This window comes from Piliocolobus tephrosceles, chromosome 5 (assembly GCF_002776525.5).
Source record: "Piliocolobus tephrosceles isolate RC106 chromosome 5, ASM277652v3, whole genome shotgun sequence".
Taxonomy (NCBI): Eukaryota; Metazoa; Chordata; class Mammalia; order Primates; family Cercopithecidae; genus Piliocolobus; species Piliocolobus tephrosceles.
This window is the reverse complement of record NC_045438.1, coordinates 86,789,490-86,933,668: the sequence shown is the minus strand read 5'-3', so window position 1 is coordinate 86,933,668 and position 144,179 is coordinate 86,789,490. Positions and strand designations below refer to the sequence as shown.

The window sequence follows — 144,179 nt, the reverse complement described above, 5'->3', positions numbered from 1 at the left end:
CAGCTGGGACTCTGACCAGCCCTTTACCAGGCTGTAACAGAGAGGGGATCCAAAGCGACAATGCTATTTCCAGCAGCTGCTGGAAGAGAGGGCTGCATATTACAGGGCCCAATGTGCAAGAAAGGGATGACGTGGAATAGAATGTTTCCAGGAGCACTGCTTCTTCCAAGATCACAGGTCCAGCAGCCTGGTGGGGGTTCTTCCTATAGTTCTTTGGCCCTAATCAAGCCCAGTTCTCCCAGTCCTAGCGGACTGCGCACCCACAAGGGTATAACTTGTATTTCTAGCACATTTAATCTAATCTATTTTAGCTAGATCATGAAATACCTGTAATACAACTCTTCTCGTGACATCTTGAAATATAACCCATGTTTTGTATATATAGGATGCCTGGTCCTGTGAGGTTTCTGATACAATAGAAGAATACATTCCTTTGTCTTCAGAGGCATTTCTCTGAATTTTTTTTTCCTTCTTGGCAGCCAAACCTTAAGCAAAAGATGGTAGCATACTCTTGACATTCAGTCATTACCCTGGGTACCTGTCTATGTGCCAGGCACTGTTTTAGGCACCAGGGACACTGACCAAAAAAAAAAAAAAGTTGCCCACTGGAGCTTACATGTTTAGCAGGGGAATCAGTAAATGAGTAAATGGTTTGGTGTGTCAGAAGGTGGTAAGGCTGTGGAGAAGAATTCAGCAGGAGGGGAATGGCAAGTGCAGCATGGGGGAGGGTGCACCTTGTTGTTTCAAAGAGATGTTCAAGGAAAGGCTCACACAGAAGGCAACATAGCACTGAGGGGCAACGGGGAGCCCTGGGTTTCTTGGGGTGACCAATAGGAGGCTGATTGTCCTTGATGCTCTCATGATAGACAATGGTGGCAAAACTACAACTCTTGATTTGTCAAGATTGCCTATGAGTTGCTGGCAGCCTTGCCAGTCCAACACATCTGTGAGCTGCTAATTATTAGGCTGTAATTCTGGGGCCTCCCTGGCTATGATGTCAGCCATGAATTATCTTCCATGATAACTTGCACTTGTGGAGTTGGCTAATCTTAAGGACTCAGGAGTTCCCCTGCTGAAGCACACAGACATTCCTAAACATCACAGTGGAACAAGGGATGCATTTCTCATAATCTTGTTACTCTTGGGATTAGTACTTTTCAAACTGGAGATTGCAGACTCCTGCATTTTGAATGTTTTTAATGAGATGTCATTCTCCCACCCTCCCCTCCTTGTTTAGTGCTGGTTCTTAGAAATCAGCATAAGAGAGTCTGGATCTACTGGAGGACTCCCTTGTCACAGAGTACCAGACATGACTTCAGGGCAGCATGTCTGTATTTGCAGTCACCGTCATGCCAGTCATAGCCATAAAACCTCAAAGCTTGCTCAAGTGTGGCTACAGAGCCAGTGGGAGGAACCAGTTGTCTTGCTGCACACAGAGCACCTGGGTTGCGCAATGAGGGCCATGCTTGACAGTGGATACCAAAAGGCTATCGTTTGTTACCCCTATGAGCAGTCATAAGCACCCAGGGAAGAATGTACACAATGCCAGTGCCAGCAACATTTAGATGAGGTCCCCATTATTAACGCAGAGCTCAATAATGCTCCAATGCTGACATTATTTATTTATTTATATATTTTTTGAGATAGAGTCTCGCTCTTGTTGCCCAGGCTGGAGTGAAGTGATGTGGTCTCGGCTCATTGCAGCCTCCGCCTGGTAAGGTCAAGACATTCTCTTGCCTCAGCCTCCCAAGTAGCTGGCATGTGCCTCCACACCTGACTAATTTTTGTATTTTTAGTAGAGACAGGGTTTTGCCATTTTGCCTGGGCTGGTCTCAAACTCCTGGCATCAAGTGATCTGCCTGCTTCAGCCTCCCAAAGTACTGAGATTACAAGTGTGAGCCACTGTGCCTGGCCTGCTGGCATTAAAGAGAACAAGACAAACTTATCAACTGCCATATTAAAATAGGCATTCAAGGACTACCTTCTTGACAGTTTTAAATTTGAACACTGATTATTCCAAGTTTCCAACCAACATCTTGGAGTTGCTAATACTATTTTGTATATCATGCTTACATGCTCAGGCATTTTCTGCACTGGTATTGTGGAAGCTGAGATGTACAAACATATAAAACAACATCTGAAGCCTCCTCACAGTTTGCAACCAAGTTCGAGCAAAACAATATCCATAACCTTAAACCAATACAACATAAAGTAAATGTAACAAGGATATTGATTTGAATTTTTATTTACTTCTTAGGGGTTTTGTATTGAATGAATAAATATGTTTTGGTTTTACTAACTTTTGAACTTTAGTAAATTAAGGTGTTTAACCTTTGTATGTTAATATGTATAATAAGTAATATAATAAAAATTGTTAATAAATATCCATTTTATTTATTTTGTTCCTTAGGAACAAATTTAGTGTTTGAAGATGAAATCACTGCATTACAACCTGAAGTAGATAAGTTAAAAACTCTAAATGTGAACAAAATTATTGCACTGGGACATTCGGGTTTTGAAACGGATAAACTCATCGCTCAGAAAGTGAGGGGTGTGGACGTCGTGGTGGGAGGACACTCCAACACATTTCTTTACACAGGTAATTGTTTCAAAAGGATTGCACGAGCCAAAATGTCCAGATAAGTAATTTGTCTCTTTTGCCTTTGTAACTGTTATTCTTTTTACTGCTATTTAATATGTAATGTATATTATATGATCTATAATATATATGTAATATACATTAAATGGGAACATGTGTAAATCTTACTCACAAACATTACTAAGACATTTATTCATTTCATGATAAGTCAATTCCATATATTTATGTATATAATAAATATATGACATAAAATATGTATAAAACATATATATTCCATACATATGTAAAACAAAAAGACTATTGAGCCCCAACCAAGTCATTTATGATAGATTCTTATCAAAAAGCAACATGTCATATAAAAAACTTTAAGCATAAACAAAATAATGTAAATAAGGGCCTTTATAACTCAAGGTGGATTTGATTTGTAAGTTGCACAGGTAGCAGAAGCTGGAACTCTGAGTGTGAGTCCTAACTCTGCTTGCAGACTAGGAATATAAGTATCCTGGAAGCCACGTGACCCTGGGTCCTCAGGAGAGCATGTACTCTTCCTACCCGCTACCTGACTACCCCCACCACTCTCTTTTTTTCTCTCTCAGATTGGTGTTAAGTACTTTTCATTAGAATAACTCTTTTGTGAGTTTTCCACTTTAAACTTATAATGTCCCAAAACTTTTGAACCTGGTTCCACCTTTCCCACTTCCCCCCACCTTGCACTGCATAGACCTTTGAAGTATGCCCAAGGGAAGGAAGAAGAGGCTGATAAACAGCTCTTCTGTCTATCAGCATTCGCAAGAAAGGCTTTGGTGTGGGAACAGCCCTCCCTTTGAAGAGGCTCCTGCTTCTACCATCCTTATGTGGGCTGTCAAAGGCCATGCTATTTTGATAAAAAGCAAACTCAAAATACCCCAAACAATAAGTAGGAAATACCCAAAAACATTAAAAGGAATTATCACTAAGAAAGTAATTTTTATTTTCTTTCTAGTACTTTGGAGTATTTTCCAATAATGAATGCATGTTACTTTTGCAATCAGAAAGCAAGACATAAATTATAAAAAGGAAAGAAAGACAGTATTGGGTGAAAAGTCCCCATTCCTGATCCACTTGAATGACTTTGGGCAGGTCACTTAGCCTCTCTGAATCTGCTAGCTTAGCTTCAAAATAGGGGATGATCATGCTCAAAGTTCCACGTTACTGTGAAAATTATATGAGATGTAAAAATATGTGAGAGCAGTTCATAAACTATAGATAGCTATATTCTGGTATGCAGTGTCGTGGAGGTTGCTTGCTCATAAAAATGTCAGTCAAAATCATAACTCACAAACTAAAGTTAGCCTTCACTTAAGAAAATACCAGTATGAATGTGTGCTAACTAAATTCCTTCACAGATATTTTACTTATTGGTAAACACAGGCTAAGGAATAATTTCAAACTGAGTTATACTGAGAGGTTGTGAAATCAATTTATGGGTTATGACCAGTAATAGGGCTTTTCTTTCTTTGACAGATAAGACTAAAATAAATTAGGCACTTACATTACTCATAACAATGGTAAATTTTGTTCCATGGGAAAAGATGTCCATAAGATGTCGAGAACAGCCCCAGGCACATAGCAGACAATCCATAAATGTGATGAGGATGACGCCTAGCACTGGACATTGTTAGCATGAATAACATTGCAATCAAACAGCTTCAACAACTCCATGAGGGTTAAATGAACTAATAGAGTGAAGACTAGGAAATAATTGCAGCAGGTCATTGGGAAGCACCAGGTAGGGGTGAAGACTCAGTGAAGTCCTTCTGACTCTACCACTAATGATGGGGTCCTTTCAATGCCTGATTACCCTCATCTGTGGAATGAAGGTGGTAACAAGAGAACCTATTATAAAGGCTCACCGTGACGTAATATGTGTAATGAATGTATAGGTAAATGGCCTTAGCACAGGGCCTAGTATGTTAGCTGTTCTTATTTTAGTTATGTGCTGGCTCACTGGATAAGACCTGTGAAAACCCAAACCTTAGCTTTTCTCTGAGGCAGTGTCAGCACCCTTGGACACACAGTGGGAGCTAGATATGTCTCCTCCTCCTTCTTCCTTTAGAATAATGGTATCAAAATGTTTAAACTCTGACCCATAGTAAGAAGAACATTGTAGACAGGGAGCCAAAACACACAAACATATATGTGTGTGTGCATTCACATACAAATGCACAAAAGTACACACACATACAAGTGAAAGAAAACTTTCACAAAGCACCTGGAATGCACCCCGACTTTTCTGCTTTACTGTTTTATTTATTTAATGCCAGTTATCACTCATTAAATTTATTTTCTTGTACTGTAGCTAATCCATGTTTCTAAAACCTCAGCTTTAAATGAGACATGACCAAAATAACGCATGAACACTCAAAGGAGTTTCACCCCTTCATTCAGATGTGAACATTCCTATGTTCCCCTTGACTTGTCTTTACTCCATCTTAATCAATGCTGTCTTACAGCAACAACTGATCATTCATGGCCTGTGGTGCATTGCCATCAATGAGTGTGCCCTGAGAGACCTGAAAAGATTGGGTGACCATGCCCAGATTCCCATTATTTCTGTAGCCTATCCTTTGTTCCCATAACAGTATAGTCATGCCTTAATATCTGTGGGGGATTGATTCTAGGACTCCCTGTGGATACCAAAATCCATGATGCTCAAGTCCCTTACATAAATGGTGTAGTATTTGCATATGACCTGTGCACATCTTCGCATATACTTTAAGTCATCTCTAGATTACTTATAATACTTGATACAATGTAAATGATATGCAAATAGTTGTTATACTGTATTGTTTAGGGAGTAATGATGAGAAAAAATATCTGTATATGTTCAGTACAGATAAAACCATCCTTTTTTAGAAAATATTTTTTGTTCATGGTTGGCTGAATCCAACGATGCAGAACCTACAGAGAGACAGCCAACCGTATGTGCCTTTGCTAAGTAGATAAATTTAGTTAATGATGAAGGACTGGATGAAAGAAAGATTTGAGGATAAAAATTAGAGTTTGCTTATCTGTAAATCTTGAAGTAAATAATTACAGTCTCTGAGAAAACTGAGATAACCAAGACTTAGTCATTTACTTCACCTTTCATGATTGCTTACCAAGATTAAACTTGTTCTGATGAAAATCTCCACTTTCATACTCATCGTTTTGATGAGTGAACATAACAATTAAAGGTGGCTAGGCACAGCAGCTCATGCCTATAATCCCAGAATTTTGGGAGGCTGAGGCAGAAGAATTGCTTGAACCCGGGAGTTCGAGACCAGCCTGGGCAAGATAGGGAGACCTCATATCTACAAAAAAAATTTTTAAAAACTAGCCAAGTGTGGGGGCATATGCCTGTAGTTCCACCTACTCAGGAGGTCGAGGTGGGAGAATTGCTTGAATCTGGGAGGTTGAGGATGCAATGAGCTATGATTGCTCCACTGAACTCCAGTCTGAATGACAGATTGAAACCCTGTTTCAACAACAGCAACAACAAAAACATTAAAGGCAATTCCAGGACACAATAGGGATGAGGCATGTTTGCCTGTTTAAATAAACTTTCCTGGCCTTAAGAAAACAACTCTGCTGAATAATTTTACGGAATTAGAATGACATTAAAATAATGAATCTGGTAAATATGATTAGTTAATAAAAATACAGTTAAAATAATACATCCCTTGGAATTTTAAATCTTACTGAGAATCATTTCTGCACACACCATATCCAATATACAAACACACATGGAAGAAAACCTTTCCAAAGCTCATGGATTGCACCCTCGTATTTTCTCTTCTGTTATTTGATTTTTTAAATGCTGGTTACAACCCATTACATTAATTTTATTGTATTGTATCTTGCTCATATTTTTTTAAAACTCAGCTTCAAATAAGGCATGACTAAAACAGTGTATGAACGGATCCCTTCCAAATGTTGAAAGTTATTCCAGTTTCTTTCCTTTCCAACTACCATGCATATGCAGGTAACCCTAGCACTGGCTGACCAGTCTAACATCAGAGTGAAGCCTCCCTCTAGGAGGCTTACAAAATGAGAAAGCTACAAAGATAAGAGCTAAAATGCAAATGCTTTCCCTAAAGAAGTTAAATCCTAGAGTCATGAACTGGTCCATGTTACTTCCTTTAGAGAAAAAGGTAGTAAAAAGTACCTGCAGCAGGTACACCAGGGCACTCCATTCTCTGTGCTGTCCTTGAAGGGACTCCAAAGATGCTGTTTCTCTCTTTGCCTCCCAATATTTTAACTGAGTTTTGGATTCTGCAAATCAATCTGGCTAGCTGTGGCCTTGGGTGAATATAAGCACCAGTTTCCATAGCCTCCAGGTAAAGGGATTCGAATTGTTAATTCTGTCATCCTTCCCATTCTAACATCCTGTTATATAGAAAGTCATCCATACATACAGCCTGAAAGCTTACTTTTCAGGATTTGGGGAAATAAAAACAATTTGGTAGAATACCTCATACTTTTGTTAGGCTACTGATATGAACTTTATTCCTCTAACTCCTTTGAGGCTCAGACCATCTATCCCCCTTATCACTCTCATCTAATCACCTCCAAGCAATGTCCCACATCACTGAGAATTTAGTACCCAGTTTCCTATCTGCTTCTCCACTCCAGCTCCTGCCTTCACCTGGCAGAGTGTCCATGTGGGTAGTTGATCCAATACCCAAAGTTCAGAGTCCCTTGATCTCCTCAACCCAGTGACTGACAGCTCCACTCCATTTCAGCAACTTCACTTCTGGGGCCACAGGCCGAGACTTGATTATCTCCACAATTTCTCCATGTCCAAAACTGAAATGGGATAGTTCCCTTGACCCCTTCATGGGACTCATGAAAGGGTTGTCTTGTTTACTCATCCTGCAGCTCTCAACTCCTCACGGGAGGGAGAGCACATAGGTGAGCGGGTGCAGAGGCTGGGACAAGTGCTTCTGGGTGCTGGCAGGAGTAGAACTCTGTGCAGCCCCGCGGCAGCATCTAAGTGAGTATCAGTGACCCCTGGAGCCCCAGAGGGCGTGTGTTACAGTGTGCCCTTTTAGCTTTGCTGTCCGTGGACAGTTTAAGTGTTTAACAGTTAAGTGTGACAGCCCTCTGTATCCTAAACTCTTGTTCAGCATCCAGGAAGAATCAGCTTGCAAGAACAAATTGAAGATGGTGAATGTGGAGAATTTTATTGATGATGAAAATGGCTCTCAGTGGGATGGGGAACTGGAAAGGGTATGGAGTGGGAAGGTGTCTCCTCCTGGCATTAGGCCATCTCTGGCTGAACTCTTCTCCGAGATCCTACCGTCAAGCCATCCCTCTGAAGTCAAGCTGCTTTTCACCAATGTCAAGCTGCTGCTTCTCTTATCTCCTTCTCTGCTGTTCCACTGCCAGTGGAGCCTAGGGTTTTTATGAGGACAGGATAGGGGGCAGGGCAGGCCAGGGTGATTTGGAAAAGGCAACATTCGGGCAGAAAAATGGGGATATAAAGTTCTCACTTTGGGCCATGGGTCCAGGCTTGAGGGTGGAGCCATTGCCAGGGACCCCACCCTTTTCTACCTCATATTTCCCTGTCTCCACTCTCCAACTCTCTTATCACAGGCCTCCTATCCATAAAGCTTTCTCACTCCCTTATTTTTTTAGAGCTCACCTTCAGCCTTATGAAACCTCAAGTCTTTTGAATTCGTCTTTCCCTCCCAGTCCAGCAGGCTTTGCTTCTCTCCTTGCTAGCCTGGAAGTGTCCATTATACCCTTGACTGTGTCATGGCTGACACTGGAAGGCAGGTGTCCAGTACTGTTAAATGGATGTTAACAAGTGCAACTTCTTTAAAAAGTAAGATTTCTTTATTTGATTGATCAGGTTTTTAAAAATTATCTAATTTCCATTGCTTCTGGATTTAGGCACATATATTGAATATAAAATTCAAAACTTTTCATATATCTAAAGAAATAATTTTAATGACCACAGAATTTTGCTCTTAAAACAAATGGAGCCTACAGTGTAATTATAACTAAGATGACAAGCACCTGCTGCGTTTTCTTTATGCTGCCGTCAGGCTGGTGCATAGTCTGATGGGATGGATGCATCCCTGCTGTAATAAGAATAAGTAAAGAGGGTGGAAGACTGTTGTTGGTGTTTACAATCATTATTCATCTCTCCATTAATTTTCATCCTTGCAGTTTAGATAATCTTGCCTTTTAGAACAAGAAAACAATGTTATTACTTACAACATTCACAAGACAGGGAAACACTCATCAACAAAGAACCATTTCCTTTGGGCATTTGATAAGAACTGCTGACATCTGTGTTTATTAAGTGATGGGGGAGAATCAGCGAAGGGGCAGAGGTGTGAGTGGTAGCTTCAAAGATAATTTCGTGACTGAGTGTGGTTGGGCATGTTGGCAATCCCAGTGTTTGCAATTCCAGTGCTTTGGGAGGCTGAGGCAGGAGCGTCACTTGAACCCAGGATTTTGAGGCTGCAGTGAGCTATGATTATGCCACTGCAGTCCAGCCTGGGTGACAGAGAGAGACCTTGTCTCAAAAAAAAAAAAAAAAAAAAAAAAAAAAAGGACTTTGCTTTCCTGGTCTTTTTGAATGTGGTAAGCACAAGGACTTACTTATACTGGTGGTCACCCTCTTGGGTCCTTTCAGTAAACTTCTGGCCATGGCCCAGCCTGAGCACCTGCTTCCTTTACAGAGCAAAGCCAGAACCTTCTGGTTTGTAATTTTTGCAGCCACATAACACTGATCCATTTTAGCTGTCTCAGGAAACTGCTTTCCAAGATGAAGTGAGACTATCCAAAATCAAAATCTAAAATGAATGACTACAGAACAAATGGCAGTCCAAGGTCATTTGGCAGGGTTGAATTATAAGAAAAGGTGATGGCCAGCTACTGTGAAGTCTTAAGCCTACTCATAGGTACGAATCTCTTACCAGGACTGAAGTTTGTGTTTCCTTAACTTTGCTGCTTGATGGTCTTCTGCAAAGGATCTCATTTCTCCAACTTTCACTGGGAAGTGGCATGGGGTTTTGGAAAGTGCTTTAAACTCTAAGAACTGGTTTCCTCTCAGGCTCAGCCACCACTAGGTGTCTGACTTTGGACAAGTTACTCAACCACTCTGAGCATCAGCTTTCTTTTTTTAAAATGGTGACAGTGATATGGCTGCCTTAGAGAGTTGTGGGGATTAAGTGAGATAATATATGAATAGAATATATAAATATGTCTATATTAGACATATTTGATCTGTTAAATATATTATATACATATATACATTATATACATGTGTGTATATATATATATACATATATACACATACATTAGAGAACTGACATATTTATCTTAGACCTACTATGTTCTAGGGCCCAGTTCTTCTCATGTATTATCTCTCTCTATATATAGTATTGAGAGAGAGAATGAGAGAGCTAGAGAAATAGAAACCAGTAGGATATATCCTATCTGAAGAAATCTAATAAAGGTATTTCACTGAACAAAATGGTTTCTCCTTAAAATGTATTCCGACACCAATTTCCCCCTCCTTGCTTCTCATACATATTAATTCACAGAAATTATATTAGTCATAAGGCAGTAGGACTATGAATAATTTTTTTCTTCTGCATTTGCCAAATATTCTGTAATGCTAGTTTTACTTTTATAACAAATTTTTAAAGTCCCTCTAAACCCTATAAAATTAGCCACTAGTCCTGAATTTGAACTGTAATACATATTTTTGTTAAATAAAAAAAAGATATCCTAAATTTGAGAATATAAGCTAAATTCACAAATGACTAAATGTATCTTCTTACTTTTAAAAGATAAGAAACCAGGAATTCAGTGGTTTAACCCAAGCAGCGTAGGTATTCTTCACTCATTTCTCTTGTCCTCAGTATATGTTTCCCCCAGGCCAAGAAACATTTACGTCTAGGAATTCATGATTGCTCATCTGTAAGACACTCTCCAAGTACTCTGTCATGATTTGGAACCAGAGCTTTGGCCATCCATTCCAGATGACCTCCAGGTTCTAAGCTTTATCTGAAGTACTCCACACTGCATTGCACACCAGCATGATGGGAAGGAATGACTCAAGGGAACTGTTCATTCAGACCACTCACTAACTACACACAGCCTTTCACACAGCAGCTGACAACCACTGTAGGAAGACCTCTGGCCAAATGCTTATATATCAGGACTATATCAATGTATGGTCACAGTTACCTCCTTTTTAACCTCAAGAAACAAAGTTGTTACTTCTGAAAAGAACACCATTAGTAAATGGAAGTACACGGGCATGCCAAAATGAAAATTAATCTCTCTCTCCACCCCATTCTTTTGGCCACTGCATTTTAACAGGCCATGGTGATAGAACCAGAAGGTAGCTGTGTTTCAATAATTTTTGTTTTCTTATTTTTAAACATTGTTGTATAGAAGCCTGTTTTATAATGTAAGAAGTGAATGGGAATCCTAGTATCTGGAATGATGCTGAGCCATGGAGATGGCCAGATTCCATGTGAAGAGAAGAGATTAGCAGAAAGCTAAGGATTTGCTCACTTTCCCCTACTCTGTATTCATGGAGCAGCCATTCCAAAAGATGACGCACCAGACCATGGGCCTGGCCCTGCTAGGCAGTGGAGATCCAAAACAATGGGCACTCACTGGAGCTCTGTGAAGATCTGTTGAATGAGTGACTAAATGTGTGGTGAACTCTTCCCTACCTGCAGGGTTCCCTGCTTTGCCCAGCCTGTCAGGCTTGGGTATGAGCAGATAGCCTGGATTGGATTTCATGAGGGCCCAATCTGGATACTACCGGAAAATGCATAATCTCTTTTAGACTTCCTGGGTCATCACTGAAAGGCCAGAGGAAAGAATTTGAGCAGTAAATCAAAGCATGTGCAGAGTGACATAGTCTAGGCATAGATAACAGTACCTGACCCCTCAAATTCCCTAAAGTTGACATGACAGCTTGTGCATCATGGTTTGGTACAGAGATGATTGAAGAGACAGTGGTTGCTCCTCTGGTTGCTGGACACCTCTTGAATGGGCTGTGATGACTAGAGAGCACGCTCTGTCCTGTTCACCTGAAGGTGCTGCTAGACTAGCAGAAGCAGAGACAGCAGCTGGGCCTGATTGGAGAGCTGGAGGTACTGGGTACAGGGGACTTCTAGGCCAGCAGTCTCTGTGCTGTGCTCTTAGGGGCTCTGGTGGCAGGAACCTAGTCCTGGGTTCCAGCTCTACCAGGGTGTAGCCTGAGGAACTCAGCTTTCCTGCTTTATTGGCTTGCCTTGCCACAAAAGGATTTCTTGTGTGTTAAAGATACTAATAGCTTAAAAACAAAAAACAAAAAACTACTAATTTAAACCACTAATCAAATCTTTTGTTTTACAAATTTAGAAGATAAAATTAGGCCCCAGGGACTAAATGTCTCTCCCATAGTCCAGAAACCAGACTGAAACTGAGCTAGTAGCAAAACCCATTCTCCTGTATCCCAACTCCCAGTTCAGGTTCCTCTTCACTAGCTGCCACCCAGCTGCATAGTTGAGGACATTGAATTGAGGGAACCTGGGGTAGAGGGCTGGCACTCAGGCACTGCTGGCTTCTACATGATTCCACCACAGGGAAAGCATCTTAATCACGTATGATCCATAGAAAAGTGATTGCTAAACTCCTTAAGTTGTCATTCAACAAACATCTATCTAGCACCTACCACATGCTAGACAAATCCTAGAGACACAGCTGCCTCTGCCCTCATAGAACTAAATGTCTTGAAAGAGATACTGACCCTGATCTGATTTTTAAAAAATACATAATTATGCAAATAAATCATATTATATATAATTACAAAGCATGGTATAAAAGGAAAAGTACAAGATGCTGTGAGAGCGTGTAAAAGGAGGACTTGGCCAAGTCTAGAGGATCATCAGTGAGTGTTTCCCTGATGGACTAACATTAGGGCCAAGATCAGAAAGATGTCCAGGAGTTAACTTGGCCAATAATCATTGTTAATCTTTATTAAGAATTTCCCTTGAGTCGAGTCAGGCTTCACTTGCTGCATTAACTTCCCTAATCCCCACAATCACTCTGTAAGGTAGGTGCTTTTACTTTTTTTCCACTTCACAGATGAATAAACAAGAAGTAAAAAGATGTAGCTAATTCACATGTAGCCCTCTGGCTTCAGAAGCTCTTTACTCCATAAGGTTCCTGGGCACATGGGTGTGGTCTAGGAATGGGAAGAGGCTAAGAATGCTGAAGGGCAGGCTGAATGTTCTAGATGAAGCTGGTGCGATAAGGGCCACATGATGTAGGTCTTATAGGTTAGGATATTCATGTTAAAACTGTTAATGTTTTTGAAATATCTAAAACCAGGAAGTGCACGATCATATTTATGTTTGGAGTGTGCACTTGCAAGTAATTTAAAAGAGTCAAGTCCCTTAGAAGCAATCACGTGAAATAACCTAATAACCAATCCTTTTTATCCAGTCCCCTTATGTGGTCCCAGTTCAGGAATTCTTAAACCAGTTCTTGTGTTAAAATCATAGCATGGACTGCCTTACAACATTCAATACTTCAGTCCATTGAAAACCACATCAGGCCAGGTGGGTGGCTCCAACACTTTTGGAGGCCAAGGAGAGAGGATTGCTTGAGCCCAGGAATTGGAGACCACTGAACTCTAGCCTGGGCAACAGAATGAGACCCTGTTGAAAGAAAGAAAAGGAAGAGAGAAAAAAGAGGAAGGAAGGAGGGAGAAAAGGAAAAGAGGGAGGGAGGGAAGGTGGAAGAAAGAAAAAAGAGAGAGAAAGAGAAAGAAAAGGCTGCTCCCTGGCACTTCTGTTTATTACCATGTGACACCAGGAGGGCAATTGTCCAGACCCACACTTAGGTTCACCACATTCCTTGGCTCCCAGGACAGAGTCCTTTGAGGTTCCTTGAAGCACCCGTACCATGCTGGGAAATGAAGCCTTTATAAACTCCAGATGTCAGTTCACAACTCCACAGCCCCTTTGGATTTGGTTCCTGGATGAATTCTTGGCTAGATGACTGGAACAGAGTTCTGGTGAACATCTTCCTTCCTGCCAAGATGACAAGTCAGGTTTCTAAAGACAGATGTGTAGCTCTTTGTGGAAAAAATATTCTGGGCACGAACATCTTCAGCTGAACAGCATGGAATGGCATAGAAAATGTGAAACCCTGGACTGGTTTCTGTGTCAGTGATTTCCTGGGATTGTGGAGTTGAAGGGGAGCAGAAAGAGCTCAGCTGTGGAGGAGACAGAGATTAGCCAAACCAGACCAGCTGCATGGTTAGCATCTTCCTTGTTCCTTGTTCCTGATTAAGCCCATTTAATATGCCAGTGACAAAAGGATCATGAAGGTCTTTCCAAATGAATGAATGTTTTCTGGAGCTGAGATTGCTGGCTCCTATTTGCAGAGTGCATGCTGAGGCATCTAACTGGATTACTGGATTTCTAACTTTTACATTCTTTCTAAGCTCAGATATTTCTACGGAAGGCAGAAAGATAAAGGCCAAAAAAAGATCAGGCTTTCCTAGTTCTGGGGTTTCCAGGAAACTGTCAGACTCCTGATACCTGCAACTAGTGCCTTCTCTCCCTGGGCGGGTTGTTCTCCGCCACCTTGTGGACATTTGGGGAACTGCACAGTCCCAAGCATCTATGATCAGAGGACTAACTGACAGAGGCTGCCATAACCACTTGGTCCCCTGAAGTAAAGACCAGGCACGAGGCTTGCCCAAAGGAGGACCAGCACAGAGCAGAATGAGGCTGAGTAGGATGTTAACCTTCCATGCTGGTCTTCCATGCATCACGTTATCTGCCACTGTCACAGACAACATCTGCATCCACTACAGATGGAGATGGAACAAAGGCTTTCACTGGATCTCAAGTTGGGTGCTTCTGTAAAAATAAAGTTCCAAGACCTTATTCTTTTTTTTCCCAGTGAAAGCAAGAAAACTGGACGTTAATATTGGCAACGACTATTTCCTGCTTGTGAAGCGTTAGTATTTGCAGTGCTTCTGCCCTGTGGTTAGTGAGCTGAAAGGGGGGGCGCTCTTGGCACAGGAGCATGGCAGGATTGGGTTCTTCATAACATGTTACCCAGCTTGTCTTATGTGAAAAGAGAAGCCCAGAAAGAGCTTGGAACACAAAGATGCAAATCCTGGGTTTGCATTTGATTTGGTAAGTGGCCTTTCACAACCAGCTTGCAGACTTTAGGAAAAAAAAAAAAAAATACATGGTAGGCCTGTGGGTAGTGGAGAAAATGTAAGCTCCAATACCTCACAGCCTGGGTTTTCAGTCTGCCTCCTCCGAACCCTCATCACGTACCAGCTGTGTGACCTTGGGTACTCTGTCTATGACAATCAATTTTCTTGTCTGCAGTGTACAGATAATAGAGGACCTGTCCCATGGGAAGCTTGGAGGACTAAATGAGATTAAGCCCAGGGCCTGACTCATGGCCGATTCTCATAACAGGTCCTTGTGTGTAATCAACATTTGCTGAAGTTCTCTGGACCCTCTGTGAATATCTAGTAGGAATGACTAGCCATGGGTATGAAGAGGGAGATGATAGAAACAGTAATGTGGTCATCTGAATCCGTCCCATAGTCTCTAATTTGAAACAGCTGAACTGTGCCATTGTCTCCCTGGAGGTAAGATGTAAGCCACAGAGTTCCTGAAGCATGTCTACAGTTAAGGAACTTAAATGTGCCAAGTGATTAAAGGTTGGGCTGCCTACTCCCTGTATGGTGACACTCTCCACCCTCCTGCATACTCTCCACTACTCCAGGCAGTGTGGGCCTTCTAGCCTCTGGGTGATGAGCAGCTCCCACGTCTCCCCTTTGAGACAGAGGCCTGCAGAACCTGACCAGTGTGACGGCTGGCTGTGGTCAGAAGTGTGCATGCTGGTTGGCCCTCAGGGTGAATGTGGCTCTTCTAAAAGACATCTGAAGGGATGCAAAATTTAGCAGCAAATCCCAGAAACAGCTCTTTGTCATCTCTGCATCTTCTACTAAAGATTTTAAGCTCTGAAGTATATGTCTGGGGTTTCTAGAGATTGCTATTTCCTTATAAGAGAAAAAAATGCACTCTTACTGTATATTTATTGAGCACCTACAATATGCCAGGCACCCAGCTAGGGAGTTTAGATATTTAATCCTCTCAACGGCCCTGTAAAATAGGGATTGTTTAAAATGGATTTCATTTAAAATGAATTTCTCCCACTTTATAGGCAAGGAAACTGAAGTACAGTATGGTAAAGTGGCTTGGCTAATCCACCTGGCTAGTGAGAATGGAGCCACAGTGAGCCTGGAGGATACTCTTAACAGTGTTTCATCTTTGTGTGCCCCACAGCACAGGCACAATGCCCAAGTCTTAGGAAGAGCTTGCTGAGTTGAGAATGGTAGGATTCATATACCAAAAGGGCATTCGGAAATGGGCAAATGCCCAGACAGGGCTCTGAAAGACTAGCTATGTAGAGCAACAGATGGCGAATCATCAGTTTAAAACTCTGTCATCCAGCCAGTGGCCTGCTGGCCTACAGCCAGCCATGTATGTACAAGGGCTGACTTGATCAGTTGTGGCTCTTTTATTTCAGGCAATCCACCTTCCAAAGAGGTGCCTGCTGGGAAGTACCCATTCATAGTCACTTCTGATGATGGGCGGAAGGTTCCTGTAGTCCAGGCCTATGCTTTTGGCAAATACCTAGGCTATCTGAAGATCGAGTTTGATGAAAGAGGAAACGTCATCTCTTCCCATGGAAATCCCATTCTTCTAAACAGCAGCATTCCTGAAGGTAAGTGAAGTTCAGGGGAATGTTCCACCAATCTAAAATTTAGATAGCGGATATTTTCGTCCTTCTCATTTTTTCCTTTAATGATTCAGGAAAAGACTATAATACTATTGAAGAATTTAGCTTCTTCCTTGAGTTTGCCCTCTTCATGGATAGATTTAAAACACACCCAAATGCCAAAAAGCTCCACTTGCTTTTTCAAGTCTTCTCAGCATCAGATTACATGCATCACTCCTTCCTCTGCCTTTTAAAATCTTGATCCTGACATGCAAAAGCCAGTCTCAGCTTGTGTTTACAGGAGAGATGATAACTTAAGTAAAGGGGTTCAAATTGGGCAGAGCAGAGCTCAAGTCCTGGCCCCCCAACTAGAGGCAGTGTGCCTTGGGCAAGTTGCCCAATCTCATGGGCGTCAGTTTCTTTATCAAATGAGGGAGTACCTTATTTTTATGTCTGCATCTCAGAGTAAAAGTACATTTTTCTATCATTGATTTTCGTATGTATCCAGAACACACTCCTGTGCTTGTTTCTCACCTTCCCTTTTCTGTTGACTATGATCACATCAGGAAGGTGAGGTGCATAGCACCCAGGGGAGCCTGTAGTCACAACACAAGCCTCTCAGTAGCCAGATGGGAAAGGGGCCCAGGACGACGCTGACAGCGATAGCCCAGCTGCACCTCAGCAGGCCCTTTATAACTGCCCCTGGGCCTTTCAGAGCTCCTACCACCACCAACACTATCCCAGGTGGGCCAACGGGTAGCTCATACAGATGTGGTGAGTTGGTAGATGTTCAGCATATTCTTAAGATGCATTCCAGCTCTTATTACCAGGGAACAAAATAGAAGTTTCTAAGGAAATTTCATGGTCAAAACCAAAATGCACACAAATATGGTAAAGAAATATGTTCTCACAGCAAGTAACATAGATGATGTTTCATTCCTTTTCCAGAATTTAGCACAGTGTGAGATTTGCTTTAATTGTAGGCTACCTTCTTTTCTTTCTTCTAGATCCAAGCATAAAAGCAGACATTAACAAATGGAGAATAAAATTGGACAATTATTCTACCCAGGAATTGGGGAAAACAATTGTCTATTTGGATGGCTCCTCTCAATCGTGCCGCTTTAGAGAATGCAACATGGGCAACCTGATTTGTGATGCTATGGTAAGTCATCTGCAGGAGTGGACATATGTTAGGAAGGAAGAGGGAAGAGGAAGGAAGGATGTGAGAAGGGATAGACTGATAGCTACAGAATGAGGGATTTCAAAACATTTTTGGCCAGGGTGGTGGCATGTGCCTATAGTCCCAGCTACTCAGGAGGCTTAGGTGGGAGGATGGCTTGAGCCCAGGAGGCTGCAGTGAGCTATAATTGCACCACTGCACTCCAGCCTGGACAACAGAGCGAGACTCTGTCTCTAAAATTAAATAAATATGAAAAATAAATAAAACATTAGTGCCTAAACAAAGGTCTGATGTAGCTTCATACTCAGTACCTTCTTAAGGTGTTGGAAGGAGATCAGGTAACCACCAACATACTGCTTTACAAGAACTAAAATCTTTATTTTAAGGTGTTCTTAGACGTCTGAATTTTGGATGTTGCTTTCCTTTTGTAAGATGATGCAAATGCACAAACTCTGCTACCCTTGAGATATCAACATAATACATAAAAGCATATCTGCTTGGCTCCAACTTGGCCAGACTGTTTTTCTCTCATCTGTTCACTTGACTCCAGAGAACCCTGGCCTTGTGTGACAGGAACCTCTTTCACAGGCACAGAAAGACAACACACAGTTTTAATGGTAATAACAAGTCCTGTGGCTGAGCAAGATCACCTATGAAGAACAAGCCCCTGTCTACTTGTCTGCAGGCAGAATGGCCTTGGTAGCTCTCTGGGGGCCTTATTGAGCCAAGGTCTCCTATGTCGGACTACCACTTCCACGGGCTTACAGCCTGGACTCAGGGAAGTCATTTCTGTCAGTGCTTGGCATGCATTGCCCAGTGCCCAGGACACAACTGCACTCAATAAATGTTTGCCATGTAAATGACAACAATCATGCTCATGCCAAGACCAGACTGCTAGTGTCTCCTCAGCATCATGCAGTCAATGCCAGAGAAGTAGTTAAGGAGAAGCTGGTATATAAATGTTAAGAGAAGTCTGAAGGGAAACAACCCAGGCTGTTGGCAGTGCTTATCCCTCTGTTAAAGAGGCGAGAACAAAGGAGAGCTTTTGCTGTTTATTTATTTACTTATTTATTGAGACGGAGTCTTGCTCTGTCGCCCAGGCTGGAGTGCAGTGATATGATCTCAGCTCACTGCAACCTCCTTCTCTCAGGTTCAAGCAATTCTCCTGCTTCAGCCTCCCAAGTAGCTGGGATTAGAGGTGTCCACTACCATGCCCAGCTAATTTTTGTGTTTTTAGTAGAGATGGGGTTTCACCATGTTGGCTAGCTGGTCTTGAACTCCTGACCTTAGGTGATCCACCTGCCTCAGCCTCCCAAAGTCCTGGGATTACAGGTGTGAGCCACCACGCCTGGCTTTTTTTTTTTTTTTTTTCTCCTAAATGAGAATGTATTCATTTTATTTCTAATAACTAAACATATATTTTATAAAAGAAAAGAATGGATGTGATTCTCCCCAGTTTTAAAAGGCTGTCCCTGTCTTTCCAAAATTGCCAACTTGGGAATCAGCTGGAGACATAGAAATAGAGGCCAGGTTCTCTTTGGCATGAGATCTGGTGTTGAGCAGGCTCTAGGCCAAGCCCTCAGAATCAGGCAGAGGGCATGGCCTGCCCTGGAGAAGCCTGTGCAGGAGTGGCTCTGAAGGCCACCTTGCATGGGAGGCCCAGTCCCAACACCAGGACTACAACCGAGAGACCATTTTGCTAAGGCCACCTGGCCTGACAGTATGGGAGTTTCAGCAGGGGGAACTAAGAGTTTGACATGGACTGGTAACAGTGTATTTTTATTTCTGAGAGTGTAAAACTAATTCTAATTATAGTTGAGAAATTCCTGGGAACACAGTAGCAGGGGAAAAGTAGCTTTATTTCCTCAGGAGAGCTAACCAGATTCCTGGAGCTGATCCTAAGGAAGAAGAACCAGAGTAACTATGTAAATCTGTGCTATTGTTTCAGATTAACAACAATCTCAGACACGCTGATGAAATGTTCTGGAACCATGTATCCATGTGCATTTTAAATGGAGGTGGTATCCGGTCGCCCATTGATGAGCGCAACAATGGTATGCTCCCAGGCCCAGCTCCTCAGTGTGTCATGTTCTCTCTCTGATCTTTTCCTGCTGTGGTTCTTGCCCTGAACACACCCATGTGCAGCCTCAGTTCATCTCTGCTGCCAGCCATGTACCAGAATGTCATTCCTTTAAGTTAGGGTTAGCCATTATTAAAGCCTAAGACCTAGCCTGAAGGACACATACAAGCTTACATGTATTCACACACAGAAGCTGCAGCTGTTAGTGGAACTCAAGCTTGGTATGAATTTCTGATTTACAAAGCTATACTAGTTGTTTCTGATTTATGCAAAATATCAACAGTCTCCACCTTGGCATCTGAAAAGAGACAAAAATCACCAGTCTTCTGTCCTGAAAAAGACATACCGCTGGATTAAAATGTTACCGTAGTATATTTACAGCTATCCAAGATTATATCATATGGCAAAACAAATCAACTACACAAATACTCAAGACACTCTTGTAGCCCTCCCTGATTTACTGTGAAAACCAATCAGTTATCAGTATAAGGCCCCAAACGCATCCCATTGTCAGACAACAGGGACAGGTTGCAGGGACACACTGTTTGTCTGGAGGAACTGAACAATGCAAAACAAACTACTGGAGACCCAGCCCCAAGCTAGCAGATCTAAGACTGAGCATGGTGACCTTCTGAGACACAGTCATTTGTGAGCTCCTGCCATCTTGCCCAGTGGTGGAGTGTAGGGTCAGAGGCCTCCTAAACTCATTCCCTCCCTAAGTGTCAGGAACCACTTAGACATAGCTGATATGATCTATAAGCTCTTATAGCTCTATAAGCCTCCCCATGTCCCCTTCATTTCTTTCCCCAGTGCTGAGGGAAACTGGTCATGGTGTTAGCATTTTCTCAAGCTATTTTCCTTCTTGCCTCATCTGTGACTACCCTCAGGCACAATTACCTGGGAGAACCTGGCTGCTGTATTGCCCTTTGGAGGTACGTTTGACCTGGTCCAGTTAAAAGGTTCCACCTTGAAGAAGGCCTTTGAGCACAGCGTGCACCGCTATGGCCAGTCCACTGGAGAGTTCCTGCAAGTGGGCGGTAAGTCACCCATCCTGTAGGGCTGGCCCATCCAAAGTGACATGGGATTTCCTGCTGGTTGGCTCAGCTTCCCCCTCACCAAAATTCGTGTGGTCAGGTTGGTTTGGATTTTTCCAACACCAATACCTCATCCCTTAATGGCTGTGGACTCTCAGAGCCACTGAGATTAGATTGGGATCAAAGCCCCAAAGCCCCAAAGCCCTGGCAATAATCAGTATTTGCCAAGTCTGATTTGGACATCAGATGGGCCCTCTAAGCAAGTCAGCTGCTTTGAGGTCTAGTTTCTAATAAAATCTTAGTTATTTAAGCATTCAATATTCTTTAAAAAAAAAAAAAAATCCTCTCCTTTGTTCTACTCATCGTTGCCTGGAACTATGCCAAGATTTAAAGGAATGCTGTCCAATCTGTATTAACCAGGATGATTCCTGGAAGGAGCAGCCTACTGCACAGACACAGCTTAACACCTGGTTCTAGTCCCACTGTGACCTGGGGCAAGTTCTCAACCCCTCCGGGCACAGGGAGAAAACCTTTCCTGTTTATCTCATGGGCTGTAGTGAAAGTTGAATGGAAATAAATGCTTCCTAAATTGCCAAGGGCTTCTGAAACACTTTTGTTAATAATTCCACAGTCCAGTGAATTAATCCTTTAAAAGTAATCTTAGTTTACCTGGAAACCATAATCTGGCTTCATTTTTTTAACCTTAGGTTGTGGTCCCGCTTGATAGATAGAATTGCTTTGCTGAGTTCTCCCTCTGCAGAACACATTGCTGTTGAGATTGAAGGGCTACGGAAGGCAGTGGGGCCCTATCCTACTGCCTATGGGGCAACCCAAACATCCTCCATTTTCCCAGAAGGGAGTTGAGGGAAAAGCAGTCTTCTGATGCTCTAGCAAAGCACTGCATAGCTATGCCTTGTGAAAGTCACCCAATCCCAAATGATTACCATTTAATGGTCTTCAAAATTGTAAAATGCTCTGTGCCTCTGATCTGTTTCTCGCTTTCTAAGGCCATTGAATCAATTTACTAGGCCAATTCAGCATTTTAAGGGAAAAACAGAAAAAGATGTGGTTTCTCCATGTAGAGTCACCCTTTGCCCATTCTGGTCCAAAGCTGGTTTTCCTTCCAGTGGTTCTCCTATGTCCTGGAAGGACTCAATGATAAAGGGTGGCTGCAATGTCACAATTCTCTTGATAAAATTTCACTCAAGTTTAAACCAAAGGAAAAACCACAGCCCCATGCCCCAATTCTAGAGTTTGACCAAAATTCCGTAGGAAACAGAAATCTCCCTTTGGATCTGGTGAAAACAGACTAATTTCTTTTCTAGGAATCCATGTGGTATATGATCTTTCCCGAAAACCTGGAGACAGAGTAGTCAAATTAGATGTTCTTTGCACCAAGTGTCGAGTGCCCAGTTATGACCCTCTCAAAATGGACGAGATATATAAGGTGATCCTCCCAAACTTCCTGGCCAATGGTGGAGATGGATTCCAGATGATAAAAGATGAATTATTAAGACATGACTCTGGTAAGCATGAGTGTCTCTTCCTTTCTCTAAACAACAACAAAATTGGGCCACGAAGGGGAGCCACTAGTGGTGCCAGGAGGGCAAAGTGACTCCCTGTTTTGCTGACTCCCTCCTGCTTTGCTTGTTGGAAAGCAGCAGCACAGCACAGCAGAGAGGAATATGTACCCTGTCACTCCCTGAGCACAAACATGCCTTCATCCAACCCCAGAGAGAAACCATTTGTAAATCAAAAATGCTTTCAAATCCTTTTAACTACATCTAAGCACCTATTTAAATGGTGAAATATAAATGAGTTTTGCATTTACAGAAAAATCACACCTCTGGAATTTTAGGATACAGAAAACCATCACATTAAATCATTTAAATTTTCTTTCTTGAAGAAGCTTTCTGTGTGAATCAGTCAGGTAGAAATGGATGGGGTAAGTGCCTCCCTTTCAGCACAGTGGGTTGGTGGTACAAATCATAAGAATAACCATACTTGATGTCAGTTGGTATTTCTGGCAGCATTGAGGGGCATTATATGCCAGTCTCACTTTTAGAAATCCTGTTGAGTCACATTATGTGCATACAGACCACTGACATAGAACACACTTCCCCTTCCTCTTCCTAGGGCAGAGACCAGCAAGCTTACAAGACACACAGGTAGCTTCTTGGCATTTCTGGGAAGTTCCACCAGGATCTTCTTCAGTCTTATCATGCTCGACCTGTCATTTTAGCTACTTATTCCAAGGAGGGTAGAGGGCAGGACCAGACCACGAGGCAGCCCTTTCTGGGAGGGAAGGTGCTGGCTTCTTCTGTCCCTTCCGTGACAGAAGATGGAAGGGCAAGCATAAAAGCCCCATGAGACAAAGAGGGTGACAGTCATCAGCTGTCCACCACTCAAGCCTAGACTGATGGATGTTAGAAAGAGGAGCTCATGCAGAAGGATAAGGAAGCCCTGGACCTAAGGGTTCTCAACACTGGTTATACATTAGAATCACTTCAGGAGCATTTTAAATTAAATACCAATGGCTCAGCTGCATCTCTTAAGAGATTCTAAGGTAATTGGATTGGGGCTAAACTCTTTTTCAGTGATTCTAGTGTACACCAAGAGGTGAAAACCACTGAAGACAGAAGGGTTCTTAAGTACCGGAGCGATATTTTTAAAATTAAATTCTGTTGGGTCCCCATGGGTTTGTTGTAGCTATAGGCAATTAGCATTTATCCTCTCCTCTCTTTGGTAAAGGAAACCCCCCTAAGTCCCATCATCATCATCAATTACGTGAAAATAATTATTGGGGAGGCAAACAAAAGGAAGCCACCCTTGTTCTGGAGTGGTTCAAAGGCTATGATGTCAATGATCTCTTTCTAGTAATCTCAGAGCTGAGGCAACTCTACTTCCCCCAATTACCCAGTATTGAACAACAGACATATTTAACATCAGGAGCATGAAAAAGCAATTAAATTCTTTGTACTTATGATCACCAGCATTCCTGTTTTCTGTGACACTTTACCCCTGCTTATGAAATAGCTTCCCTTTTATAATTACAAAGGACTACCTTACTGTTGATTGACAATTACCTTTTTCTGTAGTTAAAATAATGTATGTTTTTCTAGGTGATCAAGATATCAATGTGGTTTCTACATATATCTCAAAAATGAAAGTAATTTATCCAGCAGTTGAAGGTCGGATCAAGTTTTCCACAGGAAGTCATTACCATGGAAGCTTTTCTTTAATATTTCTTTCATTTTGTGCAGTGATCTTTGTTTTATACCAATAGCCAAAAATTCTCCTTGCCTTTAATGTGTGAAACTGCATTTTTTCAAGTGAGATTCAAATCTGCCTTTAAACCATCTTTACAGGCTCCTAGAAGCTGAAGGTTAGAGCATTATAAAATGAACAGACTGACATGATTACTCAGGGTCAGCAACCTAGTGAGTTAGAAAAAAAATTAACATAGGGCCCTATAAGGAGAAAGCCAACTATATTTAGTTTACATGTCCAAATTTTAATAAAATTGTACTAACAATTTTAAACCATATTTTTCTTCCTCATATCCACTTCTAATCCATCAAAAAGCTTATGTTTACATAAAATTTTATCATTCACAAGGAGTTTTAAGTACATTGTCTCATTTGATATCCACAACTTGCTTTTGGTAGGAAAGAGAGATGTTTTTCCCACCTATCAGATGAAAAACCTGAAGCTCAGAAAGGGTTGACTTGCCCATACAGCTAACGCTGACAGATCCAAGACCTAAACCTAGGTCTTTTGAACTCAAGTCCAGCACTCTCAACTATATCAAGTTACTGTTCAGAGTGATACTTAATATCTCCTCTCTTCATAATTATCAATAGCCCCAAGCTCATGGATGACAAATTTCTGCTTTATTTCTTGTCTCTAGTTTTTCACTTTTTAGCTCCTGTTACAATAGCAAGTTTAATGATATAAACACAGGTAGATACCATTCTGTCTTGCAACACCTATGTGCCTTTGATGAGTCAGGTTGCAAGCTGTAGTAGATAATGAGAAAGGCCAGAGGCTGCAAAAGACAGTCAAAGGACGGGGAGAAAGGAAAGAGAAGAACAAGACACCAGGACGGGTTTATATTATAAAAGAGCAAGAGATAAAGAGCATTTACACATGTTAAACAGATATTTTGTTAAGCAAAGTGCCCGACACATGGCATTAACTGTTATTTTATGAGATTCCATCAGCTCTGCCTCTGTCCCCTTTCTTCTTCCTAACATGAAGGTATCATGAGAAGAGAACCTTCTAAGATAAGCTGTAATTCTAAACCTGTACCTTTCCCTCTCCACAAGATGCCAGCACTGCACTCATTCTACTCATACCACACACACCCAGTTATGGAATGTCCAGAGTTCTTGAAGAAATGACTTTAGGAAGACGTATACATTTTTGAAGTCACTCTGCCTCCAAATCTGAACAGTCACTGTAAATCATTCTTAAGTCCAGATATGAGAACTCCTCTGAGTGGGTGGTCAGCAAATACCCATGCTGATGAAATGACTTAGGCCCAAAGAACAAATACTTAAGATGGGGAGTGGAACAATATGAGCCTGCTCAGCTCTGCATTAAGTAATTCAAGAAATGGGAGGCTTCACCTTAAAGTGTGCAAATGGCAGCTAGAGGTTTGGATAGGGAGTATGTTTGTTTCTTAGTGTTTACAAATATTAAGTACTCTTGATACAAAACATACTTTTAAACCTCATAACCTTTTTATAAAAGTTGTTGCAGTAAAATAATAGCCTTGGTTCTATGCATATATGGGTTAGCTATAAAAAATGTCAGTAAGATTGTACAAGGAAAATTAGAGAAAGGTACATTTAGGGTTTATTTTTTATGCTTGGCCAGTAAAAAAAGGTAAATTTTATCAGAATTTTTTAAAGAACTTTTTTTAAGTTCCCTAAATGTGTGTGTGTATTGTGCAGTGGTATAAGAAATGACTTTGAACCACTTTGCAATTGTAGATTCCCGACAATAAAATTGAAGATATGTTCTTTAGTCTTTAATAGTTATTTCTTCTCTCATTCAAACACCTGCAACTCAAGACAATATGACTGAAGGAAAAGTCTGACAGATTTTCACTGGTATCATTTCTTTTGATCATAAGCCACTTACCATCTGATAACCCTCCATCCCCCCTCACACCCCTAAAATGAGAAGAAAAATGCATCCAATTTTTAAGTAGGAGAGAAAAGTGAGTGGTATTTTAAGGAAGACTACTAAATTTGGTGGCTTTGACATACAGAATCTGACATAAAAAATGGTTTTGAGGCCAGTACTGATTCCTACAAATAAAAACTTCCAAGTTAATGTTGAGGATTTTAATTTACCTGTACTGGCTGTGTGCCCAAGAATCTTCCTCAAGTATACTAATAACACAATGAGTTGGTTTCATTATACCTCAATTAGTCAGACACATTAAAACCATGTTAGCTGTCTTTGTTTGGGCTATTAGTCCGTTCTCATGCTGCTAACAAAGACGTACCTGAGACTGGGTAATTTATAAAGAAAAAGAGGTTTAATGGACTTACAGTTCCACATGGCTGGTGAGGCCTCACAATCATGGCAGAAGGCAGAGAAGGAGCAAAGGCACATCTTACATGGAGGCAGGCAAGAGAGTGTGTGGACGGTAACTGCCCTTTATGAAACCATCTCACTATCAAGAGAACAGCATGGGAAACACCTGCCCCAATGATTCAATTACTTCACACCAGGTCCCTCCCATGACACATGGGGATTATGGGAGCTACATTTCAAGATGAGATTTGGGTGGGGACACAGCCAAACCATATCATTCTGCCCCTGGCCCCTCCCACATATCATGTCTTCACATTTCAAAACCAATCATGCCTTCCCAACAGTTCCCCAAAGTCTTAACTCATTCCAGCATTAACTCAAAAGCCCACAGTCCAAAGTCTCATCTGAGACAAGGCAAATCCCTTCCACCTATGAGCCTGTAAAATCAAAAGCAAGCTAGTTATTTCCTAGATACGACGGGAGTACAGGCATTGGGTAAATACAGCCACTCTAAATGGGAGAAATTGGCCAAAACAAAGGGGCTACAGGCCCCATACAAGTCCAAAATCCAGCAGGGCAGTCAAATCTTAAAGCTACAAAATGACCTCCTTGGACTCCACGTCTCACATCCAGGTCATGCTGATGCCAGAGGTGGGTTCCCATAGTCTTGAACAGCTATGTCCCTGTGGCTTTTCAGGGTATAGCCACCCCCACCCCACTCCCGGCCTCCTGGTTGCTTTCATGAACTGGCGTTGAGTGCCTGTGGCTTTTCCAGGTACATGGTACAAGCTATAGGTGAATCTACCATTCTCACAGCCCCCTTCTCATAGCTCCTCTTCTCATGGCTCTATTAGGCAGTGCCCCAGTGGGCCCTCTTCACACAGCTCCATTAGGAACTCTGTGTGTGGGGTCCAACCCCACACTTCCATTCAGCACTGCCCAAGCAGAGGCTCTCTCTGAGGGCCCTGCCCCTGCAGTAAACTTCTGCGTGGACATCCAGGTGTTTCCATACATCCTCTGAAATCTAGGAGGAGGCTCCCAAATCTCAATTCTTGATTTCTGTGCACCTGCAGGCTCAACACCACATGGAAGCTGCCAAGGCTTTGGGTTTGCACCCTCTGAAGGCATGGCCCAAGCTGTACCTCGGCCCCCTTTAGCCACGGTTGGAGCTAAAGCAGCTGGGATGCAGGGCACCAAGTCCCTAGTCTGGACACAGCAGGGGGTGCCTGGACCTGGCCCAGGGAGCTATTTTTCCTTGTAGGCCTCTGGGCCTGTGATGGGAGGGGCTGCCATGAAGGTCTCCGACATGCCCTGGAGATGTTTTCCCCATTGTCGTGATGATCAGCATTTGGCTCCTCCTTACTTATGTGCATTTCAGCAGCAGGCCTGAATTTTCCCCCAAAAAATGGGTTTTTCTTTTCTATTGCGTCGTCAGGCTACAAATCTTCCAATTTTTTTTTTTTTTTTGTATATGTGCTGCTGAAGTGAGCACAAATCTTCCAAACTTTTATGTTCTGCTTCTTCCTGAATGCTTTACCATCTAGAAATTTCTTTTATCAGATAACCTAAATCTTCTCTCTCAAGTCCAAAGTTCCACAGATCTTTAGGGCAGGGGCAAAATGCCACCAGTCTCTTTGCTAAAGCATAGCTAAAATCACCTTTGCTCCAGTTCCCAGTAAGTTCCTCATCTCCGAGACCTCCTCAGACTGGACTTTTTGGACAAAACCATTCAACAAGTTTCTAAAAAGCTCCAAACTTTCCCGCATCTTCTTGTCTTCTTCTGAGCCCTCCAGACTGTTCCGACCTCTGCCTGTTACCCAGTTCCAAAGTCATTTCCACATTTTCGGGTATCTTAATAGCAGTAACCCACTCTACTGGTACCAATTTACTGTATTAGTCCATTCTCACAGTGCTAATAAAGACATAACCAAGACTGAGTAATTTGTAAAGAAAAAGAGGTTTAATGGACCCACAGTTCCAAATGGCTGAGAAGGCCTCACTACCACGGCAGGAGATGAAGGAGCGGCAGAAGCACATCTTACATACCAGCAGGCAAGAGAGCATCTGGAGGTGAACTGCCTTTATTTAACCATCAGGTCTCATAAGACTTCCATATCAAAAGAACAGCACAGGAAAAACCCACCCCCATGATTCAGTTACCTCCCACCGGGTCCCTCCCACGACACATGGGGATTACGGGAGCTACAATTCAAGATGAGATTTGGGTGGGGATACAGCCAAATGATATCAGGCTGCTATAGCAAAATACAATAGAATGGGGGGGTGGCTTATAAACAACAGAAAACTTATTTCTCACAGTTATGGAGGCTGGGGAATCCCAAAGCAAAGCACTAGCAGATTTGGTGTCTGGTGAGGGCCTGCCTCCTGATTCATGGACGGCACCAACTGTGTCATCAGAAGACGGAAGAGGGCAGGTGACTTTGGGGCCTCATTTATTGGAAGCACTAATCCCATTCAGCGCCCTCATGACACAATCACCTCCCAAAGGCCCAAACTCCAACATCATCACATTGATGATCAGGTTTCAACATTCAGAGTTTGGGGGAAAACAAACATTCAGATCACAGCAGTAGCTGCCTTTAGCAGTCTGCCACAAGAGTAGGCTGGGTTTCTTAGAGCAAAGTTTAAGCTGCTAATAGGTGTCCTTCAGAAGAAGTTGCTACCTCTGTGAGTAAGTAGTCCCATGGATGTTTGGTTTGGCAAGAAGCCATAGCTGCTTGCCAAGATTAGGTAAAGGTTCCTGTACACAAACTGGTTGGTATAAATTACAGAAATGTATCATCTAACACTTCTGGAGGCTAGAAGTCTGTGGTCAAGCTGGCAGTGTTGGTTTCTTCTGAGGGCAGTGGGAGAGAATCTGTTTCATGCCTCTTTCCTAGCACCAGGTAGCCTCTAGCTTAAGGCATCCTTGGCTTATATATGGTATTCTCTCCATGTCTTTACATCCTTTTCTTTTTTTACTTGATTATATTTGTGCCCAAATTTCCCTTTTATAAGGCCGTCAATAATACCGGATTAGTGCCTGCTCTATAATGACTTCATCTTAATTGTCTACAAAAACCTCTTTCCAGATAAGATCACATTCATAGTTACTGGGGGGTTAGGATGGAAGTCCCGCCACAGGACTTCAAGATCTTTTTGGAGGATACAGTTCAACTGATTGCCAGTCCTCAGTATAACTCCATAATCAGCTGCAGCAGCCCTGGGGCAACCTGCAGCTCTATGTCCCATATTTTCGTTTTTCGGGTTTTTTTCCCTGACAAAATCGAAGACATTTTGAGCTCCTTTAGCTCCTATACAGCAAAAGGAACCAGTTTTCTTATCCAATGCAATCAAGGAAGGAGCTTTGGAGTTTTACAATAAATTGGAAGGATCTCAAATTTCGAGTGAGTAGTGCCTCTGAGACCTCTAAGAACCTAAATTAAATACTTCATGAAAGACATTGTTAACAAATAAGCTAGCTAGAATATAAAAACAATTAACTCTAATCCATGACAAGCATGGCTGGCATATTAGTTACAACAGTGAAAATTATACTAGGCTCATTATTCATTAGGATACTTGGAGAAAAATATATTCTGTAAACACAGACATTATCAGAGGGGTATTAGCTTGCTCCCCAAATCAAGCAACTTGGAAAGCTATCCTAGAAAATGGACAGCAAGGTAAGTGAGGCATGGCTAAAATGCCACCACAAAAACAGTCTTAGTACACAGCCCTGGTGCTGCAGGTCCCAGACTAAGGCTGGAGAGCTGCTGGGTTCATCTTTGCCAGCTAAAACCCATAAAGACATTTGACTATTCTTGTGCCTTGGTATGTTGCCTACATAGAGACGGGAACATCTAAATTGCTGAGCCTGGTTCAAGCCCAAGTTTATAAAGATAGAAGGCTGACTGAGGAATGAACTCCAGCCTTTTGGTTTCTGATACAGTTTGGGTATGTGTCCCCACCCAAATCTCATGTTGAATTATAATCCCAAGCATTGGAGGTGCGGCCTAGTAGGAGGTGACTAGATTATGGAAGTAGATTTCTCATAAATGGTTTAGTACCATCGGTACTGTGACAGTAAGTTCTCATAAAAACTGGTCATTTCGGCCGGGCGCGGTGGCTCAAGCCTGTAATCCCAGCACTTTGGGAGGCCGAGACGGGCGGATCACGAGGTCAGGAGATCGAGACCATCCTGGTTAACACGGTGAAATCCCGTCTCTACTAAAAAAAAAAATACAAAAAAAAAACTAGCCGGGCGAGGTGGCGGGTGCCTGTAGCCCCAGCTACTTGGGAGGCTGAGGCAGGACAATGGCATAAACCCGGGAGGCGGAGCTTGCAGTGAGCCGAGATACAGCCACTGCACTCCAGCCTGGGCGACAGAGCCAGACTCCGTCTGAAAAAAAAAAAAAAAAAAAAAACTGGTCATTTCAAAGTATGTGGCAACTCCCTGCTCTCTCTCCTGCTCCTGCTCTGGCCATGTGATGTGTCTGCTCCCCCTTTGCCTTCTGTCCTAAGTTTCTTGAGACCTCCCCAGAAGCAAAGCAGATGCCACCACCATACTTCCTATACCGCCTGCATAACCATGAGCCAACTAAACCCGGTTTTCTTTAAAAATTACCCAGAAATGGCCCCTCTGAAAATGAATATGAATTCATGTACAAAACATGTAAAAAATAAAAGTTAAAAACAAAAAAAATCGCCTTCTAAGTCTTCCTTAAAAACTACACTTTTAACTTTCCCTCCAATAATGTATATTCACATGTGAGATATCCAGATTTTCATGAAAGTCAAAAATGCCAGAGAAGTAAACAAAATGACTTTTTGGTAAGACAAGTCATTAAATAATCTGTAAGCATGTGAGTAATGAAATCAGCCCCTACGATATTGCAAAGTATTATTTTATAGCAATAAATAAATATGGCTAATCAAATTTTTAACTGAGCTTGATGTTCTTAATTGGATGTTGATTCTTTGTTCAGCTCTAAACTCCACAGATGAAGCAGGGAAGGCTATACATTTGAAGGATAAACATATGTTTTATTTTACTGGTAAAATCACAATGCACAGACTTTATATTAGCATTAATACAAACAGTGCTGCTGAAAATTTCACTAACTCGTCACATTGTGAAACTGTGATTATGTGATCACAAATTTTGTGTCAGCACTAAGAAATACAAATAGCATCATTCCTGCTCATTTACCACATAAATGTATCATTAATCTCTGTAAGTCTTCTTCATCTAGCCTTGCCTCATTCTTCAACGAAAATCTATCTCTGAGGCCGGGCAGGGTGGCTCATGCCTACAATCCTGCACTTTGGGAGGCAGAGGTGGGCAGATCACAAAGTCAGGAATTCGAGACCAGCCTGATCAACATGGCAAAACCCCGTCTCTACTAAAAATACAAAAATTAGCCAGGGGACTACTACGGATGTCTGTAGTCCCAGCTACTCAGAAGGCTGAGGCAGGAGAATCACTTGAACCTGGGAGGTGGAGGTTGCAATGAGCCGAGATCGCGTCACTGCACTCCAGCCTAGGTGATATAGTGAGGCTCTGTCTCAAAAGAAAAAAAAAAAATCTACCTCTGGGTAAAACTGAAAAGAGATCCCGTCTACTACTGGGGAATAAAAGCCATAATGAACAAACTAGTAATGTAACTTCAGTAACTGCTGTTCTCTAGAACTACAGCACTGATAACACAGGCTGCTGGTCCCTTGATTATCTGATCACTGCTTAAAATTCTACCTATCCCCATCCTATTCAGGAAAGCCCACAACATGCAAATGATTGACAGTAGTATTAACTTTTTGACACTTTTCTAATACCTAGCCTGAAACACAAACATATTGTACAGCTGTACAGAAGTATTTTCTTTTACTATATTTTATTCTATAAGCTTTTTTTCTATTTTTATTTTTCTTTCTTTAGAGAAAGGGTCTCACTCTGTTGCCCAGGGTAGAGTGCAATGGCACAATCACTGCTCACTGAAGCCTCAACCTCCCAGGCTCGAGTAATCCTCTCACCTCAGCCTCATGAGTAGCTGGGACTACAGGGATGTGCCACCATGTCTGGTTAATTTTCCTTTTTTTTTTTTTTTTTTTTTTTTTTGCAGAGAAAGGATGTCACTCTGTTGCCCTGGCTGGTCTCAAACTCCTGGGCTCAAGGGATCCTCCCGCCTCAGCCTCACACGTGGGAATCCACCTACTTGATAGGCTGAGGCAGGAGGATCCCTTCAGCCCAGGAGTTTGAGGCTGCAGTGAGCTGCAACCACGCCTCTGCACTCCAGGCTGGATAACAAAGTGAGACCCCGTCTCACAGAAGTTTAAAAAAACAAAAAACTAAGACACATACACACTAGCGTAAGCCTACACAGGGACAGGATCAACATCACTGTCTTCCCCCTCCACATCTTGTGCCACTGAAGGTACTCAGGGGCAATAGCATGCATGGGGCTGTCCTCTCTTAAGATAACAATGCTTTCTTCTGGAATTCCTCCCGAAAAACTTGTCTTGAGCTGTTTTATAGTCAACTCTTTTTTTTTATAAGCAGAAGGAGTACACCTTAAAGTAATGCTAAAAAGTATACTATAGTAAATATATAAGCCAGTAACACAGTGGTTTATTATCAATTTTATGTGACTGGAAATACAGGTTTGCACTAGCATCACCACAAATGTACTATGACATTAAGTTGGCTACATCACCAAGCGACAGGAATTTTTCAGCTCCATTACAATCTTAGGGGGCCACTGTCATATATGTAATCCATCATTGACTAAAACATCATTATGAAGCATGACTGTACTGTTTTTCCTATACATACATACCTATAAAATTTAATGTAAAATTAGGCACAGTAAGAGATTAACAAAATAGAATGATTACAATGACATACTATAACAAAAGTTATGTGAGTGCGGTCTTTCAAAATATCTTATTATACCGTTTTTCAGACCTTGGTTGACCTTGGGTAACTGAAACCTTGGAAAGCAAAACTGCAGATTAAAGAGTACTACTGTATAGTGGACTAAGAAGACATACTCATTTGTTTCTTCAGTCAGTCATTTTTTATTCTCATGTTGATTATATCTGAAATTATAATTTGTACATATGTCATTATACAGTCTGCTAAGAACAACAGTGGGCAAATGAGACTTCTGTTTATACTTCTATTGTAAAAATATAACATTTTTTAGGAAGTCAATAAATGGTAATTTAAATGCTTTCAATCAGAATCTTCTAATATGTAACTATTATCCTCAGCAAACTAACGCAGGAACAGAAAACTAAATACTGCATGTTTTCACAAGTGGGAGCTGAACAAGGAAAACACATGGACACATGGTGGGGAACAACACACACTGGGGCCTGTGGTGGGGGTCCAGGAGGGGGCAGGGGGAGGGAGAGCATCAGGAATAGCTAATGGATGCTGGGCTTAATACCTAGGTGATGGGTTGATCTGTGCTGCAAACCACCATGGCACACGTTTACCTATGTAACAAACCCACACATCCTGCACATGTACCCCGGAACTTACAAGTTGAAGAAAAAAAATTTAATACTTTTAACACAATCTTACAATGTTCTTTATAAATTTCAAAGTGTTTTCACATCTATTTAACTTCATTGTATCTCCCCCAACCAGAAAAACTGACAGCTCTGTTTATGTAAACACATTTAAAAATGTGTTCTTCATGAAGTTCATACACTAGAGGACACACACAAACATGAATAGAAAGGAATGTACAAAGTAAATTTTTGAGATAAATCAGGGAGCATATTTTTTAAAGGGATCCAGAGAGTGACTACATCTGAAAACAAGTTCCTTTCACGGTGCAACAGTGACAAGAACGTGAAGACTAGAGAGATACTAAGTTCAAATTCTAATTTTACCAATCGTTCAGGGCCCCATATCCTCATCTATAAAATAGAAGAAACACCACCTCAGACTTGCTGTGATGATGTATATAAAGTGCCTGGAAAATTAAATAGGGATTGTATTTTAGTTCCTTTCCGCTTTCATAATGTGGTTTATTAATTTTATATGTACAGACATTTATACAAAACATCTTCTTTAAATAGAGCTCACCTATTGTTATGGATTGAACTGTATCTTCCTAAAATTCATATGCTGAAACCATAAATCCCAATGTGACTATATTTGAAGATAGAACCTTTAAGAGATAATTTAGGTTAAATGAAGTCCAAAGAGTCAGACCGTAATTTAACAGGACTGGTGGCCTTTTAAGAAGAGGAAGAAAGAATGAGATTTCTTTTTACCTCTTCACATGTATACAAGAGGTCATGTGAGCACACGGCGAGAAGCCAGCCACCTACAAGCCAAGGGAACAGGCCTCAGAATGGAACCTAATTTGCTGGCACCTTGATCTTGGACTTCCCAGCCTCCGTAACTGTGAGAAGTACATGTCTGTGGTGTAAGCCACCCAGTGTCTAGTGTTTTGTTACGGCAACTCAAGTAGACATGATACACCCACAAATTTTTTCTTATCTAAATAAAGAGAATATCACAATTTAAAGAAGAACAGGTAAGGATGACATAAAAAAGGCTGGAAAATATTTTATTTTTCCAGTTTACCTATGACATTTTAAATAATAATATTCAAAATGCCATGGATTTAAATGTGAATGGTTTGATCAATTTTCCACCTGTCCCTGAGAAATCATTAACTGTTCATTAAGGCTTGGTATTAAACCACTGATTCGGGCCGGGCGCGGTGGCTCAAGCCTGTAATCCCAGCACTTTGGGAGGCTGAGACGGGCGGATCACAAGGTCAGGAGATCGAGACCATCCTGGTTAACACAGTGAAACCCCGTCTCTACTAAAAAATACAAAAAACTAGCCGGGCGAGGTGGCGGGCGCCTGTAGTCCCAGCAGCTAGGGAGGCTGAGGCAGGAGAATGGCCTAAACCCGGGAGGCGGAGTTTGCAGTGAGCTGAGATCCGGCCACTGCACTCCAGCCTGGGCGACAGAGCGAGACTCTATCTCAAAAAAAAAAGAAAAGAAAAAAAACCCACTGATTCACAGAAACTCATACATATCCTAGAACTTTCAAGTATTTAAAAGTATAATAGAACTGCTAAGAAAACCTTTTAAAAAATGTGTAACACCTAACAACCATTTTTTGAAATCTTGAGAAAAATGAATAATTAAATTTGTTAATTTTCTAAATTATATTCAGTGTTCTCACATTACCCAGCTTAGTGTCTAATACATGGATGAAGCTCAATAAATTTTCTGAATAAACACTACAGCCAATAACCTAATGCAAAATGCTCAATCGTGACAAACTTGTTTCAAGGATAACTGCACGACATGGTAAGGAATTGCAAAAATTCTGAAACACTGATTCCTTAAAAATAATCTTTTAAGTTAACTTTCAAGAAGTATAAGTAATTCTACATTTTTCTTTTGAAGAGATAACAGACAACATAAACTAAAAGTCTACTTGCCTAAATTGTTTATATGAGCTTTGGGAATATATTGATAGTTACAGACAATTCAGTGAAACTTAGAGGCAACCACACAATCACGAGTATCCGTAAGTATTCAGTTTTCACACCGAACAGGGCTACGGCCTGTCAGACACCCAGCAAGAGTAAAGAGAAGTCCCTTGTTTATTATGAAAAACTCATATAGGATGTTTTATTTATAGATACACAGTTAACTATGTACAAAATAAAAAAAGGAAAACCAATCTACTAAAATATATTAACTCTAAATAAGAAAATCAGATCTTACTCCTGCTTCTCCATACTAGGCATAATTATTTTCAAAGTTATACAGTACAAAGTTTATCAGTCTTATCTGTTTGCCCTATCATTATGAATTTTCTCTTTTAAAAATGGCAATAACAAGTGACGTATGTTCTAATAAAATTTGGATCACAGCTAGCAAATGAAAGGCTATGAGACTCAATCACTTTTAATTATTAAGTTTGTGTTAGTCTTTATTAAAAACAAAAAATAATTAAAATTTCAGAGAGCAATGTACATAATATATATAAGAATATACCCAAAAAAGTACATTTATACCACCCTAGCACAGCAGAAATTTCAATGGGTTATTCTATACCAAATCCAAGTGTTTACATCCAAGATGTCACAGAGGTAACTTCCTTTTGTACCTAAAGTAAAAATAAATCCATTTAACATAAGACAAGAAGACACAGGTTCATTTGTAAATTGCCTAACAGCTCTAGTTAGAATTAAAATTCTAACCTAAGACACACATATATTGTAAACCAAAATAAATTGGTTGGCATATGGAGCAAGTAATATCTATGTTCTAGATATGAGAATAAAAGGCAACATTTAATGACAGACCTTATGAAGTCTCAAACATAGCTAAAGGTTTCCTGTTGTTGATTCCCATGAAAATTAGAGATATAAAGTCTGTAACTGCCACTCTGTTTTAACATGCACTTAATATCATAATAACTTGAAAGTTTTTTTTTGTTTTGTTTTGTTTTTTTTTTTTTTTGAGATGGAGTCTCGCTCTGTCACCCAGGCTGGAGTCCAACTTTGCTATCTCGGCTCACTGCAACCTCTGTCTCCCGGGTTCAAGCGATTCTCCTGCGTCAGCCTCCCGAGTAGCTGGGATTACAGGCACCTGCCACCATACCCGGCTAATTTTCTGGATTTTTAGTAGAGACGGGGTTTCACTGTGTTAGCCAGGATGGTCTTGATCTCCTGACCTCGTGATCCCCTGCCTCAGCCTCCCAAAGTGCTGGGATTACAAGCGTGAGGCACGCGCCTGGCCAACTTGAAAGTTTATAATAAGTAAATAGCACAAATCTGGTTTCCTTTACTCTGCAAAAGTGACACTTCATTGCAATATCACAGCACTGAACAATAGTTGTTTCATCCAACCAAAAGGATTAGTCAAAAAAAAAAGACAGAAAATAATGACTTGAAACTTTGCTCAGAACTCAAAATCCTCAAGATTCAACATAATAATAATATGATCGTGCTCTAATTTTAGTTCATTTTGTGCTTGGGTTTATATAAAAATTGCTTCAAAAATACTCAAGTTTCTGACTTACACAGCATACAATGGTGCAGATGACAACACTGAGCTTGGCCTATTCTAGTGCTAGGACTTAAACTCAATTTTCCTGGAAAGACTGTATAGGGTCCCTATCTGCTTGTAATTAAAAAGGGATGAAGTCAAAGCAGAAGCTATTCAATAGCTGTCCCCCAGATTTGTTTGGGCATGTTTAATAAAGAAAATATAAAAGGCAATTTGCTGAGGTTAATTTTTTAAAGAATCACAGAGAACAGAGACAAGAGTTTTCTTACATTTATGTCCCTAATTAAAATAAATGTCAGCATACCATTAAGAAAATAATGAATAAAATTACTGCTTTTCAGTTACCTTATTGAGCTCTGGAAACAGTTCCTGTATCACAATGTCCAATAAAACATAAGTCAGCTAAAGCACCAAAAAAAGAATAATAATGTTAAGGCACTAAACATAAAAACCATAAAAATGATAAACACAAAATTAAAGACTGTGGTTACTTCTAAGTGGGAACGCAAGGAATGGGATTGATAATATAAAACAAGCACAAAAATAGCCTCAGTAGTATCAGTATTGTTCTATTTCCAAAATAGGTAATAAGTACACATGTGTTTGCATGAGGACACTTCATTATGCCTCATTAATTCATTTTTATGTTAAGTATTTTAATTTTTAGAAAAACAAAAACACAAAATTACAATGTATCAATATCTCAACAGAATATATAAAGCTTATATATAGTTTACATAAACCATAAACATAAAAATGTTAACTGGTTATTCTATGTGACTTGAACAATGGAATTATCAATTTTTAATTTTTTACTGTATTTCATGAATTTTCTATTCCAAATTTTCTACAATTACTATATATTAATTTTAAATCAAAATAATTCATCTTATTAAGAAAAAAACTGACACAAAAAGAGTAACACAAATAAAACTTTTTTCCTATCTGAATGTTTAAAATTATATTGCCTTGGTTTAGTATAGTGTCATTTATACAGCTAATGAGTTACCAGACACCTTACTATGTCATTCACCAAACCTAGTCAACACGAGTTTATCAGCTTTAATGTGCTTTACCTGCTTGTTGAGTACTGGCTGCTGTAAGCCATCAAACAGAAGTCTGATGCTTTCATACTTGGTTTCTTCACCAATACACTTGACTAACAGATCTAAACAAAAAGGCCACATGTGAAATAATTTTATATTATAAAGTGACTCACCATTAACTGGATCATAAAGCAAAATCACCACCCTGTTTCCCAGATACTAGGCAAAAACTGCAAATCAGTACTCCCCAAACCAGTGTGTCTATAAGAGGCTCCTGGACAAGAGGTTTTTAAGGTCAAGTTGACACATGCAGTATCATGTATCCCACTTTTGGAAATTCACAATGCATAATGCATAATGCAAGCTGAGAAATGCTGGAGTAAAAAAAAAAAAACTGCTAGTTGGAAAATAATACTTATTGTATTACCCCACCAAGGGAAAACAAAACAAATTAAACCCAAAAATGATGTTTGCACATCTGTACACACATGTATAGAAATGCATGGAAAAATGTAAGGATTAACACCCAATGGAGGATAAGCCAACTTCTACACAGTGGGCAGAAGATAGTTTCTGCTTTTTATTCTATATATTTTCATAGTGCTCTTAATATCAGAAAAAAGAAGTTTAATTTTTAAGGCAGACTTTTCTCAGTGAATATGAACACCTAATTTCTGGACTTTTGCATAAGTTACTATTAACCATCTTACAGACCAATCATTTTAGGAAATATAACAAATATTTAAACACTTATTTAGGGTCCAACAAGTTCAGATTTGTGTCTGGCTGTATAGATGTCATCCACCACTAATATCCATTCTGTTACCAAGAAAAGAAAAGTCAATCCTTATTAAGATCTCCACTGAATGTTTTCCCCAAGCAGAAAAAAAAGAAGTTACTCTTATATAAACAAGGTACTCAAATATTTATCCTTTTCCCCCTATCATAACTAAACACCTAGTGTTAGTCATAAAATATTCTAATGCTAGGAGACAAGGCCAAATTTAATTTACAAAAGGCATAGTACATCCTTGGTATTTTCAAGATATGTGGCCCAATACAAATCTTTGTTAATCCTCAAACTCACCAATACTACATGGAATTTCCCAATTAATATGCATGAAACTAATGAACACAGACACGTGATTCCTTCAGATCCTTCAGGTGTCATAAGCAAGAGATGAGGAGCAGAGAATCTTACAGAAAGGAATGCTAAGCTTACTTAAGAGCTAAGTTACTCTCCCAAACGGGAGTCTTAAAGCGAATGTGGTTTGAATTTGTGCCTCAGCAAAATAACAAATTACTGTATTCTCTGGCTCTCCATGTTGTTTCTGAGTATCAAAGCTGAGACTGTTAAAAGTATGAACACTAAGGGTCACTATATCAGAAAACAGGTAAAAAAAAAAAATTCTTTCATCATTTGCCTACAGAAAATTTACTAAAAACAGCTTATGTTCACTTTTATATTCAGAGCAGACATTTAAGTTAATTATTTTCACAAGGAACAGCAGAACTATTCTAAGGCTAGTTCTTCAATATTAAGAATTCTCTAAGGTTCTGTCCTAAGCCCTCTTCTCTTTTTAAAATAGACTTTTTTTAAAGTAGTTTTGTGTTCACAGTGAAACTGAGCAGAAGGAAGAGATTTCGCATATGTTTCCTGTCCCAAAACATGCTTTCTCCCACACTATCGACATCCCCAACAAGAGTGCACATTTGTTACAACTGATGAACACACATTGGTACATCATTATTACCCAGAGTCCATAATTTACATTGGAGTTCGTTCTTGGTGTTGGACATTCTGTGGATTTGGACAAATAGATAATGATATGTAATCACCATTATCGTTCCATTGCCCTAAAAAATCCTCTGTGCTCTGCCTATTCATCCCTCCCTCCCCTCCAATCCACTGTCTTCTTAGTTTTGCCTTTTCCAAATATCAGATAGATGAAATTATACAGTATGCAGTCTTTTCAGATTGGCTTCTTTCTCTTAGTAAGATGAATTTCAGGCTCCTCCATGACTTTTCATGATGTGACAGCTCATTTCTTTATAGCACTGAATAATATCCCATTGTCTAGAAGTATGAGTTTATTTATCCATTCACCTAAATAAAGAACACCTTGGTTGCTTCCAAATTTTGGCAATTTTGAAGTTGCTATAAACAATCATGTGCAGGTTTCTGGGTGGACATGTTTTCAACTGCTTTGGATAAATATCAGGAAAGATAATTGCCAGATCTTATGGTAACAGTGTGCTTAGTTTTGTAAGAAACTGCTCACCTGTCTTCCAAAGTGGCTGTACCATTTTGCATGTCCACCAGCAATGAATGAGAATCTTCACCAGCAAATGGTGGTGTTGGTGTTCTGGATCTGGGCCATTCTAACAGGTGTGTGGTGGTATCTCATTGTTTTAAATGTGCATTTCCTTGATGACATATGATGTAGAACATCTTTTCATATGCTTATGTGTAATCTTCTTTGGTGAGGTGTCAAGATATTTGGCCAATTTTAAAATCAGGTTGTGTTCTTATTGTTGAGTTTCAGGATTTCTTTGTACATTTTTGGTAACAGTCCTTTATCTGATATGTCTTTTGCAAGTATTTTCTCCCAGTCTGTGGCTTCTCTTTTCATTTTCCTTATAGTGTCTTTCACAAAGCAAAATTTTTAATTTTAATGAAGTAAAGATTATCAATTATTTCTTCCACGGTTCATGTCTTTGGTGTTGCAACTAAGAAGTCATTGCCAAACAGAAAGTCATCTACATTTTCTCCCTTGTTATCCTCTAAGTTTTACAGTTTTGCTTTTTACAGTTAGGTCTAAAATTGATTTTTTTGTTTGTTTTTGAGACGGAGTTATGCTGTCACCCAGGCTGGAGTGCAATGGCGCTATCTCAGCTCACTACAACCCCTGCTTCCCAAGTTCAAGCAATTCTCCTGCCTCAGCTTCCTGAGTGGCTGGGATTACAGGTGCCCGCCACCATGCCTGGCTAATTTTTGTAGTTTTAGTAGAGATGGGGTTTCACCATCTTGGCCAGACTGGTCTTGAACTCCTGACCTCAGGTGATCCACACGCCTCAGACCCCCAAAGTGCTGGGATTACAGGCGTGAGCCACCGTGCCCGGCCTATAATTGATTTTGAGTTTAGTTTTTGTGAAGGGTATAAAGTCTGTGTTTAGAATTTTTTTTTTTTTTTGTATGTGGATGTCCAGTTGTTCCAGCACCATTTGTTGAAAAGACTAACTTTTCTTCATTGTATTGCCTTTGCAACTTTGTCAAAGATCAGTTAACATTATTTATGTGAGTCTGTATCTGGGCTCTCTATTCAGTTTCATCCATCCATTTGTCTATTCTTTTGCTAATATCACACTTTCTTGATCACTGTAGCTTTATAGTATGTCTTGAAGAAAAGTAGTGTCAATTCTATGACTTTGCTGTTCTCAATCAAAATTGAGTTGGCTATTCTGGGTCTTTTTGCCTCTCCATATAAACTTTAAAATGTTTGTCAATACCCACAAAACAACTTCCTGGGATTTGGACTGGGACTGCATTGAATCTACAGATGAAGTTCAAAGGAACCAACATCTTGAAAGAAGAGTCTTCCTATCCACAAACATAAAGTATCTCTCCATTTAGTTCTTTGATTTAAAGTTTTACAATTTTTCTCATATAAATCTTGTGCATGTTTTGTTAGATTATTACCCAAGTATTTCACTTTTCGGGGTGCTAATGCAAATGGTATATATTTTTTTTTATTTTCAAATACTATTTGCTCATTGATGATATACAGGAAAAGTAATTGAATTTTGTGTATTAACCTTATATCCTACAACCCTGCTAAAATTACTTATTATTTCCAGGAGTGTTTTGGTCAATTTTTGGATATTCTACATAGACAATCACGTCATCTGTGAACAAAGATAGTTTTATTTCTTTCTTCTCAATCAGTATGCTCTTTATTTCCTTTTCTTGTCTTACTGCACTAACTAGGACTTCCAGCACAATGTTGAAAAGCAGTAGTGAGAGCATGCCTTGTTCCTCATCTTAGTGAGATAGCTTTTAAGTTTTTCATCAAGTGTGATGTTAGCTATAGGTGTTTTGTAGATATTTTTTATCAAGTTGAGGATGTTCCCCTCTATTCCTAGTTTGCTGATATCATAAGTGGGTGTTAGATTTTGTCAAATGCTTTTTCTGCATCTACTGTTATGATCATGATTTTTCTCCTTTAGCATGCTGATGTGATGGACTACCTTAATTGACTTTTGAATGAATGCTACACCAGCCTTGAATACCTGGGATAAATCCTACTTGGTATATAATTCTAACATCACTGCCATATCTGACTCTGGTTCTGATACTTGCTCCTTCTCATCAAATTGTATTTTCTTGCCTTTAATATGTCTTGTAATTTTTTTTATTGATAGCTGGACATGACGCAGAAGTTAAGAGGAACTGCTGCAAACAGGCCTTTAGTAATGTGGTGATAAAATATAGAGGGAGAGGAAGGGTTCTATAGTCCTAGGAAGGGGTCTCAATCTTTTAGTGAGCCTGTACCACTGAACTGTGAACTTCACACATGCTTCTGGCTCCCTTGCATAGGACAAGATGGCTAGAGTGGATTGGAGTTGGGTATTTCCCTTCTTCCATGTGGAAGGCCAGGGATGGCTAGAGTTGGTTATTTCCCTTCCCTCAGGTCAGTCAGGCTCTGGTTAGATAGCTTCTCCTGAGGGTAGGGCCTTGTCAAGAACAGAGTGCCCTGACTAATGTATTTCAAAATGGTTCCCTTCTGGCCCCGCTGCCAGAAGCACCTGGGGATTTTTCTCCAATATTCACTGTGGGATCTTGGTCAAGGCCCTGGAGGTAAAACTCACAAAAAAAGTGTGGATGGGCTGGGCACGGTGGCTCATGCCTGTAATCCCAGCACTTTGGAAGGCCGAGGCAGGTGGATCACCTGAGGTTAGAGTTCAAGACCAGCCTGATCAACAAGGTGAAACCCCATCTCTACTAAAAATACAAAAATTAGCTAGGCATGGTGGTGCGAGACTCTAATCCCAGCTACTCAGGAGGCTGAGACAGGAGAATTGCTTGAACCCAGGAGGTGGAGGTTGCAGTGAGCCAAGATCATGCCACTTCACTCTAGCCTTGGCAACAGAGCGGGACTCCGTATCAAAAAAAAAAAATGTGGATGGGTAATCCCATGACGTGATCCCCTAGAGTTTTTAATCTCTTAAAAAGAGATTTAAAAGGCTGTAGCAATTGGTCAGTTATACTTCAAGTTTCCCTAGCTCAGCACTGACTTCTCCGGGGTTTTGAGTTCACGGGTTTCTCTGCTCCAGCTAGCTATGATTCTCTCCAATCTGGGAGGCAGTGGTTTGCCATATGACCTCACTCTCTGGTGTATCTAAGAGCTGTTTAGTTTTTTTAGTGCATTCAGCTTTTTGCTTATTACTAGGATGGAGTGATGATGGCCAGGTTCTTATGTGCCAGACCAGAAACTGGAAATCACCCTTTTCTCTTCTTACTCCATACTTTCTCCCTGTGCTTTAGTATCTAATCACACATGGCTCCCATATCTCTACTAATCTATCCTATACCACCTTTTCTCCAACTTTTGAACCTCAATGTCTACGTGCTTAACAGACACTTCCTCCTGAGTAATTTATAGGCACCTCTCATTCAAAATATTCTAAACTAAGAATCATCTGCTTTGACCCTTTGACATTTCTTCCTTGTTATTTCCCATCACAGTAAGAGGTTACTACCATTCATTTCCTTAGTGGCCCAAACCTACCAACTTTACAGAAGAGGTGGCCATCCTCCTCCTTTGTGATATCTCTGTAACTTGAAAATGCCTCTATTACCACATGTATGTTTTGTCTATATGCCTGTCTTCCTCTAGACTGAGCTACTCAAGTACATTTTTTATATCCCTTGCATTTTGTATAATGCCTGGAATATGGAAGGTGCTCAATAAATTCGCAATGAATGAATTCTGATCTTTTAGTCATACACACTAGTGAGCTATTCTTATGGTGTAGTGGACACAGGCTTTCAATGGTCCCACAACATGTCACTTTGACCAGTCTGACTATAAGTTATTTTTGAATGAATCTGGCTACTATGTGAGTAGCAACAGCCTTGCTTTAAAGTCCTAACATCTCAGTCTTAGTGATAACATCTGAAATAATTATTTAACTAGTGTGTTAATTTTAACTGATCTTTGCAACTATTTGTAAAATGAAAACTCACAGTAAAAATTAGCTTCAATAATTACTATACATTGTGACCTCAACAGACGGCTTATCTATATGAAATTAAGTTACTTCTTAAATATTACACCTGGAATGTAATTCATCATTTCTTCAAAAGTCTGTTTTGCTCCTTTTTGCTTATCTTGGAGAGAGCGAGGTTCAGTGTTTTCACAGAATATAGCATCTAAAAAAGAGTAAAAAGAAGTATTTCTGGAATTTTCATCTACTTATACACAAAGGATTTCCTCATAGTAGAAATACTAATAAACCAAAGCAAAACAAGATTTCTTCCCCTTTTAGATTCAATTAAAATCACAGAGTACACAAAATATGAAACAAACACATGAGAAAATACAAACCTCTGAGAAGTGTTATGAGTGAGACCAACCGGTGCTCCTGAAATAGCTGTTCTAGTTTACACTGAAGATAGTAGTCAGTATACATTTCCAGGGTGTTTTTAAAGAGGATTCGAGTTCCCATTAAGAGATGATGAAGCCAGTCAGGAACCTGGAAAACTACCCGTCCTGAGAAAGGATCAAATGGGATACCTCATTGTTCCAGATAAATTGGTATTTTTGAAAATTTGCCAATGTAGAAAACACAGATGACCACGGTCTATCTTTTATTTGTAAACACTAGCAACTTCAATATGATCAAGGACAATTGTATTGAATTATTATGAAAGGTATCTTCAATTAAAAAAACAGTTATGATGGGGCAATACTCAAGAACATTATTTGCATCACAGAAGTAAGACGAATGAAAAACAAGTCTTAAACCACTTAGATCTTACCTACATACATCAGGTAATCATAGACTCCTTCTACAGTCATCACCTCCATAAAATAATTCTGATTTTGCTTTCTCTCTGTATTTTCAGCACGGTTTGCATTATTTTTAAACAGATCATTGAAAAGCTAAAATAAAAGTTGGAATAATAAAGAGATATATAGTTTATTACATCTGCTGACAATAATCAATAAGGATGAAGTGACACACAGCAAAGGCATTTAAACCTTTTCCAATCAAAACAGAATATTAGATACGTTAATATATGTTTCTAAAATTCCCCATTTATGCCCCAAATTGCAATAAAAAATACATGTTCCCCAAAAATATTACATAAAAACTAAAATATTCATTTTAGTTACAGTCCATAATTCATCATCCATAAAAGACCCCTCCTTTGTTTTTATATACCACAAAAGTTAACATAAAAAGATGTACAAATATATTATTGATAGCTAACTTTAAAACTAATGATTTAGGCCAGGCAGTGGCTCACACCTATAATCTCAGCACTTTGGAAGGCCGAGGCAGGCAGATCACCTGAGGTCATGAGTTTGAGATCTGACTGGCCAACATAGTGAAACCCCATCTCTACTAAAAATACAAAAAAATTAGCCAGGTGTAGTGGTGCGTGCCTGTAGTCCCAGCTACTTGGGAGGCTGAGGCAGGAGAATAGCTTGAGCCTGGGAAGTAGAGGTTACAGTGAGCCAAAATCATGCCACTGCACTCTAGCCTGGGTGATAGAGCAAGACCGTCAAAAAAAAAAAAAAACACAAACATGATTTAAAGATTATAAATCACTATGAGTAGAGGTAAAAATCCAGCTTCAGATGAAATTTATCTGGACAATATTCAAATCCCAGAAAGGCCTAATCAATGTGTGGCAGGGCGGGAACCAAGATATTAAGAATTAATGGTTGCAGTGAGCCAGAAATTACACCACTGCACTCCAGCCTGGGTGACAGAGTGAGACTCTGTGGGGGGGGAAAAAAAAAAAGTGGGGAGGGGAGCCGAGGGGAGGGGGGGGGAGAGATAAGGAGACTGTGGAGGAAAGTGTATTCACTTTTATCCGAAGATGTATTTTTTTTAAAGCCTCCTAGAAAAGTATCCTGAGAACAGACCATATATTCTATTGGCTCTTATGTCAGATATTATTAACGCTGAGGCGTAAACTTAAAACATTTTTCCACAACCCAAAAAATAGGAAAAGGGCTCTCTCTTCTGATATATTATTCCCTCTACTCTTTTAAATTTTCAGTTTAATTTTTTTAATTGAAAAACAGTGATATTATACAGTAAGTCTGGAAAATAGAGGGGAAAAACAACTCAATTTTGTTTTCCCTCTGTATTTTCAGCACAGTTTGCATTATTTTTAAACACAAATCTAAAATAAAAGTTGGAATAATAAAGAGATATATAGTTTATTACATCTGTTGATAATAATCACTAAGGCTAAATAAAGTGACACAGAGCAAAGGGGCATTTAAACCTTTAAATTAAAACTCAACCACCTAATAGCATTACTATTAAACTTTTGCATATTAACTTGTACTCTCTATATACATAGCCACAAATCAATGAGGTTCAAAAAATATCACATCCTACTTTTAGCACCGTATCAAATATCTTTATGTTGCTTTATAGTTTTCATAAGCACAATTTCATCTGTTGCAAAACATTCCTTGAATGGATTTTCCTTAAAATAATCATTCCTAAAATGTTAGAATTTCATGTTGTTTCCAATTTTTCACTTACGTAAACAATATTTTAATAAACACCTTTACATGCTATAAGCTCTTCTCTTATTTTTCTCCCTGACAAATTCCTAGCATTCAGGTTCTGAGGTCAAAGAGCATAAACACCTGATTTATTCTGTTACATAGTATCGATTTATTTCCCAAAAGATTGGGCCCATTTATTAGTCACCAGGAAAGCAAATATCCAGTTTGACCAAACTCATAAATTACTTTGCAAACATATTCCCTATGTACTAAAATTCACACTCCAATATAATTTTTCTTTCCCTATGTTCAGCCTGGTTAATCCTTTGAAATCATACCCATTAGGTCTTTCATATTTCATCATTCACGAAAGTATGCATATATAGTGAAGGCCACCTAGAAAAGAATTTCACAAGAATCTCTCACATCTTTTCAAGCAGTTTTGAATATCAATCTCAATAATCCTGAGGGAGAAGACAAATATTACTAAGACTGATGAACTACACTATGTCTGTTTCTTAGGAGACAGAGCTATTACTGAGGAGGGCTGAAGACTTTCTCTAAGAGACACTTAAGATGCCTGAGCAGAGGAGAGGAAAGAATTAGGGCTCATATCTCAATTTCTCCTTTTGAACATTTTAACATTTTTATTTTATAATGACATTTAATTGAATTTTCATGTTCAATAAAGATAAACTGAGGATCAAGGAAAGCAAAATGGGCATTAATGTTGACAAACCACAAACAAAATCAACGTAAGCCAAGTTTTCAGCCACTATATTCTTCAGAGCACTGGATACGTTATCTTCTCCTGCTCTTCCCGATCTGCGTGTGCATTTACTATTCAAGAATCTTAAGTACCAACCAGGGTTTTATAATGCAATGAATCTGTTTTGCTGGAAAACATCTGCAGCTAATAGTAAACCATTATTTAAAATCATAGTAGACCTGGGGGGAATATCAAACAAATTCTAAAAATACGAAACACAGTAACAATTTTTTTTAGGTTTAGATATGTTTATGCAGAAGATCAGACAACATTGAAGAGGCAGAGCTGGAAGACAGATTAGAAAAAGTTAACATAGACCACCAAAAAGTAGTGAAAATGAAGACAGAAAATATGGAGGAAGGCTTAAGAGATATGGAAAACGGAATGATAACTAAATGAAAACAGAACAACTAAAACAGAGGAGATAAGAGAGGGAATAGAGAGAAGGCAATATCTAAAGAACAATAGCTGAGAATTTTTCAAAACTGGTAAACTGAAATAGACTGTTAAAGTAACAGCCCCTGGCCGGGCGCGGTGGCTCAAGCCTGTAATCCCAGCACTTTGGGAGGCCGAGACGGGCGGATCACGAGGTCAGGAGATCGAGACCATCCTGGCTAACACGGTGAAACCTCGTCTCTACTAAAAATACAAAAACTAGCCGGGCGAGGTGGCGGGTGCCTGTAGTCCCAGCTACTCGGGAGGCTGAGGCAGGAGAATGGCGTGAACCCGGGAGGCGGAGCTTGCAGTGAGCTGAGATCCGGCCACTGCACTCAGCCCGGGGGACAGAGCGAGACTCTGCCTCAAAAAAAAAAAAAAAAAAAAGTAACAGCCCCCAGTGATCATGCTTCGCTATAGCCAAACTCTTGTACAGTCCCCTCCCACACCAACTCTGGGCTTGGCTACATGAGTAGCTTTGGGACAAATGTTGAGCAAAATGTTCAACAGAGTCCTGGAAAGTTGTGTGTTGGGGTAAGCCCTCTTAGAATGCTGGTACCATGAGAGCCCAGAATTGCTTGCTGAAGACACACTGCCCAGCCAACAGGAAACCTACACAGTCAGACATGTGAATGAGGCCACCTTTGGCCATCCAATTCAAGAAGCTCTAAGACTGCAGGCCAAGTGAGACCAGAAGTACAATGCAGCTAAGCTGAGTCCAAACTGCTGACCCACAGAATCATAAGCAAATAAGAGAGTCGTTTTAAACCATTCACTTTTGGAGTGGTTTGTAACACAACAATGTTTAAGTGATTTGTACCTAAAAGTAGGGTGTTGCCATAACATAAACCTAAAATACATGGTATTAGCTTTGGAAGCTAGGAGTAGGTGGAGGCTGGATAAATGGCAGGAGTCTGTAGTAAAACTTGGAAAAAATGACAAGCTGTTAGTCAAGTCAGAAAGCAATGAGGTCGCTGTTCTTGGAAATGGAAAACTTACATCACATGGAATGTATTCTTTGACCACAACGTAATTAAACTAGGATCAATAAAAACAATAAAGGAACAATCTGAAAATTCAAGAATGTTTGTAAACTAAAAAAAAAAAAAAAAAAAAATTATAAATAACCCAGAGGTCAAAGAGGGGATCATAATAAAACATTCTGAACTGAATAACAAAAATACCACACATTAAAATTTACAAGCCAGTGTTTAAACAGATTTAAAGAAAAATGTACACATTTTAGTGCTTACATTAGAAAAGAAAGGCTAAGTTAAGCATTAGTTTCACCACAAGAAGTTAAAACTATAATACAAAAGCCCAAAGAAATACAAAGAATTTTTCAAAATAACAGAAATAAAGGTAATTTTAAAAGTCTGACAGAAAAGCTCAACAAAGCCAAAAGATAAAATGTCGAGAACAAAGAGACATAGCTACAGATGTCAGAATCAATGAAAAGACAAAATTATTGACAACTTCACACCAATAACCTTACCAACTTAAAGTACAAAATTTGTCAAAAAATATAACCTATTGAAACTGACTCATGAAGTAACAAACCTGAAGAATTTTAAAATTGTTAAAGAAATTAAATTGGTTATAAAAAATTTTCCTACAAACAAAACTGCAGGCCTAGATGACTTTACCAACTCTTACCAAATATTTATAAAAAGTCTACCAAAAATAAAAAACACTAACAAAACTTTGATACCAAAACCTAACAAGGACAGAATGAGAAAGAAAAATTATAGGCTATTTCTACCCATAAACATGAATGTAAACTTCCTTAATTTTTTTTTTTTTTTGAGACAGTCTTGCTCTGTCGCCCAGACTGGAGTACAGTGGTACAATCTCAGCCCACTGCAACCTCCACCTCCTGGGTTCAAGCGACTCTCCTGCCTCAGCCTCCCGAGTACCTAGAATTACAGGCACCCATCACCACATCTGGCTAATTTTTGTATTTTCAGTAGAGGCAGTGTTTCACCATGGTGGCCAGGCTGGTCTCGAACTCCTGACCTCAAGTGATCTATCCACCTCGGCTCCCAAAGTGCTAGCATTACAGGTGTGAGCCACAGCACCCGGTAGCTTCCTTAATCTTATAAAGGTTATCTATTAATACAAAAAAAGCTACACTATACTATTCAACGGTGAAATAATTAAATAATTTCCTTTGTATATAGCAGTCCTAGTCAGGAATAAAACAAAACTGCAATCATTTGTGACAATTGTGTACATATAAAAGAATCACCAGATATTACTAAAACTAATGTTAAGTCTAGCAACATTACTAAATAAAAATATTTCTATCTATATATACCAGAAAGTTATAAAAATGAAAATATTAATAATATTAAAGATACTATTCAAAGTATTAACAAAAATAAGGATGGAGGTCCTCTGAGCTCCCATAGCTCCCCATGCTGGCACTACACCTTGGCACTAAACAGCTTCTTGAGGACAAGGAATGTATCTTTATATTCCCAGTGCCTAGCACTCAATAGTAGGCATGTAATAAAACGTTTGTTTAATGAATGGATAAAATACTTTATAAGCCATGAAAATTAGGTAATGCCATCCAATAAACATAAACACAGTATAGCAATTAATTTATTATTATTGAAAGTTGGTGACATATAACCTAAGAAAATCACTTTTAAAAATCCCCAAATACAGAAGTGGCATAAGTTTGCAAATATAGTATCCAAAGAAACATTTACCATATTAAAGCAAAGAACCAAGTAAGTATACACAATACCCTCTGTATACTGTGCAACTGATTTCCACATAAAGGAAATGTATAGCTCAATCCATTTCATTAACAAAGTATTCATTCTCCCAATAATGAAAAAGTCATCTCTAGTAGGGCAATTTAAAATTTAATGGTTCTTTAATGCAATGTGCAGTACCTTCTTGTTGTTTTCTGAAGTAGGGCTGAGAATGGTCAGTTCTGGTCTACTTGGTTTAGGCTTTGGAGATTCACATGAATTAATAAAATTCATGATAAAAGGTTCCAAATGCTGACCTTTCTGTGGTGACAGATTATTGTAAGAAAATAAAAAATAATTTTTAGTACATAATCCATCAAAATTTATCAATATTTAAATATGTTTATGATTATGTTATAGAACACACATAAATCAGTTATTCACCTCTTTCATTAGTTTTCCAGGAACAGATTTTATAATTTTCCCTGCAATTAAAAGTAAAACATTATTTTAGGAAGGCATAAAACTCTTCATAATTGCTCATATGAATACTTTACCAGGTAATTTTAAATACGAAATAGCCAAATTAAAACTGTAAAAAGTATTTATGATTGACCACTTCACACTCTATGGAAATTTCAATAAATATGGTAGCCTGAAATATTTATAGATACAATATTTGGGATTTACTCTAAAATGATCCAGTGAGGTAGGTGGTAGGAGAAGGGATGGAATAAGCCAAGGGTTGATAACAAAATTGAGTGAGAAGTTTATTACATAATTTTGTCTACTTTTGTGAAAATTTCCATAAGAAATATTTTCAAAGGATTTAAAGTAACAGTGAATATATAATGGTATCTAAATAGATATGCAAAGGCCAGTCAAAAAAAAGTTTTAAGAATTGCCTCAATATTTAAAACTATTTCAGTAGTTTATATTCTGAATTTCAGATTAAGAATTTCTATTCTAAATCCTATGTTTGCCAAAATTACTTCTTGATCTCCAGGTTCCCTTATTGTAAAACATCAAATATCTTGAGATTTTCTCCAGCATTTAGAAATGACTGTTAAAAATCAATCAAAACTGATAAATACAACTTAAACTGCTTTCCAAACAAATTGGGAAAAAGTAGATTTATGGCAACAGAAAGGGACATTAATAATAAAGAATAAAAATACTATTTTGTGACAGGCAAACCACCCAACCTTCCCACTTGGCTATTTCTGGTATTTCTGGTTCTCATAACACCTCCTCCTTAGAATGTTCCCAAGTTCCTTAAATTATATGATTTCATCCTATGCTTTTTTGTCTTCTATGTGTTCTTACTGAGCCAAATTATTTGCTCAATCTGATTTCAAATAAAATTCAAATCTTTAATCCCTGCCTGTCTCCTGGACTCTCCTACTTTATAAAACTTCAACTGGATTCTATAAACTCAGTAAGTTCAAAACTACTGTTAATGTAGCCCCTATTCCAACAAGTAACAGCATTCATCCAGTTATTTAAACAGAAACTTGGATCATCCTTAATCATTTCTTCTTCAATCAAATCTAGTCAGTAATCAGGAATATTCAAATCTCCTAGACACCATATATAACCAAATATTTTGTCCTCACTTTTTTCACCTAATAAAAAGATACACACACACTAAATATTTTGACTTAAATAAATGTATTGATTGGGGGGGGGGGTGGGTACAGACAGAAGCCAAATGTCCCCCTGCATTATTTAATTCACTGATTTAGTTCCACATACATTACTTCCGATTACATCATATAAAACATACTTAAGAGGCTAGGCAAGGTGGCTCCACGCCTGTAAGCCCAGCAATTTGGGAACCCAAGGTGGGAGGATCAATTGAAGAGAGGAGTTCAAGATCAGCTTGGGCAACATAGCGAGATCCCATCTCTACAGATATTTAAAAATTAGCCAGGTGTGCTGGTGTGTACCTGTAGTCTTAGCTACTTTGGGAGGCTGAGGCAGGAAGAATCACTTGAGCCCAGGATTTGAGGTTGCAGTGAACTGTGATTGTGCCACTGCACTCCAGCCTGGGCAACAGTGTGCGACTCTGTCTCAAAAAAAATGATGAATAAAAAATAAAATATATTTAGAAATATTGCTTTTATACTGTAGCAGTAGTAGTAGTAGTAGTATTAGAGACGTAGTCTTACTCTGTCACCCAGGCTGGAGTGCAAGTGGCATGATCTTGGCTCCCTCCACTTGCCAGTTTCAAGCAATTCTCCTGCCTAGACCACCCAAGTAGCTGGGATTATAGGTGTATGCCACCAAGCCCAGCCAATTTTTGTATTTTTAGTAGAGACAAGGCTTCACCATGTTGGCCAGGCTGGTCTTGAACTCCTGACCTCAAGTGATCCACCCACCTCAGCCTCCTAAAGTGCTGGGATTACAGGTGTGAGCCACTGCACCTAGCCAATGCTATATTATTTTTTAACTTTTTTTTTTTTTTTTTTTTAGATGGAGTTTTGCTCTGTTGCCCAGGCTGGAGTGCAGTGGTGCAATCTCGGCTCACTGCAACCTCCACCTCCCGGGTTCAAAGAATTCTCTGCCTCAGTCTCCTGAGTAGCTGGGACTACAGGCGCCCGCCACCATGCCCAGCTAATTTTTGCCTTTTTAGTATAGACAGGGTTTCACCATATTGGTCAGGCTGGTCTCAAACTCCTGACCTCAGATGATTCACCCCTCTTGGTCTCCCAAAGTGCTGGGACTACAGGTGTGAGCCACCATGCCCAACCATTTTTTAACAATTTTATTCAGATTTGTTCAGCTTATATTAGTTTGGTCTGTTTTGATGTTTATGTAAAAAGAATCAGGCCGTACGTATTCTTTCATGTTTTGTTTCTTTCATTCAACATTTTTAAAAGTTCATCCACATTGTTGCTAGTAGCCTCATGATATGGGTATTCAATGTTATGACTTTACCACAGTTTACCTGTCCATTCAATTGCTGATGAACATTTGTGCTGTTTCTAGTTTGGGCTATACAAACAACTCTACTACGAACGTTCTTAAACATGGATAGATTCTCCAAAGTATATATCTGAGAAAGGAACCACTGGGTCCTTCAGTTTTTATACCAAACAATTTTTCCAAGTAGTTTTTCAATTTATAGTCAGTCCTACTAACAGTGTATAAGAGTTCCTGTTGCTTTACATCTGCACCAATACTTAGCACTTAGTATAATCAGACTTTTAAAAACTTTGGTGAATGTGGTGTTTCCCAAATATGATTCTAATTTGAATTTCCCTATTAATGAAATTAGGCACTTTTCCATATATTTATTGACCATCTGATTTCCTCTTTTGTGAAGTGTTTTTTTCTTTTGTTTTTAGAGAAAGGGTCTCACTCTGTCACCCAGGCTGGAGTGCAGTGGTGTGCTCATAGCTCACTGTAACCTCGAACTTTCTGGGCTCAAATGATCCTCCCGCCTCAGCTTCTGGAACAACCAGGACTACACATGCACGCCACCATACCCAGCTAATTTTTTGTTGTTGTTTTTTGTAGAGTCAGGGTCTCACTTATGTTGCCCAGGCTGGTGAAATTATTTTTCTTCTGTCCATTTTTCTACTATATTGTCTTCTAATGGAATTTGCAATATTTGCAAATTATTTTCTCCCGTTGTACAGGTTAAATAGTTGCAAAACATACAGGTAAAATATCCACAAATATTTCCTCCCATTCTACAGTTGTCTCTTCACTCTGCTGCTTGTTTCCTTTGCTGTGTAGAAGCCTTTTATTAGGTTGGTGCAAAAGTGAGATTTTTGCTGTTTAAAAGGCAAAAGCCGTAATTACTTTTGCACCAACCTAATAGTTTAATCTAGCCCCATTTGTCTATTTTTGTTTTGCTGCCTATGCTTTTGAAGTCTCAGCCATAAGATCTTTGCCTAAAGTCTTCAAGCATTCTCCCCTCATTTTCTTCTAGCAGTTTTATAATTTGGGGTCTTACATTTAAGGCTAATCCACTATGAGTTTGATTTTTTAATTATGATTGATAGTGGTCTAGTTTCATTCTTCTGCATATGGATATCCCGTTTTCCCAGCACTATTTACTGAAAAGGGTATCCATTCCCCCATGTCCTGACACCTCTGTCAAATTTAGTTGACTGTAAATATATGGATTTATCTCTGCAATCTTCTAATATCTTTACAGGTTTCTATATAGGACTCTAGTCTACTTAAATATGGCTACTTCTTAAGAGTTCAAATGTATACCCAATGTCCCAGTAGCATTTCTTGAAAAGTTGACTCCTTCCCCATTCTGCAGGGCCATGCTCACAAATCAAGTGTCCACAGACGTACAGATAGGTTTGGGGTTCTCTGTTCTGTTCCAGGGTCTACTGATTAATTTAGTGTTATAAGTCAAGACATATGATAGAGCTCTCCAACCTTGTTCTTCTTCTAAAGTGTGTTATCTACTTGGTCCTATGCATGTTTATATAAATTACAGATTCAGTTTCAAGGTATATACACATACACAACTTGTTTGATTTTGATTGGGACTGTATTATAGCTAGAAATCAACTTGGGGATAAATTTACATCTTGACAATATTGTGGTTTCTAAACAATGAATATGATTTCTATTTTCTTGGGTCTTCTTTAATATCTCTCAATAAAAGTTTACAATTTTCTCTATAATGGTCATGCACACACATACTCTACTAGGTTTATTCCCAGATACTGATTCTAAGTACCTTTAGTATCTTCCTTCAAACTGCTGCCAAAGTTGGATTTCTGAAACCTAAATCCGATTAGATTTCATTGTTTAAAATCTATCAATGTCTCTTTCTCCCTGCCTAGATGATCAAGTACAAATTCCTTACCATGACACATGTGGCCATAACTTATCTTTCTAGTCTCACTCTCTTACATGTACTCTACGTTCAAGACACTCCAAACATTACCAGCTGATTCCCTCTTTCATGCCTCTTGTACATGCCAGTCTCTTATAGTAATATAAATCATCTATCACCTGCTGATTTATATTACTCTTTCAAGATTAAACAAATTATACCTTCCTAAGAAAGGCTTCCCTGTTTCCCTACGAAGAACCAGCCATTCCTTTCTTTCAGCTGGATCTTCAAAGATGGGTAATATGGAAGAGCATTTAAAGTAGAAGAAAAGAGTATAAACAAAGGCACTGGAGCAAAAGAACACAGGGGATTCAATTTTACTAAAGTATGAAAGGAAGTAGTAAGAAATAATACGGTATGATATATTGGTATCAAAGCACATAGTGATTTTCAGAGGGTTCCATATTAAACAATAAAGATTTTTCTAAGTTAATAAAGAAAAAAAAACCAAATGATTTTAGATATGGTCAAACATGTACTTTAGGAAGATTAATCTGGCTGTGTTATATAAGATAAACTGATAGAGGGCAGGAGGAGGATGGGAATCCAGAAGACTAGATAGGAAACTTAGCACAGTTCAAATAAGAGGCAATGAAAACTCAACTAAGGAAAGAGTAAAGGGAATGAAGAGGAAGACATGAGTTAGACACCAAATAGGAAAAAATTACAGAATCTGGGAACTAAAAAGATGTGTAAGGCAGGGCATAATGACTCACACCTGTAATCTCAGCACTTTGGGAGGCTGAGGCAGGTGGATCACTTGAATTCAGAAGTTCAAGACTAGCGTGAACAACATGGTGAAACCCCATCTCTACTAAAAATACAAAAATTATCTGGGTGTGGTGGCGCGCACCTGTAGTTCTCAGGAAGCTGAGGTGGGATGAACGCCTGAGCCCAGGAGGCAGAAGTTGCAGTGAGCTGAGATCACACCACCACACTCCAACCTGGGTGACAGACAGAGACTCTATCTCCAAAAAAAAAGATGTGTAGTGACAGCATGGGAGAGAAAATTCAAGAGGTAATGGTAAAAATTCAAGCATGACTGAAATGACTGTAGCATCATTAACAAAATTACACATTGGTTCTGAAAAGATGATAGGAGATCAGATGGTGACATTCAACTGGGTATCAGAAAGGTATAACTAAAGGTCAGACTACATTTAGGTGGGCAGATCACGAGATCAAGAGATCGAGATCATTCTGGCCACCATGGCGAAACCCCGTTTCTACTAAAAATATAAAAATTAGCTGGGCGTGGTGGTGTGCACCTGTAGTCCCAGCTACTAGGGAGGCTGAGGCAGGAGAACTGCTTGAACCTGGGAGGCAGAGATTGTAGTGAGCCAAGATGGCGCCGCTGCACTCCAGCCTGGACGACATTTCAAGACTCGGTCTCAAAAAAAAAAAAGAAAGAAAAATAAACATTTACATATAGGTAAAAATTAAAATAATAGGTTCTGTGGAGACTGGCAAGAGGAAAGTTGAGGACAGAGCTTGGAAAACACCTATATTTACGTGTATAGAGATAAGGGAGGATTGTGTAAAATGGAAATGTAGTGATGGGACTGAAACAGTTAAGATAATAATATGCAATAATGAACGCCAAAGGCAAAGAATTTCTAAAGGAAAGTGCTGCAGAGGAGGTCAAGAAAACTGAGGAGTGAGAAGATGTCTCTGTTAACAACGAGATCACTGGCCGGGCATGGTGGCTCACTCACACCTGTAATCTCAGCACTTTGGGAGGCCAAGGCAGATGGATCACCTGAGGTCAGGGGTTCGAGACCAGTCTGGCCAATGTGGTGAAACTCCGTCTCTACTAAAACTACAAAAAATTAGCTGGGTGTGGTGGTGGGCACCTGTAATCTCAGCTACTTGGGAGGCTGAGGCAGGAGAATCGCTTGAACCTGAGAGGTGGAGGCTGCAGTGAGCCAAAATCACACCACTGCACTCCAGCCTGGGTGACAGAACAAGACTCTACCACACCAAAAAAAAAAAAAAAAAAAAAAAATCCAATCACTGATAACCAGCAGGTGGAATAGTAATTAAGCAACAGTTTTTAAAACAGAATGGAGGCATGCCAGGGGTTTATGAGATGATTCTTTGGAAAATTTCAGACTACATTTAATTGAATCCTTTTTTTATATTTCCATTTTTTATACATGTACTTATAATGTATGTACTATATTAGTGGTTAGAGAAGATGATCTATCTGGATTTCTGTTGAACTCGTTGCTATTTAGACAAACTATAATAAATAATTCATCCAAAAGTGATAGCTGAAATTAAGTGCTCAAGTATTACAACACAAAAACATTTTGAGACATTATCTTCAGGAAATACTAACTTCCATCTCTAATAGTAAAAATATAATAATGTCTTCAGTATCCCAGCAAACTGTGCTTTGACTATAGATTCTCTGTGATAATAAAAATTAATATTTTAAAAAATAGAGCAAATATAAGCTTTCTGACATATCTTAATTTCCTTTACAATAGTACTAGTAGAAATAAGGCAATTACTAACTGCAAAATGGTTTTACTAATTATAAAGTTACTTTGAAATTAAAGATCAAAAACCCAAATTAGTTTTCTAAGTTACTAATGAAAACTTCAAAACAAATTAACAACGATATTCAAAGCAGAAATGTTACCACAATCTCATGTGTACATTCCATGCTAGTTTTATAGCCAACAATTAAACTTTAAATAAAATTCATGTACAGAAGTACCATGAAATGAAATTTGCTCAGAATGACATTAAGATTAATTCAAGTTAATTAAAAGTTAGTTTATACAAAGTTTACTTACCTAAATTACTACAAGTGACCCAAAAATTAGGTTTTAAGGAATATTTATAATGCTTTATAATACAAAAAAGGAAGAGCATGATATAACTTAAAGATGTGGAAAAATGCAACAGTCTTAAACTAAGTTAAATGTCAACAGATCTAGTCTTTTTGAGATATTTAATGAGAAATTTCAAATACCACAGCTATTCATATACTGTACGATGAAAACACTGATTCACATATGCTAAAAATATCATCTCTACTTTTCTTATATTTAAGAAAAAAATGTATAAATACATTGACTAATATAATTTTCTGTGATGAGGACAAATGGGTAGAAGTGACTGCTTAAATAATCAGAACTCAAAATGGACAGATTAAGGTCAGCATCTGACAATTTCTCTCTAAATGCAGAAATACGGGCCCTCAGAGTTTACCATAGGCTATAGTATATAAATATTTTTCTAAATTAATCTGAAAATGCTGATTCTTTTCAGCTTATTCTCTTATAATGATTCCTTAAATTGACTTACCAAGATTTACATCCGGTAGTATCTTATCAAGAAATTGTGTTTCCCCACCATTAGGGGAAAGAAAGTCTGCCAGAAGTTGACTATTACTCAGTTCTGGATGCTGCAGAAGTTTCTTGAATGAACAAAAAAAAAAAAAGGGAAAAAAACAGTTTAGAAATCTAGAAGAGTAATCAAAACTGTATTTTAATTTTTTTAAATGTTAAATCCCCAAAAGCTACTTTATATTTAAAATAATAACAAAGCAACTGCATTATTAGAGGGAAGAGTATAGGATAGTAGGTAAGATTTTGGCCTTTATAGTCAGATACGAATGGGTTTGAATTCTGGCTCTTTCACATGCTAGATTCTTGGAAAACACCTAAATCCTAAACACTTGGAAAACACCTAAGTGACACTAGAAAAGTTGCTAAAGTGCCCAAGAGTCAGTTTCCTAACTTATAAAATGGAAATAATGACACTACCTACTTTATAGTATTGTTATATAAAGCATTTAGCACAGTATCTGACACACAGGAAGTAAAACTAAACATTAGCTACTATTATCTCCCAGTTTCTAAACTATAGAAAATATGATAGCATGATACAACTGTCTCGATCAATTTTTAGAAGTCAGCATAAAGGGTTTTGCAGAAAACTAGATGTGAAAATGTGAAATAACTTGAAAAATCTGTTGTCTGTTCTTCCTGCAACACTATTTTCTAATAAGATAACACGGGCCGGGCACGGTGGTTCACTCCTGTAATCCCAACACTTTGGGAGTCTGAGACAGGTGGATCACCTGAGGTCAGGAGTTCGAGACCAGCCTAGCCAACACGGCGAAATCCCGTCTGTACTAAAAACACAAAAATTAGCCAGGAGTGGCGGTGGGTGCCTGTAATCCCAGCTACTTGGGAGGCCGAGGCAGGAGAATCGGTTGAACTCAGAAGGCAGAGGTTGCAATGAGCCGAGATCACACCGTTGCACTCCAGCCTAGATGACAAGAGCAAAACTACGTCTCAAAAAAAAGACTTTTAAAAGCCAAAATTAACCCAGTCTTACCTAATAGTTTCCTAACTATGAGACAGTTACAAAACTTTATAAGCAGAAATCTACATTAAAAAACCAGTACAGCTATCTCTAATTTAAATCCATATTACGAGAAAATAGTTCTTCTAGAGTGAGGTACTAGTTTGTAGAAATAATTAGCTGGTTCAAATAACGAGTTAATAGTATCAACAAAAACATGGCTTTATGTTTTATCCAAACACATCCTTGCAGTAGTTAATTATTTCATATTTCAATTTTCACATCAAAATTTACATAGAATATATATATATATATATATATTTTCAACTTGGAGTTGAAAGCATTCAACAGTTCAGAGAGAGGAAATAAAGTGTAAATACTCCTTTACACTGCTGAGTATTTTTAATTTTAAAGTATTTCTTTTCGGCTAGGAAGCATCCAAATTTAACTGAATCGACAATTTTTTTTAAATATAAAATTCCATGCCCAAATAAAATATTTTTTGAATAAACAAAAGTATCCTCCCTTGTAAGCACTAGATAAAGAAAGATGATTATTAATCCTGGAGAGCCTGATGTCTCAAGTAACTTTTATGATGACTGTACCATGTATTTAAATAATATGCCCATACATTTTAACATAATGTAATGTGCACACACTGAGAAAAATGGAATTCAACTCCACGTAGCAAATAGTAGAGTTGATCCCAGGAAATTGGAAAAATATGTATGAACCCAGAAGAAAAGGGACTAAGGAATAACACAGAAGACTCCAAAGTTCAGAAAAAGCTAAACACAAAAATCAAACAGAACACAGAACAGTAACATTCTAAGAATATTATCCAGTATTCTTCAAATGCATCTAATCTTTTACACCAAAAGTTTCTTTTTTTAACGTCCTATACAAAGTTTTAACTAGCCTAAAATTAAGTAAAGATTTTTCTCACCCTAAGAAAATATCTTGTATTTCATTCAATTTGGAGAGGGGGGAAGGAATATACTTTTGACAAAAATTCATTCTAAAATTCACATGGAAAAATGTTTTTTTAATTAAAATCCACATGGACAGGTATTTATAAACCAAAGCATATATGTACAAGAGAAAAAGAGGCAAATTAGAGAATGCTATGATTAGCAACGTTTGGAATTAATACAGTTGATGCTACACCTGTAGATATTCTTGAAACTCTTCCCGCTTTGACTTCAAGAATTCATAATTTTTGGGGCCAATGATCCTCTTAGAAGGAAGCTGGGCATCAGGAAATGTACCTGAAATTAGCATATATTATAGTTACTACTGAGTTCTGCTACTATTTTTAAACCCTTAAATTAGGATTTAAAATTTACTATGGCACATTCAGATTAGCAATACTGCCTTGTAGAGATGTGACATTATTCTTTGAATAATCTTCACAAAACCAGAGAGCTTCAAGTCAGAAGTCCAGATCAAAGAACTTGAGTCTACTGATAAACAAAAATATCACTCTTGTAACAATCACTGTTTGACGTACATTTTTAAGCTTTCTATCCTAGTAAAACAGCTTCAAAAAATTATTATGAGATTGTTTTGAAATTGGTGAGATTCTATTAGATAAAACCTTATAAAGAAATAACTAATTTCTCATAGGGAAAAAAGATAGCATTTTGTCAATGCTATATAAATGGCTTAAAATCAAAATGTAGGCTGAGTACAGTGGTTCACACCTGTAATCCCAGCATTTTGGGAGGCCAAGGTGAGCAGATCACTTGAGGTCAGAAGTTCGAGACCAACGTGGTAAAACCCCATCTCTACTAAAAATACAAAAAAATTAGCCAGGCGTGGTGGGAAATGCCCGTAATCCCAGCTACTTGGGATGCTGAGGCAGGGGAATCGCTGGAACCTGGGAGGCGGAGGTTGCTGTGAGTTGAGAGCACACCACTGCGCTCCAGCCTGGGTGACAGAGCCAGACTCATCTCAAAAAAAAATAAAGGCCACCAACATGGTGAAACTCTATCTCTACTAAAAATACAAAATTAGCTGGGCGTGGTGGCACATGTTTGTAATCCCAGCTACTCAGAAGTCTGAGGCAGGAGAATTGCTTGAATCCAGGAGGCAGAGGTTGCAGTGAGCCAAGATCGTGCCACTGCACTCCAGCCTGAGCAACATGATGGAAATGAGGAAATGAAAGAAGGAATAAAACAAGGGAGGGAGGGAGGGAAGGAAGAAAGGAAGGGAGGGAGGGAGGGAGGGAAGGGAGGGAAGGAAGGGAGGGAGGGAGGGAGGGAAGGGAGGGAAGGAAGGAAGGAAGATGAACGTGCTTTCTCAGATAGGGCTGGCTTTAGAAATTTTAGCACCAAAAAAGAAAAGTATGGCGATAAATTGTCTTCTCTCAGCCTTAAACAAAAAAAGTAGTTTTCAGAGAAAGAACGACAATGGTCCTGCACCAGATTGGTAGAGAGAAAGATAAAACCATTTGAACACAGGTACAAACTCAAAATCTAGGCAAAAATATGGAGTGGGACCTTGCATTCTTTATCTTCCTATAATAATCACCCTTATCACAGGCTTTGCTCTTACAGCAGGGAAAGGAATGTTCCTTATCCTTCTCAATCAAAAACCAACCTGAATTTGGATCGGGGACACTCTACAGAGCTTTTCTAAAATAAAAAGATTTAGAACACACAAATAAAATTCACCAAGCTACATACAAAAAAAAAAAAAAAAGGCTGGAAATTCTTTGTAACTATATCCCTGATATTAACTCAAATAAATACATTGATGAGACAGGAAGAACAAAAAAGAGTAAATAGAGAGCCCTTTCTAAAATACAGTTTTAAAATAGCTATTTTAAAATTTTGATTTTACTTAAAAAAAGCATAAATGTGCATTGCAAGAACTTTAAATATACAGATAAATAAAAATAAGAAGATAAACAGTACATTTCCGTTATCAATAAAAGTGTACACAAGCGTCAATGTTGTATTTCTTGTATTTCAATTACTTAAAATAAAAAAATTAATGTGGTATCACAGCTTTAAAGAATGCTAATGCTGAAATGTAATGTTTTATCCAAAAAGAATTACATACCATGAAATTCTGTTAGTTTTGATTCAAGTACATAGAATTCAAGGTATCTTCTATAGACAGACCAATGTTCAGGCTCGTGTCCAACTGTAAATTGAGTACACACACACTGAGTAACAAATAATTTCAAAACCCTAAAAGAATGCTGTATTTAATACATTAAAAATACAAAGCTGGCTGGACACAGTGCCTCACGCCTATAATCCCAGCACTTTGGGAGGCCAAGGTGAGTGGGTCATTTGAGGTCCAGAGTTCGAGGCCAGTCTGGCCAACAGGGTGAAACCCCGCTTCTACTAAAAATACAAAAATTAGCCAGGCGTGGTGGCAGGTGTCTGTAGTCCCAGTTATTCAGGAGGTTGAGATGGGAGAATCGCTTGAACCCAAGAGGCAGAGGTTGCAGTGAGCCGAGATCGCGCTGTTGCACTCCAGCCTGGGCAACAAAGCGAGCGAGACTCTGTCTCAAAAAAAAAAAAAAAAGAATACAAAGCTGAACATTATTCCACAGTCGTAATTTGTTATCTTTGGCATAACATTATTAACACATCTTATCCCATATTTTAGTTACCTACAAGTGACTGATAAATTTCATCTATGAAGTTATCTCAAATATACTTTTTCTATAACAGAATCAGAGCTGACAGAAACTTTAAAATATCATGCAATTATGATTACTTTTAAAATGTCACCAAAATGATGTGTTTCATAAGAGTTTTTTATTGATTTGGGGTTTCTCAAACATTTACCATATTGTCCTAATTTAATATAGTATAAAGCAGTACTATCCAATAGAACTTTCTGCAGTTAGGAAGATGCTCCATGGATCTGCATTAATATACTAGCTACTAGCCACATGTTGCCACTGAGTACTTGAAAGGCGGCTAATGCAACAGAAGAACTGAAATTTTAATACAATTTAATTTGATTTTAATTACCACATGCAGCTAGTGGCTACTAAATTGGGCAGCACATAGTAATGGTTTAAAGAGTAAATCTGGAATCAGACTGCCTATTCTAATCCCAGTTAACCTTGCCCTAATTTACTATGTGGCCTTGAACAAATAACACCACTGTGTACTTTGCAGTGTGTAGATGTAGAATAACAATAATTGTGTCTATCACCTAAAATAATCCACATAAAGCACTTCTGTACAGTGCATAGCACAGCATAGCACAGAGTAAATACCTCATAAATGTTAACTGTTATTGTTAACATCTGACATCATTCTACCACAGATTTCAGAATGCAGTAGATCAAGTGAAGCAATACCACAACCATCCAAAACAACACTTCTATTGAGAAAAAAATCAACCTGATCACAACATATAAAGCAAATCCTAGTTTTCTTCTTCAACACTGGTCTTAAAAGATCCATAGTATATTTAGGCTAGGTTTTTAATGCTGAAATTGTTATTTTGTTACTCACATAAAATCAATATACTAAATGATATACCTTTTTCTCCCTGATAGATCATGGTTTCTAAGAGCACATTTCATTGACAGTAGAAGTCTGCAGCACTGGTGACAAAAAAATTATCTTTAAAATACAAGCTTTTGGCCCAGCACAGTGGCTCACACCTGTAATCCCAGTACTTTGGGAGGCCAAGGCAGGAAGACCACTTTGAGCCCAGGAGTTCGAGACCAGACTCAGCAACATAGTGAGACCCTTTCTCTACGAAAAAGTTTTAAAATTAGCTGGGTGTGGTGACATGCACCTACAGTCCCAGCTACTCAGGAGGCTGAGGTGGGAGGATCGCTTGAACCCGGGAAGCCGAGGCTATAGTGAGCCACAGTCATGTCACTGCAAACCAGCTTGGGCAACAAAGCAAGACTTCCTCTCAAAAAGAAAAAAAAATAAATAAATTAAAAAATAAAATAAAATTCAAGTTTTAAGATTTTTTGGTTTTTATTTTTGAATTACTGAGCCATGAATTTATAATTTATGTTAAATTAATTAACTTTTTAAGATAAAGCATAAAACTTAAAAATAGTTGTCCTAAAGCAAAAACAAAAGTATATTCCAAACAAAACTAAGTTTGAAATGGAAATCTGACTCTATTATTGACAACAGGTCAGCTGTCCACCTGTCAGAATGCTGAAAGAGTAGCAACTACTAAGACTGGACAGTAACTCCAGCAAAATCAGGCAGTATGGTGTAAGACCTGGACAGAATAAGACTCTGCCTGATATTTAGTTATGATAGGAAAAATTGTAACTAGCTACTCTGGGCATTCTTCCCTCCCAATTCCTATGTCTCATGTTCTTGAAACAGGATCAACTTCTGAGGAAAATCAGAAAACCTAATACTTTCTGAAAAATAAAAATAATTAGCACTGATCTTCACCCTACCACTTACCTTCTCAAAACCATTTTCTAACATTGCCACTTTTTTTCCTTCTTTCCTCATAACTCCCTCTTCCTGAGCTCAACTTTATTTTCTGCTCATCATTCTCAAAATGTGGTGCTTTTCATTACACTCACTGTCCCACTTCTTAGAAAAAGTGCAAAGTGGTCACTGTTTTATTTTTTAATTCGATTTCTTTTTATCATGTTACAAGTAGGACTTTAAAGTGGTGACTGTTTATCCTGCTACAGATGCTGTTAACCCTGGTCTCTATTACAGTCTATACCTGAAATAACCGAAAGAAAAAGTATAGCAAAACCTGAAGAAAACCTGTAGTTTTAACCATATTTTCATCAGTCCTTTTTTTTGGGAGACAGGGTTTCACTCTGTCTCCCAGGCTAGAGTGCAGTCACATAATCTCGGCTCACTGCAACCTCCGCCTCCCAGGTTGAAGCAATCTTCATGCCTCAGCCTCCAGAGTAGCTGGGACTACAGGCACGCACCACCACACATGGCTAATTTTTGTATTTTTTGTAGATACAGGGTTTCGCAATGTGGGCCAGGTGGGTCTCAAAACTCCTGACCTCAGGTAATCCACCCACCTTGGCCTCCCTAAGTACTGCAATTAAAAGGCGTGAGCCACCATGTCTGGCCATATTTTCATCAATTCTAATTAGCCCACAAAATGGGTGAGAGAAAACGCTGTCTTAATTAAACTAGAATAATACCTGATATAGTGCTATATGGATTAATGACAATTAAGTAAGTACAATGGCTAATGACAGCAACAAAACCATTAAAAGAACATTACATTGAATGCCTGATGGACTGTCAGGTGTCTAGCAGGCATCACTCAATAAGTGCTGATTGAATGAGTTAGTTAACTGCTATGAAGATAACCTAGGACATCCCAAGCTTTCTTTCAATTTTCTGTTCTGGACACTTCTTTTTTGGATATGCAGCCATATTTGCTAGCTAGAAGTGGCAAAATGTTTATCACACCTGGTAACAACAGATTCATTCATGGGCATCTTTTAAGAAAGGTGCTCAGAAAGCTTCCTACCTGCTCTTCTATCATTTCTTTCAACATCAATACAAAACACAGGAATTCTTTCTTTTTTCTCCTTCCTTTCAGAGGAGGGATCCTCAAAAAAGTCTACATATGGAATGCTAATTTTCCATGCAGCAAGGTTTCGGGGAGTATTAGGTGTGCTCACAGCCTCCACTGGAGAATCATCTTCCATTACAACAATACCTTCTTCAATCTGGAAAAAAATTACCAGGATGAATTTAATATTCCCAATACCTTTAGAACTACAGCATACGGCATACAAGTATAAAGTAATATGCCCATATCAACTGATAATTTTTAAGACCCTAAAAGCTAGGTGATATTAAATTTTCTACTGAAAAAGTATAGGTAAAAAGCTAAAAACAAGTTACTAGCATCAACTCCAAGTTTTCTTACATCATCTGTATATGAAAATATAACAGGCTGGGGACTGCACCTATAAGCCCAACACTTTTACAGAGGCTGAGGTGGAAGGATTGCTTGGGCCTAGGAGTTTGAGACTAGCCTGGGAAACACAGTGAGACCTCATCACTACAGAATATTTTTAAAACATTAGTTGGGCATGGTGGCCCGCCTCTGTAGTCTCAGCTACTCAGGAAACTGAGGTGGGAGCATTGCTTGAGTCCAGGAGGCTGAGATTGCAGTGAGCCAGGTTCGTGCTACTGTACTCCATCCTGGGTGAGAGTGAGACCTTGTCTCAAAAAAAAAGAAAGAAAGAAAATATAACAGAAGATAAAGAATAGCCACCTCAGAGATTAGGGGAAAAAATGTAAAATATACAAATATAGAAACTGTTCAACCTCTGTGGTAAGAAATAAAAAGTAAAGTTCTGGTATTTTTTTCATTTTGAGAAGTAAAGTTTTATAAATGATAGCAGTCATTCACGGAGACTGCACAGATAAACTAGATCTGTGCCACACTACCGGTTACAAGGTATACCAGCACAACCCTTCTGGAAAGTGTTTTGGCAATATGTATCTATAAAGAGTCATAAAATGATTTCAAACAAGTAATTCCATTTTTGGAAATTTATTTTAATAAAAATATTTACTCCAAAAATTTTTTAACCATAAAAAAGACCCAAGTAAAAACTGTAACATAAGTAACAAAAAATTGGACAAAAGCGTCCGGAAGAAACCCACCTCTACAGAATTTAAGAGTTTTTTATTATTTCATCACTTCTTAAACTTTAACAACATAAATGTTTAAAATGCTAAATATTTTTAAATACTGAAAAAATAAAATAACAATTATTTTTAAAAACAAAACCACATGTTCTAGAAATAGATACACAGGAAGAAGGAAACAACTGTCTCCATTTTTTAAATTGGAAGAGATTATTTGAATCTGGCATATTATAAACACTGACTCACCTAGACATCTCTTATTCATGTTAAAAAGGGCAAAATATTATCAATGAAATGCATTTATCTGCAACACACCTTTTTAAAGGCAATGAGTCAAAGTCTGTAGCACTTAAAAGAATTCTGCATAGCCTAGCCAGAGCAAATCAGTAGTACAGAGGAATTTATTTCCAGAATTCTAGCCCTACTCTCACTCTCAGTTCTTTCCTCTTACCCCGGGTACTTACCTCTCTTCTAAGGAAATTCCTTTCCTCCCCCACAAACCCCCTTTGCTTTTGCTTTTTTTTTTTTTTTTTGAGACAGAGTCTCGTGCTGTCGCCCAGGCTGGAGCGCAGTGGCACAATCTCGGCTCACTGCAAGCTCTCCCTCCCAGGTTCATGCCATTCTCCTGCCTCAGCCCCCCGAGTAGCTGGTACTAGAGGCACCCGCCACCACGTTCAGCTAATGTTTTGTATTTTTAGTAGAGACGCGGTTTCATCGTGTTAGCCAGGATGGTCTCAATCTCCTGACCTCATGATCTGCCCGCCTCAGCCTCCCAAAGTGTTGGGATTACAGGCGTAAGCCAGCACACCTGGCTCCCGCTTTGCTTTTTTCTGTTCTCATCCTAAACTGGCTTTCCATAATCTCTAATAAGACTCTTACTGATCTTAGGAAGACTTCTTAATGCTCTTTTGAAAACAACTTCAAGACCTTAAAAAACAAAACTATAAAAACAGATGACATATGTTGGGTTTTGCCTTTTAAGAGGCAAGTTACCTTCTTACAGTCTTGGAAGAAACACAGAGAGATGTGTGAGGGAAACACCCAATGCTTAAAACCTGAGGTTCAAGGTAGCATTTTCCGTGGTTAATACAAGTATATTTTTGTTAATGGATCTAGCGTCTGAAGAGAGGGGAAAGTGAATCATAAAATAATAGAGAATTTGTTGAAAATGCTGACTAAAAGCCAAAAAAAAAGGGGGGGGGGACATTCTTAAATTAAAAGAAGCTCCTCAGAATCAATCTAAGACACAAAATGGGAGAACAAAATTCTTGGCAATGTAAAAGGACAAAGTTTTGCAATTTATTACTGTTACTACTTAAATGGTATTTTTATCAAAGCCTAAAGAAAAATCTCTAGGGAAATATTTCTCTAAGAATTTTCAGGGCACCCTTTAATGCTATTTGAAAATAAGTAAATATTGTAATCAAAATGTTAATAAAGGAAAATCAAGTACTTTAAATATTTTTTCGTTTCCAAACACCTGCTATCTCTACCAAGAGGATGGGGATTATGGAAGATGGAAATAAAATTTCCTCAAGAAATGTTAATATTTCTGATTATTCTTTTCCTGTACAGAGATATCTGCCAAGTTACCAACAGGCATATTATATTCCATATTTGTAAGCCAGTTCTGAACTTGGACAGAAATACATTTTCTGATACACCAACACAATTTTTCAACCCAATTTTTTTTTTTGAGACAGGGTCTCACTTTGTTGCCAGGCTCACTGCAACCTCCTCCTCCCGCGCTCAAGTGATCCTCCCTCAGCCTCCTGAGTAGACCACATCCAGCTAATTTTTCTATTTTTGTAGAGACAGGATTTCACCATGTTGCCCAGGCTGGTCTCGAATTCCTAAACTCAAGTGATCCTCCAGCCTCAGTCTCCCAAAGTGCTGGGATTACAGGTATGAGCCACCATACCCAGCCCTGACCCAATCTTATATACTAGGCTTTGGTTCCCAGGCCAGCATATGGATGGATGCTAATTTAATCCCTAACTTGAGATCACGCAGCTACGAGAATTGATGTGCTTACAGGACTCACCCTGTGCAAGGCACTGTTCTCAGTGCTTCGTATATATTACTTGCTTAATACTCCTTACAACATCCCTATGAAAGATAAAATTACCTCCATTTCAAGGTGATGAAACAAATCATAATAAAATTAACAAATGTGCCCAAGACCACACAGCAAGCAGGCACTACTGCCAAATGATCACAATGAGGGTTCTGAAAGATAATGTCAGGCTGGGCATGTTGGCTCACGCCTGTAATCCCAGAACTTTGGGAGGCCAAGGCAGGTGGATCACCTGAGGTCAGGAGTTCGAGATAATGTCTCCTAAGTCTCCAATCAGTCATCCTAAATGTTCAACTTAGGATCACAAACCAATTTAGGATCACCCAGCAGTGAAACTGGAAACTTTTCTTTTCCCTCAACTTCCAAACAAGACAAAGAGGATTCCCCAAGGTCCCACAGGTTAGAACTAGCACGGTGTCTTCTAAATCCTAAATGGCATCATTTTAGTCTGCGTTAGCACCTCACTGTCCCTGAGTTTTCCCTTGATAGTATTAAACATTAGTTTGCCTGCTTCTCCAACTTTTTGTTACTACTATCTTTAATCCCAATCAAGAATTTCCTTCTTCTTGGGTCACTACAAAACAAAGCAAATCCTCTCAGCTTTTTAAAGATAGCCTCCTATTCCTGAAGCTAAAGTACAGCTTGTGTATCAAGCAATTGGGAAGGCAAAAAATAAAAAACACATCTTCCTCCACAAAAAATTATGTTTTAAAAGTTCGTAATAACACGGTTAAATACTTTTGTTATAATACTGAATAGAGAGAAAAAGATAGCAAACTATATACATATAATGTAGTCTAGTCTACCGGGGTGAAAAGGGAAAGTTTTTTGTTTGTTTTTAAAGAAAATCACCAAACTATTAATAGGAGTAGTTACTGGGTGGTAAGATTATGCATGTACGTGGCATTTAATTTTTTTCCACTGTTCTATATTATTTAAAAACTGAAAATACGCTTAAAATTAGAAAACATAAACATTATTTTGAAAAAGACTTTCTCTGATCTACTTTCTTCCATCCACACTTTTTTTTTGAGACAGGCTCTTACTCTGTTACCCAGGCTGGAGTACAGTGACACAAACATGGCTCACTGCAGCCTTGACCCCCCCGAGCTCAAGTGATCCTTCCAAGTAACTACAACCACAGTTGTGCACCATCATACCCAGATAATTTTTTAATTTTTTGTAAAGACAGGGTCTCGCCATGTTGCCCAGGCTGGTCTTGAACTCCTTGGCTCAAGCAATCCTCCCACCTCAGCTTCCCAAAGTACTGCGATTACAAATGTGAGCCACCACACCACCATAAAAATACTACCCACACCAAGGCCAGGTGTGGTGGCTCATGCCTGTAGTCCCAGCACTTTGGGACTACAGGTGGGTGGATCATGAGGTCAAGAGTTCAAGGCCAGCCTGGTCAACATGGTGAAACCCCATCTTTACCAAAAAAAAAATACAAAAATTAGCTGGGCATGGTGGTGGGCGCCTGTAATCCCAGCTACTCAGGAGGCTGAGGCAGGAGCCCGGGAGGCGGAGGTTGCAGTGAGCTGAGATCGTGCCATTGCACTCCAGCTTGGGTGACAGAGCAAGCCTCCGTCTCAAAAAAAATAATAATAATACCCACACTTATAGAGAAAAATAAAGGCATAAAAAAACTGCTTTATTTGAATTAATACAAAAGGTTTAAATAAGATTTTATTCCTTTTAAATTATTATGAAGAATCAGTGACCCTTATATCAAGGCAATGGGACAAAGGTCAAAAGGAAGGGGTATCCAGCTGCATCCATGTCCCTACAAAGGACGCAAACTCATCATTCTTAGCAAACTATCACAAGAAGAGAAAACCAAACACCGCACGTTCTCACTCATAGGTGGGAACTGAACAATGACATCACTTGGACTCGGGAAGGGGAACATCACACATCGGGGCCTATCATGGTGGGGAGGGGGGAGGGATTGCATTGGGAGTTATACCTGATATAAATGACGAATTGATGGGTGCTGACGAGTTGATGGGTGCAGCACACCAACATGGCACAAGTATACATATGTAATAAACCTGAACGTTATGCACATGTACCCTAGAACTTAAGTATAATAATAATAAAAAAGGAAGGGGTTAAAAAAAAGGGTTTACTGCTGTCTCCCCACCTTTCCTCCTTCTTGGTCATCATCAATCCAATCAGTACTAAACATCCCTTTTACACCCAAGTTAAGTGAATTTCTTAAAGCCAAGGTCTACATCTTAATCATTTTTTCATCCCCAGGGCCCAGGGTCATTAAAAGACAAAATGAGAATCCAAGATCTCTATTCAATAAAAATAAAAAGTACAAATGAGACAATACTTGCCTTTATGGCACTATGTGATACGAAAGACAATCATAAACACATAACTTCAAATACATTATGGTATAAGTTTTAACATACGATATAATAGGAGCACAAAAGGAGGAAATGTTCAGTTCAACTTGGGGATTTGGGTAAAGGTTTATGGGGAACAGCTGCATTTTGAAGGATGCATATGAATTTTCTAGGTCAATAAACAAATGAAGGGCATTTCAAGCAGGACAAAGACACAGAGAAATAAAATAGCATGGTAAGTAAAATGTGCATATAAGTCAACTGGAAATCTTGTTAAAATGCAAATTGATTCAGTAAGTCTAGGAGAGTGCCTGAGATTCTGTATTTATACAAGCTCCCAGGTAATGCCAATGCTGCTTGTCAACAGACCGCAGTTTAAGTAAGCAAGGAGCTAGAACATCTATTAGCAGCTCTGTATACCTGGAGCACATGGTAGGAAAAAGGTAACATCAGAATTTGAAGCTTAACCAAAAGATGGTAAACTGTTTGAATATCAGAAATATCTCAGTTTAACAGGAAACATTCTGCCTTAATAAGCAATAACATAGTTCCCAGGAATTTTAAAAATTAGATTCACGTCATGAAACTATTACAACTAATTAAAGAATGAGAAATACAAAGGAAGTCTGAAGTAAGAAGACAAAGGGAAAGTATTAGAATACAGATTTTCCAAAAAATAAAAAAAAGGAAAATAATGAGTATCTCTAATTTTTATGTTATAGTAAGTCTGAAGTTATAAATAAATCAAATTGATACATTTTACTTACAAAATCATCTTCACCTTCAGCTACACCATAATTAGGCAACATAGCTCCCTCCATTGTGGTACTTTTGAATACTCCTTTAATTTTGCTACCTATTCTGCTGATTCCAAATGATTCTCCCCTTTTCTGTGTGTTCCTGAATATTAAACAAACATGTATCAAGTACACAGCAAATTATCACAACAGTCTAGTTTATTGAAAACCACTATTTAGAAAAAAAGAAAAATCGTTTTGAAAATGATAAAGGTATAGCTAACATAACTTTTGGAGTTTTCATCCATGGATTAAGTAACAACATCTCAGAAGCCAAAAATGACATAGTATTTAAAGTTTAAATTTGGTGGATGAATAAATGGGACAATATTTATTTATAAACACTCAAAATTTACCTAGTATTAACTTTAAAATATTAACCGGATTAAAATTTTTAAAAGATGAGAGCCCCCTAGCGGAATATAGTTCTTATTGCGATATTTTGAAATAGATTAAAAAAATGCTTAAGATCTGTTCAAAACTGAAAACATCCCTTTAGAGTAACTGTACTAAAATTATGCAACAGAGAAAAATGTCAACTATTGTTTTCTCACCACTTCATTTTCAGAAGGAACTTTAAGAAAAAGAAAAGTGCCAAAGGGAAAGGTTAGCAATGAGCACAGGGATAAAAGCAAATGTAGCCCTAGGAAGCAGTCTGCTCTGCCATAAATATTAAATGTTGGTTTTGCATTTTTTTTAAGTTGAATTTCTGAAAGCAGAAATAGCTGAAAAGCAACAAAATAAATAAGCTAAAAGTAGCAAAAATGTCCATTAGCCTACTGCCCAATGTTTCAGCAACTAAAACCATAACTTTTACCCAATTTAAAAGTTATGCTCAAGGCCAGGCACAGTGGTTCACACTTGTAATCTCAGCACTTTGGGAGGCCAAGGCTGGCAGATCACCTGAGGTCTGGAGTTCAAGACCAGCCTGGACAATATGGCGAAACCACATCTGTACTAAAAATACAGAAATTAGCCAAGTGAGGTGGCAGGGGAAGGCTAACGCAGGAGAATCACTTGGACCCAAAAGGCAAAGGTTGCAGTGAGCCGAGATGGCACCACTGCACTCCAGCCTGGGCGACAGAGTGAGGCTCCATCTCGAAAACATATATGAAATAAAATAAAGTCATGTTCATTATGTAATGCTTCTCTTACAACAGATATCCAAATAAAAATGACTACTTTAAAATCATCTGAGAAAGTTTGTTTTGAATGCTCAAGTGTATAGCTATTACTCTTGTGAGGAAAATTAAGTTATCTACTGAAATAATACAATTACAGAAAGAAAATTAATCAAGTTTCAAATACACCAATATGTAGTAATGTGTATTTTACACACATCCAAGAAGTAAATCAAACTTCTGGAAAAACACTAATAATAAGTAGTAAGCAGTAAAAGGGGTACTTAAACTAGATTATTTTATCTAAACAAACATACAATTAGAGTTTTTTTAAACAAGAATTGTAGACACAACTGTCCTTGATTTAAAAAAAAAAAATGCTTCCCAAGACATAAAAATGTTAATAAAATATTTTTAAAATCTCTAGACTCCAGATAGTTTATTCTAGTCTCTACAACATGGATATTACAAAACAATGGGGGTTGTTGAAATATGAAATTTAAAGTCTCACTTGCGATTATGCCCAGAAATACAGAAACATGATACTTCTTAAAAAAAAAAATTAAACACAAATAATTCTAAAATTAATTTAGCAAAATTAACAAGAACAAAAATGAGTCAACAGCCTTAAAAAACAAGATACAAATTAATGAAAATATCTTTAAAGTATCAGGACATTTTTATTTTATGATGACATAACATGCTATTTCAAAGAGGACATATCTAGACTAAAAGTAGGTATCCCTTTTAAAAGATTATCCTAAATAACTAGGCTATAATGGCAGTTAATACTATAGTGTTTCATTTTTTTCCTTTTTATTTCTATTAGGTTGTTCACAATGTACTTTCTAAAAACATTTAATACTGAAAAGAATCACATGCTCAAGACTTACCGAAAATCATCCAAACTTAGGCTACCTCTGCAATAACAGGTATGTGAAATTATACAAGGAGAGGAAAGAAAGAAAGTCCAGATATTATATAAACTTCTAGAACACAAAACAAAATGTAAAAGCTTCAGAAGTTACACAGGTGTATAACATTCATCTTTGCAAAGGGAAGAAATCCTCATGAATAAGGTGATAAAGGCAAGATAAACGCACATAGCTGTCTTTTGTGTTTGGATGAAGTCTACATTACTAAAAACGGTTCTTAAAAATTAAATATGTTATCTCTTGGGTGACATGGAAAAAAATTAAATATATCAGGAAATAACTGACTTTTTCTACATCATTAAAAAAGATTCTTAGAAATTAAATATCCAGAAATAATTGTCTTTTCTTTGTCCTTAGGAATACCATTTCTTTCATACAGTGGAAAGTATGCAGAGACTGAACCACCAAAAATCTGGCACAAAAAACAAACCCATATTTTCCAACATTAAATTTGTGTCCATGGTAGATAGAATCATTTATACTTCACATGTTTTTAGCTTGAGTAAAAAAATGTTTTAAGCTAAGAAGCACAGTTAACAAAAGGTCTCTAAATATTAAAAAACAAAAGTTATACTTTGTGAAGAATGAAACAGAGAACAATGATAAATAATATGCATTAGAATTTTACTTTGAAAATATAAAATGTAGACGTCAACTATATGAATACATATTTTATGTAATTTAAGTCATTTAATAGCAAATTAACAAAGCTATTCTAAATCTCCAATGAAAGAATGTTAAAAAACTTTTATTGTATATAGGTAAATAAACCATTAAATATTACAGAAGCAGAGTCCTGACAAGACTGATAGTTAACTACTAAAATCAGATCACCATAAAGAAAAACATACTTTAAAAAGTCATAATCAGTATCCAGAATGAAAAGAACCCATATAATCTGCCTTTTTATATTTTAAAGCCAACAAAATTAGTACTTTAATATGCTGAAAATAATGAAGTGTTCTCAAAGTAGCAAAGAAGGCTTTTTTAACCTCTGAAGTTATGACCTTGACTTAGATTTTAACTATGAAGCAAGCTTTTTATTTTATTTTATTTTATTTTTAATTGAGGCGGAGTCTTAGTTGCCCAGGCTGGAGTGCAGTGGTGCAATCTCAGCTCACTGTAACCTCTGCCTCCTGGGTTCAAGTGATTCTCCTGCCTCAGCCTCCCAAGTAGCTGGAATCACAAGTGTGTTCCACCGCACTCGACTAATTTTTGTATTTTTAGCAGAGACAGGGTTTCACCATGTTGGCCAGGCTGGTGTTGAACTCCTGACCTCAGGTGATCCGCCTGCCTCAGCCTCCCAAATTGCTGGAATTACAGGCGTGAGCCACCACGCCCGGCCATCTACCAAGCAGGCTTTTAAGGTCACAGAACCACTTGCCCTTAAATGGTCCTAGAAAAGGGCATTTCATTAGCTCCGTGCCCTCGTATGAAACTCCAAACATCTTATGTCTATAAACAAGGATAACTTCTACCTGCTTCTCAAGTATGCCGGTAAACTCCTTTTCTAAGGAAACTCCTTAGAAAAGAATTCAAATGCAAGAAAAGGCATGTGGCCTGGGCAAATAATGTTATTTTAAATAGTATGAATATGATTTTTGTTAAATAAAATCTAAGCATTATGGCTATAACATATAAATTTTTAGGAAAAAGTTAAAAAGTAGTAATTTTGCAAATAATCCTAAATGTATTTTCTACCTTTCAGAAAAGTTATTACATGTATACTACTTCTACTGAGGCATTAAATCAGAATTAATATTCAACGTTCAAAGAAACACCTATTCCCATAACACTTGGTTATGTCAAGAAATACAATATATTCTCCTCATGGCTAAGGTTTTCACATTTTTCCTTCTACTAACTATCTAAAACACTGCCCCATTTCTTGACTTATCTACTTCTCTCTTTGTAGTACATATCCAATTTATTTATATGTTTATTAGATGCTTGCTCAAATTGGAAGGTGTTGAGATGTTTGTGTCAATTTTGTACATATATAAGGTAAATGAAATGATTAGAAACGAAAATGAAAAGTAAATGAAATGATTCATTTACCTTATACATAAGAAGTCAAAAGAGTTTCTTAATTTTTTTTTTGAGACAGTCTCGCTCTGTCACCCAGGCTGGAGTGCAGTGGCTCATCTCGGCTCACTGCAACCTCCACCTCCTGGGCTCCAACAATTCTCCTGCTTCGCCTCCCAAGTAGCTGGAATTACAGGCATGTGCCACTATGCCCGGCTAATTTTCATATTTTTAGTAAAGACAGGGTTTCACCACGTTGGCCAGGCTGGTCTCAAACTCCTGACCTCAAGTGATTCACCAGTCTCAGCCTCACAAAGTGCTGGAATTACAGGTGTGAGCCACCATGCCCGGCCATTAATATAGTGACTTAAAATATATATTTATTCATATATTTTCTTTATAAATCTATTCTGTAGATTTATACATTTGGTATCTGTGTCAATTTTGTACATGTAATCTTGCAAAGACAAATCAGAACATTAATTATCCAGTTTACAAACAGATAAAGCTTTTCTCTTCTATTACCTTTCTTTAGGTCCCTTAACTGTACACTTAGATTTCCAGAGAGCCAAAAAAAGAAATAAACATTCCTCCACTTTTATACCCAGTAAGCACTCTTTAAAAAAAGTTTTCTCTAAAACATTTAATTCTGAGTTATCTGTGGATGCCACTTATGCATTCAGTCCCTAGTCTCCAATAAAGCCAGTAATCAAAACTAATATATATTATTATGAGATTAACAAGGCCACATTATGTATCTTGTTAAATTTTTCTAAAAGAATTTCAGGCATTTTCAGATCACTATATAGAAGACAGTTCTACAATTCACTAGTAAAATGCCTTGTCTACTCATATAACAATGGAACCACATATTCATTCAGAAAAATAGCTAATAAAGACAATGATGCTATCATAGAATGATTGGCATCAGCAAGTTCAAAAACAAAATATACAACCTACCTGTTGAATTTTGAATTGCGTGTTGGTGATTCTGCACCTCTTAAAAGTTGTCTGAAATACTTTAAAATAACAAATACTAATCACCATTTATTACACTTACAATTCATATTAAAACACATTACCTTAGTTTACTACTTTCCAGTTTTGGGGGGGGAAAAAGCTATCTCAATCAAAGTGAATACAGACATTGTCAAATAGGGCAAGGATGAAAATATTGCAAACACAGATGATTTCCACAGGTTTCTAAATAATGTGTATACAATGAGATTTCTGCATCACTGCAGTACTACAAAGCTGCTCAGGCATATGGCAAACCAAGCAGACCTATTTGGTCCTAATCTATCTACTTACATAAATACAAACAGGTTTTGGTATTGATAATTGTTTTTGCAATTATTTTTTAATCTTCACTTAATTACATAGCGGAAAAGACTTGGTTTTTTTGTTCTGTTTTCTACTGAGACAGAGTCTTGCTCTATCGCCCAGGCTTGAGTGCAGTGGTATGATCTTAGCTCACTGCAACCTTGGCCTTCTGAGTTCAAGCTACTCTCCTGCCACAGCCTCCCGAGTAACTGAGATTACAGGCATGTGCCACCACACTCAGCTAATCTTTTGTATTTTTAGTAGAGATGGAATTTCACCATGTTGGCCAGGTTGGTCTTGAATGTCTGAACTCAAGTGATTCCCCCATCTCAGCCTTCCAAAGTGCTGGGATTATAGGTGTGAGCAACCGTGCCCAGCAATCTTGTTTTATTTTTCTATTTATTTTGTTATTTGAATCACTCATCTAATGAAATCAGAACTACTACTAAATTATGTATAAAAATCCTCAAACAAGCTTAATATTTTGACTTACCTCATCACTATGGCAGAACATAGGAGTAAATACATTCTCCAAAAGAGAAAGGACATGTTCATATGCTTCAAAAAGACATCTCATAGTTTGAAGTTTCACAACATCTATGTATGGGCCTTCAGCAACTATTAAAAAAATTCTACTGTAGAAATTATTTATAAATAGCATAAACATATACAGCTCTAAAACTACATTTTACTGAAACTCCACTGTAAGAAACACACTAGATTGAGAAATTAGACCAACCAAGCTCTAGTTCTGACAAATACGTAAAGTATAAATAAGTCTTTTCTTTAAAGCTTTCATCTCATTAGTGAAATAGAATAACAGCTGCCCATGTACTGCAGACAGCTGCTGCAATAGTAAGCAGAGAATAAATGAGAAAACTGTAAGAATGCTAAATAAGTTATTCTTATCGTCTTTGACTTACTTCTTTGAATCTCTTCTACAATGAAGGGATCAAATCTAATTTTGTCAATACTTTCATCCAAACAGTATGTTTTATAAATCTTCTGCAACTCTTCATGAAGAGATAGCATTTCATCATTTGATAATTCTGGTCGTAAAATTCTATCATTAAATTCCTCTAACAAATGAGGGAAAGAAAAAGAAAAAATAATTTTAATATAAAACTATTCATAAACACTTAATAGTCCCATTCTAATTGTAGCCAATGCTAACAGCAGCAATTAGAAGCAATCTAATTCATCTAAGTTTTTAAAAAATATTTGAGAATAAGATAACTACTCAATAAAAGAGAAATGCAATCAACCAATTTTTTTTTTTTTTTTGTATCATACTTTAAGTTCTAGGGTACATGTGCATAATGTGCAGGTTTGTTACATATGTATACTTGTGCCATGTTGGTGTGCTGCACCCTATCAACCAATTTTTATACATTAACAGAAAATATGTAAATACATACATAGCAATACAAATTTGCTAAAATTCAGGACACTAAACACACTTCTAATAGTTTCCTTAAAGAACAATATTGGATTAATTTATTATACCACAAGTCTTTCATTATTCTGAAATCTGATTTACTAAATAAAAATAAATATGAATACTGTTTTTAGTTCCAATCAATGTTTTTAAACAATATTTCTCTCCATCATGAATGCTGCAAACTAGTGGCAGAACTGACAGTTTAAACAAATGAATGTTTATTCCAAAATAAAAGATGGTTGTATTAGGACAGCCAAAATACCAATTGTTTTCTCATTTTATTTCAAGATGTGTTAATAAGGAGTTTACCATTTACTTTTTAATCATTCAAACCAAAATATAAAGGGGGAAAAAAGAGAGTTAAAAAAAAAAAAAAGTTGGAATATAGCATATAAGATTTGTGAGGCCCCAGAATATAACTGCCATTCCTGTATGAGTTAACATGCATATAAAGGGGCAGGATATTTGAAAAGACAGCCAGGAATTGTCAAAATTGATTAAAGGTCAGCTGTGGTGGCTCATGCCTGTAATCCCAGCACTTTGGGGAGGCTGAGGCAGGAGGATCACTTGAGCCCAGGAGTTCAAGACCAGCCTAGGCAACATAGTGCGACTCAGTCTCTATAAAGAATTAGCCAGGCATGGTGGTGTTCACCCGTAGTCCCAGCTACTTCGCGGAGGCTGAGGCAAGAGGATGACTTGAGCTCAGGAAGTTGAGGTTGTATTTCGTGAGCCATGATCATGCCATCTTTTCAGACAGACAAAAGCTAAGAAAATTTATCTCCAGCATATTTGTATTATAAGTACTGTGAAAATGATTTCTTTCAGCAGAAAGAAATGGTATTAGAAGCCTGGTTCTGCAGAAAGAAATGAAGAGCACCGGGACAGTAAATATGCCAATAATTATAAGAATCTTTAAAAATGAATGTGTGTGTGCATTCCACACATGTAGAAGCCTGATGACTATTTAGTGAAGAAATAATGTACTGTGGGTTTATAGCCTATGAAGAATTAAAATACGTAACAACAGGAGCACAATAATAGGCAGGAGGGGATGCTCTGAGGTACAATGAGGTTCTTACACTGCTCCTGAAGCAGTTAAAATATTTTTAAATTAGGACTATGATAAATGAAAAAAAAAACATAATATCTGATCAATCAAAAAAATAACAGAACAGACTCAAAAAGTCAATAGGAAAGATAAAACAAAATACTAAAAAATACTCAACCTCAAGAAAGGCAGCAAAGGAGTAAAAGAAAGGCAAGGAATATACAGGACAAATATAAAACAAACACCAAGATGGAAGGCCTAACAATAAACATGTAATAATATATCAAGTGTAAATGTGCTACAAATACCAATTAAAAAACAAAGATTACTAAATTAGTTTTTTTTTTTAAAGCAAGAGCAACTATGTGCTGCTTACTAGAAATACATTAAACATTTCAATCAGATAGAAAAAGATATACAAATGCACACTCAAATATAAGGAAAGATGATGTGGCTACATTAACATCAGACACAGTAGATTTCAAGACTGAACATTACCGAAGATAAAAGAGGAGCATTTTATAATGATAAAAGGATAAATTCATTAAGAAGATATAACAATCTTAAATGTATCTGCACCTGGTCAATAGTTATAAAGTAATAAAAGATATATGTATTCATACAATGGAATACCACTCAGCAAAGAACAAACGACATATTTATTTATTTATTTTTGAGACAGAGTCTCACTCTGTCATCGTGCAGTGGCACGATCTCAGCTCACTGCAACCTCCACCACTCGAGTTCAAACAATTCTCTTGCCTCAGCCTCCTGATTAGCTGCAATTACAGGCATGAGTCAACACGCCTGGCTAATTTTTGTATTTTTGTCAAGACAGGGTTTCACTATGTTGCCCAGGTTGGTCTCAAACTCCTGACCTCAACTGATCCACCTGTCTCGGCCTCCCGAAGTGCTGGGATTATAGGCATGAGCCACACGCCTTGCCCAAACTACTTATTTAGACAAAAACATAGATGAACTTTAAAAAGCATTATCCTGAGTGAAGGAAGCCAGGCACAAAGGAATACATATTATGTGATTCAATCTATATAAAAAAACTATGCAGGCAAAACTAATCCGTGGTGAGAGAAATGAGACTAGCGATGGCTTTGGCAGGAGTAGGGGAAAGAGTGGATCTCTTGGGAAGGATCCTAAGGAAATTTTCTGGGCTGATAGAAATAAATGTTCTAGATCTTGATAAAGATGCAGGTTACATGGATGTACACATGTGCAAAACTGATCAAACTATACATTTAAATTCTATGAGTTTCACTGTACAAATTATACCTCAATTTTTTAAAGTTATATTTTAAAAAGAAATTAAATGCATTAAAAATAATTTTTTCATAGTCTATAAAGTTTCTTATAAATCCAATAATCTATAAAGCTAGAGAGCTTATAATCAAAATGAGGCATTTTTATATTTGATAATTTAATCAAAACAATCCTTTACAAAAACTGTGAAGTGATATTGACATGGGTTACAGTTTGGGTCTTTAATATATTTTCATTATACTGCACTTTTAGTAGCTTTTATTTTTCTGCTACTCGGATTTAAATGAAGTTAGTGACAGATTATTTCCCAATCTGGAAAGGAGTGGGCACTTGGGAGAAACTCACAGATGCTGTTAGAAAATCGAGTAGATGGCTGGGCGCGGTGGCGCATGCCTGTAACCCCAGCACTTTGGGAGGCCGAGGTGGGCGGGTCACCTGCGGGAATTCAAGACCAGCTTGACCAACGTGGAGAAACCCCGTCTCTACTAAAAATACAAAATTAGCTGGGGTGGTGGCATACACCTGTAATCCCAGTTACTCGGGAGACTGAGGCAGGAGAATCGCTTGAACCCGGGAGGTGGAGGTTGCAGTAAGCTGAGATTGCACCATTGCACTCCGGCCTGGGTGGGCAACAAGAGCAAAACTCCATCTCAAACAAAAAAAAAGAAAATCGAGCATATGAAATTTAGTACAATGATAGATGAGTACCACAACATCAGATCTGATTTAAAATATTCAAATACATTAAAAGGTTTAAAAATTACTTTTCTTAAAATACACAGGTAAGCCTCACCCACAGTCAAACAAAACTGCAACACGTGCACCGCTCCTTCTTGTTTCAGAAAGTTCATAAAACGAAATAAAAGATCTTGTTGCTCTCTGATTTGCTTCAATTCTAACTTCAGCACCTTGACATAAGAGAAAGATTACGTTTAAGCTACATAAATGAGTTCTAAAATTGTTTATATCAAAAAGGTGTTATTGCTGAAAATTCTTACAGATGGCTTTTTATTTCTAGGTTCTGCAAATTTCTGCAAGAATGGAACCAAAGGAGAAGCTGGTTCAGTTGCTTTTTCAGGCTTTGAAAGAAAGAGAATTATTAACTCAGTAAAATTCCCACTTGATTTGACATACAAAATCAAAATTCAATGCAATCTGAAGTGTTTTCTAATATATTCAATACTCACTGGACTGTCATCTATGAAGATGATAAGCAAATGATTCACAGTATCCTAGTGGAAAATAATAAACATAAGTCAAAATAATTCCATTACTGTATTCTCCCCAGAAGTTTCATAACTTGTATCATATTATGTAAGTTTCTAGAAAAATGAAAAAATAAATGGACCAGTGGTAAAAAATATGCACATACGTATTACAGCAGGAGTTTTTTTACATCTACAAAAGAGGTTCTTAACCTTTGTGAAAATGGACAAATAAAAGCTATTCTGATTTTGGCATTTAAAATATTTCTAAGTCATTCTTAATTCTTCAAAATCTTACTGGATCAAAGGTAGAAGCATCCGATGTGTCCATCAATGGATGAATAGATAAGCAAAACATGTTATACACATACAATAAAATATTACTCAGCCTTGTAAAGGAAGGAAATTCTGACACATGCTACAACATAGATGAACCTTGAAGACACTATGCTAAGTGAAATAAGCCAGTCACAAAGACTCATACTTGTGATTCCACTTATATGTGGTACCCAGAGTAGTCAAATTCATGGAGACAGAAAGCAGAATGGTGGTTGCCAGGAGGGCTGGAGGGAGGAAGGAATGAGGAGTTACTGTTAACAGATGCAGAGTTTCAGTTTCATAAGGTGAAGAGTTCTGGAGATGGGGAATGGGGATGTTTGCACAACATGAATGTTTTCAATATCGCTGACTATATACATAAAAATGTTTAAGATACTAAATTTTATATTAAGTGTAATTTGTAACAATTTAAAAAAAAAAATTAAGTCTTACTGGATCAGCTAGGAAATCCAAAGAAGGAAGGAACACAGAGCCAGACAGAATCTCTCTTATAAGTAAAGTCAAAGATCTGGAAAAAGAAATAATAACTGTTTATATTTCGTGATTTATATTAGTTCTTAACTTTCAAGGGCATATGAATTACCTAAGGATCTTGTTAAAATGGAGACTATAATTCAGTAGGTCTTGGTTAAGCCCTAAAATTCTGCATTTCTAACGAACTCTCAACCAGTGTTCATGCTACTGGTTTGCAGACCACACGTTGAATAGCAAAGAGTTAGAGTTCTTACTTGGCTAAAATCAAGTATTACTTAAGAGAAAAAAAAAAGTATTCCTTAACAGGAGGAACGTGGGGGACATTAGGAAATAACTCTCTATTGGCTGGGCAGGGTGGCTCATGCCTATAATCCCAGAACTTTGGGAGGCTGAGGTGGGGGGATCACGAGGTCAGGAGTTTGAGACCACTCTGGCCAACATGATGAAACCCCGTCTCTACCAAAAATACAAAAATTAGCTGGGCGTGGTAGTGCATGCTTGTAATCCCAGCTAACGGGGAAGCTGAGGCAGGAGAATCACTTGAATCTGGGAGGTGGAGGTTGCAGTGAGCTGAGATCATGCCACTGAACTCCAGCCTGGGCGACAGAGCAAGACTCCATATCAAAAAAAAAAAAAAAAAAAAAGAAAATACTTCCTACCTAAGAGTACTTAACTGTTTAATACATATTTAAATTAATATCTAATATTATAAATATATTTATAATCATATTTACTATTATAAACTAGTCTAGTATAAAAATCATGCAGTTCAAAATACTAAAATAATTTTAATCACATAAAAATTTTAAACAAAAAGTAGTATTTAAAGTACATCACTTTAAATATCACTAAAAATAAGACATGATTACTCCTCTAACGGTTATTAGGGTAAGAGTAACAAGATAACTTATGGAATAATCTAAACATGCTCCAGCCAGAAAAAGGAAGAACAGACTAAATGACCTCCAATTCTTTTTCCCAGTTGGATACCTTGAAACATAAACTCATCTATACAGTTTGTTTAAGTGTTTTTGCCTATTATAGTTATAATGTGCATGTCTTTAAAGGGGAACACCAATGAAATAAAATATAATGATATGAAAAATTAATTTTATTCATATTTATATTTTACGTCCAAGATCAGTTTTAAAGAAAAATTCTAAACTACACAACACACCACAAATAGCACTTAAATTGGCATTTTAAGACCATAATTAATAAATTATATATTAATATTTTAATAAATTTTTTCAAATAAAAAGCTATTCATAGGCTAACCTCAAATTTTAGTGTACTCCTATCATAATCAAAAATAGCAATATACATATGGCATGTTATGCAAATACTATTATATTGTCTAGTCTTTTTATACCTGCAGTCTGTTGCTTTAGGAGGCAAAATATAAGGAAAAAGCAGTTCAGTAAGTTTCCTTAAATAGTGTAATTCATCTCTTCGACTTCTCAAAGCAACATGAAGCTCTGGACCATATTCTTCTAAAGCAGCTTGCTGTAAAAACTCTGTATTTTTCACTATAGAGATCAAAGATAAATATTGAAACAAGTTAAGTGACATTAAATAATTTCGGTCATTTCCACTAACAAATAGAAAAGCATGGGCTGGGCGTGGTGACTCATGCCTGTAATCCCAGCACTTTGGGAGGCCGAGGCAGGCAAACCGCTTGAGACCAGGAGTTCAAGACCAGCCTTGCCAACATGGTGCAGACCCGTCTCTACAAAAAATACAAAAATTAGCCAGGCATGGGGGCACACGACTGTAGTCCCAGCTACTCAAGAGGCTGAGGCAGGAGAATTGCTTAAATCCAGGAGGCGGAGATTACAAGGCTGCAGTAAATGGAAATGTTTCCAAAAAAATATGTAACCAAGTCATTCCTTTCCTAACCTCTTTTCAATGTGCACTTTATTAAAAGTCTGCTTATTTTGCAATAAATTGATAAATGGACCCTCTTGCAAACAAAAATTTAAAGTTACGTCTCTACAAGTTATATAAAATAATAGCAAATGATTAAGTGGAAAAAATTAGATGAAACAACTTTTACAATTTCTAGCACACATAAGGCTTTTGTTGCCAAATGCTGTATCTTCTTTATCCTCTCCAAAAGCAAAAACTATCCTACTCAAAATTATTATCATTATTATTTTGAGACAAGGTCTCGCTCCGTCACCCAGGCTGCAGGTATGCAGTGGTGTGATCTCGGCTCAAGCGATCCTCCCACTTGAGCCTTCAGAGTAGCTGGGCCCACAGGCGGGCATTCCTGTGCCCGGCTAATTTTTGTATTTTTTGTAGAGATGGGGTTTTGTCATGTTGCCCAGGCTGGTCTCAAACTTCGGAACTGAAGCAATCTGCTCACTTCAGCCTCCCAAATTGCTGGGATTACAGGCCTCAATTTTTCTTTTTTTTCTTTTTTTGAGGCAGAGTTTCGCTCTTACCCCCAGGCTGGAGTGCAATGGCATGATCTCGGTTCACTGCAACCTCCACCTCCCAGGTTCAAGCAATTCTGCCTCAGCCTCCCTAGTAACTGGGATTACAAGCACCCGCCACCACGTCCAGCTAATTTTTATATTTTTTGTAGAGACGGGGCTTCACCATGTTGACCATGCTGGTCTGGAACTCCTGACTCCAGGTGATTCACCCACCTCGGTCTCCCAAAGTGCTGGGATTACAGGCATGAGCCACTGCACCTGCTTCAAAATTCTTCAATTGCATCTGCTTTCACATCCAAGTAACCTTTTAAAGCAGTTAGAGTATCAAAACATGCCCTCAGACAAAATGGAATCCCCCTAGCTGAGAAACTCAAATTTAAAATAGATCCAGTCCACTATAGCTGGTGAGGAAGCAGTTATATACTCTGTGTTCTCAGAAAGATGCTATGAAACTTTTTCATACGACCTCTCTTTCTACAATCAAGCAAAACCAGTTCCTGTGGCTGGAAATCCCCTCCCTCTAGAAGCGATTTCAAAGAAACATCTGTCAGATTTCTGGTTTTGGGCCTGGAAACCAACCAATCAGGGCTCCCCTGAACCAACCAATGTAAGCTCACCTGTCCCAGCCAATCAGGATTCAGCAGTATCAACCAATCAGAACTCAGCTGCACTGACCAATCTGATTGTGTAATCCTTCATCTGCATAAAGAGGCCTGATTGGGAACCTGGGAAGGAACTCTTGCTATAAAACCAGAACTCTTTGTCCTCTGGAATGCAGCTTTGTTTCAGAAGGTTATGTTTCCCTGGTTTGCAAACTGTTCCCTGAAACGAAGTCTCTTTACTCTCAAATCCCTTTTCAGAGAACTTGTGTTCACAATAGAATCTGGCTTCATTGGTTAAGTTCTGGATCTTCTGCCCAGAGCAGAGGACATAGGAAATATAATACTATTTAAAGTAGAAACCCATGAAAGGATAGATTTCTTAATAAATACTAACTGATAATAAAAGTTATGTTAGCAAAGTTTTTTTTAGACCTGGCAATAACTAGTATTTTCAAATGTAAAATTAATAGTATTGCTCCTTTTTATAGACCTCAAAAGACTAAGTGGAAAGGCAAGTGATGATTTTCCCTTTCTGCACTCGGTGCAGTTTTTTCAAATCATGGAGTCTGTGTTGGCAATCTTAACCCTAATTCAATGGCATTTATTTTACAACTATTTCCTTCTGTGTTTATTGAAATAGAATGCAAGCATATTCACACACCAAAAAAAGGCATTATATGCATTCCAAAAGTGTGAGTACTGAGATGGAGCAGCAATCCTTAGGGGCCTGCCAGGACCCCCAGCATAAAAATAAAGAAAAAACTTTCGAGTCCCAAGGGAAATTGCAGGCACCTAAGCTAGCCCTACAACCAGCAATTAGGAAAGTGAGTGAATAACTTGCTAAACAAGAAAATAATAACATAAACAACAGCCGCCCAAGTAAGCCAGAGTCACAGGATGTTTGGTTCCCTACAGAAACTAAAGATAAAATTGTAACATATGTCCTTGAATTATTTTTCAGAAACCTGGACCCCCACTAAATAGAACATGTCAACCACTGTCATGGAGACCTCAGACAAGGGGGAACTGAGGACTGAACTCTAACCACCATTCTAAATTTCTTCCTGAGGGGCCTGGAGAGAGTTACACCCACAGATCAAGCCTTAACATTCCTTTCTGCTAACCCCAGGTTTTTAGACAAAGCCTTGCTTTCTTAACCAACTGCAAACCAAAGACTCTCTGAATCCACCTATCACTTGTAAGTCCCCACTTCAAGATATCCCAGCTTTCTGAGTCAACCCATGTATAACCTCCATGTACTGACTTACAATTTTACATATAACTTTTGCTTCTTGAAATTTACCCCAAGTCTAAAAACCCTTGCTTGTATGCCACTGGGGAATTCAGGTCGTAAGCAGTAGCTGCTTGTTCTCCTTGTTAGCAATAAATGCCTCACGTTCCCTTGCTGAAAATCCCAGTGTCAGTGCTTGCTTTTTTTCTGCACACTGGGAAAGCAGACCCGAGTTCAGCTTGGCAACAGTACTAAGAAGGTAAATCAAGGCTATCTGGACTTGTGGGTCTAAAGCATCGGGATTAGCAAAGGACATAGTTTTTATAAGAAATGCATTTTAAATTATTTGCCAAGCTGTTTTTCATTAGAATTTGGGGCATGGGTCTTTTAGAAATTTATATCATGAACATAAAAGTCAGAACTCTCTGTACAGTATCTTAGCACAGTAAGCTGTGCTAAGTCCCAGTTCTACTTCTTTATTGATAAGATTTTAAACAAATGAAACAATCCCTTTGAGCCTTAGAATCTGTATCAGGCCGGGTACGGTGGCTCACGCCTGTAATCCCAGCACTTTGGGAAGCCGAGGCAGGCAGATCACAAGGTCAGGAGATCCGAGACCATCCTGGCTAACACGGTGAAACCCCATCTCTGCTAAAAAATACAGAAAAAATTAGCCGAGTTTGATGGCAGGCACCTGTAGTCCCAGCTACTCAGGAGGCTGAGGCAGGAGAATGGTGTGAACCCTGGAGGCAGAGCTTGCAGTGAGCCGAGATTGTGCCACTGCACTCCAGCCTGGGCAACAGAGCAAGACTCCTTCTCAAAAACAAAAACGAATCTGTATCAGTAAACAGTTATTAACACTGAAAAGTCATAATATAATATAGATAAGTAATTATAATATTTAGTGTGATTAAGCATTCATACATAATATATAAATTAAATCACCAGATTGGAATCTACTATGGTCAGACATAAGGGACTTTTATAATCCTAGGTGATAAGAAATTAAAGGAATCAGGCAAAATATTTTAAAGTGGGGGAAAACACCTTAACTGGGAATATAAGCAAAACAGAGATGCTAGAATACAAAGCACGGATTAATTTCCACTGATCACCAGTATATTTAATGCCTAATTAGTTGGCAGTTTTCAGACCACAAAAGGAAAGGTCCACAAAATCCATGATAAAGAGGTATCTTCAGGTTGAAAGTCTGGAGTAAAGTCCCACACAATCATTATCCAATTTACATTATATATATATATGTATATAAATGTTGAATATACACATATATTCATATATTGCATACATACATACATGTGTATATACACACACACATATATATATATATTCAACATTTCTAAGAGCCATGGAAGTACTTACATAGACAACTTCTATATAATGCCTATTCTCAAGAAGAAGATTAAGCAGAGAATGCAAAGACAGAGAAGACAACTATGGATGAAGAAATGAAACTTTACTTCCTGAATTATGCTCACATGTAGAGCCAAAGAACTTAGAAAACAAATTTATACATTAAAAGAAATGAAAAATCAAAAATGTGAAAACCTTTTTTTACAAGTCTATCTAATTTACTATCATAACATTTAGAACACTGGGATCTTGGGATAAAACAAGAGCCCTCCTAATTCTCTGAGCCTTTACTTCTATGGACTTCATTAATTATGATGATCACAATGTTATTAATGAATCCAATCTAACATTTGAGGGTGACTTTATAATTGAGGATGATTTTTTACATAGTAGCAAATTAGCAACTCCTCTCACAAAAATTCAATGATAAATTTTAGTCAAATTAGTTTATATTATATATCACTCTCCTTTTTTATTCTTCTTTTTTTCAGACAGGGTCTTGTTCTGTTGCCCAGGCTGGAGTGTAATTGGGTGATCACAGCTCACTGCAGTCTCAAACTCCTGGTCTCTAGAAATCCTCCTGCTTCAGTTTCCCAAGTAGCTAGGACTTACAGGCACATGCCACCACACTCAGCTAATTTTTTTATTTTTTTGTAGAGACAGGGTCTCACTATGTTACCCAGGCTTGTCTCAAACTCCTGGGCTCAAGTGATCCTCCAGCTTCAGCCTTCCAAAGTGCTGGGATTACCAATGTGACATATACATATAACGTCACTCTCATAGAGACAAACTAATTTGGGGATTTTACTAAACTCATCAATTCTACTAAAAGTTAAAAGATGACTCCATCTACTCATAGTCTAAGAGGCTTCTTGTCTTTGTCTTTAGAACAAAATTAAAACTGTATTAAAAATAATTGTCCCACACAAAAATCTACAAATGCTTATAACGGCATTATTTATAATTGCCAAAAATTGGACCAAGATGCTCTTCAATTGGTGAATGGATAAACAAAGTGTGGTATATCCACACAATGGAATATAATTGAGTAGTAAAAATAAATGGGTTATCAAGCCACGAAAAGATAAAAGTTAAATGTATATTGCTAACTGAAAGAAATCCATCTGAAACATATTGTATGATTCCAACTATATAACATTCTGGAAACGTCAAAACTGTAGAGACAGTAAAAATATCAGTGGTTGCCAGGGATTCTCAGAGGAAAGAAGGATGAACAGAGAAAGCACAGGGGATTTTTAGGGCAGGGAAACTATTCATTATGCTACTGTAATGATGAATACATGATTATACATTTGTCAAAATCCATAGAATGCATAATGTAAAGAGTAAAACCTAATGCGGCCAGGCATGGTGCTCATGCCTGTAATCTCAGCATTTTGGGAGGCCAAGGCGGGTGGATCAGCTGAGGCCAGGAGTTCGAGACCAGCCTGGTCAACATGGTGAAACTTCATCTCTACTAAAAATAACAAAATTAGCCAAGTGTGGTGGTACAGGCCTGTAATTCCAGCTACTTGGGAGGCTGAGGCAGGAGACTCACTTAAACCCAGGAAGCGGAGGTTGCAGTGAGCCGAGATCATGCCATTGGACTCCAGACTGGGCAACTAGAGCAAAACTCCATCTCAAAAACAAACAAACAAACAAACAACAAACAAAAAACACCAAAAACCTAAACTACAGACTTTAGTTAATAATGATGTATCAATATTGGTACACTGATTATAATAAATGTAACAAGTAATGTAAGATGTCAATGCTAGGAAAAAGTGAGAGTATATGAGAACTCACTGTACTTTCTGCTCAATAATTCTTCTGTAAATGTAAAATTGCTCTAAAACATAATATCTACTGATTTAAAGAAAAATACTTTTCCTATACATTCTTCTGACAGTAAAGCAGCCTTTACAACACGACAATTAAGTTATATGTACTTGGCCAGGCACAGTGGCTCGTACCTGGAATCTCAGCACTTTGGGAGGCCGAGGCAGGCAGACTGCTTGTGCCCAAGAGGTTGAGACCAGCCTGAGCAACATAGTAAGACCTCATCTCTAAAAGAAAAAAAAATTTTTTTGCAATTTAAAAAGAAAAAGAAAGTTATGTGTACTCAAACTCTTTCACGTTCATCTTTTTTGTTTTTTTTTTTTTAGATAGAGTCTTGCTCTATCAGGCTGGAGTGCAATGGCACAATCTCTGCCTACCACAACCTCCGCCTCCTGGGTTCAAGCCATTCTCTTGCCTCAGCCTCCTGTGTAGCACCACCACACCTGGCTAATTTTTGTATTTTTAGTAGACATGGGTTTCACCATGTTGGCCAGGCTGGTCTTGAACTCCATCTGATCTCAAGTGAGCTGCCCACCTCAGTCTCCTAAAGTGCTGGGATTACAGGCATGAGCCCACCACACCCAACCTCATCTTTTTTTTAAAACTATGTTGAAGGTAAAGTTATTTTTACTTGTTATAAGATGAACACAGAATAATTTTTAAATATATAATTTAAAACAATTCTGATATCTGAGGAAATACTCATATCAAAGGGCAAATAAAATAATAATTTCATTTAACTTCAAATCTACCTATAGCATAATTGCCCAAAATGTTTTTTGATTAAAATAATTGATACTATGTGGGGGGGGAAAAGTGGTTCCAGGCTCAAATGAATTTGGAACGTGCTACGTTAAAGTTAAAGCTATTTCACTGCTGCAGGACTACCCAAAGCTTTTGGTATGCTCCTACCTATGGGAATTTCTACAAGGGGAATACAATAGTAATTAATAAAAAATATGACCATGAAACCTCTTCTGGTCATATGGTCATGTGTGTAGAGTGGTATTCTGCAGAAGATACTTCAGAAACCATTGACAAAAAAGAATACCAAATGCAAATACAAGGAAAATCTCAGTTTCACGAACTAAGTGTAGTGCATAGAAGTAGTTTTGTTAAAAAGAAACATTTTAGAGCGTGATCTTAGAGCATGAAAAGTCTCAAATGAGGATTCCACTCATTCACTCAGAAAAGATCTTGCAAGATATGGTAAGGAAAGGAGGAAAGGAAAGAAGGAAGGGAATTAATGAACATATGCTATGTGCAAATCATGAGAGTAAAAAGGACAGAACATACATGAGAAGCAGCAAACAGGTCATCGTGGCTAAAGCATAATATAGTGAAAGACAAGACTAGATCTAGTATCTGACAAGACAGAAAAGGATTTAAATACACAGTTTAGATGCTATGACAGTCACCGAATTTTTTTTAGCAGAAAGACAATATGAGACTTGTCATATCATAAAAGTAACCTAGCAGCAATAAAAAGGATGGGCTAGAATAGATCAAAACCATTGAAATCAATAAGGAGAAAGGGTGAAGGGAAATGAAAGCTACTTCAGAGAAACAGATTATCATTCAAAACTGACTAAGAGTGTCAGCGGTAAAGTTAGCTTTTAATTTTTAAAGGTTCTCAAGTTTTCACACATTATTAACAAACTACTGAAAAGATTTCAGTTTAAAAGAATACTCTCACATCAACTGTGAATATATAAGTTAATGAATCAGTACTCATATTTAGATATTTCAGGTGAAAATTGGTATATAAAAACAAAATCACTCAAACTATAGTAGAAAACTGTATTACCTTTCTGTCTGGCTTTAACTATCACTTCTATATGCTTCATTGCTGCTTTTAATAGTTTCTTGGTTATAATAGATGGAATATCCACCTAGAAAAATTCAACATTAAAACTTTTTAAATAATTATCACTAAGTTACAATGGTAGATACACTACAATTATGATATTGGAATATATCTTAAAAATTAGAAGTATTCAGAATCTTTCAAAAATAACACTTTATATTCCTGCATCATACCAAACTGTAACATTAGATAATTTTTTTTACCCACAGTACTGAAAATTAATCTTAATATGTATACCTTAAATACTAAATCTTTCCCACAAAATAGTATCTTTATTCCTAGCTTCTTTACATGTTCTTTGTATTAAATGCATTCATGGAAAACTCCAGTAACTTATTATTCCTTTGATGTTGTAAATTTGTGATTAGTAAGATTACTTGAAAATGAACTTCCTCATTCAGCTTACAAGATAAATCCTGGTTTGTTTTTTGGGTTTTTGTTGTTTTTTGAGACAGGGTCTCACACCGGCTGCCCAGGCTGGAGAGCAGTGGCACCATGTCACTGCAGTCTAGTCTCCCAGGCTCAGGTGATTCTCCCACCTCAGCCTCCAGGGTAGCTGGGAATACAGGCGCATGCCACCATGCCCAGCTAATTTTTTGTATTTTTTAGTAGGGACGGGGTTTCGCCATGTTGCCCAGGCTGGTCTCCGACTCCTGGACTCAGGTAATCCATCCACCTCAGCCTCCCAACAGCCTCCCAAAGTGCTGGGATTAAAGGCATTAGTCACCATGCCCAGCAGGAATCCTGGCTTCAAGATATATGGAAACGTCCTATTTTAGAATAAAATTAAGTTTCATCATTCCTCATCAAGATTTTTCAACCTAAAGGCTAGAAGCTGCAGTGATTATGATAGGTTAGTGAGGGAGGGCTGAGGACTTATATGCACACACAGAAAACAGGAAAAATAATAACTAAAAATAAATTATAAATAAATCAACAAAAAGCATATTTATTGGACTTCAACAGGCCTGTATTCCACCATAAACTTAATACATTATATACTTCCTTTATCAAAGGCATGAGAAAATTCCATCACAATAGTGTTAATTTTTCAATTCTTTTTAAACTCCATATTAAGGAAGGGAACAAAATCCCAGGGTGATTAATCTAGTAAGTATGATGGATCATAAACCCCCAAATTTTAATGATTTGCTGATAAAACCCAGATCAAACACATTCAGGAAGAAGGGATATTCTTGCTAGTATTACACCTCGTCGAAAATAACATCACTCTTCATTTGCCCTTGGCCAGTTGGTACTCGCTTATAAATTACTCTCATATTTATCAAATAAACAAGATGTTATAGTTTTCAAACAAACATTTTGTAAAATCTTGTCTTCTGAGAATACTCAGTAAGATTTTTATTTGTAAGTCCCACTTTAGGGAATTCAGGTCAGAATTAAAATGGTAAAATAATGGGTTTGTCGCTAAACTTTGATTTTTAAAAAATTGTAGACCCTAAATGAATCTTTGTTTTCATTATTCCCAAACTTCCAATTTACATTATGCAGGCAACAGAATCATGAACAGAACATTGTAGAAGGAATAAGATGACCAAGGCCTAATCTTTTGCCCTTTAACATCTGCTAACATCTGCTAACACTTTAACAAAGTTAATACCTTTCTATAAAATGAATATAATAATGACCCATTTATCTTCCAGGATAGTGATGCAGATAAAATAGGAACCATCATATAATTCAGAAAATCAAAGAAAATGTTTGGCGAATCATTTATCTGATAAAGGACATTATCCACATAAATAACTTTTACAACTCAGTCATAAAAGAAAACCCAGTTAAAATGCAGGTAAGGAATCTGAACGGACATTTCTTCAAAGAGGCAGACAAATGGCAAATAAGCATAAAAGTTCTCAACATTATTGGCATCAGGGATATGCAATTCAAAACCACCATGGAATATCATGTCACATCTACTAGGATGGTTAGAATAAAAGAGTGAGATTATAACTAGTTCTGGCAAGGATGTGGAGAAATTGAGATCCTCATATACTGCTGATGGGAATGTAAATGGTGGAGCCACTTTGGAAAATAGTCTGGCAGTTACTCAAATTGTTAGACACAGAGTTACCATTTGATCCAGCAATTGTACTCCTATGTATATACCCAAGATAAGTGAAAATATATATCCAACAACAAAAAGAAAACTTGTACACAAACGCAAATTGGTACGTAACAGACAAAAGGTAGAAACAATACAAAGGTCCATCAACTGATGAATGGATAAACAAAATGTGGTACATTCACACAATGGAATATTAGCCATAAAAAGAGTGAAATATTGATACATTCTACAACATAACATGGATAAACCTTGAGAACATTATGCTGAGTAAAGAAACCAGTCACAAAAGGCCACATATTTTATGATTCCATGTATATGAAATGTTCAGAATAGACATACAAATCCATAGATATACGAAGAAGATTTGTGGTTGGCTATGGATGAAGGGATAGAAGAGGTGATGTTATGGGTAGAGGGTACAAGGTCTCTTTCTGGGTGATGAAAATGTTCTAAAATTGACTATGGGGATGGTTGTACAACTGAATATGCTAAAAACTATTAAATCATACACTTTAAATGAGTGAATTACATGGTATGTAAATTATATCTCAATAAAACTATTAACAAAATACATACATATATACCTATAAACACTCCAAGTATGAGGTGCTATTAATTTAGAATCCACTAAGCTAGTCCAAAGCCTAACATAGGCCTGGCACAGTGGCTCACACCTGTAATCTCAGAAATTTGGGAGACCGAGGCAGGTGAATCACTTGAAGTCAGGAGTTCGAGACAAGTCTGGCCAACATGGTGAAACTCTTGTCTCTACTAAAAATACAAAAATTAGCCAGGCGTGGTGGCGGGCACCTGTAATCCTAGCTACTCCGAAGGCTGAGGCAGGAGAACTGCTTGAACCTGGGAGGTGGAGACTGCAGTGAGCCGAGATGGTGCCACTGCACTCCAGACTGGGTGACACAGCAAGACTCCCAAAAAAAAAAAAAAATAGGATGGACACGGTGGCTTACATCTGTAATCCCAGCACTTTGGGAAGCTGAAGCGGGTGAATCATTTGAGGTCAGGCGTTCGAGACCAGCCTGACCAACATGGTGAAACTCCATCTCTCCTAAAAATACAAAAAAAATTAGCGAAGCAGTAGTGGCACATGCCTGTAATCCCAGCTACTCGGGAGGCTGAGGCAGGAGAATCGCTTGAGCCTGGGAGGCAGAGGTTGCAGTGAGCCGAGATCACACCACTGCACTCCAGCCTGGGCAATAAAGTGAAACTCTGTCTCAAAAAAAAAAAAAAAAATAGAAAAGGTTAACATAGTAGAATTGTTCTATTAACTAATGTTTATTAGCTACTTGTAATATGGCAATCAAAATTAATTTTGATAAATCAATTTTTACTTATTCCAAAGTATAATTTAAATGGTGTGCCATCAACCAATTGATATTTCTTACTCTTTTATTCCACTTAAATATTATGAGTCAATTATCCAAGACTGTTAAACAACGTGATTACTGTTTATCAACTATTTTCAAAAGTGATAAAAGCTACATGCAATAGAAAAAGACAAATATAAAGAAGTGCATGGAAAAACAAATCAGCATCAGCCCACCACCACGCTTAAAGAGTTAAGAGTGATAAGGTATACATCCTTAATATATGGATTAATAAGCTTTAATATATGAACTTTGTTTTCAAAGTAGAAAAATACCACACATATTAGTTTCCCTGTTTCTTTTTTCTTTTGTATTTTTTTTTTTCCTTTTCTTTCTAACTTTTATGTTAGGTTCAGGGAGTATATGTGTAGGCTCGTTACATGAGTAAATTGCATGTCATGGGGGTTTGGTGTACAAATTATTTCATCACCCAAGTAATGAACGCAGTACCCATAAGTAGTTTTTTGATCCTCATCATCCTCCCACTCTCCACCCTCAAGTAGGTCACCATGTCTATTGCTCCCTTCTTTATGTCCATGTGTACCCAAAGTTTAGCTCCTACTTATAAATGAGAACATGCAATATTTGATTTTATGTTCCTGTGTTAATTCACTTAGGACCAGCTGCATCCATGTTGCTGCAAAGAACATGATTTCATTGTTTTTTATGGCTGTGTAGTATTCCATGGAGTATATGTACCACATTTTCTTTATCTAGTCCACTACTGATGGGTATCTAGGTTGATTCCATGTCTACAATTTATATTCCTTTGGATTCTGCTCTAAGTTCTTTTAGAAATCTCCAAAGTGGCTTTCCACAGTGGCTGAACTCATTTGCATTCCCACCAGCAGCATATAAGCATTCCCTTTACTTGACTATTTAAGATAAATATTTTCCCTTGAAAAAAAGTATTATTCTACAAAATGATTGTTCATGGTTGTGTAGAATTCTATAATTAGAATGTATTATATTTACTCAACTAACAATTTTAGTAGACATCAATTTTTCTTTTCAGTTTTACTTATTATAAATTACACTGCAATAAATCTTTGAACATACTTTTTTTTTTTTTTTTTTTTGAGACAGAGTCTTATTCCGTTGCCCAAGTTGGAGTGCAGTGGTGCGATCTCGGCTCACTGCAACCTCGGCCACCTGGGTTCAAGTGATTCTCCTGCCTCAGCCTCCCAAGTAGCTAGGATTACAGGTGTGTGCGATTACGCCAGGCTAATTTCTTTGTATTTTTAGTAGAGATGAGGTTTCACCATGTTGGCCTGGCTGATCTCAAACTCCCGACCTCCAGTGATCCGCCCATCTCAGCCACCTCGTATTACAGGCGTGAGCCACGGCGCACGGCCTGGAGTATAGATATTTTTAAGTCTTAATAAAGATTACCAAACTGCCCTCAAATGTGAGAATTATACCAATTTGAATTTGAGCTTGTTTTCCATACATCACCATTACTAGATATTAACACTCTTTTTTACCTTTCCCAGTGTGATAAGTAAAAGAATAGTATCTCATTACAACATATTTATTTGCTGTGAGACAACATACTTTCAAGTGTTCACTGGCCATTTTGTATCTGTTTTTTGCAAACCACTGTATGTTTTTTGCACATCTTTTCTCTAGCAGTTGACTATATTGTTCATTTCTTAAATAGGTATAGAATAATTTAACAAGATTAATCTTTATTACTAGTGGCAGAGATATTGTATATTAATACATTGTCAATATGTTCAATATGTCAATACTGAACCGACAAAGTAGTAGAAAAGTATGTGTGTCTACAGACAATATACTACAAATATATATAGGCAATGATCCAAATATGCACAAAATACAGCTTGAGAAAAATATTTGTTTGGTTTTGTTTTGTTTTGTTTGAGATAGAGTTTCGCTCTTGTTGCCCAGACCGGAATGCAATGGCGCCATCTTGGCTCACTACAACCTCCACCTCCCAGGTTAAAGCAATTCTCCTGCCTCAGCCTCCTCAGTAGCTGGTATTAGAGATGCCCGCCCCCATGCCTGGCTAATTTTTTGTATTTTTAGTAGAAACGGAGTTTCGCCATGTTGGCCAGGCTGGTCATGAACTCCTGACCTTGAGTGGGGTGGTCCGAGTGGTCCACCCACCTAGGCCTCCCAAAGTGCTGGGATTACAGGCATGAGCCACCGTGCCTGGCTGAGAAAAATATTTTTTAAAGGAGACCATAATCATTGCCATTTACCCAATAAATCCATCTAACTGGAACATGACTTTTTTTTTATTATTATACCTTAAGTTCTAGGGTACATGTATACAACGTGCAGGTTTGTTATATATGTATACATGTGCCATGTTGGTGTGCTGCACCCGTTAACTCATCATTTACATTAGGTATATCTCTTAATGCTATCCCTCCCTCCTCCCCCAACCCCATGACAGGCCCTGGTGTGTGATGTTCCCTACCCTGTGTCTAAATGTTCTCATTCTTCAGTTCCCACCTATGAGTGAGAAGATGTAGTGTTTAGTTTTCTGTTCTTGCAATAGTTTACTGAGAACGATGGTTTCCAGCTTCATCCATGTCCCTACAAAGGACACAAACTCATCCTTTTTTATGGCTGCACAGTATTCCATGGTGTATATGTACCACATTTTCTTAATCCAGTCTATGACTGATGGACAATCTGGGTTGGTTCCAAGTCTTTGCTATTGTGAATAGTGCCACAATAAACATACGTATGCATGTGTCTTTATAGCAGCATGATTTATAATCCTTTGGGTATATGCCCAGTAATGGGATTGCTGGGTCAAATGGTATTCCTAGTTCTAGATCCCTGAGGAATCGCCACACTGTCTTCCACAATGGTTGAACTAGTTTACAGTCCCAACAGTGTAAAAGTGTTCCTATTTCTCCACATCCTCTCTAGCACCTGTTGTTTCCTGACTTTTTAATGATCGTCATTCTAACTGGTGTGAGATGCTATCTCATTGTGGTTTTGATTTACGTTTCTCTGATGGCTGGAACATGACTTTTTTCTATAGCTGTCTTTTCATTTCTAATTTCTACAAACCAAAATAACTAAGTATTAAAATGAAAGAAAGCAAAACTGATCAATGGATCAAAAATTATTCACTAATTTTTTAATCTAAAATAATGAAGACAAAACAAATATACATGGTATAGGAGAAAGTAAAAATAAGGGTTTAGGCCGGGCGCAGTGGCTCACGCCTGTAATGCTAACACTTTGGGAGACCGAGGTGGGCTGATCACAATGTCAGGAGATCGAGACCATCCTGGCTAACATGGTGAAACCCTGTCTCTACTAAAAATACAAAAAATTAGCCAGGTGTCGTGGCATGCTCCTGTAGTCCCAGCTACTCGGGAGGCTGAGGCAGGAGAATCAAGTGAACCTGGGAGGCATAGCTTGCAGTGAGCTGAAATTGTGCCACTGCACTCCAGCCTGGGCAACAGAGTAAAACTCCGTCTAGAAAAAAAAAAAAAAAAAGGTTTGAAATAATCTCCTAAAAGATACACTTAGAAAGAGTAAGACCTAGTATTTGATAGAACAGGGTGACTATAGTCAATAATTTAATTGTACATTTAAAAGTAGAAGAGTATAATTTGATTGTAACACAAATGATAAATGCTTGAGGGATAGATACCCCATTTTCCATGAGGTGATTATTACTTACCATATGCCTGTATCAAAGTATCTCATGTAGCCCACAAATATGTACACTTGCCATATACCCACAAAAAATTGTTTTAAATCTCTTTCATTAAATGATAAAGCCCCAAATTCCCAAATTTCTCACCAAAAATATGTACCTTGTGAATCCTTCTTATTAAGACAGATGCAAAAAACCGTAATGTTATTCTCAGTTCATCAACAAAGGATTCATCATCTGTCACATCCCTTCAATAAGGAGAAAAACAAATATTCAGAAATTCAGAGAAATACAGTTTCACTTTCTACAAACCAAGGGAAATTTTTCCTTTTTTCTGTTTACTTAAGCTACTTTTCTTTTTACATTTACAAATAATACATTTCACTGCAGAACAAAAGAAATGTATAAAAAATAAAACAAACATCTACCATAAATCTAGCATCAAGACATAATCACTATTAACTAAATTGTAACATATATTTCCTTGCAGACATAAACAACTACATAGTCTTATTTTTACAATACTGAGATCATGTTCTAAGCAACATCAAAGAAAGTTCAAAGAAATAAAACAATGAATAACTTTGGAGAAGCAATAGAATTAATACAAAATTTTTAACTAGTTTAAAATACTTATAAAATAATATAGATTCTAAAATTAAAACAAAAAAGGTATGCTCCATTTGAAAAAGAAATTAAATGAACTGAAACTCAGACATTTTGTAAAACAGAAATTCTGACAACCTTCAACTGAGGAGTTACATTTTCCTGATGTTTGAAGGGCCCTAGAATTAGAAGACTTCCCTAATTAAAGGCAAGAAAAGAAACGATGATATCTGTAAGTCAATGATGGTGTTGTTAACTTTCTTGGCAGAATAGGAAAGATAATTTTATCAACCATGCTTCCCACGATTAACCTGAAAGAAAGGGATATTACAGCATCGATAGCTACAACTGAGAAGAAAATATTTACTTTCACACTTAGAAATACAACTAGATTTTATGTCTAAAGTGTCACAATGCAGAGATGGGAGAAGGTAAGGGAAACTTCACAAAAAGATTGATTTTACAAAAGGCCTCACCATCAGTTTTAATTAAATGACAAATGCCAGATATTTAAGGCAGAATCAAATGTTTAAATTTACATAGCTCTCCAGGAAAATATGGCATAGAAATGATATTAAATTTGTCTTAAACATTCTGGGTGAATTCAACTAGTAGCTTTTTTTTTTTTTTTCAGATGGAGTCTCGCTCTGTCACCCAGGCTGGAGTGCAGTGGCCGGATCTCAGCTCACTGCAAGCTCCACCTCCCAGGTTCACGCCATTCTCCTGCCTCAGCCTCCCAAATAGCTGGGACTACAGGCGCCCACCACCTTGCCCTGCTAGTTTTTTTTGTGTGTGTTTTTTAGTAGAGACGGGGTTTCACCTTGTTAGCCAGGATAGTCTCGATCTCCTGACCTCGTGATCCGCCTGTCTTAGCCTCCCAAAGTGCTGGGATTACAGGCTTGAGCCACTGCGCCCGGGTTTTTTTTTAATTAGAAATTTCAGTCAGGCATGGCGGCTCATACCTATAATCCCAATACTTTGGGAGGCTGAGGTGGGCAGATCACTTGAGGTCAGGAGTTTGAGACTAGCCTGACCAACATGGCGAAACCCCGTCTCTACTAAAAATACAAAAACTAGCCGGGCATAGTGGCGCACACCTGTAATCCCAGCTTCTTGGGAGGCTGAGGTGGGAGGATGGCTTTAACCTGGGAGGTAGAAACTGCAGTGAGCTGAGATCACGCCACTGCACTCCAGCCTAGGCAACAGAGCAAGACTCCATCTCAAAAAAAGAAAATAAAATAAAATTCAAAATAGACTGAATCAATATAAAACTAGGGTAGATGTCATTAAACATCATATGTATAAGCCATGGAGGTGCAAGTGTTCAAATATATGTTAAACACATGATGCTGATTTAAGAAAATATGTATTTATGGCCGGGTGCGGTGTCTCAAGCCTGTAATCCCAGCACTTTGGGAGGCCGAGATGGGCGGATCAAGTGGTCAGGAGATTGAGACCATCCTGGCTAACACGGTGAAACCCCGTCTCTACTAAAAAATACAAAAAAAACTAGCCAGGTGAGGTGGCGGGTGCCTGTAGTCCCAGCTATTTGGGAGGCTGAGGCAGGAGAATGGTGTGAACCCGGGAGGCCGAGCTTGCAGTGACTTGAGATCCGGCCACTGCACTCCAGCCTGCGTGACAGAGTGAGACTCCGTCTCCAAAAAAAAAAAAAAGAAAAAGAAAATATGTATTTATTACATGATATAAGTTGGATCTCTCTAATTTCAAAATAGATTTCTGTCAAATCTAAAGTATTTTCTGTATCTTCAAAAGTATAAGGCCCTTGTACATACATGGCATACACCAAAAACAAGGTACCTGGGGGGAAAAAAAAACATTAATTCTCCAGGAAAACTACTGAAGCTATCTTTCAATTTAATGAAATATGTGAATACAGATTCCCCTCCAAAAGGTATAATTATTTCAAATGTGAAAACTGCATACAAACTTATTAAATCACTATATTTAGAAGTTATAAGGAACTCTACAAGTTACTTTTCTTTCAAAACACAGACTAAGTTTTCTTCCTCTTTACTACCACCAAATTATTAACTGACTGATGCCTACATCAGTGGTTCTTAACTAGGGCCAATTACGCCTTCCAGGTCATATCTGGCAACCTCTGAAGACATTTTTATTGGTCACAACTGGTGGCAGAGATGTCTGCTACTAGCTAATGGGAGAGGCCGGGGTGCTAATTATGTAATGCACAGTACTGCCCCCACAACAAATAATTATTTTGGCTAAAATGTCAACAATGACAAAGTTGAAAAATCCTGGTCTACACCAAAAACATGTCATTAACATGCTTAACTTAGTAGTATTCACTGTATCAAAGAAAAAAGATCTTATAAAAAGAACATACCTGTACCATGGATAAACGAAGTTTTCCAACACTAATTCGAGAACCTGCATAAAAATTATTTTTTAAAGAAAAATAAAATGAATTAGTTTTTGGAAAATAAACAGTGCTATTTGGTAATATGTAACATTACCAAGAACCAATTTCATTATCACAAATAATGACAGCAGGTCAGCAGCAGTGGCTCACACCTGTAATCCCAGCACTTTGGGAGGTCAAAGCAGGTGGATGGCTTGAGTTCACGAGTTAGAGACCAGCCTGGGTAACTTGATGAAACCCTGTATCTACAAAAAACACAACAATAAGCTGGGTGTAGTAGCGTGTACCTGTAGTCCCAGCTATCTGGGGGGCTGAGGCAGGAGTTTCGCTTGAGCCTGAGAGGCAGAGGTTGCAGTGAGCCAAGATGTTACCACTGCACACCAGTCTGGGCAACAGAGTGAGACTCTGTCTCAAAAAAAAATAACGACAGTAATATAATACTTTCACATGACAAAATGTATATTTCAACCTTATATGATTGTGAGGATCAAAGAAAACATATGAGAAAACACTTGGAAAATCATAAAAATTTCACAAATAGGAAAAGTTATTATTAGAATGGCATGCACATATTTCTAAATATTTCCATAATCAAACAAAAAGTTAAATAAATTGTTCCTGACTCTGAAGCTTAACTGAACCAAAAATGTGCTATGGAAAGAAGAAAAACAGCAAGTTAGTCCTTTCCATTCCTAACTTTATAAGTCAGTATTTTCAGAATATCATGAAGAAACAAGCAGCTAAGATTTACGTAAGGGGTCAAAATTAGGTGTTAGTGGTTACCTTTGAAGGGAGTATAGTGGCCAGAGGGGAACACGAAGGGGAGTTCTGGGATGCTGGTAATGTTTTGTTTCCTGATCTGAATGCTGGTGACACAGATATGTTCGCTTTGTGAAAATTTTACCTGTACACTCAAATCAGTACATAAGTTATGTAAGTGAAAAAGTAACAAAACAAAATAAAACAAACCATGGGTGTTAAATCTTCCATTTCTTGGATTTGGGTGTAGCAGTATGTCATAATTTTTACAAGGAGTTGCAACATTGGGCAGTAACTTACAAAAGCAGTAGGGAGGGAACAAAACGACATATCTAATCTAATGCTTCCAAAATCAGATCATCTATTTTCTCTGGCAGCAATAATAAAGGTTGCGAATTTTCTAGTTTAAATATTAAGGGAACAATAATTTAGATGCTTTAGTACAAACACTAAGCATTGTTTATATGTGTTGGGAAATGAAAATACATATAAACAGGGATAACAATGAATAGGATAGAGAGAAGAGACTAGAACAAGTTATCGTTAAACATTTGTTCTTCCTTTATTCCCCACATTCAACCAATCAAGTCCTACTGATTTTATATCCTAAGTAGTGTTTTTCTTTTCTTTTTCTTTTTTTTGAGACGGAGTTTCACTCTTGTTGCCCAGGCTGGAGTGCAATGGCGTGATCTCGGCTCACCTCAACCTCCGCTTCCAGGGTTCAAGCAATTCTCCTGCCTCAGCCTCCCGAGTAGCTGGGATTATAGGCATGTGCCACAACGACCAGATAATTTTGTGTTTTTACAAGAGATGGGGTTTCTTCATGTTGGTCAGGCTGGTCTCGAACTCCCAACTTCAGGTGATCCGCCCACCTCGGCCTCTCAAAGTGCTGGGATTACAGGCGTGAGCCACCGTGCCCAGCGGGTCCTCATTTTCTTACCCCTTATATTGCAGCAATGGCCTCTCAACTCCCTGCTTCCAAGCTCGCTCCCCTTCATCCTAAATAGAGCTGCCAAAGTAACCTAAAACATACATTTGACCCATCATCCTCTTGCATGAAATCCTCAATATATAAGAAAGGTGAAACTGCACTGATTTTGAAAGGGACCTGCTGGCATGAAGCAGTTGCATCACTTCCTTTTCACTCCCAGGGTACCCTATGAGTCACATCTGAAAATTCTAGAAAATCATCGACTTCCAGGATCAATTAATTTAAGTTCCATCAGCATAGCCTTTAAAGTCATTTGATAGTCTTATTTCTAAAGGGCCATATACAATCCTGATTAAGAAATTAACCAGACCTGAGTTTTTTATTGAGTTCTGTAATCAACCAAATATGAAACTTGAGAAAATTATTAAAATTCTAAATTCCATTTACCTTTGGTAAAATTATCAATAATAGTACCCACTTCATAGGTTATATGTAGATTACATGAAATAATGAGCTTAGCACAATGCCTAATACACAGTAAGTATATCATAAATACTAGCTACTAGAATATTGTTTCCTTATTGCCCATATCCTCCCTCACACTTTACTCTCCAGTTTGCTGAACATTCCACCTTGTTTCAAGCCTCTCTTTCCTTTTGAAAGCTCTACCCAAATCCTGAAATACCCTTTCCCACACTATTAGTCTGGCAAACCTCTAGTTCTCCGATCTCATTGTCCCTCTCAATAGTTATGAACTTCTCCTCTATACTAATCTATACACTTTAATTTTTTTCCATTATTGCCTGCATTAAATTATATTGTGATTACCTGTTTATATGCCTGCCTCCACTTCTAGACTAAAGTTCCTTGTAGAAAGGGACCATATCTTCACTTTTAATCACTAGGGCCTAGCCCAGTTCCTACCTATAAGATACCAACATATGTTCTTAAATGTGACAGCTAACATTTACTGAGCACCAGTATGTGCCAGGTACTGGACCAAGGGTTTTATACAAGTCCTTTCATTTTTATGAATGAATGACATGTCAAAGACACAAATAATACTCTTGTTAGAAGTTTTCTTCAACAAACCTCAACTTGGCACTCTCCAACGGAAATATAATGTAAGTCACACATTAATTTTAAATTTTCTAGTAGTTACATTTTTTACAAAGTAAAAAGAAACAGGTGAAACTAACTGTATATTTTATTTAACCCAACACATCCAAAATATTATCATTTCAACATGTAATCAATATAAAAAACGAGATACTTGGCCAGGCACAGTGGCTCACTCCTATACTACCAGCACTTTGGGAGGTCAAGGCAGGTGGATCACAAGGTTACGAGTTCAAGACCAGCCTGGCCACTATGGTGAAAACCTGTCTCTACTAAAAATACAAAAATTGGCTGAGCATGGTGGTGTGCACCTGTAGTCCCAGCTACTTGGGAGGCTGAGACAGGAGAATCGCTTGAACCCGGGAGGCGGAGGTTGCAGTGAGCCAAGATCACGCCATTGCACTCCAGCCTGGGCAACAGAGTGAGACTCCGTCTCAAAAAAAAAAACAAAAAAAACTTTACATTCCCTTTTTCTAAGTCTTTTCTTACGAAATCTTCAAAATCCACTATACATTTTATACACAGAACACATGTCAACTTGGACTAGCACACTTCAAGTGTTTATTAATAACCACATGTGGCTAGGAGCTACCATATTAGAAGTCTTAAATCAGGGCATCTTCAAGATGAAAAAGGCCTTAGAGGCCGGGCACGGTGGCTCACGCCTGTAATCCCAGCACTTTGGGAGGCCAACGTGGGTGGATCACGAGGTCAGGAGATCAAGACCACATCCTGGCTAACACAGTGAAACCCCGTCTCTACTAAAAAGATTTAAAAAAAAAAACTAGCTGGGCACGGTGGTGTGCGCCTGTAGTCCCAGCTACTCGGGAATCTGAGGCAGGAGAATCGCTTGAACCCGGGAGGCAGAGGTTGCAGTGAGGTGAGATCGTGCCACTGCACTACGGCCTGGGTGACAGAGCAAGACTCCATCTCAAAAAAAAAAAAAAAAAAGGCCTTAGAGAAGCAAAGAAAAAAATGCCAAGTTTTAATGGGCTTTTATGCAGGATACAAAATGGGAGAAAGAAGAATTAAGTGGGATTCAGATGCCTACTGCTATTCTTCAACTAATTAGCATCCAATTTAATTCAATACACTTTGATCAGCTACCAACAATATACGTGACCTGATACTTGGTGCTAGGAACAAATAAGACCCCATTCCTTGCCTTCAGGGACTTGAGTGTTTTGTCAAATCCACTGAGAAGACAAGTCTCTAAAACAACTAAAACATGTTACCAAAAAGATACATATAAAATCTGACTATAACAAAAATAAGAGAACATGCTTTCCATTCCTGTATTATGCAGAAATAGTGAAAAATATCCCATTCCCTTCTCTACCCTTTGGTTAGTGTCAAAACTGGGGTAATTGTTCAGTAAGATATATATTGATTTGTTCCTTGCAGTCCAGGGTTCCTGTAATTTTGGAATTACAAATGATATTTCTGCTGCCCTATCATAAAGATGACTGTTTTCATCTTTATGACTGTTTCAGATAAACCAGTGCTTTCCTTAGCTGAAAATGTCTAAATTAAACATGAGATTCAAAAACATTTCTAACTTACTATTCAAGCTGTTTAGTCTGCAATAATCAACTACCTAACTCAGAACTGATTTAAGTGACATGTATTAAGATGCTCCATAATTAAATTTTTTGATAAAAAATTCTGGAAAAATTTTCCACAGGCATTTAACACTTTCTATTAATAATATTAACTACATCAGTTACCTCTGAGAGAGATGCATCAACTTTGGAAGAAATTTTCAGGTCTAGCCATGGCTGGTAGTTTTCAAGTAGCAAAGAAGGCCTAAAGAAAAATTATACAACTAAATCACTTGAAATCCAAATGTAATTAGAAGGATCAACAAATAAAAAAAATTTAACTTACCTATGTCGTTTACATTTCACTTTACCACAAACAGCACAGCTATGACCTTGAGGAAATAATTCCTGAAGTCCTAACTGCTAAAAAAGGAAAATGAGAGGTGGTGGGGAGATCTGTCTTTACATATCATCTTTATTGAAAAGAATCAACTTTTCAGAAGTTTTTAAAATCAATGTATAAATTCAAAGAACATTTTCTGTCTACTTTAACAGTGAAACCTTTCTTTGTAATACATAATACTGGCTAAACTAAACTGTCAGAGAAGAAAATACCAGATGAAATGCCTTATAATACCTAACCCAAATTTCCAAGTTTAAAGTTAAAATCAATTGTTATGATCACTTTAAAAAGTTTCAGTCTACATTTGAAAGTGATAACTTGGCCAGGCACAGTGGCTCACACCTATAATCCTAGCACTCTGGGAGACCAAGGCAGGTGGATGGCTTGAGCCCAAGAGTTTGAGGCCAGCCTAGGAAACATGGTAAAACACTGTCTCTACCAAAAAAAAAATTAGATAGGTGTAGTGGCACATGCCTATAGTCCCAGCTACTCAGGAGGCTGAGGCAGGAGGATCTCCTGAGCTCAGTAGTTTGAGGCTGCAGTAAGCTGTGATCCTGCCATTGCACTCTAGCCTGTGTAACTCTAGCCTGTCTCAAAAAAAGAAAGAAAAAAGAAAGTGACACTCTACTGCAAAGGTATAATACAAAAAAACTATTTTCTCTTTCTCCAAAATCTTGAATTCAATGACAAAGGTACGAGGTAACTACTACGGTTCCTGATCAAATATGGGGCACCACTTTCAGTTGTGTTTCCTCTGAGTAGAAATACCAACAAACCCAAGACAAGATACTACATCAACTTAAAGAATTATTAAGACTTAAAGATATCCCACTAGGCCAGGTGCAGTGGATCACACCTGTAATCCTAACACTTTGGGAGGCCGAGGCAAGTGGATCACCTGAGGTCAGGAGTTCGAGACCAGCTTGGCAAAAATGGCAAAACCCCATCTCTACTAAAAATACAAAAATTAGCTGGGCATGGTGGCATGTGCCTGTAATCCCAGTTACCTAGAAGGCTGACAGGCAGGAGAATCACTTGAACCTGGGAGGCGGAGGTTGCAGTGAACCAAAATGGCACCACTGCACTCCAGCCTGGGTGACACAGCAAGACTCCATCTCAAAAAAAAAAAAAAGAGAAAGAAAAAGATATCCCACTAAACCCTAAACTACAGACCAGAACCTTGCTTTACAGAGATAGATTTACCACATTACCACCCTTCATTAAATTTCAGAAATAAATTACTTTGGTTATACAAACTGCCTAATTATATCTCTGTTTCTATGAAGCACACAAACATTTAAGAATTTAACAGGATTAGATCATTTAACCCAGAATTTCCAGAGTCTGTGCCTCAGAATGAGCTGGAAAGCTTCTAACAAGTACTGATAACAAGGCTTTAACCCAGAACTATTCAATCAAAATCTGGTGGTACACCCCAGGAATCTGTTAATTCCCCAGGAGATTTACTGTAAAACCAGCTTTGTGAACCTCTGATTTAATTTATTGTCCTCATGGTTAATAGAGGACACCCTAAAATTGTGGATTCCAACTTTCTGAAACTTTTGTACAATAATTTCTCTTTATAGCTCCTCTAGGAGAACTGTATGCCTTAAAAGCATACACATATACAAATCTTATTTTGAAAATTTTCTAATAGACTTCCATTATTAAATAATTAGATGGATTTCTTTAAATCACTGATTTTAGCACAGTACCTAAAAAAAGAGAGAAGAAATTAAAAGAAAATTTTTATAAATTAAAAAAATTACACTGCTTTAGCAGGCTTTCAAATAATAAACAGCTTAGGCTCATACACATTGATCACATTGATTCTTAACAATAAGAACATATAATTTTACCTTGGGTTTGTATTTTATTGTGAAGAAAATATTTGGTAAGAGAGAATCAGGTCCTAGTGAGCAGTAGAATGTGACAACTCCAGCAACAAATGACCAGAAGATCATTAAAACATGAATATACCTTAAAAATAAATGAAAATAATTATTAGAACCAAAGAAAATGCATAATTCTAAGTTACTGAGTCACTGATTTAACAAGCGTTCATTAAGCACCTACAATATCAGATTGAAGCAATTTTTCCAATTATGATTAATTTTCTGTAATGTATTAAATACAAGAATCATAAAATGTATGCTATCAAATATATACTTCATTTAAAGTATAAGGAAGCATAAATGATCAATATTTCATAACTGGTACCTATGTTTAACTAGTCTACACTACATTCTTCCAGAATACCTTCTGATGATATTGTAGTATTCATATCCCACCAAAATTCTGATTATTTTTCACTAAATCAACAAAATTTTACTAAGTATTACCTATTTTGTTCTAGACAGAGGTAGGCCCTGGGAATATAGTAAGGAACTGCACTGCATAGTCTCTACCTGCATGGAAAACACTGTCTAGTAGTGGTGACATGTCAGTAAAAATAAGCACAATACTGTGTGATCACTTATGTGATATTACGACAGAAAATTTATATGATATAGGAATATCACAGGCTGATTAACAAATTTCAAAAGAAGAGAAAAATTTTTTTCAGAGAAAGCAATATCTACAGAAAAACTTAAAGGGTAAGTAGGAGCAAATAAACAGAAGAGGATAGGATAGAGTTATGCGGAGAAGAGGCAGGGGAATTCAAACTTGAGAGAAACACATGGGCTTAGGTCCGTGTGAGCACAGTTCCAAGGAAGAAGGCCTTAAGATGAATGTAAAAGCAAAAGCAGAAGCCAAATAATACAGTATTACATAATAGGCAATGTGTGTCTTAATACAGGCAATCCTCACATTGCACAGTTCTGATATGCAAAAATTTCAGATACCATGATTGTACTAAATAACACCAGTCCCCCACAACACAGTTCAAATGCCAATGACCACAGTATTATATATTAAACCATGAGTAATTGTATAAAGTACAAACTCTGCTACTAACTCATCAGTCCACAAATCACTATATAAATAACAGATGTGCATCATGATCAGTGACCAATCACATCGGTTCTGTCAGTGACAGGTCACTCACTGCAAATTAGTGTTCTTCAGTGCATACACAGGAAACCATGAAGTTGTGTTACCTCCTTGTCTCCCAATAATAAATCTGCAATACATTTTACAAAAATGGCCATTGGCCCACAAATATTAAAGAGAAACATAGAAATGAACAGTGATAATGCAAGAAGTAAAATTCAAATCAAATGTAAATGAAGTTACAGAGGAAACAGTTGACTGTGGGAATGATGACAATGCTGCTGTTCCACAGATTCTATGCAGCCAGAGAAAGCTAGTGAACTTTACTGACGTCAATGAGAAGAGTGGTTGTGGCACAAGGATGAAAATGTCCCAGAAGAAGTGATACCAGCAAAGGAACTCTTGGAGATTTCACAACATTGGATAAAACACTGAAAGTTGATCCAAACTTGGGAGTATGGTAATTCACATATGCATGAAAAAGATATTCGCTCCATATCCCATGTTATCAGATGAGAAGAGGACAAACACTGTTTAAGTTACTCTTAATATATTTTTTACAAAGAAATAAAACACTTTAATTTTCAATGTTTCTAACGTTTACAATTACAGTGTACTACTCATTTTACTATTTTTTCATTTCCCTATACTATTAGAACTGACAATGAGTTTTCAATGTTTTGACAAAATTTTTTAAAACTCAATCATAATTTTCCCATTGATTAAAACCATTTTGCACAGTTTCTGCTTGCACAATCGTTTTTACAGACCCTCATTACCAGACAAAGCAGGGACTGCCTGTATTATCTTACAAGAAAATGCACTGTAGGGATCTAATAATTTGTAGCTTCAGTAGCGACTACCATCCCTTCTGCAAAGTGTTCTTTGTTTACACTCTCTATTCATGAAGTTTAGATGGGAACAAGAGCTTTTATCTCCTTAAGATTCTATCTCCCTCACTCAAGACCGGATTAAGAATAGACAAAATGACAACAACAACAAAATAGGCCAATCACAGCATCTTCTTCCCTACCTACAGCTGACTGGTTCAGGGATGGACACCATCTGAAACAACCTGGTGGGTAACAGACATTTTAAACAGAGTAAATTGCATGAACTGGGGTCCAACCAGTCTCACTCATTTCATGATAGTAGAAATGTGAAGCTGTAATAAAACTGACAGCCATATGCTTTGTCACTTAAAGGAAAAAGGAGTGAGAAGAGAATGATGCCAGAATTCAGAGAGGAGGAGAAAAAGGAAGGGGAAGAAAGTATTGGCAGTATTCCAAATCCTGCTTCCATGTGTTTCTGGGGCCCAGCTACACTCCAGTTATTTCTGCACTTACAAAACCTTCCAAGGCTTGCCCTTTGTTAAACCTAGCGTGAGCTGAGTTTCTGTTATCTACCATCAAGAGTAATACCTATGAGACAATGAAGAGATTTAAGAAGATTTTAAAGAATTCTCAAGAGTTGTCAGGAGGATATCATTAGATTAAATAATAGGAAGACCACTCTGGCTGAAATATGGAGAATGGCCTAGACCGGAAACACACAGGCTAGTTAGAAAACTGTTGCAGTAATCTATGAGAGTCAGTGATGGTCTAAACTAGGAAAGAGATTTAGAGATCTTAAAAAGTGAATTATTTTGAGAGATACTGGGAGGAAAAATTAAGAAGATTAAGTAGTTGATTAGATGTGAGCAGAAGGGGCCAGGTACAGTAGCTCATACCTGTAATCCTAAGTAAGACTCTGGGAGGCCAAGGCAGGCAGATCACTTGAGGTCAGGAGTTTGAGACCAGCCTGGCCAACATGGTGAAACCCCATCTCTACTAAAAATAAAAATAAAAATAAAAATTAGTTGGGCATGGTGGCGCATGCCTGTAATCCCAGCTACTAGGGAAGCTAAGGCAGGAGAATCGCTTGAACCTGGGAGGTGGAGGCTGCAGTAAGCCGAGATCACGCCACTGCACTCCGGCTGGACAACAGAGGGAGACTACGTCTAAATAAATAAATACATAAATAAAGTAAGCAGAAGAGAAAGATGAAAAATCAGTTCTCTTTGGACATGTTAAGTTCCAGGTATTTTAAAACATGCTATACAGAAATGTTCCACAAGCACCTAAATATTGGGTAGTCTCAATCTCTGGAGAGAATATGGGCTAAGGATAAAGATTTAGAAATTATCAACATAAATATCACTGAAACCATAGGAATAAATGACATGACCCAGGGAGAATCTACAGAGTTAAAAAAGAAATGAGCATAAGATATTTAAGAGCTAGGCAGAGGAAAAGAAATTTATAAAGGAATCAAGCAATTAGAAGAGTTGGAAAGAAAACCAAGGATCAAGTCATAAAAACTGGCAAGGTCAAAAACAAACAAACAAACAAAAAACTCTACAGAAATGAAGTGGACAACATGACCAAATGTTTGTAAAATAAAGATTGAGAGGTGTCCATTAGTTTTCACGATAAAAGAGGCACTGATTAACTGGGTAAAAACAATTTTAGAATGGCAAAGGGCTACAACAGATTGAGGAGTGAGATGGAGGTGAGGAAGCAGGATTGGTAAATGTAGATAATTCTCTTTCTAAATAAAAGGAGAGCTAACACAGTAACTGCAGGGGACAATAAGTTAAGGTTTTTGGTTAAAAACTTGATGACATTTAAATGGTGATATAGGAGAAAAGGAGGCAAGAGGGAAAGAATTAGAAAAACAGAAATAGTTGGGTGAATAATATCTTATACAAGATAGGAGTTATTAGGATCCAGAGTCTAAATGCAAGAAACAGTTATAAATTATAGAGATATCTCTTTCCCAATACTACACAGGATGCAGAGAAGAATGAATATGCAATTACATTTGTAGATTTGCTAACAAGAATTGAAAGCCATATAATGGCTTTTAAATAAAACAGGAGATCCTGCGAGTAAATGACAAAGGTAGCATGACAGGGAGTAAATAACAGAGGTTCTAGAAGACGGGGGAAATTCTGACACAGTTGCCACGGAGAAGGGAAGAGAAGTTCCTGGGGAACTGCTAGACATTACTGAGGCTGAAGACAATGAACTTTCAGTTGTGGGATCTTTTCCAGCAATATTCAGTTTTCAGAATATGAACCTAAAAAAAGCAAAGCATCACTGATCCCAGATTTGGATTTTGACAGATGAGTAGAATGGAAGGTATGGAGTTAAGGATACTGCATGAAGCCACTGATGGACCAGGCTATGTATCTAAGCTAGACTGACTCTAAACTGCATCAGAAAGTAACTAACAACAGAAGAGGGACAACATATAGAACGAAAGTAGAGTCAGGAGATTGAAATGTCAAGAAGCAGGGACAGTGTGGCTGCCTAAATGAAAGAAGTTGACACTGGTGAGTAAGTGACATATTTGAGTCTTAAGATTTCAGAGGTAGCCGGGCACAGTGGCTCACGCCTATAATCCTAGCACTTTGGGAGGCTGAGGTGGGCAGATCACCTGAAGTCAGGAGTTCGAGACCAGCCTGGTCAACATGGCGAAACCACATCTCTACTAAAAGTACAGAAAAATTAGCCAGGCATGGTGGTGTGTGCCTGTAATCCCAGCTACTCAGGAGGCTGAGGCAGGAGAATCATTTGAACCCAAGAGGCGGAGGTTGCAGTGAACCAAGATCACAACACTATACTCCAGCCTGGGCGACAGAGCGGGACTCTGTCTAAAAAAAAAAAAGATTTCAGAGGTCAATAGCTGGCATCCCACATACCCACAGACGGCCTGGCCATCATCACCCAAGTGACCAACCCCAAAGAGGACAAGAGCCAGGTGACAGGCATGGGCAAGAAAAATACCTGTTCCCTACAGAGATAACTGAAATGATAGCCAAGCAAACAGCAAAAAAAGTAAACAAAAGAACCATAAGGAGAGAGAGAGGAAGAATAAGATAGCCAAATAGAAGCCTCTGATCATCCTCCCCACAGGAACACCAAATTTAACTATCTAAACAAAAAAAAACCCTTCATTTAAGAACCAAAAACCAGGTGACTGATCACAGTACATGATTTTAAGTTCATATTGCTGAAAGAGGCATGGAAGAGGGTAGCAACGGCAATCCTGAAATTGCCAATACCCCTTCTCCAGCCCCCAGAAGTGGCCACATGGCAAAGGAAAGCACATGGCTTGAGGGAGGGACAACACAGCAATTGTGAGAATTTGCACTGAAATTCAGTGCTGCCAACACCAGGAAGAACTTAGCTGATGCCCAGAAAGGGGGCATTTACATGTCCAGGCCAGAAGGCAACCGCTCATCCCAGTAGTCCAAACCTGAGTTTCAGCAATCCTTGACACCACAGGTTAAAGTGCTCTGAGTTCTTAAATAAATTTGAAAGGTCTTAAGTAAACCTGAAAGGCAGTCTAGGCCACAAGGACTGTAACGCCTAGGCAAGTCCTACTGCTGTGCTGGGGCTCAAAGCCAGTAGACTTGGAGGGCATGTGAACTAGTGAGACATCAGCCAGGGCAGCTAAGGGAGGGCTTGTGAAACCCCTCTCCAAGTCCCAGGCAGCGCAGCTTGCAGGTCCAAAAGAGACCCTTTCCGTCTGCTTGATGAGAGGAGAGGGGAAAGTAAAGACAACTTTGTCTTTCAACTTGGATACCACCTTAGGGACAGGAAGACGGGGAACTGGGCAGAGTAATGAGGCCCTCATTCCAGGTCCTAGCTCCCAGACAACACTTCTAGACACACCCTGGGCCAGAAGGAAACCCACTGCCTTTAAAGGAAGGACCCATCCTGGCAGATTCATCATCTGCTGACTAAAGAGACCTTGGACTCTGAATAAAACAGCAGCTGTAACCAGGTAGTCACACAGTAGGTCTTGGGTAAGACTCTGAGATATGCTGGCCTCAGATGTGTCTAGCACATTCACTGCTCTGATAGCTACAAAGAGAGACGACTTCTGCTTCAAAAAAGCAGAAGAACAGGTAAAGGGGATGTTGTCTTGCAGCTCAGGTACCAGCTTGGCCAGTGGGGTAGAGGACCAAGAAGGCTTTTGGGGTCCCCAATTCCAGGCTTTGGCTCCTAGATGCCATTTCTAGACCTACCCTGGGCCAAAGGGGAGCCCACTGCCCTGAAGGGTGAGTTGCAGGCCTGGCACCATTCACAAGCTGAATAAAGAGGCTTTGGACATTAAGTAAACACTGACAGTAGTAGTTAGATTGGTAAGAGTCTAGCAGCACTCCCATGGGCTTATGGTGGTAGTTGACACGGGGAGAGACTCTTCTGCCTGGGGAAAAGAGTGGTAAGGATTTTGTCTTGTGGTATAGGTGCCAGCTCAGCCACAGTAGAATAAAGTACCAGGTAGATTTCTAGGTTTCCAACTCCTGGTCCTGGCTCCTGGATGGCATCTTTGGACCCACCCCATATCCAGGGCCACCCTGAAGGCAAGGACACAAGCCTGGCTGGCTTCACCACCTGCTGATTATAGAGCCCTAACATAGTCAGTAGTCAGATAGTGGTTATAGTGGGCCTCGGATGAGACCAAGCGCCTGTGCTGGCTTCAGGTCTGACTCAGCACACTCCTACTGGTGGTGGTCAAAGGGTTATTTGTGTCACCCCTCCTCCAGCTCCAGGCAGCTCAGCAGAGAGTCTCCATTTGATTGGCGGAAAGTCAGAGAAGAGAACAGGAGACTCTACCTTGTAATCCACAGAATTCTCCCAGATCTTATCTAAGACCACCAAGGAGGTAGCTCTGTGAGTCTGCAAGAACCAGAGCGTTACTGGGCTTGCATTACCCCTTAATGCAAATATGGCTGCAATGACCAAAAACGTAGATGATACCCAAATCCCTTCAAATATCAGGAAAGGCTTCCCAAGGACAGGATACAAACAAGTCCAGAATGCAAACACTACAACAAATAATTCTTCAATACCCAGACACTGAAAAACATCCACAAGCATCAAGACCATGCACGGCCCACCAAACTAAATAAAGCACAAGGGACCAGTCCTGGAGAAACAAAGATATGTGACCTTTCAGATGGAGAATTCAAAATAGCTGTATTAAGGAAGCTCAAAGAAATTCAAGATAACACAGAGAAGGAATAAAGAATCCTATCAGATAAATTTAACAAAGAAATTGAAATAAAAGAATCAAGCAGAAATTCTGGAGTTCAAAAATGCAACTGACATACAGAAGAATGTATTAGAGTCTCAACAGTAGAAGTGATCAAGTAGTAGAAAGAGTTACTAACCTTGAAGACAGACTATTTGAAAATACACAGAAAAGACAAAAGAACAAAATAACAAAACACATCTAAAAGATCGAAAACATAGCCTTGAAAGGGCAAATCTAAGAGTTACTGGCCTTAAAGAGGAGGTAGAGAGAGCAAGGTAGAAAGTTTATTCAAAAGGATAACAACAGAGAACATCCCAAACCTAGAGAAAGGTATCAATATTCAAGTACAAGAAGATTAAGAACGCCAAGGAGACTTAACCTAAGGAAGACTATCTGAAGGAATGTAATAATTAAACTCCCAAAGGTCAAGGATAAAGAAAGGATCCTACAAGCACCAAGAAAAAAGAAACAAACGACATACAATAGAGTTCCAATGCATCTGGCACCAGATTTTTCACTGGAAACCTTACAGGCCAGGAAAGACATATGACATAAAGTGCATGACACATTTAAAGTGCTGAAGGATAAAAACTTTCACCCTAGAATAGTATTTCCAGCAAAAATATCCTTCAAACATGAAGGAGAAATAAGGACTTTCCCAGGCAAACAATAGTTGAGGGATCTCATGAACACCAGATCTACTCTACAAGAAATGTTAAAGGTAGCTCTTCAATCGGAAAGAAAAGGGAAAAACCCTATATTCATCAGTCATAAAGAACACTGAAAACCAGAACTGAAGAAGACAGACACACACACACACACAAACTTCAAAAAAGCAATGAATGCAGGAGCTGGTTTTTTGTTTTTTGTTTTTTTGAAAAGATTAACAAAATAGACCACTAGTCAGACGAATAAAGAAGAGAGAGAAGAATCAAATAGACACAATAAAAAATGATAAAGGGGATATCACCACTGATCCCACAGAAACACAAACTACTATCAGAGAATACTATAAACACCTCTACTCAAATAAACCAGAAAATCTACAAGAAATGGATAAATTCCTGGATACCCTCCCAAGATTAAACCAGGAAGAAGTCAAATCCCTGAATAAGCCAATAACAAGTTCTGAAATTGAGGCAGTAACAGCCTACCAACCAAAAAACGCCAAAGACCAGATGATTCACAGCCAAATTCTACCAGAGGTACAAAGAGGAGCTGGTACCATTCCTTCTGAAACTATTCCAAACAACAGAAAAACAGGAACTCCTCCCAAACTCATTTTATGAGTCCAGCATCATCCTGATACCAAAACCTAGCAGACACAACAAAAAAAAAACTTTCAGGCCAATATCCCTAATGAACATTGATGCAAAAATCCTCAAAAAAATACTGGTAAATCGAATCCAGCAGCACATCCACCATGATCAAGTCAATTTCATCCCTGGAATGCAAGGCTGGTTCAACATACACAAATCAATAAACATAATCCATCACATAAACAGAAACAATCACAAAAACCACATCATTATCTCACTAGATGCAGAAAAGGCATTTGATAAAATTCAACACCCCCTCATGCTAAAAACTCAATAAGCTAGGTATTGATGGAATGTATCTCAAAATAGTAAGAGTTATTTATGACAAACCCACAGCCATTATCATACTGAATGGGCAAAAACTGGAAGCATTCCCTTGAAAATCGGCAAAACACAAGGATCTCCTCTCTCACCACTTCTATTCAACATAGTATTGGAAGTTCTGGCCAGGGGAATCAGGCAAGAGAAAGAAATAAACGATATTCAAATAGGAAGAGATGAAGTCAAATTGTCTCTGTTTGCAGATGACATGATTGTATATTTAGAAAACACCATCGTCTCAGCCCAAAATCAACTTAAGCTGATAAGCAACTTCAGCAAAGTCTCAGAATACAAAATCAATGTGCAAAAATCACAAGCATTACTATATACCAGTACTAGACAAACAGAGAGCCAAATCATGAGTGAACTCCCATTCACAATTGTTACAAAAAGAATAAAATACCTAGGAATCCAACTTACAAGGGATGTGAAGTACCTCTTCAAGAAAAACTACAAACCACTTCTCAAGGAAATATGAGAGGACACAAACAAATGCAAAAACATTCCATGCTCATGGATAGGTAGAATCAATATCGTGAAAATGACCATACTGCCCAAAGTAATTTATAGATTGAGTCCTATCCCCATCAAGCTACCATTGACTTTCTTAACAGAATTAGAAAAAAACTACTTTAAATTTCATATGGAAACAAAAAAGAGCCCATATAGCCAGACAATCCTAAGCTAAAAGAACACAGTTGCAGGCATCACACTGCCTAACTTCATACTATACTACAAGGCTACCATAACCAAAACAGCAAGGTACTGGTACCAAAACAGAGATATAGACCAATGGAACAGAACAGAGGCCTCAGAAATAATGCCACATACCTACAACCATCTGATCTTTGACAAACCTGACAAAAACAAGAAATGGGGAAAGGATTCCCTATTTAATAAATGGTGTTGGGAGAACTGGCTAGTCATACACAGAAAACTGAAACTGGACCCCTTCCTTATACCTTATACAAAAATTAACTCAAGATGGATTAAACACTTACATGTAAGACGTAAAACCATAAAACCCCTAAAAGAAAACCTAGGCAATACCATTCCGCACATAGGCATAGGCGAAGACTTCATGACTAAAACACCAAAAGCAATGGCAACAAACACCAAAATTGACAAATGGGGTCTAGTTAAACTAAAGAGCTTCTGCACAGCAAAAGAAACTATCATCAGAGTGAAGAGGCAACCTACAGCATGGGAGAAAATTTCTGCAATCTATCCATCTGACAAAGGGCTAATATCCAGATTCTACATGGAAGTTAAACAAATTTACAAGAAAAAAACAAGCCCATCAAAAAGTGAGCAAAGGATACAAACAGATACTTCTCAAAAGAAGACATTTATGCAGCCAACAAACATATGAACAAAAGCTCATCATCACAGGTCATTAGAGAAATGAAAATCAAAACCACAATGAGATACTATCTCAGGTCAGTTAGAATGGCAATCATTAAAAAGTCAGGAAACAACAGATGCTGGAGAGGATGTGGAGAAACAGGAACACTTTTACACTGTTGGCGGGAGTGTAAATTAGTTCAACTATTGTGGAAGACAGTGTGGCGATTCCTCAAGGATCTAGAACCAGAAATACCATTTGACCCAGCAATCCCATTACTGGGTATATACCCAAGGGTTATAAATCATTCTACTATAAAGACACATGCATGCATATAAAGACATTGCAGCACTATTCACAATAGCAAAGACTTGGAACCAACCCAAATGCCCATCAATGATAGACTGAATAAAGAAAATGTGGCACATATACACCATGAAATACTAGGCAGCCATAAAAAAGGGTGAGTTCCATGTCCTTTTCAGGAACATGGATGAAGCTAGAAACCATCATTTTCAGCAAATTAACACAGGAACAGAAAACCAAACACCACATGTTCTCACTTGTAAGCGGGAGTTGAACAATGAGAACGCATGGACACAGGGGAGGGGAATATCACAAACCAGGGCCTGTTGGGGAGTAGGGGACTAGGGGAGGGATAGCATTAGGAGAAATACCTAATGTCGATGATGGGTTGATGGATGCAGCAAAACACCATGGCATGTGTATACCTATGTAACAAACCTGCACGTTTTGCACATGTATCCCAGAACTTAAAGTATAATGAAAAAAAAAACAAACAACAACAACAAAAAAAACACTGAAAACCAATAAGCTAAGCATTCAGAAACATGGGGGGAAAAACAATAAATCCAATCACACGAAAAGGAAGGAAACAGTCAAGAGCAGAAATCAACAAAATAGACAACAATGACAAATTAACAAAATATAAGCTAATTCTCTGGAAAAATTAATAAAACAACCAAACTTCTAACTAGATACTAAAGGAGGTTAGTAGGGTACCAATTATTACTCTAAAAATTGATAAAGAATAATCACTTATCCTACTTTTCCAATTTGAACTGCCTATCAGAATAACTAAATAGACCTAATGGATGGAGTAAAGCAATTCTACAAAAAAGAATTCAAACTTAAAAATACAGAAGAAATGAAAGAATTAGAGAATAACCATGTTGTAACCCATAATTAAGTAACTGATTCAGGAAATAAATAAATGGTAAAACCAAAGAGTAAGTTTGTTGGACACATTATCAGCTGACATTAACTGAATCCATTAAAAATGAAGCAACCCCATCTTACATATCCACTGATGTGATGCAACGGAATGTACATGGCATCACTAAAGTCTTCTTGCACCACTCCCCCACTTGCACCACTCCCCCCACGGAAAAAAAAAAAAAAAACAAAACTACATCCAATTGAGCCTATAGATCAAACACTCTGACTACCAAAAATACAAATGTGAGGATTAAAAAACAAGACACTACAAGGAAACCATCAACAAAATCCAGAATGTGAACAAATGATCCAGTTTCCTCAACAAGTCAATGTGAAGGAGAAAGAAATGGTGAGGAGGGACCTTCCAGATCAGCAGTTGACAAATGATGGCCTGTGGGTCAAAGTATACCTGTTTTTGTATACCCCTCATACTAAGAAAGGTTTTACATTTTTAAAGGGTTTTTTTAAAAAGAAGAATACGCAACAGAGACCTAGCATGGTATACAAGGCCTAAAATGTTTACTACCTAACACTTTACAGAAAAAAATGTGTCAACCCTTATTCTAGATGATAAGACATTTAGAAAAGCTTGAGATGTAGCAACCAAATAGGAGTAGAACTTGTTTAGATACCAATTAGAACAACTGCACTATACATTTTCACTCAACAAGGAAAATTTTATTATGGAGTAGTTATTAGATGATATTAACCAATTATTGTTAATTTTGTAATATTATAGTTTTGTATAGAAGTGATTCGTTTTTTTAATTTCTATCTTTTATAAAGACAGGGTCTTGCTCTGTCACCCAGGCTGGAGTGTCGGGGCACAATCATATCTCACTGTAGCCTTGAACTCTTGGCTCCAGCAATCCTCCCACCAAAGCCTCCCAAGTAGCTAGGACCATAGGCTGGCTATTTTTTTTTTTTCTTTTTCTTTTGCTTTTGCTTTTTTGGTAGAGGCAGGGTCTTTCTGGCCAGGTGTGTAATTCCAGCACTTCGGGAGGCTGAGGTGGGCAGCTCACTTGAGGTCAGGAATTTGAGACCAGCCTGGCCAATATGGCAAAACCCCATGTTGGGAGTCTCTAGTAAAAACACAAAAATGAGCCAGGCATGATGGTGCATGCCTGTAATCCCAGCTACTTGGCAGGCTGAGGCACAAGAATCCCTTGAACTGAGGAGGTGGAGATTGCAATGAGCAAAGATCATGCCACTGCACTCCAGCCTAAGCGACAAAGTGGGACTCTATCTCAAAAAGAGAGAGAGAGAGAGAGAGAAAGAGATAGCATTTTTCTATGTTGCCCAGGTTCGTCTCCAACTCCTGGCCTCAAGTGATCCTCCCACCTACACCTCCCAGAGAGCTAGAATTACAGACATGCACCACCTCACCCACTCTACAAGATGTTTCTTAAAAAGATTAGGCAAAAAAAAAAAAGGCAAAATATGGATAGTTGTTAAAGTTGAGTAATGCGTGCTTGCAAGTATTTTACACTCATGTATGCTTGGAAATTTTCAAAATCAAAAGTTAATTAAAAAGATAAACCTCTAGCAAGACAGATCAAGGATACAAATATATAAAACAAAGAATGAAAAAAGTAACCATAGCTATACTGAAATAAAAAATAAGACTATGAACAACTATATGTTAATAAATGGAAAACCTACATAAAATAACTTTAAATAATTTTTTTGAGACAGTATCGCTCTGTCACCCCAGGCTGGAATGCAAGTACATGATCAGAGCTTACTGCAGCCTCGACCTCTTAGGCTCAAGTAAGTGATCCTCCCACCTCAGCCACCTGGGTAGCTGGGACTACAGGTACACACCACCATGCCCAACTACTTGTTTGGAGAGACGGGATTTCGCCATGTTGCCCAAGCTGATCTCAAACTTCTGGGCTCAAGTGATCCTTCCACCTTGGCCTCCCAAAGTGCTAGAATTACAGGCATGAGCCACCACATTCCACCTTAAATGAATTTTTTAAAAGATAAAAATGCTAGCAACTAGTAACTGAAAAACTAGAGAGTTTGAACAGAGCAATTATCATTAAAGAAATTAAAATAGTGATTAGAATCCTGGTTACCAATAAAAGGCCCCTGGCCCAAATGGTTTTACCAAACTTTCACGAAATAGATACCTACCTTATACAAACTGTTTCAACGGGGGCGGGGGAACTGTTCATTTAAAGGGCTAGGTCAGGCATGACAGCTCATACCTGTAATCCCAGCACTTTGGGAGGCAGAGGCAGGTGCATCTCCTGAGGTCAGGAGTTTTTGGAACCAGCCTGAGCAATATAGTGAGACCTTGTCTGTACACAAAAACACTTAAAAAATTAGTTCAGCCTATAGTCCCAGCTACTGGGAGGCTGAAGTCAGAGGACTGCTTGAGCCCAGGAGGTGGAGGTTGCAGTGAGCCAAGATCATGCCACTGTCTAGTCTGGGTGATGGAGTGAGAATGTCTCAAAAAAATAAATAAAAGGGCTAATATAATTTTAATTCCTAAGTCTGATAAAGACATTATAGAAACATTGGTCTCCCTGCAGTCAACAATCCACATACAACTTTTTCCTCCCCCAAAACTTAACTCCTAATAGTCTACTATTAACTAAAAGCCTTACCAATACAGTAACAGTTGATTAGTACTTACTTTGTATATGTATTATATACTGTATTCTTACAATGATGTAAGCTAGAGAAAACAAATGCTATTAAGAATATCATAAGAGAAAATATATTTACTATTAAGTGGAAGTGGATCATCATAAAGGTCTTCATCTTCATTGTCTTCACATTGGGTAGGCTGAAGAGGAGGGGCTGATCTTGCTGTCTGAGGAATTGCAGGGACGAAAGAGGTAGAGGGGGATGCAGAAGTGGCAGGCACACTCGATTTTATGAAAATACATCATAATTTCTGCCCGACTTTTTTGCTGTTTCATTTCTCTAAAAACATTTTTATATAGTACCGATCTTTCTTCTACCATTTGCTTTAGATTCAGCGCCAGTATCATAGAAGGGTCCACATCATAAAAGAAGTCAAAAGCAGTCTTGATAATTGAAAATCTTCTGCCAGATTGTCTACTGTCAGTTTGTTTTCTGGCACCACTGCTTTTTTTTTTTTTGAGATAGTCTCACTCTGTCATCCCAGGCTCAACTGATTTTCCCCACCTCGGCCCCCCGAGTAGCTGGGCCTACAGATGTGTACCTCCACATCCAGCTAAATTTTTTGTATTTTTTGTAGAGATGAGGTTTCACCATGTTACCTAGGCTTGAACTCCTGGGCTCAAGTGAGCCATCCACCTTGGCCTCCCAAAGCACTGGGATTACAGGTATGAGCCACTGCATTTGGCCCCTGGCACTGTTTCTTCAAAGTCCTCTTCCTCGTTGTCTAGCACCGGTTCCAAAGCACTCATCTTTATCAAGTTGTATTCTGTTAATTCCTCTGGTGTGATGTCTACTGGCTCTTGAATTTCTCTAAGATCCTTATCCTGAAAGACCTTTTTGTCATATCCACAATCTCTTTCATGATTTCCTTGATTGGCTCTGCTGTAAATCCTGTGAGGTCATGCACAACACCTGGGTGTAGTTTCTCCACCAGTAATTTACTGTTTCAAGCCTGATGGCTTTTACGGCTTTTTCTGTAACAATGACTGCATCTTCAATGGTGTAACCCTTCCAAAGTTTCATGATGTGCTCTCTACTGGAGTTCTCTTCCACAGCACTGACAATCCTTTCCACAGAGTACCATGTGTAATGCCTTAAAGGTCTTTATGACCCCCTGGATTTAGAGGCTGAATTAGAGATAGTGTGTCTGGGGACAAGTAGACCACTTCCATGCCTTTGGTGTTGAACTCATGGGGTTCTGGTTGGCCAGAGGCATAGTCCAGTATCAAAAGAATTTTTAAAGGCAGTCCCTGCTGGCAAGGTACTTCCTGACTTCAGGGACAAAGCATCAATGAAATTAATTCAGAAAGAAAGGTTCTTGTTGTCCAGGCCTTCCTATATAACCAAAAGACTAGCAGCTTTTTCCTTCAAAGCTAAGGGGTTAGTAGACACTTCATAGACAAGGAACCCAACTGCATGTCCATAAAACAGTAGAATTAGTGTATATCTTCCTGCCTTAAATCCTGGTGCTCATTTCTCTTCCTTACTAATAAATGTCCTTTGTGACATTTTTTCCAAAACAGGTCACTTTCATCAGCATTAAAAGCCTGTTCAGGGCTGCTCTGCCTATGGTGTAGCCATTCTTTTAATCTTTTGCTTTCTTAATAAACTTGCTTTCACAAAAAAAGAAAACACGCGTTCAGGAAGATATATTTAATACTTTCTCCTCAGTGATTTTCTGAATGGTGTTTGGGAATTCATCTGCTGCCTCTTGGTCAGCAGAGGCTTTTTCTCTGGTTCTCTTGATATTTTTCAAGCCAGACCTCTTCCCAAAATTATCAAACTACCCTTTGCTGGCATTAAATTATCCAGTTTTAGATCCTTCTCCTTCCTTTTGCTTTAAGCTGTTATACAATGACTTCACTTGTTTTTGAATAGCATTAGTCTATATGTACGCCTTTCTCATAGCAATTCAGCCCCCACATAAAAACTAAATTTTCAATACAACATAAAAAGGTATTTTGCAAAAAGTACAAAGTTTTCACACCTGCTGGCATAGCTGCAGCAACGGTTTCATGAATTTCCTTTTCTTTTTTCACAACGGTCCTTACACTCTATTTATTTATCTTGAAATGGCAAGCAATCACAGCTGCAAACCTCAATCCGTAGTACATATCAAGCATTTCCGCTTTTTCTGTAATGTCATTACTTTTCTCTGCTTCTCGGGAGTACTCCCAGTATCATTAGTGATACTTTGTATGGATCCCATGGTGTTCCACTCGGATTTCTGACTTCATAGGGGTCAGTGGCCCTAATCTTTGCACTGTTCAAGGATCAACTTCCTATAAAATTATTTTTTATTTCAGAGTAGATGTACCTAGTATACCCCATCTCAGAAAGGCCCATGTTTTCTTGTATAACAACATTTCAGAGATACTCTTATCATCTGTGTGTGTGTGCGCACATGAATACACACATAAGTTTCTTTTTTAATCACACATATACACTGAAAAGCATGTTACATACACCATCCGGCACCTTCCAAAAGATTTTTCCTGCAAAAGGGATACATAATCATTGCTTTATTCAAGACAGTTCTACAGTATTTAAAATCACTTTTGCTGACTACAGCAGGAATAAATGGAAAACATCAAAACATATGCAAAAACAGCTTCACTCATACACCCAACCACTCAAGTAACATTTACGTGTATTTCCTACCTTCTCTGCATAAAAGAAATACAGGGTACAGGTTAGATGGTATACAGATCAGATGGCATCCTACGACTTTTTAATAACACATAACACTCAATGTTATGACCATAAGTAGATGACCTCAGAAATCTAGTTCAACCTGCTCCTACTAGAAGGCTGTCCTACCTTAGAAACCTAAACTGACCCAATTACCAAAAGAGATAGGTAAGAATCCATGAACAAAAGTTAAATCACATGGGCTGGGTTCCGCGGCTCACGCCTGTAATCCCAGCACTTTGGGTGGATCACTTGAGATCAGGAGTTTGAGACCAGCCTGGCCAACATGGTGAAACCCCGTCTCTATTAAAAATACAAAAACATTAGCCAGGCATGGTGGTGCCCACCTGTAGTCCCAGCTATTCTGGAGGCTGAGGCATGAGAATCACTTGAACCCGGGAGGTGGTGGTTGCAGTGAGCCGAGGCTGCATTACTGCACTCCAGCCTGGGCAAGAGAGTGAGACCCCATCTCAAAAAAAATAAAAATCATATGAAGTTTACATTTCTTTTGTACTAAACCTGTTAGTCTAGCTTGGAATACCTTCCAGATGACAGAAAGCAAATAATAATTAGTTTTCCCTCTGTTAAGGATCCCACTTCTCCCACACTTCTACAGTTCAAACATCTCACCATCACAAAGCACACTTCTCAGTAAAACATCAACTACTATTTAAGCTCAATAATATTTAAACCAAGAATCAACAAGAAAGCAAGGCCACTTCTAGGGAAGAACTCTAACTTCAACATAGTCACAAATAACGGTTATGCTGGTGAAAAATGAAGTTACCAAATTCCTTGTGCATTCCTCCCTGTTGCTATCCTTGGGAATCAACTACCTTAAGATAAAGAGTAAGAATGGTTGCCTGTTCAAAACATCAGAGAAAACAGTATGCGGATGCTGTCAATGACAACTATCTCAGATTTCCTTCCACCAAAAGCAAATCTGGTGTTAATTTTAATGGAAAAGTCTCCTCTACCACCAATTGCATCGCAACAATTTCTTGAAACAGCAAAATTAAGGAAAACAAGTCTTTTTCGAGGGCAGAATCTTCTGACTTCAAAATGTCAACTGAATTTACCAACCTTAACCTTTCGGAATATTTCAGGTTTTTCGTGGTGGGGGAGGGGGCATCAAGTCCTCTTAAAAATATTCTAGGGACGTTGCGACGGGTACCACTTTGCTTTCTGATTTCTGTCCAACAAATCTTTATGGCCTTCTGTTTTATTCAACAATACTGCGTGAAAAGCTTCAGCTGCAAGCTGAGGGTGTGGGGAGTGGGGGGATGGAAGAATGCGCTGGTGGTGTGCGGATTCTGCCTAAAATTGCGGCTACGATCGAACCCTCCTCCGTCAGCTGACTTGACTGTCTCTGTACAGTCTCAATTTGAGTCGACACACGGATTTCACTTTTGAAAAGCAACGAAGACGAAAGATTCGTTTTGAGAAATGGATGAGAAAAAGGTAGCTCAGGAGACGAAGCAGCCTCGGGAAAGGAGGCAATCAACCCCACCCCACCGGCCTGTGCTTCCGGCCCCGACGCTCGGCCGAGCTCCCCGAGGCCGCTCCTCTGCGGAGCTCGCTCTCCCCACTAGACCCTAGTCCCGCAGCTACGCGGTTTCCGCACGGTTAAGCAGCACGGGCCGGGCGTCCGCAGCTTCGGAGAAAAGCCGCCGCCCCGGCTCCGCGCTGCGGCGTTACCTGTTAAGAAGCAGGGAGGCGGCGCTGAGACAGAGCAGCAGGAAGCAAAACAGCGGGTACTGGCGGCAGATCTCGCGTCCCACGTCCAGCCGCAGCCGCTGCTTCAGCTTCTCCCCCATCGTCCGCAACCAGGGCACCATCTCCGTAACTGCGAGGCCAAGGCTGCGCTACTAGCTAAGCCAGAGGTCAAGGCGAGCCCCCATCCACACCTCGCGTCCCCGCCCCACCAACTCGGCGGCGCACACACACAGCCGCCTACCGGCAGTCAGACGCCGCAGGTTGCGGTCGCGTCCGGCTGGGCCCAGCCCCACGCCCAATACCCCCCGCCGCGCGTGCGCGGCCGCCGTCCCCAGCCGACCAGATGAACGGCCGTAGAACGTGCCCGAAGTCGTCACCCAGCGCACGGCCTCTAGCGTCTCGCCGCTCCGCCCTCCTGGCCGAAGTAGCGCCCAGTCTTCCGTGGAAACTCTGACAACACTGGCGACCGGCCATTTCCGGAAATCAAAGGACAGCCCCAGGACCTGGTAAATGCCTGTATTGCGGAGGAGAGGGAAGAAGGTTGTGGCGAGCCCGGAAGAAACTACAGCCTCCCGTAGCCGCCGGGCGCTGCCTGAGGGACAACCGGAGCTCCTGGAGTCTGCTGGGAACTGTAGTCTTCGTGATACGAACCTGCACAGGGACGGAGCGGGTGGTAGAGCTTCCCCGACCCCGCAACGTTCCGCGCCTCACCGTACACTCGGTTCCGGGTCGGCGCAGGTCCGAGCTTTGCGTGACGCCTAAGGGAGAGGGGGATGGGAGGACGCCTTTGAGTCGGTATTTTAAAGGGGGCGTGTTGGGGGCTACGTGGGTGGCGAGTAAAACAGCCCTAGAATAAAGAATACAACTCACCAGGCCGCCACCCCACCAACAAATCTCTCTTGCGCGCTCATGGGCAAGGTAGAGCTCAATTCACGCCGGCTTCGGGAACCCAACCGAAATCCCAGTGCTTGGATGAGGCAGGTTGGCAGATTAGGAAAAATCCCTCTTATAGAGTCTCATGGGGTTTTCCCTTTACTAATTCATCACATTTCTAAACTTTTATTTCTGTATTGTCTGCTACAATGAGAGATGCAGGAAGACTATTAATACGCTAAAATTTACTTAGGCGGGGCACTAAGCACTTTAATTTGACCTTCATGCATTCACCCCATGGTGTAGGTACAGTAGTATAGTTTCAATCATTATACAGGTAAATTACTGAGACAAAGGAACTTAGGATCATAAAACTAACAAAGCTGGGATTTGAACACGTTCTAAGGACAGAGCCTGCGCCTGTCATCTCTCTTTCCTAGGATCTTACCCTTCAAAGTGGGAAAAAAAATTTTTTTAATGGTGTATGTAGTTTCATGAATACTTTACCGTATTACAAAAACATGGATCTTTAATGATGCATTAGTTTCCTTTATCAGAATGTACCATCCTTTGTTCCATTATTGCTAACCACTAAAGTCCACTGATACTACCATCCTTGATCATAAACCTATGCCCATTTCTAATTATTTAGATTCAACTTTAATACAATTACTGGGTCAAAGGGTAAAAACAAATATTCTTGATTGTCAAACTGCTTTGCAAAATGGTGGTACCAATTCCACAGTGGTGTATAAAAGTAAACAATTTCACTGATCCTCACGATTAGGTATTGTCTAAATATCACAAATACACTTTTCCGTTTGTGGCTAAACCATTTAAAAGACTACAGTGTAACATCACAGGAAAGCTTACCACTTTTTAAAAATGTTTCTAGATACATATTTAAACATTTATTAATTTCACTTTGGCAGTTTTTAAGCGTCTTTGAATTCTGTTTATACTAAAATATATGAGGTGTATGTTGAGTGGATCTACATGTATCAAGTGCCTCCTATGGACTTGAATGCTTTACACTTTTGTAAATTACTTTTTAAAAACCTAATCTCATGACAAATAATGTAAGTTATTAACTTGTCTGGTAAATTATGTTGCCTTTTATTCTGTTTAAAATTTTTGCTTCCTTTTAAAGCCTTATTTTGAAATTACTCTTTTCAGCAAGAGCCAGTATATTTTAAAGACAAAATGTTTTGAGTTCTATTCAAATCAGACCTCACTACAATATCCAATTAAAAGACTTAATTCCCATCTGATTTCTTAGAGGCAATTAGAATAACTAGATAATAGACAATTTAAATTTCCACATTGCTCTTATGATTAGAAAAGGAAAAACAACATAAAAAACTTCTGCCATAAGGAAATTCTTTATGGCAGAGAATTTCCACAACTAAAGCAAGAAATTTAAATTTTGTCGCTACGGATCTCATCTAAGGAAATAACCTTTATTTCATTAAATGTCTTTAGCCTATGGTGTAGAATCCACCTTTACACACACACAGCTCGAAACTTTTTCCCCAACCTTGTTAAGTTTTAAACTTTCGAGAGGTTATATGGAATATCCACAATCAACCCTGGTTCTGAAACTAGCTCTATCTCCTACTAGCAACATGTTAGCAAGATTAACTTGATCTATCTCACTCCAACCTCAACTCTAAAACAGAGCTATCTTCATAAAATTGAGGGGGGAGCACTAAAATGCGTGGAAAGTTGCAAAGCGCCTGTTAAATATCTTTGTACAATGCTTAATACAAAATTTTTTTTCAAATTTTATGGCTTTATGAACATGACAATGAGCTAAACCTATTAGTTTTTATTTGGATTACAACAACCTAAAATGAAAATGACATATTAAATACCTGATTTCTAGGAAAACTGAGGTCCAGAAAGGCTGACTGCCTACGCTAAAGTTCTACATCTGCACTGTCCAATAGTCAGAAGCCACATGTGGCCACTGAACACTTGAAATGTGACTCGTTAACTCGTGATGTGTAAAGTACCTATCAGATGTCAAAGACTTAGCATGAAAACTGTATTAATTGTAAATTAAAGTTAGTTTTAAGGCAATTACATATTAAATTTATACATATAAAATGTAATTTAATATGTATAAATTACATATTAAATTACAATTAAATAATTGCCTAAATGTATTTTTACTTTAATGTAGCTAGAAACCTTAAAATTACATATGTAGCTTGCATTATATTTCTACTACACAGTGCTGTGATAGACTCTGCTAGCTGTGGAGAGCCAGTACAATTAAATGTGTAAATTTTTTATAAACGCTGCAAAGGTCACATATGTGCTAGGTGTACACTGACAAACTATAAAAAGTTTAAAATTTGATAATGCATTTAAAGGGCTCATAGACATTAAACTGCAATCCAGTAATATGTCCATTATTTTAATGAATATATTTATTGAATAGCAAGTAAGTGTAATAAGGCACTGTGCTAGATGTGGTGGCAGATAACAATTTAGATGCATTTTTTTCTGACCTCCAAAGGCTTACAATCTAGTGAAGCAAACAAGTCACATAAAATGTTATAAAGGGCAGCAGTTTTATACATAAAGACTGTAATTTTTTTTTTTTTAAATGACAGTTAATGGCAAAAGGGAAATTTTTAGCTATAAAGATCTGGAAAGGCCTGTGGGAAATAATGTAGGACTTCTCTCTGTTTTCGCTTATAATTTTCAGAAGTCATGAAGTACTAGGCAAAGTTTCCAAAATGCTTCTACTTAATTTAACCTGATTCTCCCCACCACACCAGCAAAATGCTTTTCATGTTGGTACAAGAATTTTGCAAGGTAATGCTGAATACCTGAATTGCAGAAATTAGGCCTAAATTCTGATGACCCTGAATAGAAACCACATTTTAACGTGTTGAGGCTCATTATTTTTATGGCACAGGTACATCGGGAAGAGGATGGTACCCGTGGGAGCCATTTCAGTCCCTCCCTTACAGATGCCTCCTATCAAATGACAGGCATTTTCAAAGCCCTGTTTTTCCCTTTTCTCAAATGATAATGGTTTATATTTCACCTTTTGTGGCATCCCTAATGTTATTTTTACAGCCTTAATTTTATGTGTCATAACACCCTCTTCTCCCCCACAACCTATCCCTACAGATCAACCTCTGGATAAAACACCTGTTAAAGAAGCCACTGAACTGCCTTCTTCAAAAAAGGTTCCTTTCCTTGGTTTTCAAAGCAGGAACGTATTACAATGGAAAGTATGTAATTCAAGGAAGAGGAACATTAAGTAATTTTTATGAGTGGAGGGTCTGAGATGTTCAAAATGCAGTTATTATTTTCACATTTAACCCTCTTTTATTTTTATAGCCATGAGGTAAAACCTCCATTTTGGGAAGATACAAAGAACAAACAACGTTATAGAGCCAGTGGCTCAACTACAGATACTCCCTGGGTAAAAGCCATGTTTTGATCATAAAATTCTGGATGGTCTCATTATCTTAGTACCAAAAAATCTAACCATTTCATATTTGTAGTCATTTTTCTAATTTATGATGAAATAGCCATCCTCTTAAGTCTCACTTTTGGAGAAGTGGGAAGTTAGTTATTATTTCAGAAAATGTAAATTAATAACTGCTTGGAAACTGAAAACATACTCACCTGATGATGAATATTAAAGATTAGAAAAAGCACTTACAATCCAACATCATTCTCTTGTAGGCTTGTAGGCCAATGCTTTTGTTTCCTTTTAAAATTACCCCTTAAATAAATAAAACACTCCATCTTATTTCTGAACTGCAGACAGTGGTTTCCTTTCATTTAAAAAATGTTAACTATATATCCCTTCAAATGTTTAAATACAGATTTCAACTGACTTCACTAACTTCATAAAATATTTTGGAAAAACTTTGCAATCCTTCTTACCTCTCACAAGCTATTTCCCAAAACATAAAAATTAAAGCTCTTCACTGTTGTCCTAAAAACTACCATGCAACCAGGCTTGGTTCAGAACTGCGAAAATCACTAATATTGGTACTTCAGCTCTTACTCTACTAGTAAGGGTTGCTACCAAATAATTAAAATCAATTTTCATCTTCACTAAAAATAAACTTTTCCTCTTTTGGTAAGCTGATTCCAGAAAATAAACTCAACATAAAATATCTAAGTATAAATCTTGAATAATAATTTTGAAATTTTTAACTGTAAAATTTCTCATATATTCAAAGACAGTTACCATTTGAATTTTTCTTTAACTCACATGAACACAAGATTCTAAAACAGTCTGAAGTTTTAGCGTTATGGCCTATGATCTTCTATTTTGTGAAACAATTCAAGATATATCCTTAAGTACTCAAGACAATTAAGAACTCTGCTGTCCCCAGATGTTCAAAGAACAGTTCTATCACTACCAAAAAAAAATGCTTATATATAAAAACATCAGCTTTCAGTTATTTCTTGTGGCTAAAAAGAAAGCTTTAAGAATGCTCACAGAAACACTGATGGCAGAACTAGAGCAATTTTTGTGGGGCATTTAAGTAGCTTCAGAGTTAAGACACCTATGACAAATATCCCTATCTAGATAGTCCTTTGCAAGTACTGAGTTTCCAGATGTTAACACAATTCTTTTTAAATTGGTTTAAATCTATTTACTCTTCAGCCTCTGCCAAGTTCCATCGTGTTTTCTACCATGAAAAGCAAGATATGAAACTATTATTTACCATGGTGGAGGAAAGAAGATTGTAATTACCAGATACACACTGCCAAAAAATAAACTGTAAGGGTAGCAGTAATAATTTAAATGATTCTGAAGTTTCCTGCTATTGCAAAGCATAGAAATATCAGATTTTCAAATGACATCATATGTTTTAAAACAGTGACTTTCAGCCTAGGCAACATGGTGAAACCTCTGTACATGAAAAAAACCAACAACAAAAATTAGGGGCCAAGCACAGTGGCGCATACCTGTAATCCCAGCATTTTGGGAGGCTGAGACCGGTAGATCACTTGAGGTCAGGAGTTCCAGACCAGTCTGAGCAACATGGTGAAACCTCATCTTTACTAAAAATACAAAAATTAGCCAAGCATGGTGGCGCGTACCTATAGTCCCAGCTACTCAAGAGGCTGAGGCAGGAGAATCGCTTGAACTCAGGAGGCAGAGGTTGCAGTGAGCTGAGATCATGCCACTGCACTCCAGCCTGGGCAACAGAGCAAGACTCTGCCTCAAAAAAAATAAAAATTAGCCGGGTGTGGTGGCACACACCCGTGGTCCCAGACTGAGATGGGAGGATCCCTTGAGCCCCAGAGGTGGAGGCTGCAGAGAGCTGAGATGGTGCCACTTCAACCCAGCCTGGGCAACAGAGCAAGACCTGTCTAAAAAACAATAGTGAAACAATATACTTTTGCTCCTGAAGTTATCTTTAAGCAGAGGTTGATAAATTTTTTGTATCACAAACCTATACCACAATAAAGGCTGGGCACAGTGGCACATGCCCATAATCACAGCACTTTAGAAGGCTGAGGCGAGCGGATCACCTGAGGTCAGGAGTTTGAGACTGGCCTGGCCAACATGGCAAAACCCTGTCTCTACCAAAAAATGTAAAAATTAGCTGGGCGTGGTGGCACATGCCTGTAATCCCAACTACTCATGAGGCTGAGGTTGAAGACTAGCTTGAACCCAGGAGGTATAGGTTGCAGTCAGCCAAGATCGCACCATTGCACTCCAACCTGGGTGACAAAGCGAGACTCAATCTCAAAAAAACAAAACCAAGAAAAGAAGAAAAATCAGCAAATAGCCTTATTTGTCCCCAGAAGGCAAAGCCAAGACTTTTATCTTAATGTCCTCCAAACCGTACTTATACCTCAGGGATACGACGTTGGTAGTTCTAATGTGCCTATAGTAAGATGACTTTAACCTATTTTGGTTGAAGAAAATGGGGCAGAATTCAAGACATCAGAAACTGTGAGATGAGCCAAAGAAACACAAGGCAGGCAGTTTCTTTATAGACAGTATTAATGGAAGATAACACTAGAAGGATGAACTGGGGCCAAACCATAAAACTTTAAATAAATTACATATGTGGTTTGCATTTCATTTCTATTTGACAATACTGTTGTAGACTCTGGAGCTAGATGTAGAGAACCAGTAAAATTAAATGTGCCACTTAAAAGTTTAACTTATTTATAAGGAGTGATGCCAGATCTGAACTTCCTAAAGGACTGGCAGGACTTGGACAGAGAGGACATTTCAGGCCTCTTCAAGTAAATCATCAAATGTGACTGGATATGAAATGAGAAATTAATGAGACAGTTGCTGATGAGAAGAGCACTTGAATGTGTTCAGCAGACAGCTGAAATGCAAAACTGCACGTAACAGAGATCAAGCAACCCCTGACACTAAAACAGGAGTCCACACAGATGTGATCAAGGAAACAAGTATACAGAGAAAAAAGGAAAATAAAAACAAATAAAGATGGATGATGAAATAACCTGGCAAAGTGCCAAGATTTTTCAAGGTTAAGTAAATAATTAATACCATAGGGGTTAAATCTTTAAAATATGTAATTTTCATATGGGGACACTGGTATCCTGTGAACAACTCTTAAAAAGAGGGGAGGCCGGGCGCGGTGGCTCATGCCTATAATCACAGCACCTTGGGAGGCCGAGGAGGGCAGGTGATCACCTGAGGCGGGAGTTCAAGACCAGCCTGGCCAATATGGTGAAACCTGGTTTCTATTTAAAATACAAAAAATTAGCCAGGCATGGTGGTTGTAATCCCAGCTACTTGAGAGACTCACCTGAACCCGAGAGATGGAGGTTACAGTGAGCCAAGATAGCGCCACTGCACTCCAGCCTGAGCACAACAGAGCAGGACTCTGTCTCAAAAAAAAAGGGGGGGGGGGCAGGGGGGAGAGAGGAAAACCCACTTAAAAGAGTCATCATTCCAAAACCACCAAGCTCACTAGAAAAGGTGCACTAAAATGTTTTACTGATAATTAAATATGTGGGCTTTCAGCATGAAGACAGTTTACTTGGGCAGAGTCACTGGTAATCAGAACACCGATGCTATTTTGGACTATATGGTGGCCCTGTAATTGTTAGAGAACAATTATCAACATAAACAAAATCTAGGAGTTTGGTTTAGCAGTTAGACTGTTTTGTATTTCCTTATCAGGTTCATTCATCTATTAGCATTGAGAATTTTGACTAGAATTTCAAAACTAAGAAACATAGAATATATGAACACCTATTCTAAAACTTTTTAAAATTGTGTTACTACCACAAAGTAGATTCATGTATTAGCTAACATCTATGTGATTCCGGTTAACTCCCAATTCATGCATTAACATGGTTAATTTAGGGAAGTTGGGAATAACTTGGAATAATGCTTTCTGAACTAATGAGGGCTTGATAGTTTTCCTCCTCAGAATCAGAATATAAGAATATACAGGCTTCAATGTTAGCTTCAACTTTCAAGTGTCATATTTCAAAGAGCTATCACAAAAATAATGTACCAAATGTTCATACATCTAAGAAATTACAGGGTGAATTAAGTCTACTTTTTAATGCAACATTCTTCTGTGAAAATAAATCTCCACATAAAAGCATGAATGAAATAACGTCAAAAGTTCTCTAGGCAGAATTTTCCAAAAAAAAAAAAAAAAACAAAAAAAACAAAAAAAGACATGATCCTACAAATCCTATATTCATAGGATATGATTGAGACTGGAAAAATATCTTTTACAAGGAAACTCAGGCTCAGAGGTTAAATGTTTGTACACAGCTGCTTCCATCAAATGGCCCAATGACTAACAGATTTTCAGTGTCTCATCTAGAACTGAAAAAATTACCTAAGTCATTAAAATGAGGAAACTATATTAATGCACAGACAGTATTTTACTTCACCAACCTATACTTTTTTAAATATATGTGGAAAATGAATATACAAGACAGATCAGGCTTGTTAGAATGGGAAAGCCATATGAATAAAAGACACGAGTATAAGAAATTAAGAGCATTTTATGTCCATAAATTTTAACTGAAAGATCCAGGTCTACTAAAGATGATTTATTTCCTTTAGTTTCCTATTATGTGTGTATATATCTATGAATGTATGTACATTTGTATGTGTGGCTGGCCAGATACTGTTACCACAGCCAAGATTAGGCTGGGCACAGTGGCTCACACCTGTAATCCCAGCACTTTGGAAGGCCAAGGCAGGCGGTGAAACCTCATCTATACTAAAAATACAAAAATTAGCTGAGCTGTAGTCCCAGCTATTTGGGAGGCTGAGGCAGGAGAATCACTTGAACACAGGAGGCAGAGGCTACAGTGACCCGAGATCTCACCATCGCACCCCAGCCTGTCGACAGAGTGAGACTCCGTCTCAAAAAAAAAAAAAAAAAAAATTTAGCCAAGATTGTGGGTACCAGTAACCCTGCAAGTCAGTTTCTTCTTTGGAATCAGTCAATATTTAATATCACAAAACCTAATTAAGAACTGTTTTGATATCTTGAAGCCAAAGTGACTCAAGAAGTTTGACTCCCTTTATGTAGAAAATCAGACCCCCTAATCACTGAGTTGACAGAAGTATAGAATATATTCCAGAAGTAAATTAACCTGGACTCTCATCAAACCCCAGAACATCAAATCTGGAAGGTAGGTTTGAGATCCCTGCCACAGTAAGAAATGACGTTGCATTACCTGCCAAAAATTTTGCCTTGCTGAAAATAACAAGACAGAAAGGCAAACTGTTAAATAGAATGGGGAAAAAGAAATTCTCAATGGTTTAGTTTTAAATGTTCAGAAAATGCGAAAACATTTTCTGAACCTATTTCCATAAAGGCCTTTCAGGCCAGGTGCAGTGGCTCACATCTGTAACCCCAGCACACTGGGAGGCAAGGTGGGAGGATCCCTTGAGCCCAGTTCAAGACCAGCCTCAGCAACATAGGGAGACCTCATCTCTCCAAAAAATAAAAAAATTGGCCAGGCACGATGGCTCACACCTATAATCCTAGCACTTTGGGAGGCTGAGGAGGGCAGATCACCTGAGGTCAGGAGTTCAAGACCAGCCTGGCCAACATGGTGAAACCCCATCTCTACTAAAAATACATAAATTAGCTGGGTGTGGTTGGCAGGCACCTGTAATCCCAGCTACTCAGGAGGCTGAGTTGGGAGAATCACTTGAACCCAGGAGGCGGAGGTTGCAGTGAGCCAAGATCATGCCATTACGCTCCAGCCTAGGCAACAAGAGCATCTCAAAAAAAAAAAAAGCCAGGCATTGTGGCACACATCCATGGTCCCAGCTATTTAGGAGGCTGAGGTGGGAGGGGTACTTGAGCTGGGGAGGTTAAGGCTGCAGTGAGCCATGATTGCACCACTGCACTCCAGCCTGGGCAACAGAGACCCTGTCTCAAAAACAACAGAACAAAACAAAAAAGGTCTTCCAAAATAATATGCTTTTCCCAATTAAGAATGTCACTAAATTTGCATCCTTAGTCACAAAATGTCTTCTATGTACCCATTCTCTTCCCAAGTAAGACTTATTGACTTTTCCAAGACAATGTATTTTAAATGAGCAGCGATATGGAAGTGATAATACAGATTAAGACTTCTCCTAATTCAGAAGATGCACCATGCTACTGTGTTTTATTACCAGTTCTATTTTAAAACTAGCACCTTTTATACTAAATTGCACAATTTAGATACAAAAGATAAATTCATATTCCTTCATACAAAAGATGAAGAAATGAGGCTCATATTAATTTTGCTACAAACAGCAGGAGCCAATTTCCATGGGAGGGATGAGTGGCAAGGAAAAAGCAAGACCTCCTAGTTTGCAGGAGTGAAAGGGCTGAGACTTGACAGGTAAAATTGCTTTTAGGGTCTACCTCCCTCTCAAAGTGAGTAACCTTGAGAGGGGTCAGAACTCCTGCAACTGAAAATTCTTCTGACACTGGAGAGGGTACCCTACTTGCCTCAATGCTCCCACGAAAGCTAAAAATAAAGACTATTAGTCCTCATTTTCTCACACACACAGAACTTGCAGTAAGCCACCTCAGTAGACGACACCAGTTTTCCTAATTTCCTTATTTGATAAATATGAATAAAGAATCACCAAACATCTAAGGAAATCAGAAGCACAAAGAGAAAACTGATGTGAAGTAATATTTCAATGCATCATATAAGTGGTAACTTTTAAAATTTCTAGCATTCAAGAGTGAGCAAGACTATGCATATATAAAATAAACTGCTGTGATGGACAAGGATGGGTAAGTAAATTATATATGTTGTTTTGCCTCTCTCTAGTCTAGAGGCAAGTATAAGGTAATCAGTTTTAAAGTATTATAATCCTGATAGTAAGAAAGGAAGGATACCTAACAGCAAGTGGAAAATGAAGGAAAACTACTCAGTGTACTATTTACTTATGAGAAACAGATTCTAAAATTCGTAAGTAGAGGCTTAAGTGTATTTCAAGTAAACAAGAGACCAGGCACAGCGGCTCATACCTTAATTGCAGCACTTTGGGAGCCTGAGGCAGGAGGACTGACTGACTGAGCCCCGGAGTTTGAGGCTGCAGTGAGCTATGACAGTGCTGTAGAGCTATGACAGTGCTGTAGACTTCCAGCCTGGATAACAGAGCAAGACCTCTTTTTTTTTTTTTTTTTTTTGTCACCCAGGCTGCAGTGCAGTGGCACGATCTCAGCTCACTGACCTCTGCCTCCGGGGATCATGCGATTCTCCTGACTCTCCAGACTTTTTTTTTTTTTTACTATTTTTAGTAGAGACAGGGTTTCACTATATTGGTCAGGTGCCAGGTTGGTCTCAAACTCCTGACCTCAGGTGATCTGTCCACCTGGGCCTCCCAAAGTGCTGGGATTACAGGCATGAGCCACCACGCCCGGCCAACCATATCTCTTTAAAAAAATTAAATAAATTTTAAGAGAACTAAAGGGAGGAGATATCTGGGAGTGGACTCCACGGACAGGTCCTTCTAGATTTCAAAAACAGATCAAGTTAAAACATCAACTAAGCATAAACATAAATACCACTTTTACTCACACTACTGATATTAGGAGGTATATATAGTATAGTGAAATAATGCCTTAAATTCAGAGCCTTACTATTCAGGTTATTGAATTTCAGCTACCTATCAATGGGTAGGTAAATATAAGGTTATTCATATGTATGTAACCATTTCTCAAGTTATTTTAAGATACAGTAAGCAATACACACTATCCTCAGAAATAGCTGCTTTCGACACCTCATTTTTAGTTATCTAGGCTTCATGCTTTTTCTCAAGTATCATTATTCCCTCACCTTCAAATTGCTATGCAAAAGAACCTTATAAAAACTTTAGACTCAAAACAACCAGACCCTCATTAGCAAAAGAGTTCCATCTTGAAGTACCCCCTCCTCACCTCATAAAGAACTTATAGATAGGGGGCTCGTAGATTGATACTGTCTTGTTCAGCAGCACAGATTAAACTACACATCAGCATAAAGGAAAACTGATGCACTGGATTTTGTTAAGTTCACTGCTAAAGATGCCTTATGAGCACCGTTTTCTTAATTTCAAGTAAGGAAAACAGTCACACACAGGGTTAACATATAAAAAAAGGTCTGTAAGTCACAAGGCCAACTGTTCCCTTAAGACAATATTTTTTAAAATGCCACGTTGATAATTTAAATGTGGATCTTCATCTTAATTTACTTAAATCATTAGCACTTTGTGATCATTTTTAAAAGCTTTCTATGCAGTAAATAAATGATTCGAAATATTTGATTCCCTTTTTCAAGTTCTCATATCACAAGCCTAATTTGGCAAATAAACTAAACTTCCACCCAACTGAACAACATTTTGAGTATTTTTAAATGCCTGCCTACTCAGATTTCCCTGCCCTTCGAGGAGCTTCCATTCTAAAAGGAAGTAAAATAAATCAAAGAAATTTACCATGAAATGTACTAGTAATTTAAACAGACTAATCGATACACTGTAAGCAAAAAAGGGAAAAACAATACTAACTGCAGTATCTGCTTGCTGTGCCCCTTTGTTGATCCTCTCCCAAATGCTAAATAAATCTCCAGGAAACCAGAGATCAACTAGGATTTGTTACATGACAATTTTACAATAAAGGCTTTTCGTCTTTTAATTCCAGGTTTATCTGTACCTGAAGTTAGGCAGGAAACCAAAAGCCAACAGAACCTGTCTTTAGTACTGTTAAATAACTCCTAAGCACTTAATTTCTGCAAATTTATGTGAATTTTTACTATTTCAAGGGAAAAAGCAAAGGAGGTAGAGGTATGGACCAAAATTGCCCAAACTACACTGTATGACATATACATGGGGCTCCAGAGTGGAAATGTAAAGTGTATTCTGTCATTTTTATAGATGACCTTTAATATTGTTTATTTCTGGTTTTCCTCTAAGTATATTCCAAATATTAAATAAAACTGAGAAATACAATTTGTACATAGGCTTGTCTAATTTTTCATGACGTGTTAAACTTAAAGCAACTGTGAAGGCCTAATTCCTGGGTCTTCCAATTAAAGCAACCAATTAATATAAATACTGACATATTAAAGATATTATCTTAAAAATGACATCATAAGGGTTTTAGTATACAGATGCACCTAGCTTTAGCAATTTTGTGTTTAAATGATGCAGTACTCTTGTTACACAAATTCCATGTTATTCAAATTTCAATTTAAAGTTAACACCATTAAATGAGCCATAACATGTATGTTGGAACTCTTCTTGTATATCATGGTGTTTCTATAGTTACAAGACCTAATTTTACCATATGGAACCTACAAAACTCTTTAGCAGATTTATTATTGTCAGCAAGCCCTGGTCTTATTCTTTAATCTGTGGTAACAACTTTTCCACACCAAATACTATGTCCTTCTGCCCTGAAAACTCAAAAACTGCCCATCAAAAATGATATAAAATGCCAACTCCCTTAGGTTTCCTAAAATTCTCTCCAAAACAAGTTGAGTTTGTGTAACAACAATCTCCTTTTCAGAATAAAGCTGAAAGCCTAACAAAAGGCAAGAAATGACAATTCATAAACATTAGATAACCTTTATAACTCCTTTCTAGATTAGAACTTGTTGTAAGCCACTTTAAAGACAAAGTAGAAAATCAGACAATTAAGTTTACAGTATATTATCCTAAAATAACCTTATTTTGACCCCATTGTGTTAGAAACCCATTTTAGGAAGCTGTAACACTTCGAGACACTAATTTCCAAAATGGTTTATTAGGACTTATCCCACACTCAAAGTCAAACTTCCAGGACTGTTCTGAAATGATGAAAGCTTGTTTTCGATAATCAATATAAATGTTAATCCAAAATAGAAACTAAACCCTGCACTAAGTGACCTAAAGAATCTTGTCCTGATGGACGTGGCCAAAACTGCTCATTCCCCAACCAAGAAATCCTAGGAGTATAAGCCAAAACCCACAAATATATTGACAAGTCCCCAGTTCTTTCCAAATTATCACTAACTTTATCAAATCCAATGGTAAGTATGTGACAACAGAATGTTTCCATCAAAAATTAAGACCAGCCTAATGAATTTATTCTATTCATCTTCCAGTAATGTGATTGCAACTGAGGATATCTTGGGGAATTTTTCACTATTGGCTAGTTACTTCGAATGTATGGATAATCAAAGTGCGACAGACCTCTAAAGATTCCAAGTGTCTACTTAAAAGCTGTTAAGTGAAAAGTGATGAAATGGAGGACACCCACAATAATTCTTGGACTCCTGGAGATCCTAAGACATGCTACAAAAATAGGTCTTTATTCTTAGGAAAATATAGTCAGAGCTAGCTTCCTTATGCTATACATAAAATCTTAACATCAGAGGCAGTACAGATAGTACAGATAGTTTTTGAACTGATCTCCAAACAAGCACAAAACCACTACGTTGAAAAGAACAGGTAATTTGAGGTTTTTGGCAAAAGACAGTACTTCACACATCTAATCCAAATCAAAGGGCCTGCAGACAGTTTTCAGTGAGATGAAAGGAATGAAATAAATATAAATTCTATGGATAAATAAATGTAAAAGACAATTTAAATAAGCTAACAGAACTAATTTTTTTAAATAAAAATACTAGTCAGGTACAAGCTTTTGTTTCTCAATGCCAGACTTCTAAATATTTACCAGACTACTGTTAACATTAAAAACCTAACCTTTGACCCAGAGCGTTAGTAATAATACTGGTTTGCATCTGCACAATTTTGAAACTGAATGCTTCTGGTCCTGAAGAATATTTTAGGTGTATTACTGAAGGCAGACTGTGGTGCTAATTTAAGTCTTAAATACTTTTAAAAAGTGACAGACCCCAAAAGTCCATCTAGTAATTTGCTAGTTAAAAAATGCCTGTGAGCACTGCTTCATAATTAGCATCTTAAGAAAGTAGTGGCATGCCCTATTGAGTGGTATGATCACTGAGTAATTAATACACCTTA

At 38.3% G+C, this 144,179-nt stretch overlaps 3 protein-coding genes across 17 annotated transcripts in view; 1 reads left to right on the top strand and 2 right to left on the bottom strand.

Annotated features, from left to right (window-relative positions):
* NT5E (5'-nucleotidase ecto) overlaps positions 1 to 25,723 on the top strand; it is a 44,811-nt gene extending 19,088 nt beyond the window's left edge. Inside the window, exons 3-9 of the mRNA XM_023205222.3 lie at positions 2,411 to 2,599; positions 16,211 to 16,408; positions 17,410 to 17,564; positions 19,531 to 19,636; positions 20,550 to 20,699; positions 22,022 to 22,222; positions 23,819 to 25,723. Of these exons, the coding sequence (XP_023060990.1) occupies positions 2,411 to 2,599; positions 16,211 to 16,408; positions 17,410 to 17,564; positions 19,531 to 19,636; positions 20,550 to 20,699; positions 22,022 to 22,222; positions 23,819 to 23,982 (1,163 nt within the window). The 3' untranslated portion in view covers positions 23,983 to 25,723. The remainder of the gene's footprint in view (positions 1 to 2,410; positions 2,600 to 16,210; positions 16,409 to 17,409; positions 17,565 to 19,530; positions 19,637 to 20,549; positions 20,700 to 22,021; positions 22,223 to 23,818) is intronic.
* Positions 25,724 to 35,889: 10,166 nt separating this feature from the next.
* On the bottom strand, positions 35,890 to 129,508 carry SNX14 (sorting nexin 14). Of its 12 annotated transcripts, none has more exons than XM_023205223.3 (29): positions 129,078 to 129,508; positions 110,323 to 110,443; positions 108,407 to 108,483; positions 108,247 to 108,325; positions 103,675 to 103,718; positions 100,864 to 100,951; positions 93,524 to 93,608; positions 85,605 to 85,761; positions 84,191 to 84,266; positions 83,402 to 83,446; positions 83,213 to 83,293; positions 83,008 to 83,122; positions 79,374 to 79,529; positions 78,944 to 79,068; positions 78,088 to 78,146; positions 75,061 to 75,087; positions 73,017 to 73,149; positions 66,680 to 66,881; positions 63,278 to 63,361; positions 61,379 to 61,479; positions 59,207 to 59,318; positions 51,463 to 51,503; positions 51,220 to 51,339; positions 45,393 to 45,516; positions 44,959 to 45,123; positions 44,688 to 44,783; positions 38,381 to 38,472; positions 37,650 to 37,706; positions 35,890 to 36,399 (listed from the first exon to the last, which is right to left on the bottom strand). In XM_023205223.3, the coding sequence occupies exons 1-29, from the start codon at positions 129,308 to 129,310 to the stop codon at positions 36,361 to 36,363; spliced, it is 2,934 nt and encodes a 977-aa protein (XP_023060991.2). In that variant the 5' UTR covers positions 129,311 to 129,508; the 3' UTR covers positions 35,890 to 36,360. The 12 variants fall into 12 exon arrangements, with proteins under 12 accessions (XP_023060991.2, XP_023060998.2, XP_023060993.2 ...); XM_023205225.3 differs by having other exon boundaries at positions 36,192 to 36,399; positions 59,207 to 59,306; XM_023205229.3 differs by having other exon boundaries at positions 36,192 to 36,399; positions 129,177 to 129,508.
* A 13,975-nt stretch (positions 129,509 to 143,483) lies between these two features.
* Positions 143,484 to 144,179, bottom strand: part of SYNCRIP (synaptotagmin binding cytoplasmic RNA interacting protein) — a 35,343-nt gene continuing 34,647 nt past the window's right edge. For 3 of the 4 annotated variants that reach the window (XM_023205240.2, XM_023205242.2, XM_023205238.3), the window contains one exon: positions 143,486 to 144,179. This exon is cut by the window's right edge and continues 3,911 nt beyond it. The gene's annotated coding sequence lies outside the window, so the exon portion shown is untranslated. The other variant, XM_023205239.3, reaches the window with a different exon arrangement.

Bases quoted from the DNA above. Each gene is read 5' to 3' on its own strand.
- SNX14 (XM_023205223.3), bottom strand. From the start codon at position 129,310: ATGGCCGGTCGCCAGTGTTGTCAGAGTTTCCACGGAAGACTGGGCGCT. The intron at 103,719-108,246 runs GTAACTGATGTA...ATTTTTATGCAG, and splicing joins TTGATGCATCTCTCTCAGAG to GTTCTCGAATTAGTGTTGGA. The intron at 38,473-44,687 runs GTGTAATATTTA...CTTTTTGTTTAG, and splicing joins AATGATGAATTACATTCCAG to ATCTGTTAGTCAAGTGTATT.